Genomic DNA, 142,057 nt, shown 5'->3' with positions numbered 1-142,057 from the left:
CTTATAAATAACAAATTTTCTTTTCATAACAATTTTACTTTCCTATAATTCAACCCAATTAAAGTTTCCAGCTTTTCTTTCCATAATACAGACCCTTGACACCCAGGTAAACCAGTGATGCATTCACATTATGATATAGAAAAGATAAAAAAAAAAAAATCAGAATTTAAGTCAACACCTTAGACAAAAAACTGTGTTAAAAATCATGAGAATTATTATTAATATTATTATTTTTCATGGTAGCCCACATTGTTAGCCGGCAAGTGGTATTGGATTCTTGGAATTTTCTCATAAACACACAGAACTTTCAAAGGCCGTGACGTTTACATGTAGATAGTTAATTTGGCCATGTTATAATCGAATTTGCCCTCTCTCTCTCTCTCTCTCTCTCTCTCTCTCTCTCTCTCTCTCTCTGTGTTTACCTTATAAATAGAGCATGTTGATTATCCAGTGAATTCATATATATTTGCTGACGCTTACTAGTTACTGCCCTTCTCTCATCTTCTCCTGTTTTTCTTTGTAAATTGTTGGCTGTTCAGAGAAATGGGAACTCAAGCTCGTACTGATGAAGATTATACCCATAAGCCTGTGAGTCTCTCTCTTTCTTTTTCTCTATCGTTTTGTCGGTAGATAGTGCGTTATTACTATTGGTTTTGCAAGAACTTAAAAGAATAAAAGAAAAGGCAATCAACTTTTCCAAAATCGTTGGAGATTTTGTCTTCAAGCTGATCTCTTTTTATCTTGTTGATTTTGATTCCTTTGTTCTGTAATAATCTTTTTGCCCTTCATACATGTAAAAGCAAAATTTTCCCTCTTTAATTTCTTCATAAGAAGAACATCCAGGAAACCAAAATTACAAAATTTTTTTTCCTTTTGTTTAGCAATTACAGGACTCTCATTCTGATCAAAATTTGTTCTTGCAAGCAAAATTAAAAATATAAATATGAACCCAGGCAGTATATATTTATCTGCAACTTTCTTGTAATTTTGTTTTTTGGACTCTGCACAAGATATTTTTCATCAAATTTTTCTTTTTTTTTTTTTTTCATCACATGAGAATTCCTGACATACATCTGTACCACAATAAATTGGATATTGGCCTGATGCAAGGTTGATAGTGAGTGTTAGGTTGTGGTGCCAGTTTGATTCTTTATAAGAATAAGAATTGGAGCCAAACATTGTTTTTGTATGTTCTGGAATCGAAATTAGAATCGAATTTTGAGTTTGGTTTCGGTTTGATTTCAAGTACTATTGATTTTAATTTTGATTCTTACTTTAATTCTGATTTGATTCTGATTCTAGTTCCTACACTCAAAATTAAAAATTATATATTTTTAACATTAAAAATATTAATGAATTTAATAATATTAATATTAATATTAAAATAAAATATTAATAAAATTATTTAAAATTAAATTTATAATTTTCAAATAACAATACAATATAACTTCAAATATTTATAATAAATTATATAATATTTTCATATTTCAAATTATAAAATAATAGTAAATAGCAATTAGCTTTCAAATGTCTTATTTACACATTTTCCACAGAAAAAAAGAAAATCTAATAAATTTTTTAATTTCAAACCTTCCTCCACTTTTATCTTCACACAATTAAATAAATTAATTAAATTTTTTAAAATTATAAATAAGATAATTAATGTAGTTCTAAGACATTTTATAACATATTTCTTAATAACTGTATTTTACTATTTTATACAATATAGAAAGTATATTATATTTTATATTTATTTTACTATTTTATTTTAATGATATAATTTTTAATTAAAAAATATAGTACATGACTACAAGGTGATTTTATCTTATGATTGATTAATGATTATAAAGTGATTTAACGTATTCATAAATAAAAATTAATATTAGATTATATACTTATAATTAAGGGAAATTAATTTTATGTACATATATATATATAAAACTGTATGATATATTTAAAAATTTTCAAAAAGATATATCTAATAGGTTTCAATTAAATTCTTCATAAAAAAATAAAAATCAAATTAAAATAATAAAATGAATTAATTTAATATAATTTAATTTTTACACTAATAATTTTTTTTTAATTTTAATTAAATTTGATATACTTTTTCTATTTAGTTTGGAGTCTAAAAATTGGTCATAGCACTAGTGGGTACACTGAATATGGAGTACTGAAGTTACAAAAATTTGTGTTTAATTACAGGACATTAATTAAGGCTCAAAGTTCAAACATCATTAATGATAAATCTGATTTTTTTTTTTAAAAAAAAAAAAAAAAGAAAAAAAGAAAGAAGTGCATATGCATCCTGTGAAATTTCAAGGGTTTGACGTTCATCTCACGGCACATTTATTTTCAAACTTTTTTTTTTTTTCTAAACTTTGATGTGAAATGTAAAAGGTCATTTTGTCTTAAATATATTTGACCAATATGAATGGTTATCGTGCTTGGGCCGCACAAGCATTTAATTATCTTTTTCTTCTCTTTTATATGTTAAATATAAATTATGAGTTTTTGAGATAATTTAGAGGGAATTGTTTATATTTTATTCTGAGTTTTGATTTGTATTTTTGACTGTGTGAGAGAGACTTATAATTTTTTTATATAAATTAAATTGAAGTTATTATTAAAAAAATCTCTTGGGTTGGGAACTAACTTTTAGATTGAACTCAAAAGCCAATAGATCTAGAGGGGAGCAGTTTTCGGTTTAAATCGAAAAATTAAATTGAATCAATTGAATTCGATTCAATTGGTTCGGTTTTAAAATTTAATTGGTTCAATTCAATTTATAATTTTAATAATTTTAGTTAATCGGTTCGGTTCGGTTATTTTCATAAAAAAATCAAAAAAATCGAACCGAACCGAAATTATTAATATATATAGGAAATCAAAAAAAAATCTAACCGAATTGAATCGAACCAAATCGAATCGAACTGAAATCAAAGAAAACCGAACCGAACCTTAAGATTTTTGAGTTTTGATTTTTAATTTTTTTTGTTTTTATGTTTTTATTATTTAGATTTAATGTTAAAAATATGAAATTTTATAAATTTTGGTTTGATCGGTTTAAAACTGAACTGAACCGATATTTATCAGTTCGATTCGGTTCGGTTTTCTCTTATCAATCGGTTTGGTTCGATTTTTAAAATTTTTTATTTTCGATTTTTGGTTTTATAGGAACCGAACCGAACCGTTTGCATACCCCTAAATAGATCCTATAGAAATATTTTTCGTTTTTTTTTTTCTTAATTTATAAGTATTTTAAATTATTTAATTTGATAAATTTAATAGTTTTTTTTTATATATTATATTAAATATTTTTTTATTCATCTAAAAATCATTCTACTATCATTGATTGTATGTTATTTTTATATTTTAATTTTAAAGTTTAAAATAATAATTATCTAATGAAATTTTATTTTAAATTTTAGATGTTTATTGAATATATAAAATTGTAAATAACCTAATTATCTAATGAATAATATTACAAATTATTTTTAAAAAATTAAAGAAAAATTTTCAATTGTATTTATGCATTTTAAAATATTTTATGTTTGACTATCTCAAAATTCATATCTAATTTTGCTAAGTTTTTTAATCGAGTAAGGATAATTATAAATTATTTTTTAAGTAATTTCACTTTTTCTTAGAGTAAATTTTTAAAAATTATATTAAATTTCTTTTTATAATAATATTACCTTTTTTTTTTTTTAGGTTTCAGTTTCAATATTCTTAACCCTAACCATATTTTCCTTTAATGAATTTTCAAACGAGAAATCCCTTTTCTTTATTTGTGGCAACGCAAGTTTTCACAACTTTGCCAATTTTTGTGCCATCTTTAGGTACCACTTTGGCACTTTCCTTATTTTCAATGCCATATCCAATCTTGCATGTGAGTTGTTCAGAAATTTCCACAATTATTTTATGTTAATTGTTAAGTAAATTATTTCTTGCAACTGAGGGTCAAAATTTATCTATAAATTTCTGGAAGTAGGTGCACCAAATAGTCGCAATAATTAAAAAAAAAGAAAAAAAAAACTTTGTCAAATTGTCATACACGTTATTCCAGCTCATACATAATCCATATTTTTCTTTTTTTTTTTTCTTTGTTCGAGTACTCAATAATTAATGATGAGTGTTTGATTGTGTTAAATCAACCAATTTGGTTACTGGGTCATAGTAATTCAATTTGGTGTATATTTTGGCCATTAAGATTTGATGAAGAAATGTGTTGTAATGAATCACAGACTGATGAACAACTAGCAAAGCAAAAGGCAATTGATGACTGGCTTCCAATCACTTCTTCAAGGAATGCAAAATGGTGGTACTCAGCTTTTCACAATGTTACTGCCATGGTTGGAGCTGGCGTACTCAGTCTTCCATACGCCATGGCAGAGCTTGGATGGTAATTTTAACTTGCATCTTAGTTTCTTTTTTAATTTGGCTCTTACTGGAGTTAGAAATTGAGATCTTACAGCATTGGAGATAACTCTGATATCATTGAATTAAAACTTTTAACTTGCATCTTATGTTTCTTCAATTAGCAAGTAATCTCGCTCTTTGTAACTCCAGGGGTCCTGGTGTTGCTATTCTAGTCTTATCATGGGTGATTACACTATACACTCTATGGCAAATGGTGGAGATGCATGAAATGGTTCCAGGGAAAAGATTTGACAGATATCATGAACTTGGTCAATATGCTTTTGGTGAAAAGCTTGGTCTGTACATTGTGGTTCCTCAGCAACTAGTTGTTGAAGTTGGTGTGTGCATTGTCTACATGGTTACTGGAGGCAGATCATTGAAAAAGTTTCATGATCTTGTATGCAGTACCTGCAAACAGATCAAGCTAACTTATTTCATAATGATCTTTGCCTCTGTTCACTTTGTACTCTCCCACCTTCCTAATTTCAACTCCATCTCTGGTGTCTCTCTGGCTGCTGCTGTCATGTCCTTGAGGTATTCCTCAATGCCTTTGCATACTCTTTACTGATTTGGCTACATACTCTTTACGCAAGAATACTAAGAGTTAGTGATTAACTTTTGGGTCATGGTGTTTCTGTGCAGTTACTCGACCATTGCTTGGACAGCTTCTGTCCATAAGGGTGTTCAGCCTGATGTGCAATATGGTTACAAAGCTAAGAGCACTGCTGGGACAGTCTTCAACTTCCTCAGTGCCTTGGGAGATGTGGCTTTTGCCTATGCTGGGCACAATGTGGTCTTGGAGATTCAAGCAACAATCCCATCCACTCCTGAGAAGCCATCCAAAGGGCCTATGTGGAGAGGAGTGATAGTTGCTTACATAGTTGTCGCCTTGTGTTACTTCCCTGTTGCCCTAATTGGCTACTGGATGTATGGCAATGCGGTCGAAGACAACATCCTCATCTCATTGCAGAAGCCTGTATGGCTCATTGCAATGGCTAACATGTTTGTTGTGGTTCACGTTATTGGAAGCTACCAGGTGTAAATCAAATTTACTTGATTTCCCTTCAAATCTCATATTGATCTAAGTTGCAGGTTATTGATATTTCTTTCGTTCCTATGCAGATTTATGCAATGCCAGTGTTTGACATGATAGAAACTCTATTAGTAAAGAAATTACATTTCAAGCCCAGTTGGTTTCTTCGTTTTTTTGTACGCAACCTTTATGTAGGTAAGTAAATTCTTGAATTCAACATTACCAATCTCATCTCAGTTCATGTTTTGAAATGATTTTAGTTGAGTTTTTGAGCTTGGATTTACACATTTTTTGTTGCTTTTTCTTGGAGGACTCACAATGTTTGTTGGCATTACCTTCCCTTTCTTTGGCGGTCTCCTTTCATTTTTTGGCGGATTTGCTTTCGCCCCAACAACATATTTCGTAAGTCAATCTACCGTAGTGACTTCCTGTTAATTTACCACAAGATTTTGAGCCAATGATCAAGTCTCTTCTTTTCATTGTTCAGCTCCCCTGCGTAATGTGGCTGGCCATTTACAAACCAAGAAAGTACGGCTTATCTTGGTGGACTAACTGGGTAAGTTGATTCAATCATCATCTTTTTATTCCTTTTCCTTTTGATCAAGAACTTGCTTTGCTTCCAATCGAAGTTCACTTCTAATGTTTTCATTCATTCGATTACAGATCTGCATTATACTTGGTCTTCTGTTGATGATTTTATCTCCCATTGGAGGATTGAGGCAAATAATAATTCAAGCTAAGACCTATTCGTTCTACTCTTAATCATCATTCCCAATCCATATGAATTGGATTGCCACAGAAGGTGGATTTTGGACTAAAGAAAACCAACTAGTGATGATGATGATGATGGACGAAGCCGAAATAGGTGGTGTGCAGCAATTATCAGAACCCTGACAGGTTGTGTTCAGATGATATACATGCTTATTACTGGAGAAAACAGCAACTATGGCTATAGAAATATTCTTTTTCTAAACTAGTTGTGATGCATATATTTTGCCTCTCTTTTTATGGTTGCTTTGACAAGTGAAGTGAATTTTTCAATTTCTCTTCTTGTTATATTGAAATGAATGCAAATATAACAACAGTCTTTGGCTACTGGATATCATGTCTCGACACTTGCTGGGACTCAAGAATCATTTTGTAAATTATTGTTATAGTTCATGGTTAGTATCAGAAATTGATCAGGCTTAGCTGTTAAAATTTTTTGAACTTGAATTGAATATCAATAAATTGAGACTTGGTCATTTAGAAATTGAGCTAAGCCAAGCTGAGTTTTTATTGAACTGAGTCTGGAACAATTCATGAATAGTTGGACTCATTTACAACTCTAGTAAATTTTAGGTGTAGAATTATGAATTTTAAACAATGCAATTTTGAGTAGCTCTCATATAAAAATTAACTTAATTTTTATAAAAAAATTAAATTTAAATTATAAATAACTAAATTTTATAAATACATTTTATAGAATTAATTACATTATAATTTTAAATAATACATTATTTTTATAACATTCATAAATAATATAAATACATTTACAAATGAGTATATTCATTAATTTATTTAATGAGTCTACTCATGAAATGACTTACAAGTCTTAAAGAGTCAAATATTAGTGAGTTTGAGCCGAGTCAAATCTCAAGCAACTTAATTTGTTTACACCCTTTAAAAGCACCATCAGCACAAAAGCAGCCAAAACTTGGGTTGTCATATTTATGTTACAGATTCAGCATGGAAAGATGCTACCTTGGCTCTTTCTATTATAGATAGAAACTTCTGCCACAAAAAGTAAGAAATGGAACAAATTTTTGACTGCTTCAAGGCCTTGTTAAGGATTCCATCATTGCAATGTTTGGCATTGAATGTGAGAAATTGTTTTTTCCTTCATTATTGCAATATCTCGAATTTTTAAATAATTATTTTATGTATAAATTTTAATATTTTAATGTACTAAATATTATGATATCTAGTTTGAATTTTTCTAAGTTTTTAAAACTGAATTTTGATTTTTCAAGATAATTAACTTTAATAATTTTTAAAAATTAATTTAAAGGTTATGTGGCAAGTTTAAAAATATATTTGGACTCTATAAATTTTTTTGAGTTTTCTATAGATTTTTTTGAAATTTTCGGGACTCATTTTAGGTCTTAAGGAAGAGTAAAAATAAAATTTCGGGTGTTCTGAATCAAAACAGCTGAATCGAACTTAACCGAATTGAACTGGCCCTCTTTTTTTCTCTTTCCCCTCTCTGCTGCGCGTTGCACCTCCCTCCCTTCTCTCTTCTTTTTCTCTCTACTCCTTCGGCCCCACCACCAACCATCCCTCCCCTCTCCTTCCTCCCTCGCCGGTGCCCCTCCAACAAGCCTCCCCTGCCACCACCGCTGCTCAATCCAATCGAAAAATGCTCCCAAAGACTATTCTCCTTCAGCACACCTTTTTAACTTCCCTTACTAATTTGGGCGATTATGGCCCTCAATCGAAACGGGTCTAATCCCCATTATATTCTACTCTTCGAGAGCTTTCCATAGATACTAATTTTACCAATTTTTATCAAGCAGATTATGCGAATCGAGCCCAGAAAGTTTTAGTATTTTTTTATTTTTGGGCTAGATTTCTCCCAAACAGTGAAATACACTGAAATTTTGAGACCACCAGCGCGCTCCACTCTTCGAGAGCTTCACAACGACACCAATTTGGATTTTTTTTATACTAAAAATTAGATGGGTCTCACGAAATTACCAGTGATTTTTTAGAACTTTAACGGGTATTTTTAATTAAATTAAAATTATATTCTAACTCCTAGTGTTGTGGGCTTCATGTATGTTTTTTCGTTTCGAGGAAATTTCACCGGCGACTGGGATTGCATTTTCGAGCCAGAACATGGGCTATCGGGTCTACTTTGAAAGTGGGTCAATATTACAGTACTTCCCACCATTTTCAGATGCCTTGGACCCGTTTCAGGTGTTAGAATTGAAATAAGTAAACCCAAACTCCAAATGCACCATTTTACCTAAGGTTGAGTTTAGAATAAAATTCATAAAATATTCGTGGGTAGCTAGAAAATTGTAATTCCAATTGTATTACTATAATAGCATTGTGAAGGACTGCAGAGCATGATTATAGAATTTTTTGGATTAGTTTGGATAGTTTTTGTAAAATGTTAATTTTAAGTTTAATAGCTGAATTATGTAATTATATGAGTTTTGACAAGTTTGGCGGACCCAAGAGGAGCAGTATGTTGTTGTTGTATTATGGGCTTGAGGCCACTGGATTAGAAAGTATGTTTGAGTTGTTTTGTAAGTTAGGTAGGTCCTACGTACAGGGAAAGCTCTGCCGAATTTTCAGCATAAATTTAGGATGTCTTTAACTCTTTGAGTCGGTATATGTATATATTAAGTTAAATGCTAGACATGCTCTTTTTTTGCATACTTTATTGAACTTGTTTGTAGATGTCGCCTTAAGGTAATTTAGAGTTGTGTGCGTGTGTTGGTGTGTGCATGGTATTGATGTGGACTTGGATAGGACGGGTAGTCATGGCTGAAACTTGACTCGCTGGGACTCAATCCTTATATATGGATAAGTCACGGTGAGTACAGTTTTGAGTTGATCTTGCTGACCCCCGTACTTGGATTATTAAGAGAAAGTCTAGCTTGAGTTGACCTCGTTGGCAAGCATTGAAATTAAGTAAGTTGTATATGGGATCAACTCTCAAATATATTGTGATGTGACACACGGGTATATGAGTATATAAATTATCTTTTGTGCAAGTATTATTTGAATTGTTTGATACTATGCAATTATGTTATATTTCATACATAGGAAATGCATCAGATCTAGATAGTTATAGAAATTATATTTAGAATCAATATCTTACTCTATGAGTCAAACGTTCATCCCTATTTAATTATTTTTTCCTTAGATAACAAGTGAATTTATTGAAAATAGCCTGCTTTCTTTTCTCGCAGATTAAATCAGAAAAATTTAGTTTTATTTTTATTATCTTTCATTCAATTCTAGAACTCTACATGTACCAATAGTTATATTATTTTTATATAGGGTTGCAATAACTTAATTTTTTAGAGTTGTAAACTTAACTATGAGAGATTACTTGGATATATGTGATATTTATTTCTATAGATAGAGGGAGCTGAGCTCCCAAATGGTTATCTATCTGTTTTGAGGATTGTAAAGGTGAGTTAACCTTTCCATAATATTGATATTATATGTTACAAGTCAGGTGAGTTAGCACTCCCTATTGGATAGTCCAAATTATAGCTGGACTCTGCCTGTTTATTTTCTTGAAATTAAACTATTTTTATGAGCTTTATGTATAGGCTTAAAATAATTAGGCTTACTACGAATTTCAGATGTCTTATGCTGACCAAAATTTTAGTGCCGATCCGATCCAAAAATCAAGTAGTAACAACTATGTTTAGGATATTTATGAATAATTAGATTAAATGATGATTCTTAGTATGATTGTGACCCTAACCATCTCAAGGCCTGCATCCATTTTACTGAAGGTTTCCTCTTATAAACATGAAATTGATTTGGTCATTCAATAGGATAATTTTAAAATACAATCACTATATATATAAGGATTGTATTATAATCATTGATCAGGTGAATCTATTATGACAAGGTTTATTTTCTAACATAAAGATTATGGATCATTCATTGTGGTTTGTAAGAAGACAAAAAAAGTGAAATATGTAGAAGACATGTAGCTTAGTTTATAAAAATTAGCTTATAAACATTTAAAATTTTAAATAATTATATGTTTAATTAAAGTGTTTATAAATGACTGATAAGTAATTAATACATTTAATAAAAAATAAGTGTAGTAAAATTACTTTTAAAATAACTAAAAAGTGTATTAAAATGAAATACTAAATAAATTTTTAAAAATTAAATAAGGTTACTATTGTAAATTATTTAGTCAAACTGCTTATAGTATAAGACTTAAGCACTATAATGAAAAGTTTCCCTAGCTTATTTTTTTTCAACTTATAAGCTCAACAACACATACAAAGTAATAAAATTTTAGTTAATATAATTAGTTGGATTATTAAATTAAAGGAAACCAAATGAAAACTGATTTTTTTTTAAATATTAATCAAATCAAATCCAAAATTGAATTTCTCTTTATCAAAATAACTAAATTTTATTGGTTTGATTTGATTTTTTTTATTAAAAATTGAATAATGCACATCGGTAGATTGTATATCAGCCTCATATAATAGCACTAGCTAAAGATCATTTGCAGCAAATAAATCCAAATTGCAGCATCTTAAAAATCTGTTTAACAGTTCTGGCTTCATGAAAACCGGCCCTTATTACATCTTTTGATCCAAAGCTAATATTTCCTAAGGAAAATAATTTCACGTAGTTACATAATATGGTTGTTACTCTTGATTTTTAGCTCAATGCCTTTGGAAATCGAACAATTTCTATGCCCAAATCAGACCAAAATCAAGGAAAAATATAAATTCACATCTCTTGTTCATGCTTGTTTTCCATGCAAAATTCTTCCTGCAAGAAGAATGATTATTGGAGGAACATGCATTGCATCCTACATTTCTTGAATTTGAAATGAACAGTACATTGTGATTAATTCTACAGTAGGAATCACAATGGGGCGAAGGAGGGAAGGGGAGCACCCCATTTGAACTGAAAACAGAAAACAACTTTCTAGTTCTCCATTTAGAAAACAGGCACTTGTGAGTATGAAACACTGTAAACTTTTTTAAAAAACTATCCTAATTTTCCATAAATGAACAAGCATGGTTGGCATTTCCCAATCCCATTGCCATTCCTATTTTGTTAGGATGATTGTTTTTGGTCACTAGTTTCTCATAGACCTGGAATTCCCTTTTTCAAATCATTTACTTGCATGACCAGTTAATGAAATATTAATATCAAAAATGGTAACTACGCAAGAATGCAGGGGTCATTTGGGCCATGTATGGAAAGTGCAAAAAGAAACATTCTACGTTAAGATGTCATTTCTGAATTTTGGTCATGCATACTATTTATTCAATCCAATATGAAACAGACTTGGAAATATTTAATTCACTTGTCTGTACGTTATTGTCTGTCATGCAGCTGGAGGGACGGATATCTCTTGGTCATTGTCAATTGCGATATTTCCCAAGTTCATGCTTCTTATTTACATCGCCAATTCTTTCTCTTATATGTTCTTTTCTCATCTCTGTCCAGAAATTTTCATTAGTACCCAATAATGGGTGCCCAAGAAGAAAAACCTGATGTCCCCAAAGATAATCCTGAAGTCCCCAGAGATGTAAATTTCCTTCTCTCTCTCTCACTCTTTCTGACATACGCACACACACGTGACTAGACTAGACTAGACTTCTGGGATGAACTAGTGAGATGCTTTGCTCTTTCACTAGGATCCTAACTTTTTGGATGTTTCTTGATGTACATCTATTTAGAAGAGTATCTCAGGATACTGCTATTCATGTTGGATAGAAGATTCAGGGTCCTTGAATCTTTATTATCAATTAATCAAAGAAACATTATGGCTTATGAAGAATTTTTCTCTGCGGGGAATATCCAAAAACAAAGTTGCAATTCTATTTTTCTTGAACTTTTATGTCATTGAATGTAACGGAGAAATTCCTTCATCGTCACTTACAGATTGATGCAAAGCAAAAGGCAATCGATGATTGGCTTCCTATCACTTCTTCAAGGAATGCAAAATGGTGGTACTCAGCCTTCCACAATGTTACTGCCATGGTTGGAGCTGGTGTCCTCAGCCTTCCATATGCAATGTCAAATCTTGGATGGTATGTCTCATATAGAACAAATCAGGCCTAGTTCACAGCCAACATAATTATATAATGTCTTTTGATCACATATACGGTATATAGATCTCAGTCTTATCAAGTTTTTCCCATCTTTAATTTCAGGGGTCCTGGTACAGTAATCCTGATCCTATCATGGACCATTACTTTATACACCCTATGGCAAATGGTTGAGATGCATGAGATGGTTCCTGGGAAACGATTCGATCGATATCATGAGCTTGGTCAGCATGCCTTTGGAGAAAAACTTGGTCTTTATATAGTAGTGCCTCAACAATTAATTTGTGAAGTAGGTGTAGACATAGTCTACATGGTTACTGGAGGAAGATCGCTGCAGAAGGTCCACGATATAGTCTGCAAAAACTGCAAACCAATAAAAACAACTTACTTTATAATGATTTTCGCCTCTGTTCATTTTGTACTTGCTCACCTCCCCAATTTCAACTCCATCTCTGGGGTATCTTTGGCTGCAGCAGTCATGTCTCTGAGGTACATACTTGCTGTTTTCTATATTTATGTCATAAATATACTTGTTTTATTGATTACGCTTTGACTGGCTTCGAACTTGTAATCTCACAGCTCTAGCTCTAGAGATAACTCTGATTAGATTGATGTCATGGTTCTTTTTGCAGTTACTCTACCATTGCATGGGCAGCTTCCATCCACAAGGGTCGTCAGCCAGATGTGCAATATGGCTACAAAGCCGCAACCACTCCAGGAACAGTATTTGACTTCTTTACTGCATTAGGTGATGTAGCTTTTGCCTATGCTGGGCATAATGTGGTGTTGGAGATTCAAGCAACAATCCCTTCTACCCCAGAGAAGCCATCCAAAGGTCCAATGTGGAAGGGAGTAGTCATTGCCTACATAGTTGTGGCTTTGTGCTACTTCCCAGTTGCTCTTATAGGGTACTACATGTTTGGCAATAAAGTTGAAGACAATATTCTCATCTCATTAGAGAAACCAACATGGCTTATAGTCGCTGCTAATATGTTTGTTGTTGTCCATGTTATAGGAAGCTATCAGGTATGATATTATTTTGTTTTAGTTCAAAATATAAACGTAATACAAAATTTTCTCATTCTTGTTTTTCTGTTACCGTTCTTGTAGTTATATGCAATGCCTGTTTTCGACATGATAGAAACATTGCTGGTAAAGAAGCTGCATTTCAAGCCTAGTACTACTCTTCGATTCATCACTCGCAATTTATATGTTGGTAAGAAATTTATAATACAAGTAACTGTGAATCAAGGGTTCTGTTTGTATAACAAAGCTGATGTCTATTCTTGATTTCAGCATCCACAATGTTTGTTGCCATATGCTTTCCTTTCTTTGGTGGCCTTCTGGGATTCTTTGGAGGATTTGCTTTTGCCCCAACAACTTACTTTGTAAGCCCAATCTCCAGTTACTTTTTCTTAGCCTGTTTAGCATATTGCCTTTTCCAGCAATGCTTCCGTGTGGAAACTTGAATCTTTTTTGTCATTTTTCAGCTCCCCTGCATCATTTGGCTTGCAATCTACAAACCAAAGAGGTTCAGCCTTTCATGGTTTACCAACTGGGTAAATTACATTCGTCTTAAACTATGCTCTTTTCATATATACATGCAATTTAATTAGCATGAAAAACAATTATTTGATTATGTTTTTCTTCCTTGCAGATCTGCATTAAACTTGGCATCTTCTTGATGATTTTATCTCCTATTGGGGGATTAAGGAATATCATACTTAAAGCCAAGGACTACGAGTTCTTCTCTTGATCAATTCTTGCACATCAGACAGACTGATATCTATGAAATGGCCGTCATATATCTGCACAAAAAATAATAATAATGAGTTGACGATGATTTCAATTATCGAAAAGACTAGAAATTATGTTCAGATCAGTAGATTTGTGTATCGTCTGATTTAAGAACACAACTGCACTGCAGTTTCGTCTGCTGTATTGTCGTGTGCCAAGTATGTTTAGCTATTCAACCCCTTCAAATCTATGAATTTTAATTAGTCTTCAGAGTGGAACGTTAATCAGCATTAAACAAAGTCATTTTCTAGCCTTGTGGAAGGTCATTAACCTCTTGCATTGACATTGGAGCCCATGTTTGATGGTTTCTGTCCAGGGTGGCTCTAGTATTTGACCTTTGACGCTACGTACGCCCTTGAAATGGACGGGGATTCCAACTTTTGCAAGTTTAGATGAGACTGTAATTACTAATGATGTTCATCCTGCCAAAGCTAAAACATTCAGCAATGATAAGATAAAGCAGGAGATCAAAATTCATATCTACATAGCATAACAACTATGAGAAATTCCTGATATAATGAATCTCAGTGAAAACGTACAAAGATCAAGAAAGTGATCAAAAGTCCAACTACATTAATATGTTTCTCCTCAAATAGACTACCTTGAAAGCTTTTCTTTCACATCAAGTAGATTTTGGAGAAGAAACAATGTAAACACTACTGGACTTGTCAAACTAGGACACTCCCATCATATTGGAAAACAATGAAAACTTGTTAATGAAATTAATGTCTAAAGACTCTGAACTCCTACCAACATTACCACCAGCAATGCCTACTTGGATATTAACAGACACTTTGCTGCCTTGCAAGGACGGTGCAGCTGCCACACATAAACTGGTAGGTACAGGAGGAAGACATATTCAATGAGACAACTTAAATGCTGGACCAGTTACTACATGTTCATCAAATTACACCTTTCTGGTGGGCCACTTCTAACCAACCCTTTGACAACTTTGCAATATTTTATATAATATTGTCATCTATCATATCCTAGCGATCATATTTTCTTTTCCACAGCTAGCTGAACAACACGACCTAAAGTATAGACTGACAACAAAACGATTCATAGAAAATAAAAGCATTAAACTTTGTAAAGTTCAATTTTTTACATTTGAAACTTTGCATGAAACTCGGGTATGAGCAAAACAGAATTAGTCACACACATAAGCTCAATATAAACATAATCAACTAAAAAGGATCAAACATGAACGCATACAAAAATCTCACATATATCAAGTTGTTTAAGAATCACCAATCACATATATACACATAAACTACACACAGTTCATAGAAGAGGAAAAATCCCATAACATAATTTCATTATAACCCAAAATTACATCAAGGATACAAAAAGACAGATGTTAAAAATGGGTATCCACAATGAGCACCAAACCCACCAAGTTTTACTAGTGTTGCACAACATTTCCATGAATTAGAAAATTCTATAACAATAGAACATAGAATGAACAAAAGTTCACATCCAAAACCCTTATTATCTCAATTTCTTCTCAAATTTGCCCTTCCTTTCTCTATAAAATTCAACCCATAAATTGGTAATCCACAAAATACTAACAGATATTGCCGTTATCACGACGAACATCCAAGAAACCCAAACCCACTTGGGTATAACGCTATCCGCAACCCCACTTATATAAAACACTCCCATTCGATAAACAAAATAGGGACCCAAAAAGCCCCTCACCAAAGAATAGAACGCATAGAAAGGCGGGGACAGGAAATCGTACACGTTGGCTGCAAATTTGGCATCCGTTCTTCGCGCACCAGCGAGCGTCCACAAGTTCTGGCAAAAACTCGTCACTTCGGCGAGCATCAGCAAGGAAAGTATGGCGTACGCGCCGTGAGAGACAACATAGCGGCAAGTAAGGAAGACGAAAAGAGTAGCCAAGTGATGACCAATAAAAAGAACATCGCTAGGAAAAAAAATGAGGTAATGAATCAGATCCATTAAAAAATAAGCAATGCTATAGTCAAGAACAGCCGCCTGGATTTCGGTGTTCGGCGACGAGAAACCCCGATTTGGGTCGATGAGTATGGCGTAAGAGGCTAAAAAAACAGCCGGTGTACCATGAAAGAGGGAGATTAAGCAACTGGAGGCTTCGGGGCGGACATTGGGGCTCCAATTACGAAAGACTAGGAATTGAGCTAAGAGATAGATGAAAAGGAAGAAGGAGAAGAAAAGAGGAAGATCTGGAAGAGATTGAATTAGGGTTCCCATTAAGTTGAAACCTTTTTTTGTGAGAATTGAATTGGGAAGAACGAAGAAGCTGAAAGAGAAGGAGGGTAGGGTTTAGAGAGAAGAAGAATAGTGGTGTGTGGAGGGATTTGATGAATGAAATTTGATCAAATTTTTTTTTGTTTTTTTACTTGTCGTTGTCGAGTCGAATTGAGAGCAGACCAGAGATCGCAGATGGCGGTAGGACATTAAACGACGCTGTTCCAAGGCACAACTGACACCTCTGTCACCGCAAATGTGTCTCATATACGGAATATTTTGATCTCAGTGTCACTAAACGCACCGGAGGTTGACCCGCCAGTGATTCAATCAGTTTGTTAATGAGAATCATCAAAAAAAAAAAAATTAAATATATAAAAATTAATTATTTTTTAAAACATAAATTAATTAATTATAATATATACGGATACAATAAAATTATAATATGATTGATTAGTCTCAAATTCAAATCCTCATAAAATTCGTAAAATCTAAACTAGTCTTTTAATTTTTTTGCCAATGTTAAATGATTTAAGCACCCATTTGATATTAATTTATAAACTAAATTTTAAATTGCTTTATTCAATAAAAATATTATTTTAAATATGATTAAAAAAATAATTTAGCAAATTATTTTATTATTTTAATTATAATTAAAATTTAATAAATTTAATTTTTAATTATTTTTTAATATTATTCACTTAATATATTTAAAAAAATAATTTTTCCAACCGTAATATGCCCTTAGTCAGCTAATGTCTCAAAGCATGCCATCACTAGGTAATTTAAAATTGTTTCTATAATCAGTCATTTTTACACCTTTTTTAAATGTACTTCAATGAAATTCACTAATGCAATAGACAACCAACTCACCCCAAATAACTGCTGATGTTTGAAGTTTATAGCATATAATTTTTTTTCCTTTTTTTTTTTTTTTAATTCGATGCACCTCGAATATATGTCAACATTCTGAATTTCCAAGTAATGTATACTTGCAGCATCTCAAGCGGCTATCAGCCCAGGCAATCATACAAGGGAGCTCCACCTGAGGCCTTAAATGGTCCTATGGCCAGATTAAAGTAGCTGTACCAAGATTTTTGTCTTCTAGTAACCAGATGTGGTATTGCTTTGGAAACTTCATTCATTATCATTCATGAATACCAGCAGCATAACTCAATCAATTTCTCCCTCTTCTACGTCTTTTCCAGGATTTGGAAAATTTGATGGCTCGCCCTCTTCCTCGTCATCATCCTGTTTCATGAACAAACCAAGCTGTTCCAGGGGGTTACTTCCCCCGAACTTAAAACTTCCCAAGCCATCCTGTGAGTGATCTGGGCTTGTCTCATCTACAGAGCTTGGTAAATGCTCGGGAGCTGCAGTCCTAAGCATTTCTAAGTCTTCAAGAAACCGAGAGTTCTCATTAATTTCAACAGTTTTTTCCATCTGCACAAACAAACTTGTACTAATAAAATCCAGAACAAAAAATAAGGAACGAGGCTCTACTTCCACAACATGAATCTGCGATTTTACCTTCAACAATGCCTGACGTGCTGCTTCTCTCTCAAGCTCCCTCTTCCGCCTAGCCTCAGCTGCAGCTGCTATCTCAGCTCGCTTTCTAGCATCTTCAGCAGCCTTGGCCTCTGCTTGCAATCTAGCTTTTTCTGGACAGACATAAGCAAATAATTTTTGAAGAGTATCAAAAACACAACACCACATGCAGTCTGTAGAGTAATATTAACACTAACATGCAGCCAGGAATATTCATTTAAAAACCACAAGAGAAAAATCAAAAAGAACCTTTCTTCTTCTGCAACTCAAGCTCCTCCATCTCCCGTCTCAGTTTCTCCGGATCCTTATCAACCTAATCATACCAAGAACTCGTAACCCTCAGAAAAAGGCATGCACGGAAGCATACAAATTTACAGGAACACCAAATTTGTAACCAACCTGCAAAAGAGTCTTTTCTCGAGCTTTTAATATCGTATCAGCAAATCGGTTCTTCAGAATTGCAGCCCTGATGAGCTTCTCAGGGGAGACCTGCCTCTCAGTTGGAGCCCTGTCCCCTAAGATATTTTCCAGGGAGATCTGTGAGATGCTCAGCCCAAAATTTAAAGAAAAGCAATTTCTTCCACACATTCAAGCTTACCATCTTGACGATGATCTGACTCAACAGAACTTGGCTTTTGCTGGGAAGTCTGCTCAAGTTGATCCAACCCACTAACAGATTCTGGACATGACTCTGTATCAATGAAGTTGATAATTTTATAAATAAACTAAGAGACAGCAGGGAACGGAAAAATAAATAAATAAATAAATAAAAGAAAAAATAGGGAAGGGGGATTGACGGGATGGTTGAGACTCAAAACTAGGTAAAAGAAGACCATAAAAATTTGAGATATGCATGTTGGTCCTTGATGAGCTTTAAAAGAAAAAGCAGAAAAATGGCTTTGAACCACCATCAAGTAACTTCCCTACGGTCTCCATAGGGAAAAATAATAACTTTGTAAAAAAAAAAATGGTTTCAAACTTCTTGGCACAATTAAGGTCCACAATAATTTTACAAAAAAAAAAAAAAAAATTCACACATGATGCTTTCCAATCTCATAGCACTTCAGAAGAAAAATGTGATATCCAGATTTTCTTTCAAAAGTATAGATATGATCTTCCACCTACTAGGTCACATATTTCCAATCTTATATGAAATCAGAGAAACTGAACAGCTGAATTCCAATTCAAACAAAGAATTTCTTTGGAAGTTGAAATAAGTTAACATACAATACATGCCATAACTAATTGTCACTCTAATGCTTAGCAGATGTTCAATATAATGTAATCAATATAATATAATGTAATGAAATTGTTTTTTAATTCATTACAATAAATGATTTGATATTCTTATATCGCTTTTTCTACACATACATGCATTATTTTGTATATATTATCCCAATTTGGTGAGGAGACAGGAGACTCACCCTAAATGACAAGGCTATAAAGTAATTTAAGGGAAAAAAAAAAAAAAAAAAGAAATGGTCAACCAGACAAGACAAAGAAGAGGCAAAAAATCATCAGAGAAACCTAGAGTGCGATTTCAGTTCTCTACTTACACATTTCAATTTGATTTTGTTGAATTACACTATGTCACTCGGACTTGGGTATGAGCGTCGGAAATGGGTACATATCCGTGTGTCAAACTTCTGAACTTTCTGAATAGAAAATTCGAGGATATGGAACTAAATTTAGACACAAGTGCTCGGATACGTTATGTAGGCCAAAAGGTTTGAAGTAATCTATCCAAAGCGGCCAGCCACTATTAAAATTGTGATCTACAACCATTGGATTCTCGAAATATTCAATTTTTTTTATCCTTTAATTCAAAGTTGCACATTCTTTTTAACTTGTTTTTTACCTATCCTTTCAATATGCTTTTCATCTCTTGAGATCTCTGTCACTCAAGTGTCCGATTGCATGAATATGTGTCGAACACATCCCACGTTAAGGGTACGGCAAGGCAAAACGAAGAGTCGAAGTATCAGAGGAATTATATATGTGAAGCTCTTAAAAACAGAATTCTGGATCAAAAATAAAAATTGGAAATTAAAAAATTACATAAAACACGAGAAAAAAATGTGATGTACCACTGGAGTTGCTTGAACTGATACATTTAGTGCTATTGTGGCCTTTATCCTTTTCTATCTCCACAGGAGGATAGCTTGAGACAAGAGGCTCGTTACCACCAATATCAACATCCTCATCAGCAGGGTCATTCCCTAAAAGCACAAAAATGAGAAAGATAAAGTAAATAAAAAGTTGCATGCAATGTGCAAACCTGACTGCTAGATTCTACAAATGCAACAAAATGCAAAAGACACCAACCTTTTTGTTGTTGCATGGATGAATTGCTTAGCCCAGATACATTCAATAGCTGCAGCAAGGAATTAAAAAATAATCCTCGTCATATATGTCCTCAAGAAAAAAAATGAAAGAAAAATTAACTGATCAGCCAAGGGGATAGGATACCTCTATCTCACAAGGTTCCCCCCTTGCTTCATTCTTTTGTTTCTCTTGCAAATAGTCATCTAAAAGCTTCCGCAACATGAACAAAGTGTCATCACTGAGATCATCAATATCTATCTCAATTTCGTCCTCTCCAGCACCCCTTCCATTTGAACTATGCTCCCTCAAAAAATCAATGATATTTACAGGCATTTCTCCCAACAAATCCTCTAACTCTCTTCCTAATTTCTGCTTCTCATCATCTGTCATTATGCGCCTAGCAGGCTCTGGCACAATTTCATGTTGATATGAAGTTACTTTCCTCTTTTTAATGGGACATGTTTCAGTACTTTGCAGGTCTTCATGAGGGCCTGAATTTGCCTGCACAGCTTGAGCATCAGTCTTGGGTAATTTCTTTTCAATAGTTTTCCATCTCACTTCAAAAAATTTACTAAGCGTATCAGCCATGATGTGTACATCATGCCCCTTTGGATTGTACTCCATTGCATTATTGAAAGTAAGCCTCACATCAGCAAGAAATTCCAATGGGCTTGAGTATACACCTGAGACTATCTTCCTTTTTACAGTTCCCAAATCCATTGGATGCTTAATGATAGTAAAATAATCAGGAATGTTCAACTTCACTACATCAACTGGCTCCTTAAAAACCCATCCATGCTGATGAGTCATCACTCTACCCAACAGTGTCTCACACTGTTTCATCACCATCATATTTGTACTGATTGGAACAGGAGCCTGCTTTGCAGACTTGAACCTTCCAGAACTACTCCTATTCCACTCACGCACTTTGCCTGTAGGGTTGGCTTTCTTCCCTGGCCCAGAGGCCATCACTGATGACTTCCTAAAATTTGCAACCTGAGGCCCATTTGTCCCATTGCTACAGCTGAGAATGTCGCTGGAAGAAGACATTGCAACAGCATTTGCTGTCAACTCCACTTTTTTTTGGAGTATCCTCAACTGTTCAAGTTCAAATTTCAACCGACGTATTAAATCCTTTCTTTCAGATGGTGACATGCCTGATAGAGAAAGGACTTGTAGAGGAACACCAAAAGTGTCCTGTTTATTGGAATTTAAGTTAATGCATTTCCTCGTCGGAGCACTTGAATCCTCAGATGCAGTAATCTCTGTATCAATCCGTCCTGAGCTACCAGAATCCTCCAAATCACCCACTGTGTCAAATGAATTTCGATGAAATCCTCCATGGAATTTATCATTCTTCGCCATCATATTAATTCCAGCACTTATCTTGTTCCTTCTATTCGCTGGGGCAAATCAGTTCACTTAATACCCAACTCTGCATAAACAAACCATGGGAATGACATTACCTCCTCATACTTTCAAATAGCCTTATCTAGCTGTGTGGGTTGAACAACACATGAAGGCTCCACTGAGTTTGGACAAAAGCATTTCACCATTCAAGCCCCCTTTAACTAGATTACTATAATAAATTCCTACTTTCACAAAGAGCACTAGGGGAAAAAAGGTTCTATATAACATATAAAACATATCAAAATTTAAACGTAAAAGCCAAATCTCTCGAATAATTGAACCCCCCCAATGAAAAAATAAAAGAAAAAATAGCTCACCTTCAAAGCCAATAACTGGTTCAAATAAATTAAGATTTATTGCCTGCTAAGGTCCAATATTCAAATTTTACACCTCCAAAGTAAAACTGCCTACAACAGCAACATAATTGAACAAAAAAACCCTAACCCCAAATACAAAGCCACCCATTTGCTAATAACAAAACTAACAAAACGCAACCTCAAAACACAGTGATTTACCAGTTATAACTTGCTGGCTCAATGAACAGCGAAACCCTTCACCAGAAAGAACTCCGACAGAAGCCGACGACAATTCACAGAACGTGATGTACAAAATCCAAGAAAATTGAACGAATATAACAAAAATAATACCCACCGCCACAACCAAAAACCCTAGATCGTAATGTTAGCCAGAAATCGAAGCTCCAAATCAACTTCAATGGAGTACAACAGCTGTCTTCTTTGCACTGGATCGCGAGCAGAGCCGCCGAAGTCGAAGAGAAAGAAGCCCCTTCTAAACAACCAAAAAGACCTAGAGAGAGAAAGTAATGACTTATAACAACTTGGCTACTGTGCACTCCAAAGAGGGCCGGTGGGCTCCTCCGTAAATCAACTGTTGGAAATATCTAAGCCGTTGGATTTATGACTTGGACAATCGGACGGGTTTAAAGTGTTTTAGATATCAGCCGTCGGATCCAACATGTGCCTGAGGTTAAATTGTGTGCAATTAATGTGTGTTAAGCTATTGGAGGAATAGGCTAGAGAAGTTAACGGTGGATTGTGATTGGTCGAAGTGGATTGTATGACGAAAAGAGTAATTTGATTGGACAAAATAAGCGAAAACTGTGGGTGGTGCTGTAAGTTGAGTTCTTCTTGGAAGCTACGAACCGACAATAACCGCAGAAGCGAGAATAATAAAGCCTCTTAAAAAAAGAATTCAAACGTTTCCATTAATTTATAATTTTATTTAAATATTTTAATTTTTTATTAATTATTTAATTTTTTTAATTTATAAAATAAGATTTAAAAACGTTAATTTGAATATTCATAAATAAAAAGACTCATGTGTGACGTAATCAATGATCTTCAATTTTTTATAAAATTCTTTTTAAAATTAAAAATTTAAATAATTGAATAAAAATTAAAAAATTTTAATAAAATTATAAAATTAACACTTATTTTTTATTCAATTGATAAAAATAAATGAAAAAAAATTAAGGGTGAAGCTTCTATAGTCTTATTATCATTAATAAGTTTAGTTTAAAATTTTTAAATTGAATATTTATTATAAAATTTATATAATATATTTATTATTTTATTATACGTCTTTCGTTTATAGTTATTTATGTTTTTTAAGTTATTTTATCTATAATTATATATTATTTTAAGAAAATTAAGAATTATAATTTTTTTTCAATTTTATAAGTACCTCTATTAATAATAATAACTATTTACATAATTTTTTAAAATTTATTTTAACAATTCATCTCTGTCTCTTGGTTAGATAAAATAAAAAGTAATTTAATTAAATTAAAAAGTATTTATTATAATTTAAATAATTTAATCACTACTTTAATTACTATTAAAAAATTTTAAATAATAAATAAAAATAGATGAAAGACGTATTTTATTATATAAAATATTTAATTTAAAATTTATCAAATCTATATATTTATATAAAGCAGCGAGATATTTCTATAAAAATTACACGTGATATTTTTCTTAATAAGCTTATCACATATCATATTCTATAAATATTATATTTTATATTAATTATTATTTTTTTTTTAATTTCTCTTTTAATTATTATTTTTTTTACATATTTATGATTTAAATTATTATTTTCTTTTAAAATTTAATTTTTGAAATTAAGATATTTTGTAGTTAACTATAATATTTAAAATTTATTTATATTATTTCATAAATACTAATTTTTTTTTCTCTTTTAATTATTAGTATTATTTATAATACTATATTAATATTTATGATTTAAATTATTACTTTTTTAAATTTAATTTTTAAAAATTAAAACTTTTATGATTAAATGTAATATTAAAAAATTACTTATAATAAAATTATTTATATAAAAATATTATTTACTATATATCACCCTCTATTATAATAATAATAATAATAATAATAATAATAATAATAATAATAATAATAATAATAAAAGGTCATTGATGGTCATTAGTTTGAAAAAACTAATCACTAATTTATGATCTCATAATCAATCATAAATATTATTCTTTATACTAATTATTATTTAATTTTTTTATTTCTCTTTTAATTATTATTATTATTTATAATACCACCTTAACATTTATGATTTAAATTATTATTTTATTTAAAATTTTAATTTTTAAATATTAATATATTTTGCATTATTACAATTTATTTATATTATTTTTAAATACTAATTATTATTTATTTTTTTTATTCTCTTTTAATTATTATTATTATTTACAATACTACCTTAATATTTATTATTTAAATTATTATTTTCTTTAAAATTTAATTTTTAAAAATTAAGACATTTTATGATCAAATGCAATATTTAAAAATTATTTATATTATTTTTTATAAATTTATTTATACAAAAAATTACTTGTCACATGTTACCCTCAATAATAATAATAATAATAATAATAATAATATGTCATTAATGGCCATTAGTTTAAAAAAATTAACCATTAATTTGTGATATCATAATCAACTATCAGATAATTTAATCAATCTTAAATTATTTCATATCTTTAATAAATTTTTTATTACATTATTATATTTATTATAAAAATGAAATATAGATATTTGACTTTTTTATAATTAGTATGTATTATTTTTTATGTTAATAATTTAATATTATTTTATTTATTTTTTCTAAGATTAATTAATGTTTATTATTATCATCATCATCATAGTCAACTTATTACTATTTAATTAGAACAGCTAAGTAAATAAGAAATATTTTAATGTTATAAAAATTAAATTTGAAATTTTTTTGTTACTCTTTTTCAATTAAATAATATTTAATTATAAATTATTTTTTATTTAAATAGTTTTCATTTATTTGTCTATATATAGTATGCCATATGAGATATGTAATACACATCAAACTCTCTTCTCTCACCAAATATTTTCATTTAACCTAGATGCTTTCAAATTTTTTTTATTTATGCTGTTTTTTTATTATTTCTTTCGAAAGTCATTAGTTATTATTTTCAAATTTTATTTTATTTAAATATGTTTAATTAATGTGTATTTAATTATTAAATTTTTTATAAATTTATTACTTAATATTTCTTAAACTTTTGAATATTTTATTTCATTATAATTATATATATAATGCAATTATAACTATATTTTGATTATTTATATTTTATTATTATTAATTTTTAACATAATTATTTTTAAATTTTAATTAAATATCTATATTTGTATGCATAAATTATCTCTCAATTATATTTTTACATAAAAGTAGAATTTTAATGATATATTATAAATAATTGCATCAAAAATTTAATTACAAATAAAAATAATTAAAAAAAATTAAAGTTGCAATATTAAAATAGTGAAATCTATCTTTTGAAAAATAGTATGTATTTTTATTATTCATTATATTAAAAAAAATGACAATATTTTTTTATAAAATGTATTTATTTATATTATAAATTTATGTTAAGTGATAATCATTTTTATCAATAATTTATTTTATAAAAAATATATCAGATTAATAAAGAAAATTTACACGTAAATATAATATTTTTAAATAATAATATAATAGAATGTTATTTTTAATTAATAATAATGTTATATTAAATATAGTATTTTTAAAAAATAATATGATAGAATATTATTTTTAATTAATAATAATGTTATATACTTTCATTATTATTAAAATTAAATAATTCGATTCATTTTAGTAATTTAATATTTTTTTATTATATTAATAACAAAAAAGTTATATTTATATATTTTTAAAATAATATTATTTTTTCATTAATCTAATATATTTTTATAATTTAAAAAAATAAATATCAATTTACATAAATTATGAAATATAATATAAAAATTTTATAAAATTTAAATTATTTTTTAATAAAATACTTTTATTACATTTTAAAAGAAATAATCACGAAAATTACTATTAATATATGCATAAAAAAATTAAATAGGTATTTTAATTAATTACATCATAAATTAATTAAAATTTTATTATTATAATAAGTAAAAATTTATTTAAATTAAATTAAATAAAATAAAAATTTTAATTTAAAATTATTTTAATAATAATTTATTTTATTTAAAATGTAATTAAAAATATAAATTATAAATTATCCACGCATAGTGTTATGCTAATTTAATTTTATATGAGAAGAACGACAACTAAATTTTAATCTTAAAGTAGTTTACCATTCAAGTCTATTAAGTTTCAAAATTGCATCAATATTCATTTAAGTGGGAATAAATTTATAATAAGTATATTTAAAAATTAAATCACATATTAAAAATATAAAAAAATAACTAAATTAATTTTAAATAAATTAATGTATAATTTTATTTTATAAAATTAAATTGATAGATTTCATTGAAGTGTGCAAAATATATGTAATATAAAATCAACCAAACAAATTAAGTCATAAAAACCAACAAAATCAATCCAAACATGAAATGTTATAAAAAAAAAAAAAAAACCCTTGGCTCCAAACTTGGGCCCTAAATCAGAGAGGCCCAATACGGGCTCGACTGGCTTTGCTGTTGTGCTTTTGGGCTTTGATAGGAATCTTTTTATATTCCTTTCAAATAAATTATTTGTTAAAAAGAAATTTAAAAAATTTTATATAAGCATGCATAAATGTTATATCTTTTAAAATAAATTAATTTTCAAATTAAAATAATTAATATCTGTGTATCAGAAATATCTTTATTTTGACATTAAGGTGCGACGGTCCCGTTATCACATGCATAATGGACAAAAGGGCACAGCCAGAGAGTACCTATGGAGAGGGAAGAGGCATAGCATGAGTTCATTATATGTGTGGTAAGGGCTCCCGGCTTATCTTGGTATCAGAGCCAGGTTAACAATCTCCGAGGGAGAAGGGGTTTGGAGATGAGTTTCAGAAACAGGGTTAGGTGTTTGACAAGCCATGTTTGGTACGTGGCGTTGTGGCCAGAGATCGCTCTACATACCAAACATGGCTTGGTATCTTCTAGAGCGATCTCTCGCCACAACGCCAATGCATCAAACATGGCTTGTCAAACACCTAACCTCGCTTTCAAACTCATCTCCAAACCCCTTCTCCCTCGGAGATTGTTAACCTGGCTCTGATACCAAGATAAGCCGGGAGCCCTTACCACACATATAATGAACTCATGCTATGCCTCTTCCCTCTCCATAGGTACTCTCTGGCTGTGCCCTTTTGTCCATTATACATGTGATAACGGGACCGTCGCACCTTAATGTCAAAACAAAGATATTTCTGATACACAGGATCCTCTTAAAGAGGCAAGTGTAGAGCATACGTATCTCTGATTATAAGAGTATGATACACATTCAAAGGTTTTCGGAGAGAATGAGAAGAGTTTAGAAAGCCATAGAAGAGAACTTCAGAGGATATTATTAAAAGGAAACTAAGTCTGATTACAACTGAAGAGAGCAACTCCTTATATAGGCGAGGAGGCTCTTGACATTACAGGCAACCGGTTAGAAACTGGCTACCGACACTCTCAAAGCAACATAAATAAAGACAAATACACATTATTACATTATTGACAAACTTTTGCTTTTATCATGGAGTGGTGGACAGATTGAGGGTGTCAAAGTCAGAGTCATCAGAGTCGATTCCAAAAAAGTCCTTTGGCCACTGTTGGTGAACAGGAGATGGTGGGTCCGCACTCTGAATGGCATCTCGTGACTCTGTGTCCATTGGATCCTGAGAATCTTGCCACATGGGATGGGTCCAGTCAATAGGCTCATCAGTGAGGGATCTGATGGGACCGAGTGACGTACAACTCACATGGGGAGGCACTAGACAAAAATAACTATTGATTTCACAAAGGTACTCAGCTAGTTGTCTTCTCAAGGGTCCCATGGCATCTTTGTCAATAATTGATCCTTCGTAGGTCCTCCATTCGTATTGATGATTCGGGTCCAGAGGAGTCCATCGGGCCTTCTAGAGAAAGGCACGTGAAAAATGAACAAGGTCCCGATGTTGAATTGAGTAGCGATGGGCTGTCTTCTATTCCATGGGTGTCTATGATGCGCTTCAGTCAGAGCGCCATGCTGAAATGGGCTTGAACCATTCTAGAAATGCAGATGTAAGAGTCCTGTTAGTATTGTTCATAACATACGTCTGAGGCCATGAGGGGGAATTCCAGTCCTGTGGAATAGAGTGTAACCATGCACCAGAGGAGCCATAGTTCTTCTAGGATGAGTTCTCTGCCAGGTTGGATACTGAAACAGGTGAGGAAAGGGTTATCAGGGATAAAGACAGTCGAGGAGGGGAGTAATCCCCTTAGGGTGTTTCTTGCACTCAGGTAGTGAAACAGATGATCCCTTGCGAACTTAGCCATTTTTGAGATAGGCTGGTTTGGTGAACATCCAGGGGGAAAACTGTCTGGAGTGGGGACCAGGAAATTGTGCATTGGAGAAGGCGTATGTGGAGAGGATGAGGATGATGCCATGAGGATCAAGGGGAGTGAAGAGAAAGCTTGGATTAGGTGAATGATTTTTGGCCTGGATAGGAGGTCAGGAACCAAGTTGTGCTTCCCTTTGATATGCTGGACTGTGAATTTATACTTGGCGAACCAGTCCTTAAGCCTCAGTAATTGTGGTTCAGGAAGAGACTTGTTTTTGAAGTCTAGAACCTTTGGGAAGGATGAGCTGTCCATGACCACAGTGAAGTGGTGGCCAATCAGATGAAATTCGAATCTCTTTATCCCATTTTTGACAGCCAATATCTCTTTATAGACTGAATGATAATGTTTTTGAGGCTCTGGGAACTCTCCACTAGCATGTCCGCAGATATGCTTTTCTCCTTGAATTTCTTCGATGAGGACCGCACCCCAGTGGGTGTCACTAGCATCAGTCTAAAGGATGCGGTGTCCAATGCTGGGAATCTTCAGTGGTGACGGGTTTAAGGCCACTTCTTTTAATTTTTTGACTGCACATGTCTGTTCTTCCCTCCATGGTGGGGAATCCCTTTTAAGCATCTTTGACAGCTGGCAAGTGTGGGTGGCCACATGTGGGATAAACTTTCTGATGTAATTGATAATACCAAGGAACTGTTGTATTTGTTTTACTGACAAGTCCTTATCAGGGAACTTCAGTAATTCTTCTGCAATGTGAGGTCCCGGTTGGTATTTTCCATCCTTGAATTTCATTCCAAGGAAATCGATGTCAGTTTGGGCCAGTGAGCTCTTCTTTTCTGATAGCATAATTCCATAGGAATCCACCAGTTGTTGGAATGTGGAGAGGAGTGTCCTATGGGCCGTAACATCTTTGGAGAAGAGAAGGATATCGTCTATATAGATAAGAGCACTATGTAGTATGGGCTCAAATATCCTTGTCATGGCCTTTTGGAAAACTGATGGGGCCGTCTTAAGGCCGAATGGAAGGACTGTCCATTGGTATTGGGCCGTAGGAATGCAGAAGGCAGTCTTGGGCCTATCAGAGGGGTTAATACCCAATTGCCAAAAACCAGCTTTGAGATCAAACTTTGAGAAGATATGGGCTTCGTGCAGTTGAGTGAACAAGGCCTCAGGCTTTGGTAACGGGAATTTGTCATCTTGAAGGAAGTGGTTGAGGGGCTTGTAGTCAATGACAAGCCGTTTCTTTCCTCTTAATCGCTCAGATCTTTTTTCAACATAAAAGGCCTGGCAGGCCCACTGAGAAGAAGTGGGTTCTATGAGACCTTGCTGGAGGAGCTGTTTGCACTCTTCTTGGGCTAGAGCCAAGTCTGTAGGGTTCATCCCCGGGTGTGATGCCTTTGTCGGATTGATATCTTCATTAAGCTTGAACGGAAGATTGACAAAGAAATCTGGATTCTGCCACAGGGGGTGGCGATGATGAAAATGTGCATGGGAATCAGCACAGGACCGCAAGAGCAGCTCCTTGTGTTCTTGGAACTCAGCTGAGGCATCAGCCAGAGAATATAACCTTGGGACAGAAGTAAATGGCTGAAAGCTCCTCTTATATTTCAATCCTGTGGGGAGGATCTTCAAATGCTTCGCCTGTTGATACAAGTCAAAGCCTATCAATAGATCCTTGTCAGGAAGATCCGACCCGATGACCCTAGTCCAGAGGATACAAGTGGGGAAGAACTGGATTCCAATCGGGTGCTTAGTGATGAGGCTAGTCTTGAAAACATTTCCATCTGCAGCCTTAAAGTATTCTTCATGAGGGACCCAGTATTCTGAGGGTAAGATGGCTGGGTTCATCATGCTCTTATGAGCCCCGGTATCCAGGAAGCCAATGACACTAATGGGCCGTTCATACTTACTGGGAAGAATATGGATCGGGACTAAAGGAATTGGAATAGTATCTGGGCCATAGGTGGATTGGGAGGATTGGATATGTTGGGCCAGGTAAGACGGGTAATGGGCTTCAGATTCGAATCGGATTCTTCAAGTGAATGAGTAATCTTCTTACGATCCGATGTCTACCCAAGGGCAAAGATCAGATCCTCATCGGGCTCATCCTGTTCAGAGAACAGGGATTCAACATCATCATGTTCCAGGGAGATGTGAGAAGCCTGCTGTATGTGTTGTAATAGCTTAACTGCCTTATTAGGGTTTCTTGGGCAGTTCTTGGCACAATGACCTCGATTGCCACAGATATAGCACCTTTCAGACTTCTTTGTACCCGTTCTTTTCTTTCGAAAGTATCTGACTGACCTTCTTCCTTTCTTTTGCTTGAAAGGGGGTTTGAACCCAGAAGGATGCTTCTTGTAATGTACTTTTTTCTTTGTCTTGCATTCACAATTCTTTTCCTTGCATTTAATGGCAAGGTGAGACTTTTGGCATACATTCTTCAAAGCTTTGCTGTTGTCAATGATATCTTTGAACAGCTTCTGCTGTTCGCACATTTTATCCAGACAAGCCAGAGTCATTTGCCTAGGCAATTGCCTAGAAATGAGCTTGAACAGCTCATTCCAAAGGATTGGTTAACCAATTATGAAAGGCTTCATTCAACCTCTCAGCCAATCCAGATCACTGAGTCTTCTTTCAGGAGAAACCCTGATGGAACGGTGCAAACCACGTTTCAACCTCCTCGGCATTCTACAGGCTCTTTGCCTGTATTTCAGACCATGATGGTCCAGCCATTGGAAAAGGAGCAAGACTACTATCCCATTGGAGCAGTAACACCAGACAGTCATTACATCTATCCTCAGAAAATAGATGGTCACTGCCCCTGGGATCTCCCAGGTTCTGGAGAATGCGATGAAGATTGTGATTGTCAAGACAATTACTGGGAAAATGAATATGACCATCCTCTGTCTGATAAAAATTGGAGGAAGCTCACCAAACAAACAAGAAGAGCCTCTTGCAAGCCGCAACAAGTTCTCAACAGAGACTATCCAGATAGTAGCCCATGGATTGGTATCCATGAGGAAACCAAACAGAAGAAGCCTCTTCCCATCTATGAGCTTGCCCTTGAGATCATCAGAAAGGAAAGAAAGAAACTACCCCCTCTTAAACCAGTTTCTTCTCCTCCTCCTGCACTTCCCCTAGTACAACCTTGCATGATGTTCTCACCAGCCTCCTATGAAGCAGATTTTCCTCCATTAGCACAATGCACCGACCAATGGACCAAGATCTCCACGGACCTTTCATTCACTCAACTAAGGTTGATAGTGAAGGTCGACAACCCCAATCACTCAAGTGAAGAAGTTTTAAAGCGCAAACCAAGAATCGCTTGTCTGAATAAAACACTACAGTATTGATTCCAAGATTGACCAGTCCTCACCAGACTCAAAGATGTTGATCAAAAGATTGACTCCTTCACTGCTTTTGCCCAAAACATGTACAAGGACTTACAAAGCAGAATTACCCAGCTTGATAAAGATCTGAAGGCTTTAATCCAACAACGAAGATTTGGGATGGAATTCAACCAAAAGGAACAGGAGATAAGAAGGCTGAAAAAACAGTTGGCCCAAGTTGAGACAGACTTGCATAAGCCCACAGAAGCTCCAGTCTCTTTCAGCCCATTCAGCCCTTTCTCTACTCAAACAACTCCTAACCCTTTCCTTCCTACATCTGAACCTGCTTACTCTCCTTTTGGACCTTTTAACTATTCATATGAACCACCTCCAACATATCACCCATCTCCTTTGTTCAAACCTACTCCAATTTTTATCAGACAGAGGATGGTCATATTCATTTTCCCAATTAAATTCTTATAAAATTATAATTTTCAGACAAGAAATAGTGAAAAAAAAAAAAAAAAAAAAAGGGAAAACCGAAGGCAGCCCATTAGCAGACAAAGCAATCACGGCAGTCTACAGTCCCATTTACGTAGGACGGCAACTAAACTTAAAATCGAAATTCATGGAGAATATATATGGTCCGATTTATAAGAATGAATAAAATATTCTTCTCTTTTGGCTTATATTGGCAGAATAAGTGAAAATTACAAATTAATGGGACAAAGATGAGCTCAGCTCCAGCCAAATCTCCATTCCCATTTAACAATTTAAGGTACACATCTGTGAATGAATCCAGTTATGCTCAAAACAGTATTGGAAGGTCCTGCTGCATGAAAGCAATGCAAGCACATGATCTGCTCAAAATGGATACTTCATAGATAGGAAAGATACCGCAGCAGCAAGCAAAGAGTAAAGACGATGATTTATAGATTACATACAGATCTTCTTTTTCCACAAAATATCCCTTATTTTTTGGATTTCAAACAAGACTCCATTTTCCCCTTTTGGGAATTTGCTTTACAATTCCAATGAAGCCTCAACCTTCTCATGAAATGCTTTGGTTACACTGAATTTGCTTCATCTTCTTGCCATGAGAAGCAACTTTTATCCCAATACATAACATATCTATATGCATACACTTCAAGACATTCATGTTCAACTTTCTCCCATTGATGGGTCAGAAGTCTCCCATGCACAATAATTACAAAACCTTACAGTACAAAGAAACAATCTTGTTAGCAGCAGAATATTAATTATTCTAAATTAACAGCCTAAAACCATGCAAATGTTTAAGCACTAATGTTCCAGCAATTTTCATTTATGCATAGGTAGCCTAGGAGAGTATCAGAAATACACATGGATAAAACAAACTTGACTTAATCTGCTGCACCTCTTGCTTTATGAGTTACTCGATTAGCCTGCTACTAGTTTGATATGAAAAACATGGGATGGACAAATTATAATTAGATAGCAGAACTACGAATAATTTTTAACTCAATAGTATTAGAGTTGTCTTTGTAATCTCAAGTTCAAGTCCTAATCAAAACCAATTATTAAAAAAAAAGCAAAAATAGAGCTAAACTTTTATTTATATAAGAATCACACCCATCTCGAAATGTAGAAAATAAGAATTTTCACACATTTAATTCAAAAATAATAAAAAAGTTTAATTAAAAATGAATGCAACACAAATGAGACAAAGAAATTATTCTTATTTTGTAGTTCAAGCATCTAAAAAACCTTCTTTTTATGCGTCTAGGAAAGCTTCAAAATTCTAGTTTCACCATAACAACAAATAAAAATAATTTTCATCTGTTCCATTTGAGATACTTCGTAAAAGTTATTTTTTTTTACGTTTAAGAAAAGGCCTAATTCTTACATAAATAAAAGTTCATATATCTATTTAATAGATTTTCAAAATATTCAGAGGATTAATAATAGATTTTTCAAGTAAAATACTGGATTTAAATTATAAATATATACATGCATTCCTATTTGATCACTATTGATGCAATATAAATTATCCTGCTACTCATACGGAGTCCTCCTATACCTTATCACTAGGAAACCCTACGAGGTATGACACTTCAAATATGATACGAGCTTTATATATTTATTTAATATCTAAACATTTGATATCAAGGAGTGGACCCCACCAAAGGCCGGTTCACAATTAGAGCCAGACCAAAACTAAACTAGTTTAAACTGAACCAAACCAATCAAATCAATTTGATTTAAACTGTAAATGAATTGAAATGGAATCGAATGAGTCTCAGTCGAACCACTTTTTTTATTTAAAAAATTTATAAAAGTCTGAAAAAATTCCAGATCGTTTATTGCACCTAAATTGAACCAAAATGGGAACCGTAGGGTTCACAATTCTAACTCCGATTCACCGTTTTAAGTGAACTGGAATCTGCTCGGTAGCCGAGTCTACTATGGGGTCTCCACCTACAACCAATAGCTCAGATAGAACTGGTCAGATACCCTTTACACTAACTAGCCGTCCTACGAGTCCTTCTTGCTAAAGACTACCACCCCCCCGTAATACTCCTGGCATGCATAATTTATCTATTGACTAGTCCAACATACCTACACTCACAGAGTATTTATCACCACCATTTCATTTCAAGTATGTCAAATCCATCATCATCTCGACTTAAATATATTCAAATCTCGAGCAGGGATGCAGCTAAATGAGACAGTCCCATTTAGCATAAATCTCCACTTGTTTTCTCATTATTGGTTTTATCATATAATATATAAGCATTTATTGTCTCAAGTAAAACATTCTTACAACTCTTCTCTCATTTATTTTTATTGTCCTTAGCTTTTTATTTTTTACTAACTTGGGTATCGAAAAGCCTAGTGAGAGTATTCTCTCAACTCTCTAACCACTATTGTCTTGCAGGAGAAACAATCGAATCCCTCTTCAATATTTTTCAAACCACCCAAAAGCAGTGTAGCCCTCTTAAAACCTCACCAAAATACTCCAAAGTGGTTGTATAGTAATCAAAGCACCTGTCTCAACCCTCATAGTTGAAAGTACTCAAAACATATGACAAAATCTGAAAGAGGAAAAAAATAGACTAGCTAGACTCTGCCTATACCATTATATCCACTTTCCTGGAGGAAATGAATTTGCCGTACAAGCACTACTGGGGAAAGGTAACCTTAAAATAGCATAGTTAGTTGTAGTTATCTTTAAGGGATCCAATATCATCATCCTTATAAAATCTTTTACCAAAATCCTATTCATTTCGCTTGAAAAAAATCATTTGTGATTGAAAAATTCAATCCAATTCTCGTATAATTTTATTATTTTTTACTTGATTTTTATCTATTTTAAAATAATTTTTTAAATTAAAAAAAAATTAAATTCTTTCACCTATTAAATTTTAAATATGAAAAATAATAAAAAAAATTAATTTAGAATTAAATACTTATAAAATTCTAATTTCCAAACAGAAGATTCAAGATTAATTTCATCAAAAAAATCATGATTTGACTTAATTCCAATTACATGTTCTTTCCCTTTCATTGACTCTCCCTTAATAATACCCTTACTCTTTTCCACCAGAGCTACAAAAAGGTAGAGAATAGATGAAAAAGAATAAAAGAGCTTAGACTTATCAACATTAGGAAAAAAAAAAATCATATAGGATCATACCGGCTAGTCAAATTGGATTAACCGAAAATTAAACCGTTAACCGATTCAATCTGATTTGAAAACGGGTTAATTAAATAATAATAATAAAAAATCACATCTTAACACAGTATTGAACCCGGGACCCAAAAACTGAGCAGCGATTCTTTTTCCACCGACCAGCACACATCCAAAAGACTAAAGTGATTAATAACTTTTTTTACTTGGATTAAACTAAAATTGTTTCATTATTTTTGTTTCTTACATTTTTTCCCCTGCTATTTCATACATTTTTATACAAATTTTTATCGATTTATAATGGTACTGAAGTTAAATATCAGAATTGATTATTCATGGATATAAAATTTATTATTATGAAAAATTTATCCTGAGTATTTTTATTATTAATATTATTATTCAAAAACTAATTCTAAATATATCACACTATTAATGATAATAATACACTATTATTATTTCAAAGAAATTAAATTTTATAATATCTAATTATTATTTATTTTATATATAACCTTAACTTTTTGTCTTCAATCCACTCAAAAATTCTAAGTCAGATTGTCAAATTCAACCAACATGACAGTCAAAATACTAAAAGTCCAGCGTGACAGTCAAATAGTGATTTGAGGACAAAAGAGCCGAACAAAAAATAGATTGAGCAAGACCTTCGCTCGCCCAACAAGGCAAACGAAGGGTTTTACCGAACGACCAACCAAGAATCGGACAAGAGCCCAAATCTCATAGGTCAAGCAATAATTACGTCAACAATCAAGTATAAACAATTTTCACGAAGGAAATCCCAAAGATTTGGCTAAAGATTAAGCCCACAAATGGAGTAACGGCTCTTTCCTAAAAAACCTATAAATATCAAATGAGTAACAAAAAAATGTATGTTTACTCACTCTACTATTCTATTCTACTAAAAATATTCTCTGATTTTTCTCTCAAGAAGAGATTTTTGACATGAGCATCGGAATGACCTGCCAGAAAATCATCCACCTCATCTTTCTCTCTTATTGCAGGCTTACGTGTCATCAGGACCAAGACCCAAGGACCACCCGTAGCATCAAATCCGAATTTGAAAATTTTTACTAATTAGTAGTTTTTAAGAGTCAAAGAGTTTTTATTGTTCCTTCTTTTTTCCTTATCCACCAATTAAAAATCTCTGACAAGTGTTTGGGAGCATAACTCCCCTTATATCCACCACTGCTCCTCAAAAACACAACTAGCTTAACATGCATTCAATCCAAAATAGCAGCAAGATTATTTCTTTAGCATATAAAAGCTCTTGAGTTTACTATTTCTTTAGCTCAGGATAAATTGTTGTTGAATTTTTCTTGGATAATTCATTATCTTATTAAAATTAATATAATCAGTATAAACTCAAGAGGAAAAAAGTTACACTAAATCTTATAATGCTAAATAGACCAACTCAAAACACCTAATTTAAAGCTTATAATGCTAAGTGAAAAAAACTTAGATCCATTATAATGCAGAGAGAGAAAAAAAAAAAAGAATTGTTGTTGATGGAAGAGGTTCCTCCTTCTGTCTTAGGGTTTGTTTTGTTGAATTCTTTGTCTTGCTACACAACAAGAAATTTTTAAAATAACTACGAAAATTACCAACAATAGAATTTCGTTGGTAATTTACCAACGCTTTACTGACGAAAAAGAGAAATAAAATTTAAACTAATTTGTACCAACGAAATTATCGACCGATTACCAACGGACCCTTTATCGACGACGTAATTTCGTAAGTAAAAGTAGCGTCTAATAGTGAAAGCAAAATTAGCGATCAAATGAAAAAAAATACCAATGAAAAGATTCGTTAGTAATTACCGACTTAACTCGTATTTAGTTGGTAATTACCGACGTAATATTAAAAAAAAATTAAAAAAATAAAAAAGCTTAAAAAATGTTATCTACGAAACTTTTTCGTTCGTAATTACTAACGAAATCGTTTTTTTAGGTAATATTAAGAAGAAAATAAAAATAAAATTTTCAAATAAATATTTACGAAAATTTTTCGTTGTTAATTATCAACGAACTTATTTTTTGTCACTAATATTAAGAAAGAAATAGAAAATAAAATTTTGAAATAAATTACTTACGAAAACTATCATCGGTAATTACCAACGAACCATATTTGGTCATTAATATTAAAAAAATAATAATAAAAAAATAAAAAGCTTACCTACGAAATTTTTTCATCAGTAATTACTAATAAACCGTATTTAGTCGATAATATTAAAAAAAAATAAGAAAAAAAAAATAAAAAAACTTAAAAAATTTTACCTATAAAACTTTTTTATCGGTAATTACTAACAAACTCGTTTTCATAGGCAATATCAAGAAAAAAATAAAAAATAAAATTTTAAAATAAATACCTAAGAAAATTTTTCATTAGTAATTAGCAACGAACTTATTTTTTATCAGTAATATTAATAAAGAAATAAAAAAATAAAATTATTAAAATAAATTACCAAAGAAAATCTATCGTCGATAATTATCTATTAACGTATTTAATCAGTAACATTAAGAAAAAAAATAAAAAATAAAAAGCTAGCCTACGAAAATTTTTTCGTTGGTAATTACCAATGAACCGTATTTAGTCGATAATATTAAGAAGAAAATAAGAAAAAAAAATTTTAAAATTTAGAAAATTTTACCTATAAAACTTTTTCGTCGGTAATTACCAAAAAATTGTATTTAGTCCGTAATACTAAGATAAAAACATAAAAAAAAAAAGATTAAAAGGTTAAAAAATTTTACCTACGAAAATTGTTCGTTGGTAATCCGTCTATAAATCACAAAAAATGTGAAATTCCCACATCGTTTGTGAATAGATAAGAGAGGAGTTAAATTCTCTATTAAAAGAAAGGCACTCCCAAACATATGGCAATTGTAGCATAGCCACTATGTGAGGCTTACTATGGGCCCCACTAGTTTTTTTTTTAAGTTATTTAAATCTTAAAAAATTAAAAAATAATTTTACATTTAAATTAAAATAATTAATATTTAATTTAAAATAATAAAAAAATTTTAAAAATTTAAATAAATTAAATTAAAATTTTAAATTAAATTTAAAAATCAAATTAAATTTAAAAGTTAATTTAAATTAAAAAGTAAAAAATTAAATTAAAAATATAGAATAAAAATGAGTTACGAAAAATTGTCGTCGGTAATTACTTACGATAATTTATTAATATTGGTAATTACCAACGAAAAGTGTTGTTCGTAAATAGTCGATAATTTATAAGCATACAATCCCCCACGAAATTATCTACCAAAAAAATTCTAAGTTACCTACGAAATAATTCGTCAATAAATTTGATGATAACATTTTTTTCGTCCATAAAAATTACCTACTATAATTTGTGAACATCAGTAATTTATCAATAAATCCTGATCACCAACAAAATATATACATATTTGATCGGTAATTTTCGTACCTATTTTTTTAATTTCTTATAGTGCTAGTTGGTTGCAATACAAGATTTATTTCTTATAAAAAAAAAAAAGCCTAGAATATGAAATTTTGTAGAAAATAGTCACAGAGCAAGGAAATCTTCATTTCTTGTAACTTCAAAACTCAAGAAGTTAGCTTCAAAAAACAGCAGCCACTCATAAAATATAATCTAGAAAATACGTATTTTCATAGGGTTTATGCATCCTTCACGCATGCTCCTCAAAGAAAATAATTGAATATTTAGATCAAGCAATTATCTTCAAAGTTTGACTCACATTATTAATTTCATATGCTTTCCTTGTCATCAAGCATCACGAAGGATGTCAAAATATCTCCTAAGATTCAGAATATCTACTAAGATTCAGAAAAAAACTTTTTTCCCATTCAAATGTTATATATATATATATATATATATATATATATATATATATATATATATGCCATATAATACGAGAAATAATATATATATGTCAGTGTTTTATTTATAAATAATTAATTGGGATTCTAATAAATTAAATAATATCACTTCCAGTTAGATAATATAATTCGTAAAAAAAGAATTGAACAAAAGCGCATGCATTTTCCATTAAAAAAAGCATGCAATGTCACTAATTATTTTTCCTTAATATCTATCAATTATATTAGTTATCATGATTTAATAATTTTTTTTTTTCTACAAGAATACTGAACAATAGGCACGTAATGAAGATCTCTATCCACTTTCTCCAAAGAGAAGAAGAAGAAGAAGAAGAAGAAGTAGATCTTTATCCACACCTCATCCTCTGGAACTCGTATAATCTCAGTAATATTCTCTTGACCTATACGTAAGATATATATGGTCACTGTTATCTGATAAGGGTTGCCCTATGTAACCCATATGTATATCATATTTGTATCTATTCTAACTAATAGATGAGGTGGGATTAGCTAACCCAACTCTATCTGTGCACATGTTTATATACTTCTTAATACAACACATGAATGTAGCGGTTTTTTTTTTTTATACAAATAAAAAAAAGGATGTATAGGTAAGCTAACCACATATCTGATAGAGAATATCGTGCCTTTCACACTCATACACATATAGAAGCTCCTCACTAAACTTAATTCGGAGTCAAAGTTTACAATACTTTTGTTAATAGAATTAATAAAACGCAGATATTTCATCACGCTAAGGGGCTAGTAGCAAAATTCAAATATAAAACCTCTCGATATGAATAAATTTTCCCTATCACCAGAAGCAACACCTTAAAAGGCAATGTAGTTTGTTATTCATACCTAAGTATCTAACATTATTACTTTTTTTTTTTTTTTTTCGGTTGGAGGTATAGATAAAAGGCAACCTTCTCTAGTTTATAAATACTAACAAGGAAACTTCAACTTAGAATCCTCGAACTTAAAAATGTCTTGAGAAACAAGCATAACAACTTTTGTTTATTTAAGATAGCTATAATATTTGTCAACTTTTGTTATTTGAACGGATAGTTATAATATTTGTCAACCTTTGTTATTTGAACTTATTATTATTATTGATTGAGCTCCAATCAAGATTTTAACTAAATCAAAACTTATTGATTGGTCCTAACTCCCAAGCTCAAACTCCTGTTTATACTAGTAGGTAAAAGAATTGAAATTGCTTATATATATATTAAGAGATTGTTCAGTTGTAGAAATATCAGATTTTTACTTAATTTGTTTTCATTTTCTTAATATACAGAAAATTAGAAAAAAAAAAATGAGTCCATTTCTTGAAAAATGAAAATTATTCAGTGATTTTGAAAAGTGCAAAATATACACTTTTAGATTAATTTTGATTATTTCCTATGTGCATATAAAAATTTAGGAATATGTTCAATTATTGATTTTTCCATGCATTAAGATTCTTGACGGAAAAATTAAAATAGGTAATTATAATTTATAACTAAACCTACGTTCCCAAATTGGAAAAAATAGAAAAAAAGTATTCAAGGGCTCTTCATGTGAAGAAGGAGAGAAGAAAGACATTTTACTAAAGGAAATTAAAATATTTGAAGGAATATATGTATATATATATATATATAGATTGTTATCTATAGCTAAAAATGAAGCACTCTAAAATTCTCAACTTTGTATGATAAATTTATATGTAAATTGTTTAGGTTCAAAAAGTTTATTGATGGATAAAAATGTTATGGAATAATATTATCTTCTGTCAGATTTATTTCTTTATTTTAATTTTATCAATTAATTAAATTATTATACTAGAAAGTCCACCCAGCTAGGTAAAATTTGAAGCCTAAATAGGAGAGACTGCATTGTTTATAAGCATAAGCATCATATCATATGCATATCCAGGAGAGAGAGCCCTATTGGGTATTGGCTATAACTGGTATATCTATGAATGCAGGTCGAAAAAATGAGCCAACTGAGTTTCATCCCTCTTAATTTACCTGACAAGAGCAGCAGAAAATTAAACAATGTGAGTTCTAATTCTACTTGAACCTGGCCTAGCTGTATATTTTTTCTCTTTTTTTTTCCCCTTATTACTTCGAAAATGTTTTAAAAGAAATTCGATTGTATATTTATGTATGTGGGTTCTAGTTTGCGTTAGTTGGATAACTTTATTAGTGACTGTTGTTTTTCATTTGGATATATATCTGTGAATTGCTTTTAATTTGTTGTATCACAAGTAGGTTGTCCACCTGTCCTCTTGTCGATTAGCTAGCTAAAACTATGGTCACCTTGTAATCTCCTTAAGATTCCTAAAAATGTCAACTCCATTTCTCACACCAACCACCCTCTCTATTACTGGTCCAATCTTTTGTTTCTTGGTTTAGTGTATAAATTCGCCAATCCAATAAAAACAATAGTAAAAATGTCCTCATTAGTCATATTACCTGATAAGCCTTACTTTAGTTTCTTGATGTTTGATTTGGAGGCTTTTTCTCAAAATCTTTCAACGGCCCAAACCCAGTGCAGCCTCAACGTCCAGTCTCCATGCAAACCCTCCGCAGTCCATTCTCCAAACATCACATGGCACCATCTGCGATGAGTACTTCTTCTCCTTCCACGCGTACTGCAATCTCACCCAGCACGTAAATGCACAGCTGTACATGTATGGAATCAGCTTTTCTTTCGTCACCAACCACACCATTATTTCCCCTGACTGCCCCTGACCCTCATTTTCTTTCTCCTTCATCACAGATACCATCCTCTGGTATGCCCCATTCACCCATCGCACTCTGTTTGAACCGTCTGATATAAACCCTGGACGCGTGTCCTTCTCTAGATACTTCACTCTCTCCACGTCCGTACACCCTAACTCCCGACCTTCCATGCAACCGTTTGTGTCCATCACGCTCTCCACTGTCACCCACGACTCCAGTACCAATCTCTTTTTTGGAACCATCGCCACCGTCTGATGATCTTCCCTGCAGATAACCGGCTGTTTTAGCTTGAGCCACATGGATGCGATTTGATTATTCTCTGGATCATGAACTAATTCTTTTGTGAGATCGAGATTGCACCAAGATCTCCCTCTTTCTGTCGAGTCCTTGGGCTGATCATCACTTCTCTCCGGTAACAATTGCAGTGTTACTGCCTTTTGAAAAGATCCATCCTCTCTTTCTTTTCCTTTTCCTTGATCTGATGACGATGAAACTATTTGGTTTCTTTTGAACAATTTGTTGTTCTTACGAATCCTAACGTACTTTCTCTTGGTTCTTCTCTCAGAAAGCAATAAGTTCTTGCTGTTCAGAGAAGATATATCGGAATCTGGCGCACCGGTGGCAGGTTTCGGTGCAATCGGCCTGAATCGGAGCATTATCTGGTCGATTATAGTCTTATCCTGCGTACCACCAGCCCATCGTATCATGCGCCACCTCTCTCCACCATCCATTGCTCTTCACCTTCACCGTCTCTCTCTCTCTCTCTGTCTCTCTCTCTCTCTCTCTCACACACACACAAAATGGTCTCCTTTTTTAACAATCTTTTATTTGTGTCTCAGTGTTGAGCTCAGGCGATAATCAAAGCAAAGCAGCACAGGGACGAAAGTGTAAAAGCAACACGTGTGTAGGGCAAGCGAGAAGCAGATGAGAGATGTAATTGGCCGGATATCTTTGTAGGAGGTGGGTCCATCTAAAAAGTAGCGTATCAAGGCGTAATTAAGCGATGAGGATGGTCCCACAGGAGCAACCAATGAGAGAAGGGAAAGTGTGCAGCACTGCCGAAAGAGAGGACACGTAGCCACTGTCCTAGATTGTCGCGTCACTGTTCACTGAAGTGGAAATGTGCCAAAAAGGCTTTTGGTTAGCTTCGAGAAAAGGCACACGTAGTTCTATTCTATTAGCCCATCACATCAAAATTCGGTTTCACAGAGTCAGTTTTTTAGTTCCTCCACTCGCTTTATGGACAGTGAGGAGGACCTCCTTTGCATTATGAGAAATGCTTGATTGCCCCACATAAGAATATTATCACAAAAAAAAATAATAATAATAAAATTTGTTCATCCCATAATGCAATAAATATTAAAAGTTAATCATCAAAATTAAAAAAATATATATATAAAACAAGTTAGTAAATTACGCTATCTATCCCTCAACTTTAGCAATAATTTTATGTTCATCCTAACTTCATTTTCTTGTTTTAAAATTCTTAAATTTAATTTGTTTTAAAAAGATTTTATGACTTGTAATTACAAATTTTCAGATAAAAAAATAATGAGTATTAATTAATTTTTTCAAATGTATTCTTATTATTATTAACATATATTTATTTTATATACTTGTAATTTTATATATTACACAATATAATTTTATTTTTTTATTTAACATCTTCTTTATACTTTTAAAATTATTAATATTATTTTTAAAATACTATTGATATTACTATATAAAGATAATTTGAATATATTATTCCTTTAACACATTAAGAGAATATAAAAAAATTTTTAATATTTAAAAGTAATGAAAATGATGATATGATTTAATTAATTTTAAATTATTCTACATCTTCATTAATATTTTTATTATATTATTACACTTTTTTTATGAAATTTTCATTACCAATTTAAAAAAAAAGTTTAATTTAAAAAATAATAAAAATAAAATATGTAATAATTAACAATAAATTTATTCTAAAAGAATAAATTTAAATTATTATTTTATTTTCATGTATTAAAATAAAAAATTATATATAATTGAATAATGAGGTGGAAGGTTTTGAAATCACGCATCAGAGGAGAGGGTAGGATGGGAGAAAAAAGGAGAGAGTTGGAATAAGACGCGTGGAGGCTATTCTGAAGATATGAATGTTGGAGTGAGCAACATTTATGACGTCATCCGTGTTTGAAGGCAAAAGCACCAATGGGCTGTTGTGATGATGCCACGTATGTGCGTCGCAGCCTTTTTGGTAAATCCACGTTTAAATCCGACAAATTTTTCAAAATTTTGAGAGAGACATTAGCTTGCGGCTTATTGGACGATGCTTCCCCCGTCTGCTTCCCCATTTGCTTTTTCTTCATTTTTTTTATTAACGATAAGGGTAATTTATACTATTGGCCCTAAACTTTTATGTGTTTTAACTTCATCCTCAGAAAAAATTCTTTGATTTTAATTTATTTCAAAAAAAATTAAATTATTATTTTAAACATTTTTCTCTCCCTCTTATTTTTTTTTTCTTTCAAATTATTAGATGATTGTTAATAAATAAAATTTTTTTAGTTTATATGAAGTTTTATTTATTAAAATTATAAATAAAATTAATTTAAATTTTTTCATTTATTTTTAATTTATTATCATTTATTACTTATAATTAAATTTTATTACATTTATAAAAATTGTTAATTATCAATGTAAATTAAATTAAATAATAGGGCAGAGATATTTGTTAATGAGCAAACATTAAAATAATCTAATTGTAAGTGAGGTTAAAAGGGAGAAAATAGAGAAATGGGTAAAATAAAAACTTTATATTAATTATCTGTAAATCTGTTATTATAAGTGAAATGATAGTTTCTGAAATAAAATTAAAGACAAACATGAAATTTTCACTAGAGTTGTATCAATAATATCTTTTAACTTTAATTTGTATTATAAAAATTTTTGAACTTTAATTTGAGTATTATTAAAATTTTTATGATGATTTACAGGCTTTCAGGTTAATTTATATATGAATTTCACTTATCATTTCTCAACTTCAATAATTATATTGTACACATTCTTTAACTTTAATTTGTATTATAAAAATTCTTGAACTTTAATTGGGTATCATTAAAATTTTTATGATGACCTACAGGCTTCCAGGTTAATTTATGTCTGAATTTCACTTATCGTTCCTCAACTTTAATAATTATACTACACACATCATTTTAACTTTAATTTATCTTAAAAAATCTTTAAACTTTAGTTTAATATATTAATAATTTTTAATACAAAATGTACTAAATAATAATTAAGATTGGATATATTATTTTGTTAATTTAATAAATAAAGACAAAAATTATATACAATATCAACCTTCATAAAAAAAAATTAAATCATTCATACTTATGTTATTAATTTTTTTTCTTATATTAAAATAAATCAAATAAATAAAGATAAATTAGATATAAATCTTTTAGATATTAATCTAAAATAATATTTTATATGATAAATTAAATAATTATAAATATTTATAAAAATATTAAATTATTTTCAAAAATATGATTTTATTTTAAATAAATAAAAAATAAATGAAGATTTAAATTTTTTAAAATGACTATAAAGTTAAGAGGTGATTATGATAAATCTATTTAAGTTTAGGGACTATGAGTTAAACTTAGTCATAAGTTAACCTGAAAATCTGTAATAATATGTTATGGAGATTTTAGTGGTATTAAAATTAAAATTTATAGATTTTTTTGATATAAATCAAATTTGGGAGACGACACTAATACAATTATCTAAATTAAAAAATTATGAGTAAAATTAATCTGCGACAATATATGCAAATTACCATAATAATAACCATAAATCAGCAATTGACTTTCATAGAAAATCATAAATAATCTCTTTATTTTTAAATTAAAATAATTATATTTTATTCTGTTAATAAAATGATGGTGTCATTCAAATTATATAAATTTTTAGTAATCAGTGTTCATTATTAAAGTTAAAGGAACAATTTAGACTTAAATTAAGAAACCAATCTAAACTTTTGTACTAAATTGCCATAATCAATTACTTAGCCAAAAAAACATCATCATTGCATGACATCGCTTTTATATATGGAATCCCTTTGTTTCAATTATGTGCTAGTAGCCCTAGTTAGATAAATCTTTTTTTTTTTTTTTTGTGGACACAATAAATAGATTGTTCTCTTCTTTTACAGATGTAGTTGATGAATTCTGAATCTATAAGATAATAGATAACAATGAATGAGTTAATTAATTATTATTTGAACGAAAGAGTGATTAAGAGATTTATAAGAAGAGTGATTAAAAGATTTACGAACATACTTAATAGTTTTTATATAGACTTTGGTGTAAATTTTTATTAGGATTAGAAGATTGTGTATGAGATTTAGAATCCACACTACTTAGGAGTTCTATGAATGTAAAGACCGTAATAATAACGATTATTTTAAGATCTTATCATTTAGGTAATATGAGTATTCAGATATATGCTGAACGAATATCATCTATTTTAGTGTGATAATTATTTCATTTTCTCAAATAGATAAATAAAGATTCTTGAACTTGAGATATTCCCAATTTTTACACTATAAAGATGAAAAAAAACTCAATTAGACTATCACTGATTAATGTATTTAATAATATTAATTTTTTGAATTAACCGTGTAGTGATATATTAATTTCAATTAAATTAAATTTTTATTAAAAGAATAAGTTAAATTTTTTAATAGTGATATATTTAAATTTATCAGCATTGTTATTATCTAAAACTTAAATTTAAGTTTACTACATTTAACATTTAATTTTCAATTTTATCAAACACCATATTAGTATACTAATGTGGGTGTAGACTAATTCAATGATATTTCACAATTCATAAATAATTATAGATAAATTTTAAATTTATCCATCACTATCTCAAATTCATTATGGCATAATATTAATTATTGGTGTAATTTATAAATAATTAGATAAATTAAGCCTGTTTAAGAAAATTTTTTCCCATACAATATGTAAATATGTAACTATAGAGTACCACTGAGCATACGAATCTCATAATTAAATATTATTTTTATTTAAAAGTATAATAAGAGTTGGTGGGGAGTTATCTAATAGTTTATCTCGTTAAATGTCATTTTAAGCATAGTAATATATTCTTTCTTATAAAGTTAGATTAAATTAAGAATGTTAACCGATGATTACGAGATTTAGATCTAAGAGACTATGACTATCATAGCTAGAAATGAGACATTTGCAGTTAATTTATAAATTTATATATAATAAGCCTTTTATTTAAATTATAAATGTCCAAATCTTATCCATTTTCAATCTCTAAAATGATTTCCGGACAACAATATGTCACTGTCATGTTGAAAAATTAGAATCAAACAGTCCAGGTGTTTCCATAAACAATTATAAGGGACCACCAGTAAGAGTTTAATTAGTTTCTGATACCATTGAACAAATTTATCATTATTTAAAAAAAAAAAATCATGAATTTAGACAATTGATTTGCGTAATTAATTTATGCTTCTTCTTAGAAATTATTTATATAATATTTGAAAATAATTTTACTATTATTAACTCACAATTTATTGATTCAATATTTTAATAATTGAGTAATATTAAAAAAAAAAACTCTTCATTTATAGTAAAATAATTATTTTATGTAAGATATGTTACAGAAAATGATGATTTAATAATAAATAAATATATAAATATGTATGAATTTTAATAAAAAAATAAGTACCTATGAGTGAATCTCATAATTTTATAATCATTTTATAATTTTTGTTGTAAATTATATTTATATACTTATTTAAAGTAATTTCAAATCAAATGCTAGGCTAGAATCAATGTGATGTTATATAATTTCTCCTCGCAGGCATCCCTCAATCAAGCACCTTCTAATGGGGTCGCTTCTTAGCAGGACATTCTTGAGAGCACCTAAAAATATGAGAGACAGAGAGAGAACCCTTAGCATTCTATTTGCTGCTTAAAAGCAATCGCTTCGGTTGCTTATTGTTTTTTCTTTTTCTTAAATATAAAATAAAATAAACTATTTACTTGTGCATTTTAATTAAATTTTAAAAATTAAAAAAAAAAGAGATCAACCATTCAAAATAGCGTTACCTACATCAGTGACTGCTGTAGTTCCACCTCACACTTATCGTCCTCGTCATAAGTGTAAAAGAAAAATATTTCTAAGGTAGGTTTATTTCACAGAAAGTGTTTTTTTTTTAATTAATTTTTTCATAATTTATGAATAAAAATATATAAAAAAGTATTTAAATAATACAAATAATTTTTATAAATATGTAAGTATTATATATATATATATATATATATATATATATATATATATATATATATAAAACTAAGAAGTTAAAGATTTTTTATAAAATTTTAAATTTAATTTTCCATGTCAACATTAAAAAAAAATCTTATTAAATGATTGATAGGTATTAATTTTAACTGATAACTAACTAATTGTTAACACTTAATAATAATTGATTTATATTAATTACATCATGAAACTTCATCCAGTTATTCAATTTATATTGATACAATTTATATTGATACGTAAAATGATTAATAAGAATATAAATTATATAACTTATTTTATTATTAAAATTGATAAAAATAAAAATTAAATAATTTAAGAAAATACACGAGCAATGATGATATATATATAGAGAGAATAATAAAATAATATTCCAATCTTGAAACAGCAGCAACAACTCTTAATTTAATAACTTTATGAACTATAATAATTCAAGAATTGTACCAACTAAACAATATCTATTCTAAACTTGTTTGTTTAGAATAGCCACCGGATAGACGACTTCCATCAACTACCTCAAATTTCTAATCTAATTTTTTTCATAATTTTTTTATAATTAAAAAAATATGAAATACAGTCCAAAATTGTAAAATGACCCTTCAAATATAACATTCAATAATTTTTAGCTATAATTTTATCACAAGTTAAACTTATTATAAATTTCTTTTAAATTTTTTAAAAATTATTATTTATAATCATTAAAAGAATTTTAATATCACTCCCTAAACTTCACTATTTACACAAGAAATCGAGAAAAAGAAAGTGGGCATACATAGTTGAGGTGCAACGAATTGTGCACAATGGACAAGCAATGCATAGTGATTACATTGATTCTATTCCGTCTCTCCTACTATTTAATTACTTGGAGCCTTTATTTTGTAGCATCTGGTGTACTTACATTGTCAATTGATAAATATAAAGTCACTGCTTTAATATGATTGCATTCTAAATTAATTATATAAATTCGAGATAATAAAATTTATGAATAAAATTTAAACTTTAATTCATATTTGAATTCCCAACAGTTTTTAACAAGATAGCTCTTTATATTAATCATTGAAGGATGTCTGCTATTCTTTGCCCAAAAAAATGTATTTTTTTTTAATATAATTATTTTTATTTAAGAGTAAAAATGCAAGCCGTATTTTATATTTATTCATTTTGATAATATAACTCCTTTTGTTTTTCATCAACCTTTTATATATAGTTGATAAAGAGTTGTGCACAGTTAAGCTGAATAGAAGAATTGTTTCTAAATTAAAGAATAATTGATAAATAAACTTTTAGTTATACGGTATACTTTTTATTTCCTAATTATATATATATTTATTTAGTTTAAAATTATATTATTGAAAAATAGATAAAAAAAAATAATACAGTATACTTATTAAAGAGTATATATTAATATTATTATTTTGATGTCTCAAATTGAAATTAGAATTAAAGTTAAAATCCAAATGAAATCAAAATAAATTGAAACCATACAAAATTATTTAGAATTAATATTTTTTTTGAAATAATTTAATTTCAATTTTGATTCTCAAAAATTAGGGAATTGAATATTTGATTTTAATTATAATTTTTAATAAGAATCCAACTCTAGCTAGTTGATAGGACACTACTTAGGCTCTTAATGTGACACTTGTTTCTATGCTTAAAAATTCATTTTATCCTAATATAAATAATGATAAAGAAAGTGCACTTTCATTGACTAATAAGACCATACCCCTAACTTAGGCACAGACATTTAACTCAAGAATATCATTTTTAAAGGCCAAAAAATCTATATTAATTAATACAATATACGGCATAATTAATAAACCCTAGATATACGAGATATCAAGTAACACACACAAAAGATGGCAGTAAAGTTTGGGCAATTCGCTATACACATGGAAATCAACAACAAAAGAAAAAGAAAAGGTTAGGCCAATTTGGAAGGTTCTCTTCGTCCCCCTTGCGTGTCAAGGAGAGCACGACGCACGTTAACAGCAATTCATCCATCGATTCCCAGTTCCTTCGAACCGATCCATCACATTATTTCTCGCTCTTGTTGCTTCTTCCCCTTTTTAATCTCGTGTGTGTGTATATATATATATATATATATATATATATATATATATATATATATAAACTACAGGCCGACCCCTCTTGCTTCAGAGCTGAGCTTAGACTTAGCTATACCAATATCGACTATATATTTATATAATATCTATAAGCAAGGCCTTACCTTTCAGAGTTTGCTTCTTCAGCTTATCAAGAAATTTATTAGGTGATAGATAAAAGGATAAAGCATATACCTGAAATGAGAGGTCTTTGTTTCTTTCTTCTTGTTTTCTTGTTTTTCTTCGTTTCTTGTCCATTTTCAAAGACCCAAACTTAGAGCTGCCTTAACGTCTAGCCTCCATGCAAACCCACCGGACTCCATCTTCCACACATCACACGGAACCATCTGTGAGAATTTCTCCTGCCACGCGTATTGTAACCTAACCCAGCACGTAAACGCTGGGTAGTACAGGTATGGCAATAGTTTCTCTTTTATCAACACCCTCACCGTAATTTGTTCCACCGACAGCTGCTTCCCGTCGTCATTTTCCGGCCTCAACAACACCATCTTCTTATAAGCTTCGTTCACCCAATCTACTCTACTAATACCGTCCGATATAAACCCAGGACACGTGTCCTCCTTCAGATTATTTATTATTTCCGCGTCCGTGCCCCCTAACCATCCTACCAAATCCATGCACGTGTCTGTCACGCTCTCCACTGTCACCAACGTCTCTATTGTTCTCTTCTCAGCTATCGCCGCCGTCCGATCTGTGACGGCAAGGCAACTTAGATCATCACTTATTAGTTTTCTGGAGTTTAACAACTCGGATGGATCTGTACGCTGTTGCACATGTTCTTTTCTGACGGTGCGATCAACACCACTGCTAGATCCTTTGTCTATGGGTGAATCTTGTGTTAGATCAGTTTTCTCTGGAAGTAGCTGGAGCGTGGAAAGCTTCTTGTTTGAATCATCTTCTCTACCAGCTCTTTCAAGATCTGATGATTTCTTTTTTCTTCTTCTTTTGTAGTATTCGTTACTCTTCTTAACCCTAACGTACTTTCTCTTGGTCCTTACACTAGTAACCACACCGTTCTTGTTATCTGGCTTCCAGAAGCTAGAGCTTGAGCCGTCAGTTGCTGGTTTCGGCGCAATCGGCCGGAATCTGAGCATTACTCGGTTGATTATCGTCTTATCCTGCGCAGCAGCCGCGCATGTAATCACGCGCCACCCTTCCCTACCATCCATCTGCCCTCAACCACTACGTAACTCCACTCTCTTGCTCACTTGCACAGCAAAACTCTCTGCCCTTCTGTGTGTTCTCTCTCTCTCTCTCTCTCTCTCTCTGAGGGAACACTGGCGATAATCATAACGGCATTACGGTGGCTGGGTGAAGATGCACCACGTGTCTAGGGCAACTCAACACGGTGAAGAGAGGTGATTGGTGGAATTTTTTTTCTGGGTGGAGCCCATTGAATAAATTGACGTTGTTGAGCTTTCTAATTGGGCCCTTCTTTTCACCAATAAGAGAAGAAAACATGTCGACCTATCCCGGAAAAAAGGTGCACGTGGCCATGATTTGGACTATTATATTAAAAAAATTATTAAATATACTTAATATATATATATATTATTTTTCATAATTATATAAAATGAAAATAATAATTGGCCCATAAAAAGTGCTGTAGAAATGCAGAGCCCTTCTGGGAGTAGGTTCGAGAAAGTACACACGTGGTTCAATCCTGTTAATTTGGAACAAGTTATTTGGATTTCAATCTTCTCTACCCTTTTTCTCTTCCCTCACTCTCCTTTCCGAGCGTGACTATTTTCCCCAAAGAATTGTGCTTTTTTTTTTCCTCGTCAGAAAAATTTCGACAATAGAAATTCCATATTTTACAAATAAACAATTAATGAATTAAAGATTAATTTAATTAACAAAATTCAATTAACAATGATTCCTTTTATGAACGGTTTATAAATTTTACCATAATTTTTTTTTAATTATTTACAAAAAACTTCTTAAAGTTTTCATAATTTGTATTTTTATTTTTGATATTCTACAAATTAATTATATAAATTAATTAGTAGAGTTGAATTCTTGAGATCAGGTCTCATAATACATTTTATACACTAATAAAAATCATCATGCATATTGAAATGTGAAAAAGGCTTAAATATAGGAGGAGTAAATTAATTAAAAATGGGGTGTAAAATAATGAAAATATAAAAAGAAAAAGATTCGAGATGATTAATGTGCAGAGTGGGTACTAAACGGGTGAGAGTGGGGTAAGGATGATTCTTGTGCACAAGAAATGAGAGACGGTGAGATGAGAACGCGTGGATGGTCCGATATCGAATCGGATCTTAGAAGAGATATGGTGAAAAAGGATAGGTAATTGTCAGCCTCATTCATGATAGATGGGAATCGAAGCGTGAACTTATTTTAGTGCTGTTTGGCATTTCCATTTAAAGGATTAAAATTATTTTTTTTAATAAAAATAATATTTTAAATGTCAATGAAAAAATTAATTCAAAAAAATTTATTTTATTATTTTAATATTTTTATAATTAAAAAAATTTTTAATTATTTTTTAATAATATTTAAAATAATATTATTTTCTTAAAATGAGTTATATTCTTCCAATATCAATGTCAAACAAACTACAATAGGTAATCATAGGTGATGAAATGGAATCCATATCTCCGTCCTCCAATCACAATTCACATTTTTGTAATCATTTCATCAACCAATCACCTTTTTTTATTGTTCCTATGGCAAATCAAGTTCCTTCGGATTTAGATTTTGCGCTTGATTAGAAAGCTCTTTGGAGGAAAGAAAATAAAGGGGAAAAATATTAAGCCATTATTTGAGGGGAAATCTTTTAAAGCAACGGAGATTTTTTAAGGTTTCAAAATTTTACATTTATATTTAAAAGAATAAAAAGTTTTTTTAAATTGGAGATTTTTTTTTTTATTTTTCAATTCATTAAATTAATAAGTTAAATAATTTTTTTTTTTAACTTTCAAATATTTTGAAAATTTTTTAATTTTTTTTAAATATTAAAAAATTAAAAAAATAGAAAAAATATTATATAATAATACTTTACTTTACCCTATCTTTTCCCAAACAAAGCGTACGGAAAAGGTAACGTTAATTTTTTCTCCCTTTTCCCATGTAAATTTGTGTTGTAAATGGTGAAATCTTCATCTTATTTTATATTTATTATTTTCAAATAAAGTAAAATTTTTAAAGATTAAAAATATAATTTTATTAACTCTCTTCTCTCTCTTTTGTTGTTCTTTTTAGGTAAAGTTCTTATAATTAAATGCTGTATTTCCAATGCCTCATATCTTGTGTGGCTAGAATTATTTTATGGTTGATATGTGAATAAAGATAGTAATAGATTAGGTTTTTGCAGATAATTGATCTGACGAAATCTTAATAAGATAGATTCGAATAATATGTCACGACCTAACCTATGGGCCGGACCAGCACTAAGACCTGGGCCAGCTTAAAGCCCCCGAGGCCCTTAGTAAGCCTAACTATTCCTCAAATCCATAACCAGACCCACAATTTAGGCTCAATATGCACATAAAATAATTTAAATTAAACTGTTATACTCATATTTCGGGCCAACTTAGCTCAGAAATTATCAGAAATAAAAATTTGGGAAGCCTAGCTCAACCCTGTTACCTTATTTATAACCATTCAAAACTCATAATTTTTTTTTTTCTTTTCATTTATTAATACGAAAACTTGAATTCATACAGTCCCTGACAGGCTTAATGCTACTAATAGCACATGCGGAGTCCTAAATTATAAATTTAGAGAATAATAATATAATTAAGTAATCTTTTCATAACCTGAGAGAAAAGGGACAGGTTATTCAAAAAAATGTCTCCTCCTGTAGCCTGGAAAAAAAATATGTTGAACAGGAGTGAGCGTTCGACTCAGAGAGTAAAATATCAATTTTAACCATAATCTCTATAACTATCTAGAACTAGTGCACCCTGTAGAGTGAAATGCAGCATTAGCAATAAATTCACATCATAACATCAAAAAGGTAATTTGGAGCACTCACACACCCAGTAACATCAATCATAATATATATGGGGTGATCCCTATACGACTCTCTTAATTCCAATCGTGCGTGAAGAACTCAGCTCGGACTTCCACTTAATAACCAAATCGGGGTCCCAGCGAAGAACTCAAGCCGTGTCTACCCCGAAGGACCGGATCCCAGCGAAGATCTCAAGCCGTGTCTACCCGTCCTATCCATAGTCCACACCACATCACACGCACACCAACACACACACACTGCTCCAAATTACCACAGCAACATACATGGCACTTTCACAGTTATGAATGCAACATAAATCGTGCCTAAAGTTTATCTACATAGATATATGTATATAAGTGATGCATGGGCATGCTTGAACATATAATAATAGTGAAATTACAATTAAAATTAATATTTTACTCACAGTACACGGATGACTATTGTGGCTGCTGGATGCAGAAAAATAGCTGACATCGATCACCTAATAATTAAATTATAAATTTATTAGTACTAAGTTAAGATAAAACTCTAAAGAGGCAATAGACAGCCTAATCCATGCCGGAAATCCGGCAGAGTTTCCCTTATACCTGGGACCTACCCAACCTGCAAAAAGGCTCAAATAACACTTCTAAATTCTCAATTTCCACAACCACATCTCATTAATATCACATGGCCCTCTCGCGGCCTCCAAATCAGACAATACTCAAAATCTTAAAAATTACGTTTTAGTCCCTATAATTGACATTTTTCAAAAATCCACTCAAACAAGCTCTAAAAATTCTAAAATTTTGCCCCGCAGTCCTTAATAATATTATAAGGCTATTGCAAAATGAATTGAAATTTTCTAATCACCCATGAATATTTTATTCAAGAATTTTACTCGATTCCATAAGTTTCCAACATCTAACATATTCTTAATTCAACCCAATTAAATATTCACATATTTAAACCTTCATCCTCAAGCTTCAACCAATTATATAAAATTTAATTATCTTAATTTCAAATAATCTTATATGCTCATATGCTAAAAATCTAACTAAATTTCATCTATATTTTTCAAAAATATTCTACAATCACTCAAAAATTCAACAAACACCATAGAATATTTCCAAATAATTTTACTTTCATCGTATATTTTTCTTAGAATTTTTCTCCAATTTTTCCTGTTTAAGAAACATTGTATTTATGCTCCACAGACAGAGAAATAATAGAAACTGTCTTACCCGAAGTTTATCTGTATCTCAAAAATTTCAAAAATTTACGAGGAAGCCTCTGGAAGTTGAATCACCTCCATAGCCCACTGGAGCCACCGCCGGAACCACCGCGCACGGTGGCCGGCCGCCGGTCACCGGCGACATTTGCCGGATCTGATCATACCACCATGTTCCTCTCCTCTTCCTCAGTCCATATGTGGTCTCGGATCGTCGATCGAACGGTCAGATCGTTTTAGATCTGACGAAAAAGCTTGAAAAAACCCGAAACTTCTCTCCTCCATATCTCACTCATCCGACCTCCATTTGCTTCAAAATTGGTGTCAAAAGAAAGCTCTCTGAACAAGCTTTCCAACGCCACCAGAATCGCCTCGATCGGACGTCGGACGAAGCCGGAATCGCGCCGGAAAGCCGCTGCCCACTGTGCGCGCGTTTTCTCTCTCCTCTCCCTCTCTTGCCGCCGTTTCTGGTGGCTCTTGCCGTCGCCGGAGGGTCGCCGGCCAGGTGGGGGCTGCTCGGAAGGTCGCCGGCCGGTCACCGGAAAAAGAAAGAAGAAGAAGAGAGGGAAGGAGAGGAGAGAAAAGAGAGAATAGGGGGGGCGGGGGAGAGTCCTCCCGATTTTTGAGTCCCCTTTTTTTTTATTATTAAATGTTGGCAGTGACAGTGGATTTCCACTGTCACACGCCAACCTCAAATCAATCAATATTTTTTTTTTTCTATTTTTCTGGGTTGTTACATTCTTCCCCCCTTAAGAAAAATTCGTCCTCGAATTTTCGAATAAACAAGAGATATGGAAAAGAAGATTATCAGAACAAGTGCAATCATTACTCTTCCAGCTATGCAGAGATTGGCAAAACATTTATTCTTCAAACTCTTTGTACATTATATATGACATTTATCGCTCTCTGATTCTATTATAGTGTCCTATTTATCATCATCTCTTTCTAGAGGGCTTTTATCTTATAACTATTCATTGACCATTTTTCTGACATTTCAAGTATTTGCTACACTTCACTGTTCTTGACTTGATATCTCATAACTTCAATCAACTTTGGTGCTTACCTCCCTTTTATTACGCCCCAACTTGTCTCTTGATGATTTCAGTCCTCATCCCTTTTGTTTCAATAATCTCTGTTTTCCCCAATGACATAATTTATGTTCCTTATTCCATGGTATCCTATGAGTAGCTTTCCTGTAGCACCTAATCTAGGTATCTTGTTTGAGATCTTCACTCTTCTTATGACCTCAGTGGTCAATACCTATAAATCTTCTCACTCCCATGATATTTTAAATTTTTAATCTCTTTTGTGTCATTACTAAGGTACTTAGACCAACCTCTATCCATCTTATGTAATTAGTCAGGTAGAGTCTCCTCTAAGGGCCAAGTGTATCATTTATCAACATTGGAAAGTAAACTGGATCTCTCCTTCTAGGTAACAAAAATGTTTATATTCCCTGACAACTCAATCCATGCGACTTTATCAATTCTCACTCCTTCTCTAGAATGGAAATATCTAGACTTCTTCCTATAGCTTTTTAGTATGTGGCCTACTTCTGACATATTGGTACTTAGATCGAGGCTCTACTACTCCTTTAGTCTATCATCTCATAATAACTTATTTTAAACATCCCTTAGTGTGTTCCTAGCATACCTATTCCTTCTTATCCTCATCATTATAACTGACTCTATCGAGCTTTCTTCTTGTCCTTTACATCTTATCCACTTCCCTTTTTCTATTTCTAATATTATTGATATCTTTTCAACCTGCTATACTTATTCCTTAATTTTAGTCCTATCTCACCCTTACACCTTTTTCCATCAAGGATGTCCATCCCATCATCTACTTTAACTTTCATCTTATTTCTGAGTCTTATCTTGATTACTAGTTCTATTACTCCAGGAATTCTAACCTTACGATTTACTCCTACCAGCACATTCTTCACCTTATGTAACACTTGTAGTTAACCATAGAAAATTTTTCTTGTATCCCCTTTTTTCCAACTTAACTATCAGAACATTATCATTCCCTACCAGCCTTAGTAGGAAATTGCTTATCCTGGATGGATATGAGCCCCAGAAACTATAAGTTCCATCTGAACTAACACGGCTATGGAAAATGTGTGCCATGCCTTATTTCTAAACAAGATACTTCACATGTTCATTCTCCTTAATATAATCACATATACTGCCCATAGCTTTCCAAACTTCAGCCTCATCTTTTCCTATTAGCAACAATCTCATTCGCTGTAACTCATTCACAATTAGTATTCTCTCCAGCTCATAATTTAAAATAGTCACAAGCCTTAGTAGCTAACTCAATTTGACTCCTGTTATTACTCTGATCGTCCTTTCATACTTAACACTAGGTATGCACTTACAGTCATTCTCATATCACGAAATTGTATATGAATTGGTGCCTACCAAACTCTCAAATAACTAGGTCTCCTTGACTCAGTCTCTGTTCCTTATATAACCTTCTAGAACCAAAAGCACAAGCTAAACTTGAAAAGAAAGAAAAATATCCTCTTATATTCAACTACGCCCGATTGTCCATATAATAACATTTAACCTATGTTTCTTAGTCTTTCTGTTCAAATTTCATCATCTCCTAGCACAATTGTGCTCTACCTGTAAGGTATTATCTGCATGAACCCTTTACCGTACCATTGTCCTTCACGACATAATATTTTATAATTTATTAACTTTACTTATACTCGACCTATGATTCATATCTATCATCGTTTATATTGTGCCCTTAACTTTTGTTGAATTCTGAAAGATTTCTCTTACTAATAGATTCTTCCAACACTAATTTCACCCTTATCTATGGTCATTAATTTGATCCTTGAACTTTGTAGTGATTTATAACCACCCAGACTTGTTAATTATTGCTTCATTGCAAAGTGATTCTGTTGATCACACTAAAAATGTTTGCCTGACATTCATAATGAACCTCTAACTACCTTTTCACTATCTCAAAAATCTAACCTAAAGCCTATGTGTCATTATCTATAATTCTTTTCACTCATCTTACCTATTTGATCCCTTAGACTGACTTTTATTCAACTTACTGCTTACTAACTTCTTTTTCTCTGCCTAATTAAATAGTCCGCAATACCATCGCACACCTTCTAGCTTTTGCTCATTATTATTGTATTCCTCGCCTAATCTTCTTGATACTGTTAACAAGTTAAAAGAATCTTGCCCCATTACTATCCACTTCACTTTAGAAATAGAGAATAAATAAAGTATGATCCAATCATGTAACTCCAAGCTCTATATTTTAGCCCCTGTCACAATCTCAACTACATCATGCTATGAGTATCACATTCCTAGATTCCATACCTCCATCACTATTCTCACTAATATGGTCCTATTTCGAGTTCTCCATCCTTGTCATTTACCTTGCCAAAAATAACACTTAGCCTACCCTATATCTTAACTTTGTTCCTTTTATTATGCGCCCTTCAGGTTGTCATTTCATTTATTTCCTTTGTCTTACCCAAAATAGAACTTAACTATTCTATCCCTGGTTCCATTCCTCTTCTTAACATGACAACTGTACTTGCTGACTATATCTTTCAGAGTCTCTATCGCGTTATCATATGTCTGTGCTGCACAGATTTGGTCCTTTGACCACTCTAGCTAGTACTTCCACTAGCATTTAGATTATATTGCATCTGCAACCAATTGTCCAAACTTTCATTCTGCACTTTCTCTATCCATTGGCCTTCTATAATTTATTTTCGCTAATTTATTTCTCTTAACACTATTATAATTAGATCATACTATTGTTTTGAATAATATGAAGTTAGAAAGGAACTCAGGAAATTATAGTCATACTTTTATCGTATGATTTCTATTCTTATCCTTTAGTTTACATAATACCCTTACTACCTCGAGAACTGATTCTGCAGTAATTTTATTTATTTGATATTATTATTATTATTATTATTATTATTATTATTATTATTATTATTATTATTATTATTTTCTATGTTTACTCAATTAGCCAAAACTTAAGATTCCGGGCACCCAAACCCGTCATCCAATTCAAAGTATTTACATCTATCGTGATCTGATTATATATGATTCCGATAATGGAACTTGTATCCTCTCCAGGATACCCGAGCCAACTACTCTCTACCACACTCTACATACCCATCTGGGGCACTATTTTGTTGGTCACCATTATTAGTAATAACTTTCGATCCCTTTTGAAAAGATAGGACTATATCCTAACTTACTGCAACAAAGGTATTATATTTACCACCTTGCCCAAACCATGTCAAATTAATGTCTCTTTTATCATATCATAGCTCTGTAAATCATCAATTCATAATTTTGACATTCTCTAGGTAGTAGGGTTGTACTTTACACCTTCTGATACACACTAGGTATACTATTCTCACTAAAATCTAAGCAAATCGTCTGTCGTACTACAGAAATGATCCAAAATTCCATACTGAAGACTAGATGATCTCACTCTATAAGTGTCACCTTTACTTTGCAACTAGTCCGAAACCTCTGGTCTGATGGCAACTCTTACTGTAACTCTAGCTCATGCTGGGGTAACTGAGTCACTGACTCTAGTTATCACCCAACTGTGACCTTTCAATATTCTAACTCTAGACCCCTAATCAGGAGTTTCCAACTCCTCTGCAGATGTAAAACTCTGTTCTGGCATAACTGTACCAAAACAGAAGCCATCCGTAAACACCCTCATTATGGAGTACCACGGGGATGCATGCAGCTCTACACAATAATCTCATGTCGGTACTGTAATCTGCAGCTTACAGAGCAGACATCGAGAACATTGTATAGTTACTACGATACGTCCTGACAGACTAGGTCTCTTAATCTTTTATCTCTCTTGAATTTTTCTATTATCATAAACTTATTCTGACTAGGTCATCCACTGATGACTGCCAGCAGTGGTATCCTCATCCTTATCTAGGGCAACTGTACTTTTAAGACTCACTTTTATGTACTCGTGCCTTACACGAAATGGGCACACCATTTAAACCCATACTGACAGAAATATAGTGTTTCTTGGAGTACGTATCCTCATGATAGACCTCAACATGTCTGCTAACTCTATTTCACCTTTCTATGTACTCCACGAAAATCAAGACACTAATTGAAGCACTTTATATTTCCCGAGGTATAACGCAGAATCTAGAAACAAAAAATTACAGAAAAAGACGAAACAGAATCCTATACTTCGCATGTAACATCCTAACAAGACTCCTTTTTCACTCCCAAGTATTTTATTTCCCATGAATCTAGAGCCTAAGCTCTGATACCACATTTGTCACGACCCAACCTATGGGCCGGACCGGCATTAGGACCTGGGCCAGCTTAAAGCCCTCGAGGCCCGTAGTAAGCCTAACTATACCTCAAATCCATAACCAGGCCCACAATTTAGGCCCAATATGCACATAAAATAATTTAAATTAAACTGTTATACTCATATTTCGGGCCAACTTAGCCCAGAAATTATCAGAAACAAAAATTTGGAGAGCCCAGCTCAACCCTGTTACCTCATTTATAACCATTCAAAACTCATAAATTTTTTTTTTCTTTTCATTTATTAATACGAAAACTTGAATTCATACAGTCCCTGACAGGCTTAATGCTACTACTAGCACATGCGGAGTCCTAAATTATAAATTTAGAGAATAATAATACAATTAAGTAATCTTTTCATAACCTGAGAGAAAAGGGACAGTTTATTCAAAAAAATGTCTCCTCCTGTAGCCTGGAAAAAAAATATGTTGAACAGGAGTGAGCGTTCGACTCAGAGAGTAAAATATCAATTTTAATCATAATCTCTATAACTATCTAGAACTAGTGCACCCTGTAGAGTGAAATGCAGCATTAGCAATAAATTCACATCATAACATCAAAAAGGTAATTTGGAGCACTCACACACCCAGTAACATCAATCATAATATATATGGGAACTGATCCCCTATACAGCTCTCTTAATTCCAACTGTGCCAGCGAAGAACTCAGCTCGGACTTCCACTTAATAACCAAATCGGGGTCCCAGAGAAAAACTCAAGCCGTGTCTACCCCGAAGGACCGGGTCCCAGCGAAAATCTCAAGCCGTGTCTACCCGTCCTATCCATAGTCCACACCACATCACACGCACGCCAACACACACACACTGCTCCAAATTACCACAGCAACATACATGACACTTTCACAGTTATGAATGCAACATAAATCGTGCCTAAAATTTATCTACATAGATATATGTATATAAGTGATGCATGGGCATGCTTGAACATATAATAATAGTGAAATTACAATTAAAATTAATATTTTACTCACAGTACACGGATGACTATTGTGGCTGCTGGATGCAGAAAAATAGCTGACCTCGATCACCTAATAATTAAATTATAAATTTATTAGTACTAAGTTAAGATAAAACTCTAAAGAGGCAATAGACAGCCTAATCCATGCCTAAATCCCAGAGTTTCCCTATCAGGACCTACCCAACCTGCAAAAAGGCTCAAATAACACTTCTAAATTCTCAATTTCCACAACCACATCTCATCAATATCACATGGCCCCTCCTGGGCCCTCCAAATCAGACAATACTCAAAATCTTAAAAATTACGTTTTAGTCCCTATAATTGACATTTTTCAAAAATCCACTCAAACAAGCTCTAAAAATTCTAAAATTTTGCCCCGCAGTCCTTAATAATATTATAAGATTATTGCAAAATGAATTGAAATTTTCTAATCACCCATGAATATTTTATTCAAGAATTTTACTCGATTCCATAAGTTTCCAACATCTAACATATTCTTAATTCAACCCAATTAAATATTCACATATTTAAACCTTCATCCTCAAGCTTCAACCAATTATATAAAATTTAATTATCTTAATTTCAAATAATCTTATATGCCCATATGCTAAAAATCTAACTAAATTCCATCTATATTTTTAAAAAATATTCTACAATCACTCAAAAATTCAACAAACACCATAGAATATCTCCAAATAATTTTACTTTCATCATATGTTTTTCTTAGAATTTTTCTCTAATTTTTCCTGTTTAAGAAACACTGTATTTATGCTCCACAGACAGAGAAATAATAGAAATTGTCTTACCCGAAGTTTATCTGTGTCTCAAAAATTTCAAAAATTTACGAGGAAGCCTCTGGAAGTTGAATCACCTCCATAGCCCACCGGAACCACCGCGCACAGTGGCCGGCCGCCGGTCACCGACGACATTTGCCGGATCTGATCATACCACCATGTTCCTCTCCTCTTCCTCAGTCCATATGTGGTCTCGGATCGTCGATCGAACGGTCGGATCGTTTTAGATCTGACGAAAAAGCTTGAAAAACCCGAAACTTCTCTCCTCCATATCTCACTCATCCGACCTCCATTTGCTTCAAAATTGGTGTCAAAAGAAAGTTCTCGGAACAAGCTTTCCAACGCCACCGGAATCGCCTCGATCGGACGTCGGACGGTTTAATCATACGGAAGTCGCGCCCATGGCGCGTTTTCTCTCTCCTCTCCCTCTCTTGCCGCCGTTTCTGGTGGCTCTTGCCGTCGCGCGGAGGGTCGCCGGCCAGGTGGGGGCTGCTCGGAAGGTCGCCGGCCGGTCACCGGAAAAAGAAAGAAGAAGAAGAGAGGGAAGGAGAGGAGAGAAAAGAGAGAATGGGGGGGGGGGAGAGTCCTCCCGATTTTTGAGTCCCATTTTCATTTTTATTTTTTAATTAAATGTTGGCAGTGACAGTGGATTTCCACTGTCACACGCCAACCTCAAAGCAATCAATTTTTTTTTTTCTGTTTTTCTGGGTTGTTACAAATATATAATCAGTTATGGGGTGAATTTAGATTTGAAAAATAATAACCATGACAATAAGGAGTTTGAATTTTACAAGTTAGGTATTTATTATTTAAACTCATTTATTTAAATAATTAATTAACTATAAAATATTTTTTTATAATAAAATTCATAATTTTATATTTTTATTTTAAATAAAATAAAATTTAATTATTTTATGAAATTATTAAATTTTAAAAATATAAATTATTAATAAAAAATAATTTTTATAAATTTTATTAATTAAAATTATAAAATTAAATAGATTTAAATATTTTTCAAATAACAACAATTAAATTTGAAATGAATTTAAATAGTTGATAATAAATTTTAATAAGGTATGTGATAAATTTAAATTTTAAAAATATTAATTAAATTTAAATTAAAATAAAGTGATTTTGGAGGATATTTTGACAATTACCATTTCTATTTACGAAGAAAATTATTATAATCAGTTTTACTAATGGCACGTAGAGGAAAAAGAATTGTGTGCGACGCCGTCACTTTGGTTTGTATACAATGGTTATCGAAATTCAAAAGAATTTGTTATGCAAAATTTAAGGATTTTTATTTTATATTTTTTAATTTAATATAAAAATAATTATGTTGCAATACTTAAAAATTTAAGGAGAATTATTGAAATTTATTCAAATGAGCTTACATAATATTTTAAATAATATATGAAAATAACATTTTATCCTCTTAACCTCCATTTTCCTTTTAATTACTTTTATTGCCATTTCTATTATCTTTTTCCTTTTTTTTTTCTTTATTTACTGTTGAGTGTTCCAGTCTCAAGCCAAATTCTACACCATTGCCACCAATTCAATTCACTAGATTTATAAATCTACATCAATCTCACAGCTGAATCCAAAATACTCTCACTCCAAATGTTGTAAATCTTCTATTTAACTTCTTACCCGAAAAAAAAATTTAAAAAATCATTCATAAATGCTGTAAAAATCTTTTATTTTTCTTTGCTTGTTCATCACTATCCTTAAAGGGCAAATAATAAAAAAACTAAAGTTAAAATATAAGTCCTTGAGTTCAAGATGATTGCACTTAAAATAATTTTCTTGTATTAATATGTTTCAGCAGCCAGGACCCAAGAGAGCATTGTACTAAGCCCCCCATCCCCACTTGGGCTTTGTTGCTCTTTAGTTTGTGAGGTAATGGGATTGTTCATCAAGCCTATGTTGATCATACAGAAATATTTTGAGTCGCATACCTGAGCACCACTACTTCTCCCTCCTAAGAATTCTGTCCATTTATTAACAGAATCTAAAATGTTCACAAGGAATTAAGGTTACAATGCTAATTTGACAGATTCCAGAAGCTCAGAGAATACAAAGAATACAAAGAGGACTTGTTCATTGTAAGTCCCACTTATTAATTTCAATGGCAGGTTCTAACAATCCAAAGAAGGAGCAAATACCCTCCCTGAAATTCACAATCAATAAGCACAATATCGCTTATGGTACGGAAGACTGCAATCGAAACAGAAGAACACATCACTTAGAGAAAAAAAAAAATCTAACAAAAAATTCATGTCAGACAAAAATAATTTGTTGTGTATATGAAGTAGCTTATTTTCTTCCTCAATTCAATAAAGGACTCTTCAGGTCACTCCATCACCATTACAATATGTCCACCAATTTTGCCACGGCAGAAGCCTAGTTTTCTGACAAAGCAATTATTTGCCAATTTCAAGTCCTCCCAAATCACTGGAATGAGAGAAACCAGATGGAACCTAGTTGACGACATCAACAACAAGCCTGCGAGACTTCAAAACTGACCACTTCAAGCGCCGGTAATATGCAGCCTGAAGTAATGCCAGTGAGAGTACAAATATCCATTTAAAACCCATCTGCATTGGAAGGAATATCACATCAGTTGCCATAAACTCTAAATGATCAGGCAAAGAAAACATAATTTGAAGCCAAAAATACCAATTTTCTTTCTTCCATTTCTGGCTCTGCAGCCCATGATAAAAATGTTACAACATCTTTTCCCATCTGCACCATAAAAAAAGTTGAAGAGACTCAGCTATATACCTGAGAGACTAATGTCTTTCAATCTTGCAGCTACATGCCGCTTCTCACACAGAATTAATAAATACAAAGAAAACTAACCTGTGCTTCTGTTGCAGGGGTACCATCTTCATATTCAACAGCACCATCATTCAGCATTTTAGGCATGGCAATAGCTCCTCCAGGAAAGTAAGGATTGTAATGCAATCCCTCTCTGATCTACAATATTTAATTGTTTAAAAATTTGTTTGAGGTTAGAAAGGGGAACAATGAATAATCATTGAGAAAATAGAAACACAAATTCTATATTTGTAAAATGAAAAGACATCTAATTTTCCACAGGCACAAATAAGCTTTAAGATGAAGTTCATCACTTAAGCAAAAGGCAGTGACACATTGAAAGATAAAAGTCCCATACATAAGTATGGTAGAATCAGAACAAAGTAATTGGACAGAAGGAGAGAAGTTCAACGCATCACACACATTCTTAACTGTGAAACTTAATTAGATTAAGAATTAATGAGTTTTCAGCCATATCCAGGACCAGACATCTTTCCTTCAATGACAACAGAATTTTCTACCAATTAACACTGGCATGCACAAGAAAAGAGAAGCACAAAATGTATCATACTCATACATTATATCAAAGCATCGTCTTGAGAACTTAACCCATGCTAGAAATCTACCAGTTCTCCACACAGTATATCAAAATCAATCAAGAAATTTTCCTTCAACACATCATGAAAGGTATTTATACACAATTGGAATCTGTACTTTTCAACCAAGCTATAATGTTAAATTCTAATATATGGTGTACAAAATCTTGTAAAAAGGATGAGGCAGTCTATCAAAGAAAAAAAAAGAGACTGAGGCATAACTTACAGAAACACCAGCTGGAGGATCACGGTAACCAGTTAAAAGAGCAAAAACATAGTTCTGACCATTGTGACGAGCCTGCAAAAATAAAGAGTTAAGAAATTCTAGAATGCACCATTGAAACTTCCAAAAAATCCTAAACAAGGAGTTCGCATTACTTTAGTAATAAGACTTAGATCAGGAGGATAGGCCCCTCCATTAGCAAATCTGGCTGCTTGTTCATTTGCATATGGCTGAGGAAAACGATCACTGAGTTTACCAGGACGGGTAAACATCTCACCCTCATCATTGGGCCCATCAACCACCTCGATCTCAGCTGCCATAGCTTTCACCTCCTCTTCTGTATATGCAACACCTACCAAATCACGATGTGATATCAAAGACATGGAGTGGCAAGATGCACATACTTGCTGGTAAACTTGGTGGCCACGGCGGATCCTGCCATGAAAATTACCCCATTAACCACTTCAATTTTATCTACAAACAGCAACAAATCTATGTTCTGGGGCTAAAAATTTAATATCCCAAATTATTTGGATAAGGCCTTTCTACTACTGTGGATATGAAACAAATGCCAGCAAACAATAAAAGAAAGTAAAAACAGAACAGGAAATCCAAACCAGTTTCAAGATTTTTTTCCCTCCGTTAAAAAATAGAAATTAAGAGCAGAAAAAAATGTCCCAAGTTTATAGAAAAATCACATGTATTCTAGAAATAGTAGGTCAGTATCATGGTTCACATTGAAGACATTGTAGGCATATGTAAACAAAAGAAGGACAACCTGTAGTCGTGGAAAAGACATTTATGCATATGCCTTGACTGAAGTTAAAGCCGTTAAGCATTAAGTGGAATAGTGTGCCCAAACATAATTTCTATGGCCAAAGATGGTAAAATCATACTACTCAGTACTCACGAAGCATGGTCATATGAACTGAGAATGCCTTTGTGAGGCCAAGGATAGCTTGGACATTCTAAGCCATGTTCAGCCTCATCAGCAGATGCTACAGTTGCGAAACCCAGAAACCCAGAAAGGCCAGCTCCAAGGAGTGCAAATGTTCTTAGGGAATTCATACCTGCTGTTCCAGCATCATCATGAACTTTCTTTGAAGCAAAGATAGATAAAAATGAAGAGGCCTGCAGAACAATACATGCAAACTATTAGCAAGAAATATTCTGCTCCCAAGATGCATGCCAAACAAGCCACTTTGCAATTGTAGAAATCAAAATTCGTAACATTAAGACAAGCACTGGCGATCAGGCACAGGCTAGAAAGGCAGATCCTGCCATCCCACATGATCTCACTCAGACAAACAAACTCGCCACCATGAGCTACTGAGGAAGCATATAAAAATTAAGATTAAACATCAAAGTCAAGGGGGAAAAGAAAGAAAAGGGGGTTGGGTGGTGGTGGGGTGAGGGGTGTGGTGTTGGTTGTGGTGGAGGGAGTTGGTGTGGTGAAGGGAGAGAGTATTCTTACAGCAGAGTGTTGCTGAAGCTTCCTCCTCAAAAGCTGGTGGATCACTCCTCCTCCAGCCATTTCAGTGAATATTTCTGTAATGGGTTCACTATAAGAAGAATAAAAAACAAACATAAATGAAAAACAAAATTCTTGAAGGTCAATTTGCAATTTCAAATTGAGAATTTGGCTCAACATGTAAATCTACCCAAACCCAACCATAAGATTTCAGAGTCTGAATTTAGACCCAAGGGATTATTATCCTATACCATTTTAATAATTAGAACACCAGATATGAGGAATAAACAAGCCAAATGAATCAGGATAAAGTTGAAAGCTATATATATATATATATATATGGCCTTCATGGTAAGATTTTTCAAGCTCTTCAATAAGTGGTTAATCACTTATACATTCATATAACAGCTAAATCAGACCAAACCAACCACGACCCTAGCTCAGCTGTTACCTTACAACAAAGGTTGGAACTGTGGTGATCAATTCAATCCTACAAGTTGAGCATAAGCAGACATTCGTGGAAAAAAAAAGGAGTGAGATATTCAACATCCATGGTAACGGGGAAACAAAGAGCATCCTTGTCAATCTCCTTTTTCTACTCAGGCAGAATGATGACTTGAAATAATACATTGTAATAATTATATTCCAATCTCTATATAAGCATACATGGATTATAATTTTTGATTCCGTAATAGCACATCCTCAAAGCGTAAATTTTACACATCAAAATAGAAAACCATACAAATATTAGCTTCTACAGCTTAAAATCAATTCCCACAATCAGACTTGTCACTTTCAAACATCAGAATGTAAACAGTCCAATCCCACAACCACGCACATGACCAGCAAATAGGGACTTTTTTATTTGTTGCAGCAGAAAATTTTCCCCATGAAAACACATAAAGGGAAAAAAAAATAAACTTAATGAACAACAATAAAGTTTGAATCCTAAACATGTCCCCTAACTACCAGAGATCATAAAAATTATAACTTTCGTTTACCCTCAGAAGAACAAAACAAACTGTGAAGAACACATAAAACACAACCAAGAAAGAACCATGAGGTCAAAATTACCCATACTCTTAGCTGCATATATCACATTATCTAAACAAATCTCAATTACAGCAACCATAAACTCAATATTCTCAAAAGAAAGTTAAGAAACATTTAACTTTCACTACGCACGCAACAAATAAAACAATCCTGTATGGTCCTAGAAGAAAACTAGCAGCTAAAAGGCACAAAAAAAAGGGTTACAAATATTTATATATATACATTGAAGGGCAAATAAACCCTAGCATGCTTCACAGATCGAAAAAGAACAGTAGAAAAAGATCAAAAGTAAAAGAGAAATGGGCAGTGAACTTACAGGATGAGATTGGAGATGGAAGCGGTCAAAAAGAGCAGCCGCAGCTCAGAGATCCGAACGAAGGACACAAGAAGAAGACGACTGGTTATGGTTAACATGAATCATATTCTCCCCCTTTCCCTTTTTTTTTTCGGCCAATTAATCTTTTGGGCTTTCTGGTTGGGCTGAACTTTGGACCAAAACTTAAACATTACCCTATCTCTTTCTTATAAAAAAATAAAACTTAAAAGGACTTAAATGCCCTTAAATAAATTCCAATCGTCTTGTCCACTTGTTTCTCCATACTCCTTTTCTATTTATCAATTATCATCTCCAACCATCCGATCTCCTCTCTCTGTTCTTCCATCTTATGCCTTCAAATTTATCAATCGGCAAATACTCAGCACGTAGGATCTCCAATCAACATGAAATCTCTATTGAATTGTCTCGTAAAGATGGTAAGTTAAGAACTCATGGTAGATCCTTCGATGATGGTCTTGCTGGAAAATTTTCAGGTCAGTATTTAAAAGCATGCAGTTCAATAGTTCCCCTTGAAACTAATTTCTGTTTGAATGCAGGTACTAGTAATGATAATGGAGGGTCAAGGTCCGTGGATTTTGAGATGAGTGATCCTGCAGCTTCAAATATTGACTTCAATGCAAGATCCTGCAGCTTCAAAAGTCACTGTCACATGGGATTCCATGTCCATCGGGTATCAATCCCTTGTTTTTTTCTCTTCGCTAAACCATAAATTCAATGCGTTTGCTCGTCTCAATGACTTTCTTTCCCAAAGTGATTCTTTCGACGCCTCCCTTATCCTTCAATTTGCCACTCTTCTTGACCCTACAACCTGTTATTGTCTTTTTAAAGGAAATGTTTCTTTCATTAGCTCTGTTTTCGTGTGACACACTTTCCTTCTCAGCCTCAAGGCATGTGCTGATAATTTGAATGTTTAGAAGAATATGGAGATTCATGGGTTTTTATTTAAACTTGATTTTGATTTGGATGTCTGTGTGGTAACACCCTTTTGCTTTCAATGATAATTATGGGAGTTTGAGGAATATTTAGAGGGTGTTTGGTGAAATGTTTGGAACAGATGCTGTGACATGGAATATATTCCTTGGAGTGTTTTCAGATAATGGGTTTTACGTGGAGGCTATTGATATGTTTCGTGCAGTGAATGAGGTCTGGATCAAAGTTGAACATGGTGTGCTGTGAGTGTGTTGCCAGTATGTACTGGGCTTGAAGATGAGTTAATGGCAGAGCAAAAATCCAACCAAACCCATAGTACTAAAAATGAAGCTAAAGGTCCTTCGATATCAAGCAGCAACGCCGGAGGCACAAGGCTCCGTTGTTGGACAAAAAGAACATCGACAACAAGAGATTCCCTTTTGTTTGTGTTCATGGGTTGATTTTTTTTTTTTTTTTTTTGAGTTTGGTGGTTTTATTAGATATTTCAATAGAAATTCTGAAATTTACTGAAAAAATTATAAGAAATTTGTTCATGGTTAATAAAATTATTTATTATGATTTAGTCATGACTCATGGATGAAAATTTTATGTTAATTTGTGATTTTTTGTTTTGAAATTACTTGATTTCGTTAATACTTGATTTGGATTAACTTGAGAGAGCAAAGATCGAAAATGGTGAAAGAGAAGGAGGAGGGGAAATGAACAAAAAATACTGAAATGGGTTAGGATGTTGAGTAATTAGGAGAAGGGGGCCACTGAACATAAAAATTCTATTCAAAATAACGTAAAAAAAAAACGCTATTCGAAATAGCGTCCACTACAAAACGCTATTCAAAATAGCGTCCCGCGTACTAGCCTCTTCAGCTCCCGATGCAGCAAAAACACGCTACTTACGCCATGCAATGACAAAACGTTGATATGATTGGCGTCCCCTACCCACAATTTTTATATTTTATTTATTTAATTTATTTTATAAAATATATTAAATTTATAATATTTGGATCATTTTATTTTATTTATTTATTATATTTTATAAAATATATTAAATTTACATATGTTAGTTGTATACATTAATTTTTTTAAAATTTTGTTTTATTTTTTAGTAGTAGTAACATTAATTTAATATTATATATTTGTGAAATTAATTTTATTTATACATTATATATATAATATAATTGTACGGTTTAAAAAATTATAAATATTACCATCGTATTAGAAATTTTATATTTTTGTAAAATAATTTCTTAATCATTAAAATATTTCTTAATTTATAGATTAAAAATATAAATGTATAATATTTGAAATAGTATATTTTATACATCTTAATGGTGACTTTTTTTTATAATTTTTAAAACATAGTAGAATGATAAATTTAAAATCATGTTAGTTTTAAATGTTAAAAGTTATCAAAGTATAACTAATATTAATTTTGATTCTGATTATAATTATGGATAATATATTTTCTTCATAGCAATTAATAAATTTAATTACTTTATTAGTTTTAATTACTTTATTATTTTCAAATTAATTATAAAAAAAAATATATAAAATGTTCACTAGCATGTCATACGAGCAATTGGCTTAAAGCAAGATATAAATTAAGATAAGTATTCATAATTATTATACAAATGAAAATAAATATTTAAATCAGTCATGTGCCACAACCAGGTCTTCGAATATGTCGTCTCGGTCGAAGAACTCGATGTTATCCCCTTTCTTGCTGCTCTTCTGGATCACCTTGTGCATTTTGGGGTTGGCCAGGTTGCCCTTGTCGCTGTCCTGATGATTCCCCTCCTGCAGTATAATGCATAGCACCTTGTTCATGGTGTCCAAATAGACCTGCACCAGATGGAATATGGCTTAAGGCACCAGACTGATATGGTGCATAGTATTGATCTGAACTATATCCACCAAATTGACTCGAAGCATATTGTGATGGCCCAATGTTAGTGCCTGCCAAATGGAGCAAATAAGCTGCCGATTGGTGTTTGTGGCTGCTGACTCTCAGTGAAGTCAAATGTGCTTCTATTTTGCACATGAGATTGATATGACATCCATGGTGCTGATGAGCCAGCTATTGATGGGGTAGGCATCCAACCAATGTAATGTGTGGGGATAGTTTCTGAATATGGTTAGAATACTGTGGATGGACTAGGATCAGGCGATGCAGGAGCTGAGGGAACAGGAATAGGCGCTGATGCCATGCAGAAAGGGTGAAATGCGACAAGTGGGGGCATAACATCATCAGGTGGAGAGGATTGACGCACTGGATGTTGACGTTGTCGAGGAGGACGCGATTGACATTGTGCTGCTCTACGTGAGGGCGTAGGCTAGTTGATGGGTTGGTCCTCTTCCAATTCATCATTAAAAGTTGCTACTTGAGGTGCATATTGAGGAAGTGGCATTTGGCAAAGCCGACTTTCTTATTCTAGAGCAATCATTATTTTCCTTAATGTACGCTTAACTTTTGCCACGTTTTGTGTTGATGGATTTTGTAATTTTATCAAACAATCCTCAATTGCGTCCTCCTGTAAAAATAAAAAATCTATACATAACGTTACATTTTAGGTTAAAAAATATAAAATTATTATTATAAGTATTTAATAATGAAAAAAATACATGTTGTAAATTATTACCACACAACCAATAGCAGCTCCATTTATTGAGATCCAACGTCTAGCAACTCGACGATACCACTCCATATATTCAGAATGATGGTGGAGTGGTTGTCCCATTTGTTACCCTTGAATAATATATTATTCTTGCCTATTCCAACGATTAATATATGTTGCATGGTGATGTGCCCAATTACTCTCATTGAGTCAGAGAGTAATATCGTGCAGCTCATCTGTTTGCATCGGTGGTGCTGGAATAGGCTGGGCCAAACTAAACTGCCTCATCACTCTGTCAGGTTGGTTCCATTCAATAATATGAAAGCAAATTAATGGCACCATTGTCTTCTAAATGGGACGACCTTGGATACACATGTCTGGCAGCTCATCCAATAATTCCTCGCTATATGGTTCCCATGTGATCTGCAAATGAATATTAGCAAAACATGAAGTGATTATAAATGTAAGGAAAAATATAACATATTATTTTATGTTAGATTTATGGAATTTTGACTTACATCTTTAGGTCGCATCCGGTAAAGGTTATACTGAATTTGTGGCAGTACATGGGTTGTTACTTCAATGATTTGTCGAGCTCTACTCTACCTATTAGTTGATAAGAAAATTAAAAATGTAATACAATAAAAGGCAAATTATTCATTGCTTAATGGATAAAAATATAAATTTTATGACATACCTAGCACCTAGAGGTGGATCATGAGGTGCTGATGGATCTCTTATTGATGGAGAGATTATTTTATATCTCTCCCAAGCCCAGATCTGCAAAATGAATAGTGGTCCTGAAATCTCCTTTGTTTCGGTGACAGCAACACGACATAGCTCACGATAAAGGAAGGCTAAGCAAGCTCTACCCCAACTGTATGTCGCAGCTTCCTTCAAGTCTTCTAGAAGGGGTAGAAACATCAAGTTGACACGTGAGTTTATCTTGTCGGGAAATATCGAACCAATGAGTCGTAATATGAATGCTCTTGCATGCCATAATACGGTTAATCATTAGCATGATGTGGAATATCTCCAAACTCATTAGCTAGCCACGATAATTTTAGTGTATGTCCTCGGATCATTTCTGGGGGTGGTCTAGCTCCCAATAATATCTCACAAACTTCTTGCTAGTCGGCCCATGACATTCTAGTTACAGCAGACCCATGTACTGGCAAACCGGAAATAATGCTGATATCCTGAAGAGTGATTGTGCACTCACCAATTGGCATCATAAACGTATGGATTTCCAGTCGCCATCGCTCTACAAAGGCACTGATGAGGTGCCAATCAAGAGAAAAAAATCCTAGTCTAGCAATACTAATAAATCCAGAATCGCGAAGATGAGGAACAGTTCAGTCATCAATGTCAATATATAATATGTTCCCTTGCCTCCTGCATGTAAGCACTTCATGCTCAACTGTACCATTCCAAATCCCTTCAGAACGGTGCTGTGGCTAGAGTCGAAGAAGCTCTTGATAAATTTTCAACAACTAATTACTAATTTTTCTATTTTTTTAATTTTAATTAATAAAAAGTTGTTGAAAATTTATCAAGAGCTTCTTCGACTCCAGTTAAAATAAATTAATATTTTATTTCTAATAATTACATTTTAATTAAATATGCAATTGATTTTCGACAAATTTTTATATTACCATTGTTTTCATTTTTTAATAATATTTTGATAATATTAATTTTTTTCATTTTTAATAATTACATTTTAATTGTTATAGAATTGATTTTCGGCAATTTTTTATCTTACTATTTTTTTATTTCTTTAATATTATCTAAATAATATAATTTTATATTTTATTTTTATTAATTACATTTTAATTAAAATGCTACTTATTTTTGGCAATTTTTTATATTACTAATTTTTCATTTTTTAATAATATTTTAATAATATAAATTTATATTTTATTTTTATTACATCCTTTACTATAATATATTATGAACTCAATTTTCTATTAATTTTTTCCTTTCTTTTATAGCTTTTACTAATTTTTAAAAATTTAAACTATTATTTTACTCTAAACTAATATTTTCTATTCAACTTATTAAACTATTATATTTTGTGATAAAAAAATTATATTACTTAATATAAAATTTATTTTGTAACATAATTTACATTTATAATTTTTATTTTCTCTTTCCTAACATTTTCTTAATACTACAAATTTATATTATTTTTTCTTTACCTTCTTTACTATTATACACTAAAAATCTAATTTTTTGTAATATTTTCTCAATAACTTTTACTCATTTTAAAAGTATTATGCTATATATATATAATTTTAATATTATTACAAAAAATATCTGCTTTTTTAGCCTTACAACAATAAATTTAAGATAACACTTCCTAATTTAAAGACAAATATTAATAGTAAATAACTATTTTTTCCTATGCTATATGAAACAATACATTCTAAAAATATCACGAAAATCTATTTCTTAAGCCATGCATACAAAAATATTAACTTGCTCACCAAAAGTTTCTCACAAATATACCAACATGCATGCATACAAAAAAACAAAATTATTTCCAGAATAATAAACATATTAACACTCAAGCATTTCATATATTGCATGTTAAAAATTGTTAAACAATCAAAATACATACCTGAATATTATTTTTTTTCAAATTTCTTTTTTTTTCTCTTTGTGGTCTACCACTGCACCTGTCTCCTTCTTGCTCCACCCAGCTGTGAGGATGCTCCACACCGAACAGAAAGCTGCTCCACCAAAATGAGACAATGGAGGAATGAACGAGCGTTTTGGAAAAATCTGGATCGCTGCTGTTTTGAGACGGAGGCGTAAATGACAGCGCAGGGTATAATAAAGGGAGCGGGAGGAACTTTGGACGCAAATAAAAATAGCGTCCCGCTGGTCTGCACTCCCCCAACGGCACTGGAGATGGGATTGGAGATTCGGGGTGGAACTGCACACGGAACGCTAATAAAATTAGCGTCCCGCGCCCTGCCAACTGAGTGGACCGTCCCGCGCCACACAGGACGTTAGTTTTATTAGCGTCCCGCACCACACAAGAAGCTAGTTGTATTAGCGTCTCGCGCTGCATTTCGATGGGACAATATATTCCATCTGACAAGCATTGGACGCCATCGATAATGGCGTCCCGAGTCCATTGCATGGCGTCCTGAGGATTCTCTGCAGTGAAGGTATGGGTAGTGGCAGGGAAGGCATATGGACGTTATTTTGAATAGCGTTTGGAGTTGGGACATTATTTTGAATAGCGTCCCAACTCGCTGACCGATCCACCTCAACTCTCCTCAGCCCTTATTCGTAATTAATCAACTTCTTAACCCATTTCAGCATTTTTTTCTTTCACATTACCCTTGTACGGTCATTCTCCCAAAGGAAGAGCTAGAAAAACTCATCACTGGTGGCATGAGAGAGAGAAAAAGATAGGCATGGAGGAAGAAGATTTCTTTTTGAGGATACTTAGATAATTTTATTTTTAAATGATGTCAGTATGATACAGTAACGATAAAAACAAGGGAATAGGACTTTTATGTTAACTCATATTAAAGTTGCATGTAATTGAAATTATCTAATTGTGATATTATAGTTTTTTAATTTAAAAATATAATATAAAATTATATTAATTTTTAAATTTTACATAGTAAAATCTCTTTAACCTTTAATTATTGAATTTTCAGTTAGACGCTGACTTGAATAGTTTCAGCATAGAGTTTAATCAGTATTTCTTTTTCCTCTCTCAAGTCAAGTGTAAATTGAATCCTTCTTATTTTTATAGACAAAATAGTTTTTCAAGTGTAAAGAAAATAATTTTACGTTTTGTATAAGAGGGGAGAGAGAAATATTGACTAAGTGCTATGTGAGAGTTGTTTACGTCAGTTTCTAATGGAAAAAATCAGTAATTGAAAGTTTTAAAGATTTTATTATGTAAAATTTGAAAGTTTTAGAAGTTTTATGTTACATTTTAATGTTTAAGGACTATAGTGTTATAATTGTATAAGTTCATGGACTGTTATTGAAATTTATCCTATTAAAGTTTTGAAAGTTTTATATTACAAATTAAAATATAAGGATGATAATGTTATAAAACTCTAAGTTTAAGGATAAAAAATAAAATTTATTCATTTTTTTTAGTAATTTTAATAAGTTAAATTATTTTTAAATATTTTTTAATTAAACACTTAAATTACTTAAAAATTATTTTAAAGTAATTTATTAAATAATTAATTATTTATTTTTTATGACTCATAAATTAAAAAATATATTTTAAATAAAAAATTAAAAATGGGTGGTCAAACTAAATACAAAATTGCCACGTGATATATATATTTTTTAATTTTTAATTTTATATTTTTCTCTATGAAAATTAGTTTATCATATTAAATGTAAATTTTTTATTTAAATTTTTAAATTTCAATTAATAAAATATTATTTCATATAAAAATAATATTTATTTAAAATTTTTTTTATTACATCTTTTAAGAATTTTAAAATTCTTAAATTTAAAATTTTAGACATTAAAAAACTTTACTCAATATATTATATATTTATGAGAATGAATATTTTTTTAATTAAATTTTCAATCAAATAAGAAAAAAGTGAATTTTTTTTAAATTTATATTAATATATATTTAATTAAATTTTCATTAAAAATATTTATAAAATTTATAAATTTATTTTTACAAATATTTCTTATTTTTAAAGTCTAAAAATTTTAATAATAATATTTTAAAAATCATCACCTGACATATGTATTTTTATTTTATTTATCATTGGTATATATTAACTAATTTAAAAAGTATTCTATTAATCAAAATTTTTATAAATTAACATTTAAAATAAAATTATAATTAATTAAAATTTGATCATTAATAAAATTTTATAATATAATTATGAAAATATTAAATATAAAAAATATATTAAATTATATTATTAAAATAAAATAATAAATAAAAAAAACTTAAGTTAATTCTATATTTTAGCCTTTTCGATTTTTTTTATTAGTATAATTGTTTTCACCAATTATAAATATATAAATATTTAGTTATGATACATCAAACCAATTCCCAATCAAGTCCAACAAAAAAAAAAAAAATGATTTTTCTTTTTTTTTTTTTCAAATGCCAGTTTTAGCTTACTCAGAAAGCATAATAATTCCAAGCACCGACCATGAAATATAAACCAGGAGGAAGAATTGATGATCCTAGGAGGACAGCCCCTAGAATTCACCTTGGACGTAACAAAAAGCACAAGTCCACATGGCGAAGAAGGGAAGAGAAATTAATAAAACCATTGGCGCCTAACTATTTCTCTTTCCTTTAAGAAAATCCATCAAAGCACAAATCTTTTTCTTTTTCATCAAACACTCGAATTCTTTGTCCCTCTTTCTATGTATAAAAATGGGTTCTTTCTAGTTTTCTTTAATCTAGACAAAAATGGGAACGTTAGAACACAATGCCAAGTATCTTTCCACAAAACTAGTGTTTCTGGTATCTTGTGCAGGCCTTCTTGGGGCTGTTTTCATTGCAGATTTCGTTTGGACCTCATCTTCGTCTATTTCTTCTGCTTATCAATCCTATGCATCCAATTGGGCTCTTCAGAAGTCTCAGAAAATTTTGTTTCTCAACGCCACTAACAAGAAAGATGATGAGGTTCGTGTTCTAATGCTTTGCATTCATCACTATCTTCTGCTGATAATGATTTTTGGGGTTCTTTTAATGTAATGGGTGTTGGTGTATGGGTTTTTGTTTTTGTTTTTATGGATTTTATCTGGGTTATGATTGTTTGTTTGCTGAGAAAATTGAGGGAAGCTGGGAAAAGGAAATAGTATTTTTTTTTTCATTTATTTCTTTATTCTAAATATTCTAAGCTAAACCAATAACATATGCATTCTTTCTAATTCAGATCGTGTATCACTCATTTGCGAAGTATTGCATCATTATCTTTGATTTTTTTTTTCTTCTTTTATTTGTAGAAAGAAGCCCTTAAAGGTAAAAAGGACCATCTTGCTGATAGATTCTTGCCAGCAACTTTTGCTGATTTACCAGCACCAAAGTTAGAATGGGAGCAGATGCCATCAGCACCAGTACCTCGTCTCGATGGCTATGCAATGCAGATCAAGAACCTTTTATATGTATTTGCGGGATATGGTTCCCTTGATCATGTAAGAATCTTTCGCCTATTGTTGCCAACTTACTAGTACTTTCAACTAGACTAATTTTCAATAATGCTTTCCTGGGAACCCTCTTTCTGAAGGATTTTATATCAAAGTTACATTACCATATTGGAATTCAGCATGGAAACTTTTTCCATTACACTTGAAATGTAGTAAATGTGATTTTTAAACAATTTTTTCCCTTGTTATTCAATGTATATCTTATAGGTGCACTCACATGTTGATGTATACAATTTTACTGATAATACATGGGGAGAGAGTTTTGATATCCCAAAAGACATGGCACATTCACATCTAGGGATTGCAACTGATGGAAGATACATATACATTGTCTCAGGACAATATGGTCCCCAGTGCAGAACAGCCATAACCCGTACTTTTTCCCTGGACACTGAGACAAAGAAATGGCGGAGCATGCCTCCATTACCAGCACCAAGGTAAGTAACTCAATTGTGAATCGAGATATGCATGTACTATGTTACTTTTTATGTAACTCAATGAACGCAGCAGAGCAGTTATGGCATCACAAAATGCCTTTGCCTGAATTAGCTTCTTTATATGCTACCAGCAGCAGATAGGCTATAGATGTAGTTGGGAAGGACCAGAATTCATTTCCTGGATTAGCATGATCTGATATAGATCTGCATTGGCATGTGTGAACATGAAAGAGTTACGATGTGAATGCTAGAAGCGCAATGCTTTTCTATTCGAGATCTAGTAAACCACTAACAGAATTCTACCATCGGCTGAATTTTATTTGGATGCAAACTATTTAGTTGATGCTGTATGAATTAACCTGAGAGTTTCAGGTATGCTCCTGCAACTCAATTATGGAGAGGCAGACTCCATGTTATAGGTGGCAGCAAGGAAAATCGCCACACGCCTGGAGTGGATCACTGGAGTATTGCAGTGAAGGATGGGGACACGATAGAGAAGGAATGGCGAACTGAAGTGCCCATTCCCCATGGGGGGCCTCATAGGTCTGTTGGCTTTCCATCATATTTATGTTTCTTACAGGAAAAGATTCTGCTGGGAGGGCTTAAATCACTGAAACTGTTCATCTATTATGATTGGCTTTTCGGCTTTCTAAAATAATGTGAATCATCATCTGTTCTTTAATCATGATGCCATTTTTCTAAACAGGGCTTGTGTTGTGGCCAATGATAGGCTTTTTGTAATTGGTGGTCAGGAGGGTGATTTTATGCCAAAACCTGGTTCACCTATTTTCAAGTGCTCTCGGAGGAATGAGGTATATCAGCTAATTGTTTTGTTTCTATTGGATCGCATAATTGGATTGGCCTTCAGCAGCATTCAGTCAGTGGCATGCCCACAAATAGCCTATAAAATTTTCACCTTTTCAGGTTGTTTATGGTGATGTTTATATGCTAGACAGTGAAATGAAGTGGAAAGCTGTGCCTGCAATGCCAAAACCTAACTCCCATATTGAGTGTTCTTGGGTACTGGTGAACAATTCGATCATCATCACTGGAGGTACAACAGAAAAGCACCCAGAGACCAAAAGGATGATCCTGGTTGGGGAGGTGTTCCAATTTCGTGTGGATTCTCTGGTATTATCTTTTTCTATTCCTATATTAGTCAAGATCATATGCTTTTGTGCAAATCATATGCTTCTCAGTTTCAATAAAATATCTAGTCAGATTGTCCTGTTAAAGGTTTTATTTAACTTAGAAGTGATTAGTCACCGAGGTAAAACAAAGGTTGCACCAACCTTAAAATTGACCTTATGGGGCATTGAACTTACATGCTTTTTGAGGAATTATAATAATAAAGATACCTGTTTGTGTTAAACTGTGACATGTTATCTTGTGGCAACTTTGGCTTCAATTAGATTTGCCTTGTTATCTTTCCATCTTTTGCTGGAATGTTCATGCACTCACTTTATAAGCACCTTCTTGTATAGCCAAGTTTGAAGACTCTTCATACATCCCCTACCTTGCTTGCAACAAACTAATCATTTCCTATCCTCCTCCTTATAAAAAGAAAAGGAAAAGAAGCTATCGCTTACCAATGAGTCTACATCTGATAGTCACTGTGGAGTGTAGACAATGTCTCTGTCCTAACCATTTCCTAGCATGGCATAGTCAATGATTAAATTTCTGAAATTGCCCTGGTTGAATCAAAGCTCTCTGGCTGGCATCAAATTAATTTCCTTCTTAACTTGCTTATTGTGTCATTTCTCCACTACTTTAATTGGTCGTTGCTTTAGCTCTGAACTTGTTGTGAAGGCTAATACCCTTTGCTAACATTTGAGAATTTGTGATCTATTTCAAATTGCAGACATGGTCAGTGATTGGAAAACTTCCTTTCCGCATAAAAACTACGCTTGCTGGCTTTTGGGATGGATGGCTGTATTTTACCTCCGGACAGCGGGACAGAGGACCTGATAATCCACAGCCACAGAAAGTTATTGGAGAAATGTGGAGAACCAAATTGCATTTGTGAACTTTTAACCTGTATAATGGCATTATAAGTTTTCACCTATTCCAGTTTAAGAATTTAATTCTTCTAATTTAGTCTGCTAGTAAAGACATGTCCATCTGCATGCTTGATTCAAGTTTGATTCTCCAAGTCTTGTTAAGTGTGATGTTCAAATATGGACTCACTATGGCATATGCTTTGTGGAATGGATGACTTGTGCCTTGAGTTCATTACAAAATAGGGTTATAAGCGGAAAGGAGGGTTTTGAAAGGTAGAAACGATTAGGCTTCTTCCCATTTATCACAATATCTGTAACCACTGGCCTAGAAGGCATCCCCTAGCAACTAGATGAGACACCAATTGGTATGTAACGCTGGAAAGGATCCGTGCCAAAGGTAAAAGATATGAGCCAGGAGACAGCTTCTGCTTCAAGTAAGAAATCACCCAAGTCGGGTTCTAAAGCTATGAAGACTTGCAAATATACCCTAAAGAATGCATCTGACATAGAGCTAGAATATAACAAAATAGACCTACCCCATCATGTAAAATTTTCAATTTCCCTTGACCTTCAAGCTAAGGATTTTACGTAACTGTTGAAGATTTGAGTGTCTCGATTTGCGATTTACACAGGAAAGATTTATTCAAAGTAATTGAACCATGTACTAAGTGCCAAAAGCCAGCTCCTGATCATATTTGAGGGCTCTGGGCTTGCTGTATTTTTCGGTGTCTGGGATGAGAAAGACTTTGATGCAAACCAAATGAGAAAGCTCATCAAAAAGGGAAGAAACATGGAAGAACAGAAGAATTTAAGGAAGAAAGGATGAACAGAGAAAAAAAATTAAGACTTTATTCATATTAATTACAGAGATTGTTTCCTTTTTATAAAAATCATCCCACCAATCCATATTAAACACGCATCAATATCTCCCCTCAAGTTTCCTTGCCTCAAGAAAGAAAACTGAAAAACAATAATGAAAAAAACAAATCTTTGCTACAAATACCAACATATATCCAAGTAGTACCTACAATGAAAAGTACTTAATCGAAGTTGAATCCTTGCAATTTTGAAGAGCCAAAAACACAAGAAAATAGAAACTTTCTGTTGCATTTTTTGCTTCATCTTGCGTTTGATCCTGCTCAAATGTCCAAATTAAATGAAAAGTAAAACCTTTGCTACAATTTGGCTTCATCTTGCATTTAATCAATTCCAAATACCCAATTGAATCTTGATTTAACACTGGTTTCATCTTGCACTTGATCTTCTCCAAGAATACCTTATGAGATTTAGCCTTTGTCACATCAGAATCTTGGCTATTGAAACCAACTGCAAACTCAAATTTACTCTCATCCATAATCTCAGCAATTAATCTAGAATTGTATAAAAATTCTATAGAGATGCTCAAGATCTTGAAGATATTACTCATTGCATAATAAAATTCAGAAGTGAAGGCATCTGCAGGTCTCTTCCTTGGAAACATAAGTCTAAAAAACTCACAAGCATGAAGTTGACATCAGCAAAAGGAAATAAAAGACCACACCTATGAATAATGTCATATTTAGCTAGATCATGCAAGGGAGCCCTTCCAACATATGCATTAACAACATTTAGAGTAATGTGTTGTTTTATTGAGTCCAATTGTTGAACCATTATCCTACTAAGATCTTTATCATCTCCAACAACTTCAAGATAAAAAAATCTTGAATTGTTGTTGCATTGTAACTGCAATTGACATAGCACGATTGGAGTATAGACTAACAGTTGTCGACTCCACAAGTTCATTTTTAGATTTTAATACTATGAAATCTTTGTTCTCAATGTCGCCCCGTTGTTTTGATTCAAAAATGCAATTTTCAACTATTTCAATATCCTCAATTTGAACAACTGCATCAGCACCAGCTTCTACAATTTCTTCCTCATCACTTCCTTTCACAACATCAAAGCTTCCTTGAATTTGTTGTTTCTCTTCTCAGGAACTAGAGAAATCTTCAATAACATCATCATTCTTCCCATTAGGGGTGGTCACGGTTCGGTTTTGAACTGAAACAAAATCGGAACCGGTTCAGTCAAAACCAGACCAAAATTGGAACCCGCTTCGAACCGGACCGAAACCGTCCTTCTGCGGTTTGGTTCAGATTCATATTTTTTAAGAACCGTAAACCGGCGGTTCTGAACCGGATTGAACCGACGATTTCAAACTGGATTGAACCGACGATTTCAAACCGGCGATTTAAATATAAAAAAATTTAATAAATATGTTACCTCACTCCTAATTCATTTATATATATCATTAATTCTCTACAAAATTATTCTTTACATTTTCTTCAATTCTTAATATTTTTTTAATTTTTCTCAAATTCTCTAAATAATTATTTTCTACACTCATTTTAATTTCCAATACTCTCTCAATTTTCCTACTTTATTATTTTATATACTTACTGAAATTTTCAATACTATCTCAATTACTTTGTTATTACTTTAAATCCTCAATAAAATTTCCAATACCCTCTATTTTAATTTTTTTTTCTCTTTTATACTTTTTAATTATCAATTATTATATAATTTTTTAAAAAAGACAAGTAATAGAACTAGAAATTTTTATTCCTCTAAATCCTAAAAGGATATTTAGGCAAAATTAAGTTTATACACTTTTTGCTAATTTCTTTTTAAAAAAATTAATTTCATCTCTAGTTTTTTAATCAGGTTCAAGTCTTTATTTATTAAATTTTTCTTAAAGATAAATTATTTTCTTTTTTTTTTCTTATTTTATTTTGATTGAAAGATTTCTAAGAAAAATTAAAATATTTTTACAAATATAACTTAAATTTTGAATCAATAAAAATTTTCTTTAATTTTTTTTTGTCTAAGCTACCCTTAAACCATCCCTAAACTACTTTCAAACCGTCCTCTAAACTGTCTTGAACCGTTCTTTTTCGAACCGCCCTTCAAACTGTTTTAAACCGAGGCTCAAAACTGAATCGGCGGTTCAGGAACCGTCTTCTGTCTTCTAAACCGTCCCCTGGCGGTTTGGTTCAGGTTCATGATTTCATTGAACCTAAAATGGCGGTTCCTGAATCGTGGCCACCCCAACTTCCCATCTTCTTCTTTTAATTCAAAGTTTCCAAAGATTTCCTCAGCTTCAACATCATTTATAATGGTGACCCACATTAGTTCTTTGTCACAGCTATGATCCAATGTCCACATTTCTTAAACAAAGAGGCTTACATCTTCTATCATTCAATTTTGATAATGTCCTTGTGATTGGTCCATGTTATCTTTTTTCATATGGGAAAAAGAATTTAAGAGAAGGATGAAGAAAATTTGAATCAAGAAAATAGGATTTCAGAAGAGCATTACTACTTGATGAGTACTAGAGATAGAATCGAGAAACAGAATAGGGATTGAGAGGAAGAGTAGGGCAAAAAGAAAATAAAAGTAGAGAAAAGAAACTCAATTTCAGAAAACCAAGAAGAATAGAGAATGGGAAAGAATTTCAGAGAAAGGAATAAGAAACCTATAATTCCATCCTTGAGAGCAAGCTCTCCTTACCATAGCCAAGAATTGTCCAGCTCTAATACCACTAATGCAAACCAAAGGAGAAAGTAAACCTAAGGGAAAAAAAATAGAAGAACAAAAGAATTTAGTGAAGGAAGAGATGAAAAAAAGAATAAATCAATACTTCATTCATATTAACCATGCGGAATTACACAGATTGTTCTTCTTTTATACAAATCATTCCACTAATCAATATTAGACATGTATCAAACTTGTTGTGAGTAGGAAACATAAAAACTTAAGAAGGAAAAGGTTCCTCATTGTGTTAGCTATTTTAGAATTGATATTATTCTAAAGGCATCTCCATATTTCTAAACTGTCAATTGTTCAAAATGGTTCATCCATGGAAGTCAGAGTTGTTCTTTCTCACCCATTGCCATTCACTCATCCATGTTTCAAATTACTAACATGGTCAGTGATCGGGTAGCTTGCTTTCTTGCTGGCTTTTGGGATAGATGGAGGACCTGGTAATCCGTAGCTACAGAAAGTTTTTGACGAACCAAATTGCATTCATGATGATATATTTTCAACTTAAAATTTTATTGTGACACTATAGCTATTCCATTAGGAATTAAAATTCTATTCATTTTTCATTTTTCTTTTATCAGAAGATGGTGATATAATTATTGTAAAAAAGCTTGGTACAACTTAAGAATACAACATATAATACCAGAAACATGGGTCCATAAAGAATCTAAACAAATAACCTAGCTGAAACAAATGAAACAGCCTAGCCCAACTAAATTTGGAAACCAAGGAAAATGCCCACCTCTAGTAGCTTTCAAGCAATGATGAACAACATGCGATCAAGGGACAACCCAACAAGGCCAAAACATAGCACCTCCAGACAACCATGACATCATGGCCAGATAGCCACAATTGCAACCAAGGTATAATAGAAGGGAAAGCTAAGATGCAACAAATGACCTTTGAGTAACAACATTGGCACAAAGCCACCCAAGTGAGCAATCCACAACAAAGCAAACTAGAATAGTTATAGCCCACATAGGGACAACTTTCATGCTAGACTGATAGGGAGCACAACCGGCTAGGGGCAACTCTCTTGCGCAATAGCATGACTTTCCACAAAAACGGCTCACCAAGTGTCGTTTGACAACATCAGCATAGTTCAATTCATAAATGCCAATACAAGCCATCCATGACAATTATCACGAACTAAGAGTTTCACTACTCAAAACTCCTACGAACCGTGTGGCCTTAGTTTTCCCCTAAGACTAAGTTAGCCTTCCCCTAAGACTAAGTTAGCCTTCCCACACTAAGTTAGTCCAACAATAGACTAACAAGGGTGACAAAATGTCCCCAAGGAAGCTTTGAGTGGGTTAGGTGTGTAGGTGTTTACAGGGACTCAAGGAAGAGAAGGTTTGGCAAAGGGGAAATAGAAGGTAGCACTATACTTCTTTAAAGTGCTCGAAGGCTTTTATTAATGAAGGACAATACAAAAGAATGCGTTCCATTTGAAGAAAAAAACAAGCTTTAAGGATGTATGCCTAAGTGAGCAACAAGGCTTGTATGCCTTTTACAATGCTAAGGACCCTTATTTATAGTTGCTCCACCTCCTTAAAATGTGGTGAAGAAATTGCCTCAAATGGACAGTGAAGATCTATTCTTTTCCACTTCCTTAAAATGGAGGGCTAGATTAACACTCCTAGAAATACATGCACCTCCTTAAATATGTGGTCAATATTGTTCCTTGCCCACCTCCTCAAATTTGTGGTGGAGGAAGCTTCCTTTGTGGTGGCTGAGAAAGATATTTTTGGCAGCTTAGCACAAATCCCAAGAAATCTTCCATGTTGGTGCAAATCCCAAAAAACCTCCTTTTAGTGGTGTCTAGACCCTTTCATGGTGGTGGGTTGAAAATAGCGCTATTTGGGAAGTCTCTAGACTGTTTCTTAAGTGTTAGTACCGCATGACCAAGCTTGAAAGTCTCCAGGAAATTCTACAGAAAATTGCCCACAACTTGCTCAGTAGGCGCTGGAGTTGTCTGGAAAATTCTAGAGATTGGCGCAGGTGAACCTCGTTTTGCCCGGCACCCAACATGCGTCCTGCATGCTGAACCTCATATCTGCTCAGCACTATGCGACTTTCAAACTTGGCTTGCACGCCCAGCACTCCACGCTGCTGCTAGCCCGCCAATTTGAACCTCATATGGACGCACAACACCCCTTGCACGAGTGTAGTCATGCCAGCTCCCCAATTCCTCACAGCCCCGCCAGATTAACCTCATTTGGCCTAATTTTTGCCAAATTGAACCTCACGTGTGCAACCTACCCACCAGACCCGCGCTACCTCCCCTCTTCTCATAAGGCTACCCCAAACATAAACCTCACTTGGAAGTAGTTTTGTGGTAAAATTTTTGACTTTTACAGGAGGTGACTTTTGTGGAATGACATAATACTGGCAGAGAAAGGAAGAGGCAGAGTCAAATTAACCTTCAGCTGGTCTAGGGAGTCGCTAGACAACACCATCCTTAGCATGTTTGACTGCGTAGAAACCCTCCCCAAAGGAAGCATTTTGAAACGCCATTCACAAATAGTCAACCATCTATCATAATTGCATAGATCTCCAACTTATATTTTCTTTAAGCTCTCAAAAGGCAGATCTGAAACTACCCTAATAAATCCTACCTAGGAAGGGGAAGATAAATCTACTCTCTTGGGAGAGGAAGGCCTTCCTCTTCTTGAAAGGAAGTAGGGATTCAAAAGTAGCATAAAACAAGAAATTTGTCACAAAAGAAAGACAATATCAGAGCAAAAATAAGAGCTTTTTTAGTGTCTATTTTACATTTCCATTGTTTAGAAATCACTTTGAAATTGATATTTTGTTTAACCGCAGTACACAAATTTTGACAAAACACTTCTCATTGAATGCAAACCTTGGCGATTTTGATTGCTCAAAGGAAAGAGCATTAACTGTTCCTTTGACAGGCTAATTTCTTGTGGAAACATACAACCTTCCGAGTGACACTAGCTGTACCTCCAACCAAGCTGGAGATTACCATTATGGACCAATCGATGAGCAGGTAAAGAGGTTTTGAAATGTAGACGAAAGGGCTAGATCCAATTCATCATAATCTACTGTTCAAAAACAATTTATCAAAATCTCTTAAACACATCTACGCCCCACTACCACTTCCAGCCATCATATGCTAATATGCTGGATAATTGAAATTGCACGCATTGCTCAAATCAAGCGAATAAGGATCACAGTGCTTAGCTGGAGACTGGCTACACTAGCAAATTATATCTCAACATTTTATACGTGACCTCAATGTTAATCTGCATTGCATGTTGAGTGCATGCTTGTTAATTTGCTATAATCAGCTATATGAGAAAACGGCTGGCAAAAAAAATTGAGTTGTGACAAATCTTGTAGCCAGAAGAAGAATGTTAATACCTGGATATACAAATTACAGTTACAATGTTCAGTCAAAGCTAGGAAATCCATTTCTACATTCACAAATTGGCTAGCATTTTTATCCATAAAACCCACATAGCTAGGCTATGCTAGTCTGTCTTCTTTCTTTTTCCCACTTTTCTTTTTCCAGATATTAGCCCACTCTTTACAAAGACTGAAATCACAACCCTGAAGGATGATGGTACAAATAAGTGAATACAAGATAATAGACATAAAGAAGCAAAGGTTAGTCTAGTCTGATGAACGTGTACTCAACAAGGAACTCGCAGCTTCCAATCACTTGAATGGAACACAAAAGGCCTGGCCAACTATACGCTGCCTTAAGCAGTACCCAAGAACCCAAACAAAAAAAACAACCCTGCAAAACAAGAAAGGCTTATTAACTGGAAAATGCAGCTTAACAATTAATCATTGAGCCAAAGTGAGTAATGGAGCAACTAAAGCTTATCAACCCAAAATGAATATTTTTTTTACAGAGTCGCATATCTAGTGAACATAAAATTTGCCTTCAGGCCATGAGAAGCGACTTGTCAACACCTAAATCAAGAACAAAGAATGAGGCACAAATATTCCTTATATTCCAACAAATCCTTGAACACATTTTTATGCAAACTTTTCTTCCTTTTTACTAATCCATTAATTTATCTCTATCAAATCAAAAGTTGCAAATATTAGCGCTTCATTTCACCAGTCAGTGAACTTTGGCTTCTATAACAACACCATTCTTAAACTTTAATTTGTATCTTAAAACTCCCCTAACTTCGATTTAGTTCACATAAAAATACTCTTACCGGAGACCAAAGGTTTCTCGGTTAACAAGCTAACGTGGCACCTCCACCATGACATCAAAAGAATAAAATAAAGTCTCTCCTCCACAAAGGATGTTTCTTTCTCCTCCACATAATTTTTTTTTCCTCCTCCAACATTTCTCTCTCTTCCAATCTTTCACTGTCTCATTCTCACCCTTTGCTGTGCTTTCGTCTCAACAATGCCTCTCCACCTCTCCCTACCTTACCGTTTGAAAGATCATCCCCCTTCCCTTCTCTTGCAAGCACATCCCTCCCTCCACCCTTGTTGATTGCAACTTTGGAAGCTTTCCAATATCATTTCTTACAATGCAGGTCTACTACTACTACTACCATTTCATCCTCTTCTTCCTCCTCTAAACAACATTGTGCTTCCTATTTATAGTTGTCCATCCAGGGGTTGCCAAGCTCTTGGTAATCAAGAAACTCCTTTGAGGCCAAAGGCAAAATTGCTAATTCTTCCATTACAAAGGAGGAAACATGTATATCTTCATAAGCATTAATACCCTATATTTTTGTGAGTCTCTTTTTAGAGCAACCCAACTTCAATAGAAGTTCTCTGATGCCCACTGAAGTTGAATTTCCATACCAAATTCAATAAGAGTCTCCACTCAACGAATACTTTTGAAGAGCGTAAAGAAAAGCTCACAAGCTTGATGTACACTCAACTTTAGATCTAGGGAAGACAATCCTTTAAAAGATCTATGAACACCTCTTTTGGTATCATTCTACTTTTACAATTTCTTGTGGTGTTGATGTTTATGGATTTTGGATTCTGACATTGAATTTTTTTGATTTCTGTTTGACATTATTATTTTTTTTAAAATTTTCATGAGTTGATTTTCATTTGGTGTTTGTCGATTGATGAGGATGAAGTGGGATTTGAGGAGAGAGAGAGTGTTAGTGTGGATGCGTGTGTGCACGCACGCAAGGAAGATAAACAAATAAACAAAAGAATTGGAGCGAGAGAGTGACGCGGTGCTTTGGGTCGAAAAACGAAAAGAAAGTGTCCTGGTAGAATAGAATTCTTACTTCAACTAGGATTTAGCTTTTCCTATTTTATCTAGATCTTTCTATTGTATTTAGTTTATCTAGAATTCCTAAATAGTAGATCTATTTCCCTATTAGGATAACGATTTAGGAGATTAAAACCTCTATAAATGCCCATAATTTTAGATTTCAGTTAATAAAAATTTTTGTAGAGTTTTTCTCTCAAACACGTGTGTGTTGTGTTCTTTTGAACTTCATGCAGTGTTAGAGAGAGAGAGAGAGAGAGAGAGAGAGATAGAGAATCAAACCAGAGATAGTAAGGGAGAAAGAGAATAAAGACGGATGGGCGACTAGGCGAGAGAGAGAATAAGGAGGAGAGAAAATATATTCCAAAATCCAAATGTCTTTTTTCTTTTCCTGATGGTTACAACATCATTACCTGTAACCTTGATGCCTGCCACATCGCCACTTGTAACTGGGAAACCTTAAGTAGTGGTCTTACTGTTAACCCAATTAAAGTTGGTAAAGTTTTAAGATACAAACTGAAATTCAAGTATAAGAGAGTGAAATTAACACCAACTATTAGGAACAAGAAAACAAGGCATTGGGAAGGGAACGTTAAAACAAGGATACCTTTCCTTTCACTATAAGTTGCAGACAACTTAAGTTCCTCATGGAATCACCAAAATCATTATCTCTTCCAAACATAACATTAAAAAATTTCAATAGTACAATTAGAACATGATGTGACTAATAATTCCTTTTCTAACTCCATTCACCATAGTCCAAAAACCACCATTGCTTTAGGTTTTTGACCTCTCACTCATATTTCTAAGGGTCACAGGCTCTCTTTAAGATATCACTATTAACTTTTTAGGTAATTCAAATATATTTTCACCTTCCACAAATACATGCTATTTGTTAGATTGATTTATCAATTATCATCAGCTCAGTGGGTTCATTAAAGCAGTAAAATTGTACCAGTTGCTGGCTTCATTCCACTAACCTCATCTATATTTTAGCAGTGAAACCCACGTTCCCAAGTATTGCAAAGTAGTTCCACAACTGGCAAGATCCACAAGGCATGACAATAAATGATATCTGCAGAAAATTTATCCAAATTAACATTGTTACAATAGACAAGAAAAAAAGAAATATCTAAGTGTATACGAGCGAGCGAGCGAGCGAGCGAGAGAGAGAGAGAGATGCCTTTTCTTCATTTCAATATAGGGGCATAAGGAGCTGGGCATGGAGAGACAGTATGATCAGGTAGCTGGTTTATCAGATCAATTGTCGCCTGCACGCAAGCATTTAGAATTTTCTTTTCCAATCTAACCAGCTGAGTAGCAACTCGTTTTTTAGGGTTCAAGTTATGATCTGCCAACTAATTTAGCCAGAACAAAAAGAAAAAAGTAAATCTCTGTCAGCAATAGATAATGATTAAAAAATCAATAAATCTGATATAGCCAAAATTACCATCAATTCATCTTCACTCAAGCTAGTGGGATAGCCATCCAGGCGTCTCGTGAAATAATCCACAAGCTGATCCAACACAGCTTGTTCCATACAAGGGCTCACCTATACCACCCAAATAATAAAATCATTATGTTACCTTATCTTTGCTGCATATATATTGAACAGGGTGGGAAGTTACATGTGAAACCTTCTCTTTTAGACATTTTGAATCAGTACAGTTACCTCACAACAAAGCATTTCTATATTAGTGTAACCATCATTAAAAACAATAATAAATAAAAAATTCAGTGCATAAGGCTCCCCAGTTTCAGGAGGTTGAGGTAGGGTTTTTAGTCATGGAAATATTAGTGTAAATAAGGATTTAGTGAAAGTTCAATTAACTGGAATTTGAGAGTAAATAAGAAACATAAATCTTAATTTCTTAATAAAAAAAAATGAGATGTTTCACAACAGCAAATAATATACAAACTAATAATGTGATATAACTCAATAAAGATAAACTTACTGGACAGATTGGACCTTGAGAACAAATAACAGTTTGCATCTCAGAAGGATCCGATACATAGCCCAATCTCAAATAAGGAAGCACATCTGAGATAGCTTCTCTCTCCTTTCCTACATATATCTGCAGAAAGGACTCATTAAAACATTCAACAGAATGGAACCATACTCAAACCTTCATTGCTAGAAAAGTCTAATTCATACTTGAAAAACTTGTACTGAGAGTCTGCCATTTCTTTGAGCAACCATTCTCTTGTCTTGATATTGAGGATCCTCAGTGTTGAGTGCTGCCTGAAGCAAACAGTACACGGTGCAATATAAACACCATTGAGTTGGAGGGGGAAAAATGCAGATAAATTACAACAGAAAATCAAGATTACCTCTACCACAATACGGTCATAACGATTATCTTCATCAACAAAACCATAGTTTATAAGCAGTTTTGAATTAGGTTGTGGCCCACACCTGGAGAAAAAAAAAAGCAAAAGAAAAAAAAAACCTTCAATTTCATAATTAAACAATGCAAAGGCCCTGCAGAGAACAATAAATTGGGACTAGCATTGACAGACCAGACAACCATGGGTTCACCAGCCTTGTATGGGCGATCCACCACTAGTTCAACAGCACCATCAACCGCACTTAACATTGCCTTGCAGTTGCTCCTGTAAGCTAGCAAAGGGGGTCCAAGAGGAACCAAAGCAAATCTCCGAGCCAAGCTGACTTTCTGCACACAAAATTGCAACAACTGATCAATGTCTCATTTCAGAAACAGTTACATAAACAGAAAGCCATAGACATAAAAGCCTTGCTAAGTGAAATTGGACAGGGAAAGAGGGCTTGACTTGTAACAAATGCAACATTATCAACAAAATTGACCCAAACAGATCCTTCCACTATGATAAGCACATAAGAAAAACAATTACAGATAATCAAGTGAAGTAACAAACCCATTATTTCAGTATTTAATAAAAGTCATATTGGAGACTAAAGAGAACAAATTTTACCTGCAAGTGCACCACACAAGACTGAATTGCAACAAAAGCTTGTTTGAAAATCTCAAAAGGAAAGGCTTCAGTAGGTATATCATATGGATATTGCTGCAAAATGCAAATGAAGTAATTTTAAGAACGTCAGAAAAATAAAAATATTCAATCTTCACAAAGTTAGGAAATATCATAAAGAGAGTTCTGATTAACAAACAATAGTATTGTTTTCTAGGGCAAGTCATGCAAACAAGGGAATAACCTGAAACAGAGAGCCAGCCATGAACCATACAGTATCAAGCTCATCATATTCCCTTTTAATTCCATCTGCCCTTTCAAGAACTTCAGCCTAATTCACCAACAACATAATGTAGTCTTTGAACATATTAACTACAGGGAATTCCATCAAATTAAAATATACAGTTTGAATGACATATGATGCCAGAATCCATTATTAAATGCGAAAAGAGTACAAGCATGCAGTACCTTAGTGGGGCTCCCTGTCAGGTATGCCAATTCATCTTCTGACCACAGAAGTGGAGATTCCACAGCAAGCTGGCCTCTCCCCCGCTGACGATCAAGCTCTCTTATATATGGATACCAAAATGACTTCTTTCCTTGTTTCTTCTCATACATAAGATAGAGTGCCAAACATGCCAATTCCGACAATTTGTTTGTGGTTAAAAGTTCCGCTGTGTGAAAGACCAAGAAGATAAAAGAACTAGGCATATTAAAAAGATTCATGAGCATTGTGTAACCAGAAATGCAGCATATAACTTGTAGAATCTAAGAGCACAAAAGCAATAAAACTAAAAAACCAATGAAACTTAAAACCACAGTCCAACTTCATCCTAATTTTAAATCCATAAGACTCCAATTCGCACCAAATAATTAATAACGCAACATATCCCAAACAAACCCCCAACACAACTATCCAATACAATAATAAAATTCAATCAGTGAAATACTAAAAGAAAGAAACTGCATTAAAAAGAGAAACTGCACCTTACCAATGGTCTCATTTCCTAAAACTCTCTCAAGCGTCACAACAAGTGAATTGGGAACCGAAAACGCCACATCGCCAGCCTGCATTTATACACCTACAAAGCTTCACTAAAGCTCTAAAGAAGCAGATAAAGGAGAAGAAAGATCCAAAGAATCACCTGAAGATCCTCACTGGCGGCAATGTAATGAATGGGCATATGCTTAGCATTATGCGAAGGTCTCTCATGAAGAATCACTTTGCAAGGAGGCAATCCATTCTTGTGCATCCAAGATTTCAAATCCTCAAACTCCTCCTTCTCTTTCTTGCTCGCAACAACTCCACTACTACTCTGCTTCTCATCATCTTTCCGCGAATTAGCCACCAAAGTCTCGGAGCTCGAAGCGTAGCATACATTCCTTTGGCGAACGGATCGAAAGTGAACAGAGGATTTAGAGAAGTTGCAGAGAGAGGTTGAAACCCTAGAGTAAACAGCGAGAGGGACAATGAATTTATCGCGTACAGAAGCGAGGTCCACGGCAGGCAACATCTGTGAAGAAAGAGAAGGGATAATAATTGGGAATTGGGAAATCAGAGAAGGATAGAGGAATGGAGATTTGTGGAATGCTGGAGATATTTTTAGGCGTTGGCGGAAGTTGCGTAGGGTCGGAGGGGATAAGAGAGGCAAATAGCGCGAGAGCGAAATGACACTGGTTTGTGGAGTGGAGGCAGGAAACAAAATAAAAAGCCATCAACCTCCAGGATCCGGGCTGGCCTGGCCTGGAGTTCGACCCCACAAGTATAATTATTATTATTATTTTTTTACTGTTGACTTTACTGAGACTCGACTGTTTGAGTTAGTCCGATTTACCTTCACCTACACAGTGTTAAATTTAATGGATCTTTGTGATTGGCTCGTTTTCTCTAAACTCTGCAGTGACGCAAAGTGTGGTCTTCAAAGAGTAAAAAACACATTAAAACAATGAAGAGCACGCTCATGTTATTTTCTACCATGCCAGAACACGACGTGGCCGTTTTCCTCAGCAGGAGCTGGTAAGCAAAATCAAACAGTGAATAACACAACCTGGGCGTGTTCCAGGAGCTAAAAACATGTCCAGGGCGTTTTTCCTCTATGGCAACTTGTGGAGATAAGTTTTTTAGTCAACATTTCGAAGTGTTCCAACCTGTTTTGACTCATATTTTGTCTAGTGTAGATTTACTCTAAATTACTTTGTTATTTTCACTTTATTTATTTATTTTCCTATATCTTCTAGTACGAGTTATATTTTTATTTTATCTATATTTTCCTATTGTATTTTAATTTACCTAAAATTCCTATATCGTAAATATATTTCATTATTAAGTTTAGAAGAGGAAATTTCTCTCATCGTTAGGTTCGATTGTCTTATTCCTCTTGGGTTCACAACGTGGGTAGGGGTGAAGAAAGGGTAAATAAGAGTAAGGAGGGGTAAGTAACTATTATACCATTGTTTGAGAATAGTTGAGTTAATAAAAGATAAAGGTAAGTAAGAGTAAGGCTTATCATCCCTTACCCCTCTAATCCTAATTTTTCTTACACCCCAAATTGGAGTGTAAGCAGAGAGAGGTGAGAGCTGAAAATTATTATTTTTTTTTTTTTATTGTATCCTTAATTTTTTATTAAAAATCTAATTATACCCATTAAAAATAAACCTAGCGTACCACTACAAATAAATGTCTTCTCTCTCAAGTGGCCATACATAGTTTCTCTGCTTTCAATCATTTATTTTTAAATAGTTTGCTGCAATTATTATACTTCAATTATCATTTTTTTATTTGTTCTTTCAATAGTTTGCTTCAATTATTATGCTTCAATTATCATTTTTTTTTCTAAATAATCCATTTTTTATTCAATCTTTGTTAGATTTGTGCATTATTATTTTGATTTATTAATTTTATGATTTATTTATAGTGGACCATTATTATTTGCAAATTTAAGATTTATCATAATGAGTTTACCATTTAATAAATTATCTAATAAAAAATGATATTTTTGTACTTCTAATAATTATTTATCCTTCTTTCACGTCTTTCCAAACATGAAGAATATACATTACCTTTCCATACCTTTCCATTAATTCACCTCTTTCCAAATATGAGATTTTTTTTATTGTAACCCCCTTCACCCTTCCCCTTCCTTACCCTCCCTTATCCTTCCATTAATTACCCTTCCCTCACCCCATCCAAACAGAGCCTTATCGTTGGAAGGCAGAGGAAGGCTTCTAGTCTCTGGGTTTCTTAATTTTTGTTCTTTGACTTGATTTTGAGAGACATCCCTCTCCCAACTGAGTTAGACTGTGAATAGCTTTTGAGTGTTTGTGCTTGGTTTGGATTGCATGCAGGCTTGTTCTTTAGTGAGAGGGCCCTATCAAAGTTCTTGTGTATTGGGTATTAATTATGCTTGTGCCGACCATATCAACGACAGTGAATTGTTGGTTTTGCCTTATGCAATGGGAGGATTTATATTGCTCAGGTTTTAGCACATCTATAGGATCTATTTTTACACCATAACTGGGACGATCCTACTATTGGCTTAGAGTGCCAGAAAGCTCTACGGCAACACCTCTTGTTGATGTAAAGCCGAGCTTAGTTCATCAATTAAGAAAGGTGGCATCATCCATGGTTGTTGGTTCTTATGGGCTTTCTGTTGGGCTTGGGTCCCTCCTATATGGAGAACCCAATTATGTTGAAGCCTAAATGTTTATGGCCCATTAGGGTTACATATATATGTTTGCTTTCTATTGTACTAATTCAAACAGTCATAAATCTCATTTTAACATCCCAGAAACCAGAGAAGAGAAGTGAGAAAAACAGAGAGTATTCTGCAAAATTTTCTGTAGAATTTTTTAAGGAGGATAGTTCACATTTCTGAGATTTGGGAACTTTTTTACCATTGGATCAAGCTAAAATTTGGTCTAAAGCATCTTCACATCTTGTTCTTCATTGTGAACGGTGGAGATCTTGTTTCAAGCTCTGCTTCTACTATTTTTTATTACTTGAATAGCTGCTGTTTTTCATTGATTTTTAGCACAGACTAGTTTCATCATTTCTGGTAATTGGAAGGTCATTTGTGGTCTGATTGAGCTGAATTTTGGTGGGCACAGTGGGGACATATTTTTCTTTAATCTTAACAGTGGAGATAAGGTTTTGACAACTAGAAGGTGGACAACAGCTATGTTTTGGAGAGAATTCACCAAAACATAGCTACTGTCCATCCAAATTGACCACCTTCTAGTTGTCAAAACCCGATCTCCACCGTACAGATTAAAGAAAAATATGTCCCCATTATGTCCACCAAAATTCAGCTCAATCGAACTACAAATGACCTTCCAATTGCTGAACATGATGAAACCAATCTATGCTAGAAATCAATGAAAAATAGTAGCTATTCAAGTAGTCAAAAACAGTAGAAACATAGCTTCAAAGATCTCAATCGTTCACAATGAAGAACCAGATGTGTAGATGCTGCAGACCAAATTTTAGCTTGATCCAATGGTAAACAAGCTCCCAAATCTCATAAATGTGAACTATCCTCTTAGAAAAATTCTGCAGAAAATTCTGTAAAATGCTTCCTGTTTTCCTCTCTATTTTTCTCACTTCTCTTCTCTGATTTTTGGGCTGTTAAAATGAGATTTGTGGCTATGTGAACTAGCGCAACAGAAAGCAAACATATATATGTAGCCTTAATGGGCCATAAACATTTGGGCATCAATTTGGGTTCTCCACATAGGAGGGACCCAAGCCCATTAATTCTCCCCCTCTTGACTATGTGGAAGAATTTGCCAGACCAATAATCAAACGGCATGTCTCAAATTTCATTCTTGGTAGAACTTTTGTAAATATATTAGAACCATTATCATCAGTGAGTATTTTATCAAGTTCAAGCAATTTGGAATCCAAAACATCTTGAATCCAATGATACCTCATATCAATATGTTTAAATTTAATATGAAAAGTAGGATTCTTACCAAGATGAATAGCACTTTAACTATCACAAAATAAGACATACCTCTTTTTGTGAATCCAAGCTCATTCACAAATTTCTTCATCTAAAGCAACTTTTTGCAAGCTTCAGTAGCTACAATAAACTCAGCTTCTGTAATAGACAATGCAATGCATTTTTGTAATCTAGATTGTCATGCCACAACTCCCCCTACAAAGGTGATCAAATACCCAAAAGTAGACTTTCTCGAATCAATATTGTAACAATCGGGCTACAACCACTAGAGGAATTGTCCGCTTTGGCCATAAGCCTCACGGTTTTGTCCCATAGGTGGAATGGAGAACTTCTCAAGAGGTCACCCATCCTAGGATTTCTCTCAAGCGAGCACGCTTAACCCTGGAGTTCTTCCAACTCTCCAAGCTATTCCATCAAAAGACGCCTCTAGTGATTAGTTCCACCATTTTATATATCATTACTTTTTGAACTCAAGACCATCTCCGTGCTTTGCCGATGTGGGATTTGCCTAAGGGACCTTTCTTCACCCCTTTTGGGACTCAGCGGTCTTGTTGAGGTTTGCCCCACCATCGCCCAAGAGGACACTTGAGCGGCTCTGATACCAATTGTAATGATCGGGCTCCAACCACTAGAGGAATTGTCCGCTTTGGCCATAAGCCTCACGGTTTTGTTCCATAGGTGGAATGGAGAACTTCCCAGGAGGTCACCCATCCTAGGATTTCTCTCAAGCGAGCACGCTTAACCTTGGAGTTCTTCTAACTCTCCAGGCCATTCCACCAAAAGGCGTCTCTAATGATTAGTTCCATCATTTTATATATCATTACTTTTTAAACTCAAGACCATCTCCGTGCTTTGTCGATGTGGGATTTGTCTAAGGGATCTTTTACTAAACATGTCACACCCTACCCCTCAGTAAAATGCAACATAATCCCGTAGTACATCTAATGAATTACCTTGCTTCACCTATCGGTAACCCATTAAATATACTACAAGAGATTTTAAAACAATTTTCTTACTTTTTGAAAGTGGTGAGCTTTTATAGTAGGTATTAAAAATATTTACTTAAAGTTTAAAGACTAATTAAAATTTTTATACATTTTTATTTTTAAGTAAATTTTAAAAAATTTTCGGCAGAGTGCCATCTATATTTGGGAAAAACAATTCTTCAAAATCTGTGAAAAACACTTCCAATAATTTATTTCATCAAAATCAACTACAACCACAACACAAATCAACATCATTTCTCCCAACTCTATAATTCAAAACAATTCTCAATTCAATTGTCGTTAGAAATAATATTAAATAACTTCATTCATATTTCACTAAAGAAAATTTAATTTACACTCATGACAAAACTCAAAAATAAGTTTGAACATTACAATAATTTACACTTCCATTACACACCCAAAATAACATTTCAAAATTTTTATACATCTGCTCAAATAATTTACACACATATATTTACATGCATAATCAAAATCTAATATACATGGGTATAACTAAATACCCGTAAAAAACTTCAGTGTAGTCCCAACAATCAGCATCTCACTCAGCTGCATTTTTCCTTGTTTCTATCTGCGATAGCAAAGAAAGCTATTACTGAGTATAAAAATATTAAGTGGTGCACAATATAAAATATTTGTTATTAATTCACAATTCAAATATTTCATAATCACACTTCAATTTTCAAATCACATTTATCACAATTCACAATTTGAATATTTCATAATTTTCAAAGCTTAATATAATACAATTTGATCAAACAATTTAATAAACACAGTATTGCCAATCAATAACACAACTTAGGGTATGACACAAAATTTCTGAACATGCCATGTGTACACCATGACAAGGCATACTCACCTCACTAATTGAAATCAATGAGGGAGGTGGCTAGCTAGCTAATGAGTACTCATCCAAACTCACCTCCTGACTGGGAAGCCAGAGAGGGAGGAATATAGTCATACTCACCCCATAAATGGAGGAGGAACATAATGATATTGCCATTCCAAGTGTGAATAAAAAACAATTTAAATCAAGTTATTCAAACATTTCAAGCAAAACACAAATCAATTTCCAGTTCAAATTTCCATTCATAAAATGGAAACATAGCATTTCTTGAAATCCATAATTAGTACAACTAATTCACAATGCATAGTTAAATAAGTTTTCAATTAGAAAATAATAAATTAAAGTTTATTGTGCACAAACCTCTTTTGTCAACTTAATTTACTCAAACTTTTGTTTCTCTTTCGAAGATCCCTTTCCAACTGAAACACATAAATTTAAAGTGCTTCAGTATCCATTTATAATACTTAAATTCCAACAATTTTTTTACAAACTCATCCTTCCTATTACGGTTTATAAATTTTGGATTTTTCACATTTTTGTGTTTGGTGGCACTATTCATGTCAAAACGTTGACTTTTCTATACTTAATAGGTTTATTAGTTCTAATTGTACTCATATATCACATTTTGAGGGTCAATTTTATTGGCATTGATTACTAATTAAATTTCTAAGTCTCCTAAGAGAAATTACAATTTTTCAATTTTGGTCCCTGAAAAGGACCTAGGTCAAGTTGTCTGCATATTGATTTTAACCAATCCGAATTGAAACTTGGTTTTAACAATTCATACACACCACAAATGGTCACAATTTCTCAACTCAAATAAGGTCAACTACATCAATTGACCAATTCTAAACTTTTTCTCCAATTTTTCAAAATGCTCAAAACCCTAATCATATAGAATTCAAATTTAATGCATTCAAAACATATATACATACTTCACATGCATAACTCAACCTAAACAACCATTCAAACACTTCAAAATCACTCATTTCAAACCCTAACTAAGGCTGGCCGGAATTCTCTTTTGGTCCCCCAACAATTATTTTCTTTTGATTTTAAGTTAAGATCTAAGTTAATTGAGCCAGAAACACAACAAATAAACTTAAATTTCCAAGTACAAGTGCTTACCTCCACTAGAGTTTTCAATTCTTCCCTTCCTTTAATTTTTCCCTTTTTTTTCCTTCCTCTAAAGCTTTCTCAAGTTGAACTAACAAGTTTTTGTGGACTAATTTGGGTCAAAGTAGGGTTAAGTGGTTGGAAGAAAGCTTGAACTCAAGTTTTCATGGAGGTTCATTCATGGTGGTGAGGTGAGAGAGGTGGGGCGACAACTAGGGAAGAAGAAGAAAGGAAATAATTTTTTTTTTCAATTTTGTGTTGATTTTATGTGTTTTAGTCTTATTTGACTTGGTCAATTATGGTAGAGAAATTAAAATGAATTATGACATCATGATGATGTCATAAAGGTGATGTAAGTTGATGTAATAAACTTTTTTCTTTTTTTTTTCTTTTGCATTTATTTTTTCATTAGTTCTTTAATTTAATTCTCGATTCTGAAATTTTCTTTTCTCTGATTTTATTGGACAGTTAGGTCAGAAGTTAGCTCTAGGGGTGAATTGACCAAATTGCCCCTCTCTAGTTTAATCCGGTTTGCAAGTTATTCGATATTTCTTCTGGATCTCTGACCTAATTATTTGACCTATTTAACAACTCTTTTTTGTGATTTTCTCTTTTAGTTCTAAGGACCGCGGCGTCACATTTTTTGGTTTGAAATTTGGGTTAAGACTGACCTCGCAGTCATTTTCTGCGAAGGTCACCCATCGCTGTGACTCCCGGCTCATTTAATTTTTTATACTTGTTTTTCTTCTTTATACTTAACTATTTGGCAATTACTAATTATTTATATTAAGGGCTTATCTAGGTGTCTTAGATATGGTTCTAATTCTCTTAATTGTTCGGACCGATACCGGTCACCGGAATAGTAAAATATACTAGGCTATGCAAATAGGGGTGTTACAAATATTACCTGCTAAATCAAAATATGTATAACCAATGAGAATAGGCTTGTCAGTTCCAAAACACAGTTTTAAACTAGAAGTACCATGGAGATATCTCAATATCCACTTCACTGCATTCCAATGTTCCTTTCCTGGATTAGATAAGAAATTACTAATTGTACCAACTGCATGAACTATATTTGGCTTAATGCAAACCATAGCATACATCAAACTCCCTACTGCAGATGCATAAGGGATTCTTTGCATGTCTTCCTTCTCTTACTCACTAGAAGGAGACTATTTGACAGTCAATTTAAAAGGATGTGGCAAGATGTGCTCTTAAAGCTTTAGCTTTTGCCATATTGAACCACAATAGTACCTTCTCAATGTATTTTTCTTGAGAAAGCCATAACTCCTTGTATTTTCGATCATGGATGATCTTCATGCCGAGAATATGCTTATTGTGGGCCTTAACTCTTTCAGGATTGATAGTTTGAAGAAATAGTTAAGCATCTCTCCAAAACTTTGTTACCTCTTGTTAATTTATTTGAATTGTCTTGAGGTTTTTGGTTGAGAATTATTTATGATGTTTCTAATTGTTGTAAACCTTTATTATGATAGTGGAGCAATTTTAATTAGATTAAGAGAGGTCCCGTGGTTTTTATCCTTCACTTTGAAGGAGTTTTTCATGTAAAAATTGTCTTATTTTTGTGTGATTAAATTGTACATCTTTTAAGCAGCTTATTATTGTGATTATTTGCTGCACATATACTCAATTGTTGTTCTTCATAGGTTCACACAAGTAGAAAGAATTTATTGATTTAAATTATTGTCCAATTTACTTCCTATCACTTTCTTGGGCCCCTTCTTTGGCTATCTTCTAGTTGTTTATGAAGAGTTTTCTTTCTTGGTTGAGGTTGAATGTTTTCATTGGCTTCATGTTCTCTATTTTGCTCGAAGATTTTGCAGTGTGAAAATGGTGGGCAGCACTGCTGAGAAGTTATTGTCGAATCCTTGAGTTGCTAGTAGACCTATCTTGCCTAGGGTTAGACTTGTATAGGGCCTATGGATTTGTTTTTATCAAGCTACTTCTACAATTTGGGAGGGTCCTATTATTATTTGAACCATGTTTTGAATATGATGTTAGTTATATTGTTGCCTTTAGGCCTTGCAATGCAATTCTCTCTCTCTCTCTCTCTCTATATATATATATATATATGTTTTATTTAAGTTCCACTCTATTTTTTAATATTTGTATTCAACTTATTCAAGTTAAATTTTTTCTAAGTCACTATTAAAAGATCAAACTCAATAACTTAAAATTTTAAATACGAATTAAAATTTATTAATTTATAGTTAATTATGATAACTTTTAAATATAAAGAGTGAAAAAAAAAGTTGGAATCTTTTTATTTAGCTATTTCACTTTTATGTTTAGTGTTCATTAAATTTTAAGAAATTTATTAATTTATTATTTAATAATATCATCTAAATTTCTAAACACCAGAAAAGACCAAAAGCAAGAAGAGCATGGCTTTGAAAATCGAATCGGATTGATTGGTTTGACCAATTTAATTGGAAATCATACCATAATTCGATCTAATTTTAATATTAAACTCAGATTTCTAAGAATCAGAGAAAATCATTTTGAACCGAAAGCCCGACTGGATTTAAATCGATTTTCTAATTTGATCTACTCAACAAAATTTTTTTACAATCGGTAGCAATAAGCATTGAACACATGATTAAGCAATCATTTTTGGGCCAAATAGCCTTTAAGCTACACTATTGTTTTGTAATTATTTGACAAATATATATATATATATATATATATATATATATATATATATATATATATATATATATATAACTTTTTTTTTTAAATTTCATTCCCTTGCAATTTTAATAATTAAATATATTAATAATTTATTATATTAGTATGTTAATTTAAATTATTTCTATTATTATTATTATATAAATTTTTTTATTTATTATTTTATATAAAATATATTAATATTTATTTTTCATTAATACAAATAAAATTATTATAAAAAATTTTCAATTTTAAACTTTTTTAAAAATAATTAAATGTTATTATTTAAAAATTTTAATTTGATATCTAAATTATTTAAAAAAAACATATTAAAATTTATTTTTTTAATAATTATTTATAAAATATATAAAAATATTAATTATAATGAAGTATTATTATTAATAATTTTATAATATTTATTAAATATTATATCGATTTAATTTTGATTTAACCTTAATTAAATTTTAAATTTTTAATTCTCTATTTTCATTGATTTTATGATTAGTCCAAGTCTGAAAACCTTAAAGAGAAATTACAAAAAAGAAAAACCAAAAAGTAAAAGTGCCAATAAAGGCAAATCAAATCATTAACAATAATGAAACCAAAATCATTAGATTCCTCAAATTTTGATTAAAATTAGAAGTTATTGGTACGAGGATTTGTTGGGAAAAGTTTAGTAAAATCCAATTTTAACAAAAAAAAAAAGTTTAATTAAATTTTTGTTATATTTTAATTATAGATTTATTTTTGTATTTCTCAATTTAATTCAATTAGTTTAATTAAAAAATAAACCAACTAAACTTACTTTTAATAATATCCCTTTAAGAGTTATTATTTCCCAATTTTCTCACTAGGGCTGAAAATCTGAAACACGAAATTTATATAATTATTGAAGTGTGCCAATAACATAATTATTTTATTTTATGAGTTACAGAATATAATATGATTAGTATTAAATTATATTGTATTAATTTAAAATAATATAATTTATTTATCACATAATTGGATTCATTTAATTTGATTTAACTACTAATATAATTCATCTGACACATTTTGACATAATTTAATATTTTTAATCTTTATAAAATTCCTTATTACATGAAATTTACACAATTTTATTTATGCATAAATTTAATATATATATATATATATCTGTAAAATCTAATATAAAACGATGAAGTGATATGTTAATATGTAAATAATCAACATTTAAACTAAAAAATTACATCCGGAAGGAAAGGATGTAGCCCTGCAAGAAGAAAGCCACACCCAAAAAAAAAAAAAAAAAAAAAGCTTCTTCATTGGACATCTATTATTTAGAGGGAAGGATGCATGCAGGAAGCACGTCGCTAGCTTCACCTGATTTAAGAGGCCCTTAGTGCAGTAGAATCCCAAAGGTTTCGAACAACCCAGCAAGACTCCAAGCAAAACATGGGAAGTGCAAGAGCATGGCACCAAGAATGGTAGAACTTATAGGGGAAGAAAACAAAAAAGGGAAGAGAGAGTCCGTGTGATTTCTCATTCAATTCTCTTTTAGTCAGAGTGATAGGCGACAGTATAAGGATGGGTAGCCAACTCTTGTACAATTAAAATCTCTCTTCCTCAGTTGAAGCTCCATCAGTGATTTGAACACACTCACAATTTGCATGCAAAGTACCTAACAACATGTAGATGTAAGCAGATCCCTCTCTTTTATACTTTCGATTTACCTTAAAAAAATCTTATTTATTCACACCAATTAACCTCGGAGAATGGAGAGAGAAGAAATCCAAATATCTGAACATGGGACATGCCGTCCCCCATCCAAAAGGGATAGGAGAAGGCCTCAATTAGGCAAAGAAAAAATGATTGATTCTGCACAAGAAACGAGAAGATGAGAGAAAATATTTCTCTAGAAGGAATTATAGAGAGAAAATAACTAGAATTATAGGGAAAGCTTGTTTGAATAGCTAAAAACACTATAACATACGTAGACATTTTTTGTTTAGAATTATCGTTATGGCTAAAACATAAATAGATATAAAAAAATGAGATCCACGTATTTATGTTTTAAGTTAATTTTCCCATTTCAATTGAGCATCTGTGTTGATGCGCAGCTTTTTCTAACATATCAGTATGGGGCCCAACTATTAGAGCTCTCTTGGACCCAAATAATTGATCCATCGACCATGATCAGCCCAATGGCCAACCCACTAAACCACGACCACCCTCTCTTTCTCAATTGGTCTGTGCGATTCTGCTCTCCAACTGAAAGCAAAGCTCGCGCGCTGTCGTTTTCATCATCTTTCTTCCTTCCCTCCCTCCGCCCTCTCTCCATTTCCAATCAAAATTTCACAACTCGCTTCAATTTCTCCATGTTCCGGTCATAAAAAATACCCTCTAAAGCTAAACTCCTATCTCTGCTTGTTCACTCAAACTAAACTTCAAATCTTGGTCTCAGCATAGACCAAGATGGATATACTCTTCGCTCAGATCCAAGCGGATCTCCGCTCGAATGATGCTTTACGCCAATCCGGTGCTCTCCTCCAAGCTCTCCAGCAGTCCGCTGCTGGCCGCGACATTTCCGTCATCGCCAAGACTGCTGTCGAAGAGATCGTCGCTGCACCAGCATCCGCCGTCTGTAAAAAGCTCTCTTTTGACTTGATTCGATCCACGCGCCTCACCGCCGATCTCTGGGACTCCGTCTGCACTGGTGTTCGTGCTGATCTCCATTTCCCTGATCCGGACGTCACTGCTGCCGCTGTCTCAATTCTCGCTGCTATGCCTTCATACTCGCTCTCTAAACTGATAATGGATTCCAATACTGAAATCTCCGCTTGCTTCGATTCTATTAGTGATAATTTGCGCTTTTCCATTACTGAAACCCTTGGTTGCATTTTGGCGCGGGATGATATGGTGACTCTTTGTGAAAACAATGTGAATTTGCTCGATAAGGTCTCGAACTGGTGGGCGCGAATTGGGCAAAACATGTTGGATAAATCCGATGCCGTTGCCAAAGTCGCGTTTGAATCAGTTGGGAGGTTGTTTCAGGAGTTTGATTCGAAGAGAATGAGCAGATTAGCGGGCGATAAGTTGGTGGATAGTGAAAATTCTTTGGCGATTAGGTCTAATTGGGTTTCGTCGATGGTGGATTTTGTTTGGAAGAGGAGAAATACTTTAATGTCAAGGTCATTGATCTTACCAGTGGAGAACTTCAGGGCTACTGTGTTCCCACTCGTGTATTCAGTAAAGGCTGTGGCATCAGGGAGCGTGGAGGTGATCAGGAAGGTTTCGAAGGCGGCAGCTAGTGGCGCCAATGGTAGTGTGGTGGATTCCAATGCAGAGAAGTTAGTTGGAGTTTCAGATGTGGTCACACATTTGGCCCCCTTCTTAGCGTCGTCGTTGGATCCAGCATTGATTTTTGAGGTGGGAATTAATATGTTGTATTTGGCTGATGTGCCTGGAGGAAAGCCGGAGTGGGCTTCACAGTCTATCATTGCCATTTTGATGCTTTGGGATAGACAGGAGTTTTCTTCGGCGAGGGAGAGTATTGTTAGAGCGGTTGTTACAAATCTGCACCTCCTTGAACTTCATATGCAGGTATGATTTGGATTCTTCTGTTTAATTGAAGAATCTCAAACGTTTTTCTTATATGGGGAGTTGTGAACTAGAATAATTCATTCTGCTTCTTAATGGTTGGCACACAATTTCTTATATGGGGACTTGTAAACTAGAATAACAACTGCAAGTTCTCTACATTCTGCTTCTTAATGGTTGGCACTCTAGGAAGCAGAAATGCTTTGTTGAGACTCTGAGTTTTTGAGCTAAATTGTTGAATAATTTCTTCACCAAATGAATTTCAATGAAGATGTAAGGAAAACCATTTGAAAAGACATTTGTTGGTACACTAAGCAGCAGAAGAAGTTACAGATTCTGTTAGCAATAGCTAAATGAGTTTTGATAATAGTTCACACAGAAATGTAATCAGGTATGTTAAGAATAGTTGCAAATTCTTGAGACTTCTCTCTAACTCTTCCTCTCCCTAAATTCCCTGAACCCTCTCTCTCTCTCATTTCCTTTTCTCTCCTTTTCCTGGGTGAAAACATCATTTGTATCAGTTATATCCACTAGATATAAGAACATTTTGAAGATATACAAAATTATTTTGTTGTTGGTTTTTTTTTTTTTTTTTTAATTGACATTGTCAAGTTTACGTTTGAAGGTTTCATTGTTTAAAAGGCTGCTTCTGATGGTGAGAAATTTGAGGGCAGAATCAGACCGTATGCATGCTTTAGCATGTATTTGTCGGACAGCTCTATGTGTTGACCTTTTTGCTAAGGAAAGTGTACGAAGAGGTCAGAAACCTCTTGCAGGCACTGACATTGCTTCTCTTTTTGAGGATGCGAGAGTGAGGGATGATCTCAATAGTGTGACAAGTAAAAGCTTATTTCGGGAGGAGTTAGTGGCATCACTGGTGGAAAGTTGCTTCCAGTTGTCTCTTCCTTTGCCTGAACAAACAAACTCAGGAATGGAGAGCAGAGTGATTGGAGCTTTGGCTTATGGAACTGGTTATGGTGCACTGAACTGGACAGAGCCGGCTTTGGAAGTAGTGGAAGTTTGTAGGCCTTGTGTCAAATGGGATTGTGATGGCAGGATCTATGCAATTGATTGCTATCTGAAGTTGCTTGTAAGGCTTTGCCATATTTATGATACCCGAGGAGGGGTAAAAACTGTTAAAGATGGTGCTTCTCAGGATCAGATTTTAAATGAGACAAGACTGCAAAACTTGCAGCGAGAACTTGTGAAGGATCTACGTGAGGTATGTAAGCTGTTATCAAATACTACATTCACTGACAATAAAAGTTAGATGCTAATGCAAAAGTAACTAGCTATTATGTGGTTCGTGCATGATGTGTATCAAATAGGGTTTATGAACTTGAAAAGTTTTAGGTGTTTTCAACACAGACTATTGACCTCTATTTTCATGTTTGGAATGTGGAACATAGGTCTCTGTGTGAATTTTTTTTCCTACAACAGTTATATGATTACTCAGGAACTAGAGAAATGTTCCTTTGGAAGATAACAATATGGATTTAGTGTTATATAATTGTTATTTGTCAAAGGAATATTCTTTCTTTTCTTTAATATTTTACTTGGCTCTTTTGTTTATTTCCTTAATCATATCCATTTTTTCAAAATGCAACATCTTTATTCTCATTTCAATTTTCTTTGGCTCATTTACATTATGTGTGACAATTGCTGTTTTACTTATATGTCAATTTAACAGGTAACTACACCAAGAGTATGTGCCCGTCTTATTTGGGCTGTTGCAGAACATATAAATCTAGATGGTTTGGATCCACTTCTAGCTGACGACCCTGAGGATACCTTGAACATTATTGTATCAAATATCCACAAGGTCTTATTCAACATTGATTCGTCTGCAAATGCATCAAATAGGCTTCAAGATGTTCAAGCAATTCTTTTAAGTGCTCAACGGTTGGGATCACGTGACCCTAGGGCTGGCCAGTTACTAACTAAAGAGCTGGAAGAGTTTAGAAACAGTGGGTTGGCTGATTCTGTCAACAAGCATCAGTGCCGTTTTATATTGCAGAGAATTAAATACGTTCAAAATCATCCGGATAGTAGGTGTGCATTTCATCTTATTGCTATAATTCTGAATTTGAGGGTGTAAAGGTTCAAGCATCATTATTGTTTTGAATTTGCTTATGATGACATATTTCTGAATATTAGTGCAAAAGTACTTGGGGCATATTATTGCTGAAGTGCATTATAATTCTTATCTACATCAAAATAGGTGCCACTTTATTTCTTTCCTTTGCCACTTAATTTCTTGGTTGAGTTGTGCTGGGCTGTATGTTCTATGAAATGGAATTGGGAGGAAGATTTGGCTTCCCTATATCTACATCCATTCATTTTTTACTTGTTTTCTACAGCACTCATTTTCCTTTTCTCGTAAATTAATGGTACTAGCTTTTCTATAATGGATATTGAGATTCAGCAATTTTCTTTTAGGTGGGCTGGCGTCAGTGAAGCCAGAGGGGACTATCCATTTAGCCATCACAAACTTACTGTTCAGTTTTATGAAGCAGCTTCTGCACAGGACAGAAAATTAGAAGGATTGGTTCACAAGGCTATTTTAGAGCTTTGGAGGCCAGATCCTAGTGAATTAACTATTTTGCTGACGAAAGGAATTGATTCTAAATTACTAAAAGTTATGCCTGCTGCATATACTTTGACGGGTAGTAGCGATCCATGCTATGTTGAAGCTTATCATTTGGCGGACTCAAGTGATGGAAGGATCACTTTGCATCTGAAGGTTAAGAATCTTTTCTCACGCATGACTGTTTTTTATGTTACTGTTGAGCAATATTTTTGTGTACTCTGGAACATATCATCTGAAGGTTATCATTCTAAGTGATTTACTCTGTAATTCTCCTTATAACTTCAAGAAGGGAATTATTGGTTATTGGAATTCATTTCGTATTACTTCTTGAATCTAGTTCCTTTGCAGCTATATTTCATCATTAATTTGCTTCCTAGGACCTGTAGGAACTACGGATTGGGTATGTTTGATCTGACATGTGGGTTATTCATCCATATTCTACATTGATAGGAATCTTGTACTTTTATTCCACCAGTGATTTTTCAGTGTGAGGGTTTCTACTGTTAAACTAGGTCCTGGGTTTATGTTCAGATCAGTGCATTAGTATATACTGTTTCAGCAGTACGTGCTATCATTTGTATTCCAGTTAAATGGGGTTGCTGAATGGGCTGCCTTATTTTCATTTTATGTTGATGGTATTCTCTTTGTTAATTTAATGAACTATTTGCAGGTCTTAAACTTGACTGAACTTGAACTCAATCGAGTGGATATTCGGGTTGGGTTATCTGGTGCATTATATTTTATGGATGGATCTCCTCAGGCTGTGCGGCAGCTACGTAATCTTGTTTCACAGGTAGCCTTTGTGCCTTGCTTTGAAAGGCTTCTTCGCTGAAACATTTCTCATATTCTTTTTACGCATCTCCATTTGCAGCACCATTTCATTTTTTCTTGGTTGATGTTCTTTATTGCTATTCTGTTCAAGAGGATTTCCAACTACTAATTGCTTTTTTTCCCAAATTTTGCTTAGGATCCTGGGGACTTTTTTCCTAAATGGTTGCCATGTTCTAGACTTCTAGTAGTTACTTAATTCAGTTTTTCATGATTTGTACTGTTAAGGTCACAGAAAATCTTATTTTAATGATTTATTCTATGCGTTATCTTGCAACTCTGTTTCTGAGGTAGCACCTGATCTGTGTAATTACTTTCACAAGTAATATATATATATATATATATATATATATAGTTTACAGCTTTGTATTTTTTTTTTTTCTTGAAATGGTTATCTACTTTTGGGATGTTAAGGGGACAGTCTGCCAGTGAAAATTTGGAGTCTAGGAGGTTTTTATAGGAATACTCCTTTAGTATTCCTATGTAACCCCCTCCTCCCCACAGGAAAAAAAAAAAGATTGCACATGTTTCTATAGAATACAGATTCAATTTCTAGGCCCTGAATGCCATAATATTTCTCCCACTTATTGCTAATATTATTGTTCTCCTTTGTACTCCAACTTATTAGATTTTCTGATTCTTACACATGATAGGATCCAGTACTCTGCAGTGTGACAGTGGGTGTATCCCACTTTGAAAGATGTGCCCTTTTTGTTCAAGTCTTATACTACCCATTCTATGGAAGTGGTGCAATAGGAGATTATGATGGTGATTATACTGAGGAGGATCCTCAAATCATGAGGCAGAAGAGAAGCTCAAGACCAGAACTAGGAGAACCTGTGATTTTGAGGTGTCAGCCTTACAAAATTCCATTGACTGAACTTCTTTTGCCGCACAAAATATCACCTGTTGAGTTCTTTCGCTTATGGCCTAGTTTACCAGCTGTAGTAGAGTATACTGGCACATATATGTATGAAGGAAGTGGCTTCAAGGCTACTGCTGCACAGCAGTATGGATCTTCTCCTTTTCTTAGTGGACTTAAATCTTTGTCTTCCAAGCCTTTCCACAGTGTTTGTTCCCACATCATCAGGACAGTGGCAGGATTTCAGGTAGGATCTTTTCTTTCTTGATGTTTGAAATCATTGTTTCCTTGCATTTGCCTTTATGTTTGTTGTAGTTGTGGACCATTAGAGCCAAGTCCTGTCAATAATATAGTTTCTCCTTCCGTATTGATTGCACTGAAAAATAATCGATATTTTAGAGGATTGAAAAATAACTTATTTGCCAAACAAAGATGTATAAACTACTTCATACATGGTAAATTCTGTTGTTGAACAGCTTTGCTATGCTGCAAAAACTTGGTTTGGGGGCTTTGTGGGTATGATGGTTTTCGGGGCCAGTGAAGTTAGCAGAAATGTGGATCTGGGTGATGAGACGACCACCATGTTGTGCAAATTTGTTATCCGAGCATCTGATGCATCTATTACTAAGGAGATTGAATCAGACTTACAGGGTTGGTTGGATGACCTTACTGATGGGGCTGTCGAGTACGTGCCTGAAGATGAAGTGAAGGAGGCTGCTGCTGAGAGGCTTAGGATTTCAATGGAACGGATAGCCTTGTTAAAAGCAGCCCAACCGCCTCCTAAAACTCCAAAATCTGATGATGAAGAGGAAGAGGAAGCTGAGGATGAGAAGGAAAAGAATGGCGAAAAGAAAGATGGTGAGAAAAATGGTAAACCTAAAGGAACCTTGTCAAAGTTGACTGCAGAGGAGGTTGAGCACATGGCCCTTCAAGCAGCTGTGCTCCAGGAGTGGCACATGCTTTGCAAAGAGAGAAGCACCCAAGTTAATTGATGCCTTTTGCTCTAAAAAAATGGTTTGCTTATATATTTTGTATTATCTTGTAATCTAATTTTCATACTTGGAATAGGTAGAAGAAAATTTGGATATAGAGAGAGCTTCTTTCTTTTTTGTGATTTTTTATTCTTTTCTTTTGGGGATAGTCCCTTGTATATCTTGTACCGGCTAGGCATTGTTTCATTGCTAGTTGCGAGGAACTAAACGAAATGAGTTGTAACGTTCATAGCAGTAGCCTCATAATTTTCATTTGGGTACTGAGTTGTATTTGGAATTTGTTCAATGGGTACGTGATGCGTTTCTCATATTTGAGCTATTGCTTTTCGTCTACCGTACCCTCATCATTCATTCTTGGTGGAATGCTGTATTACGCAATGGTTGTAGTGTCTTTACATTTTTCTCTATCTTGTAAATTGTACTTCAATACATCTGGTAAGGCTTGCATGTTTGCACACACCTTAGGTTGTGTTTGGATTGAAGGAAAATAAGGGAGGAAGGAAAATTTAAGAGGAAAATAATATTATTTTTTACTCACTTGTGTTTTGTTAGAGAATAAAATAAGGAGGAAAGAAAATTTTGAAAGGAAAATAATAGTTGGATTTTACTCTCATTTTCTCTCCAAATTAGGGGGAAAGTGATTAAAATTATAAAAGCATTTCTATATTTTCTAAGTTCTTTTTAAATATTTAAGAATAGTATTGTAATTTTACTCTTTAAAAAAGCAACTTTCTTCTCAATATTTTTCCTCTTAAACCAAACATAAAATAAAAAAATTATTATCTTCTCTAATCATTACATTCTTTTATTTTCCTTCCATTATTTTCTTTCATCCCATCTCAACATAGTGTTAATGTTAACTTCTTGATTGAACCTTTGACTTGGACCATCTAATTGAATTGCCAACAAGGCTGAAAAAAGATCAAGCTATTTGCAAACTACTCGAAATTAAGATTGATAAAACTTTGATTTGATTTGACTTGTCTAGAAAATGAGTCGAGCTCGACTTTTAAATTCATTTAATGAATGAGCAGACCTTGAACTTAATAATATTCGATTTGTTAGGACTTATGAGTTGACTCATAAATAGGCTCGTGAACATATTTATTTATAAAAATATTTATATTATTGTATTTTATTATATTATAAATATTTATTTTTTTATATAGAAATGTTCTAAAAATAATATATTATTTAAAATTATGATATAATCAACATAAAAAATATATTTATTAAATATAGTTTTTTTAATTTAAATTTAATTTTTTATAAAAAATAAATTATTTTTATACAAGAGCTAATCAAAATTACTTAATTTGAATTTCATAACTATAAAATTAAAACTTAAATGAGTAGAACTACTAGAAACTCAGTTCCGTAAAAAGTTTAGTTTAGTACAATTCAGTTTGTTTAGAGCTTGTTCTCTAAATGAGATAAGATTGAATTTATAGATATTCGGCTCGAGTTCGAAAGTTGAATTCGAGTTCAGCTTGAGTTCGAAAAAATTTTGACGAACTTAGCCTGAACTCTTTAAAACTTGGCTTGGTTCATTTACGGCCCTAATTGCCAAAACTATGATTCTTTCAAAATGCAGCTCACTTCTATGATAATTTTATTATTGAGTGCTTCCAAGAATGAAAGACATTCAATTTACAGCTTTGTTTTTTGGTAGGACATTCAATTTACAGCTTTAATGCATCAGACGACTTACAGTTTTCTGATGTACAAAAAAGATAGATAAAAATCAATAATCTAATGAGGACGAGCACCTGTATAAAAATAAAACATGGTTGAACATGACTAAACTGGCTTTTTATCACACTGTCAGAGTAAAAAAGGGGGCTTTGACATATGTACTAATTTCCCCTGGTCGAACAAAGGGCAAAAATTTTCCATCTCATTGAACATGGAGCAGATAAAACAAACTATGAGCCTAGCATCGTTTACCATGTCTTGCCCAAAACCCTCCTGCTCTCCTCCTCATACGTTGAATTTCTGAGGAACTGTGTCAAAGTCATCAAAGTCAAATCTCTGAGTAAACAAGGTTGGCCAATACCAACTATAAGAATTAAACGGGTAAACCAAAGTATGGCTCACCTTTTCTAGGTGCAAGGAATCACATGACATGAGTTCATCCATTGCAGTTAACATTTTAGGCAGTTGCATTATCCTGTGACAACAAAGGAGAATAGTTATGGATTAATATATGATGAACTGCTTTGTTGCAACTTTGCAACCATGCCATTAGCCATCAATGTTCAATCCTAGGTTACCTGAGGCATGGCCTTGGATCACTCTGGTACAAGGAACAAACGAAACAAAAAAAACTCTGGTACAGAAACCACTACTTACGGAAATTAAAAAAAAAAAGAGAGAGGGGAGGGTTTGACAACGATGGAGGTAGTTGGATGTATTTCTGGTGGAAAAAAATAGAAAAATGGAACGATTTGATGGGATGAGTAATTGGATGCCTTTTATGAGTCCTATTTTCTTTATTTGTAAGTAACTTTTATGAAAACAAGTGATTGCGTGTGATAATTATCAAAATTTAAGTCCAATCCAATTGCAAATTGCACTCAAGTGGAGAGTGTTGGAGTCCTATGTTTGTAAAGAGAATATAAGGAGGAGCCAAATTCAATTGGCTTAAGCAATTTTGGTAGAGACAAACTAAGCTAAACAATCTTCGGCACACTCCACGGTTAGAAAAATTTCACATGCTTGAGTTTTAATATTTGTGATTGCTTTGTTGCTTTCATTTGCATTGTCTTACAGTATCAGTAATCTTTTATGCCTTTTTCTTTTCCTGTGCTGAAAATCATCACTGAATCTTCTCAAGCCTACATTTCAATTATTTTGTGCAAGAATATCTCCCTGTGCGAAGCCTTTATAGTCTATTATTATAATTCTACCATGTTGTAAAACTGAAATGTTGCATTCTGGTGTCTGGGATTCTAGAATGCTACAATTCCATTTTCAACTTTCAAGCCTGTATGAATGGCATATGATGTTTTCAGTTTTGTTATAGCAAACCAGAACTGTATGAAACATATCCTGAAGATGAAATTTAAGTTCTTACCTCCTGCTGTGTAAAATGGGCATAAGGTTCCTCTAGGGATATGTTAAGCAATTTCTGGACAAATCATATGGTTTGTTGTATTGTAAGATTTTTATCTTATTTCCCATGGATTGTGGCTTGGTAAGAAAAAGAAGAATGGTTTCAAGTTCTTTTGCTCAGAAAGAGAGAGTTAAAAAACTAAAAGATGAAGGGCAGAAATTGGTGTTTCTGCACCAGTTTTGTGACGCTCAGTTCTGGAACAAAATGATAAGTATCAGGTGTTGCATTAGTTGTTTGTCAACTGGGTCTTGATGGTCAGAGTGGAAGTGATCCATCAATGGAAACTGCCATGGAAAGAGAACGGAGGATACTCATCGAGAAAGTTGTGAAGCAGCATGAGGATGTTGATGATGATGATGGATCATCAAATGATTAGAATTTTAGTAGTTTTTCTTCGGTTTTTGTGAGGAAGGATAGTAAAATTGTACTTTATGCAACCCAAGCGTGGTTCTGTTGATGCTAGTACATGCATTTTGGTTACGATGTGCTTAAGGTTGTCATATTATCAGTTATTCTCAATAAGAGTGTTTTATTGAATTATTTTATTATGTTGGTTCGATTTTGATTTTTCCCTAAGAATCACACTGAAATCATATCAAACTAAAATTGAATCAAAAATTGATTATATATATATATATATATATTTTAAAGATTATATAATTAAAAATATATTGAATTATTTTATTATGTTGGTTAATTTTTTTTAATTTTTCAAGAGTGAAAAGTTCAATTTTGGTTTGAATCAAACTGATTAAAATCAATCTTGTTGGATTTCAATCATGTTTAAGATTGTTCTAATCAAATCTAAGCTTGACTGATCTTGATCCAAACTCGGACTATCCCTACTTTTACAGTATGTTTGGGAGGAAATTTGTTAAGGTAAGTATGAGTTTCTAAAGCAAGAGATTTATTTGAGAGGAAGGTTTTTTTACCAAAACCTCACTTTTTTTACTCACTAAATTGATGAGTTTGAGAGATTTTAATACCTTACCTTTCATTATTATTTTAGTTTATTTTGCTTTATTTACTCTGTTTGGGAAGAGATGAAGTAAAATTATTTTTATAGTAAAGTTTTTCAAAGTAAGATTTTTCATAGTTTTTAAAGGGACCAAATATAGGCTTAAAAACTTTCATACACTCTATCCAAATGTGCTGTTCATCAAAAGAGTTCTGTTAATTTCCCAGTCATCGAAATTGCCTAGGCTGCACGGAGAAGGAATAATTCAATGCCAATTATGCTTTCGGCAAGAAGAGGCATTTTCCCGCCTCCATCCTATCTAAAAATGCTTATGTGAGATTGTTTTGGGGCTGTAGTACTTTCCCTTTCTTATTTGCTGCTTCTTTAAGTTATTACGCAGAAATAATAGTTTGCATAGCTCTAATCTGAAATCATTTCTTGGCTTTTAGTACAATGAAACTTCATGTTAAGTTTAGTGAAAAAAAAAAAAGAAAGAATAGTCATTTTTGCCTGTTTTGTGCTTGCTTGAGGCATGCACTCTGTCATGACCCAACCTATGGGCCGGACCGGCACTAGGACCTGGGCCAGCTTAAAGCCCCCGAGGCCCGTAGTAAGCCTAACTATTCCTCAAATCCATAACCAGGCCCACAATTTAGGCCCAATATGCATATAAAATAATTTAAATCAAACTGTTATAATTTCATTTCGGGCCAACTTAGCCTAGAAATTTTCAGAAACTAAAATCAGGGGAGCCCAGCTCAACCCTGTTACCTCACTTACAAACTGTTTAAATACCATACAAATCTTCATTTATTAATCTTAAAAATTTAAATTAACTCAACCTCTACCAAGGTCCACACTATTTCTAACACATGCGGAGTTCTAGATTTTAAATTTAGAAAAGAAAGTAAAACAATTAAATAATTGACGTTAAACCTGCGAGGAAGAAAACAGGTTGCTCTGTAAAATAACTCCTCCTGTGGCCTGAAAAAATATTGAACAGGAGTGAGCGTTCGACTCAGAGAGTAAAATATCAATTTTAACCATAATCTCTATAACTATCTAAAACTAATGCACCCTGTAGAGTGAAATGCAACATCAACAACATTTTCACATCATAACATCAAAAAGGTAATTTGAAGCACTCACACACCCAGTAATGTCAATCATAATATATGGGAGCTGATCCCCTATACAGCTCTCTTAAATCCAACCTGGTGCCAGCGAAGAACTCAAGCCGGACTTTCGCTTAATAAACCAAATCGGGGGTCCCAGCGAAGAACTCAAGCTGTGACTACCCCCCGAAGGATCGGGTCCCAGCGAAGATCTCAAGCCGTGACTACCCGTCCTATCCATAGTCCACACCACATCACACGCATGCCAACGCACGCACACTGCTCCAAATTACCACAACAACATCCATGGCACTTTAACAGTTATGAATGCAACATAAATCGTGCCTAGAGTTTAACTACATAAATATATGCATATAAGTGATGCATGGGCATGCTTGAACATATAATAATATCGAAATTACAATTAAAATTAATATTTTACTCACAGTACACCGATGACTATTGTGGCTGCTGGATGCAGAAAATAGCTGACCTCGATCACCTAATAATTAAATTATAAATTTATTAGTATTAAGTTAAGATAAAACTCTAAAGAGACAATAGACAGCCTAATTCATGCCGGAAATCCGGCAGAGTTTCCCCTATACCTGGGACCTACCCAACCTGCAAAAAGACTCAAATAACACTTCTAAATTCTCAATTTTCACAATCACATCTCATCAATATCACATGGCCCCTCCTGAGCCCTCCAAATCAGACAATACTCAAAATCTTAAAAATTACGTTTTAGTCCCTATAATTGACATTTTTCAAAAATCCACTCAAACAAGCTCTAAAAATTCTAAAATTTTGCCCCACGGTCCTTAATAATATTATAAGGCTATTGCAAAAGGACTTATAATTTTTCGATAATCCACAAATATTTTATGAATTTTATTCTAAATCGATATTAGCCGAAAATGAGCAACTTGGAGTTCGGGTTTACCTATGCCAATCGACACTGAACGCGCCCGTAACGCCCAAAATGCTAGGATTGACTGTAATATTGGCCACATTCTGAGACGGGCCGTCGGGCAGCCGGATCTGGCTAAAAATGCAGTCCCGACGCCGGTGAGCTATCCTCGATCCGATCGCACCTAATTTAAGTCCAAATTTTGTTAATAATTATCATAAAATTATTTCTAAATTTTTGAAATCGAAAAAGTTCGAAAATCTCACCAAGCGATCTGGATCGTCCGATTATCGCCTTTTTCAAACAGTGTCCGATCGGAGCGGGACCAGTTCTATCTCGAAGATCTCGTCGTCCTGAGTCCATCGGTGGCCTCGGATTTCCGATCCGACGATTGGATCGCCGGAAAAGTGGCCGGAAAGCCACTGCCGTCACTTTCTCTCTCCTCTTTCTCTCTCTTCAAAACTCGCCGGAAACTCCACTATTTCAGGCATGGCTGGTCGGAAAATGGAGCTGGGTTCGTGGGGAGTTAGTGGCACCTTGGTTCGCCGGCGTTGGTGGCCGGAATCGGCCGGAAAACGGCCCGCTTCTCTCTCTCTCTCTTCTTTCTTTCCTTCCCTTTCTTCTCTCTCTTTCTCTTCCTCCCTGCCGCGTGCTGCCGTGGCTGTCGCCGCCTGACACCGTCCTGAGGTGGGGGAGTGCCACCGGTGCCTCGCCAGCGCTGGTGCTAGTCGGAAGCCAAAGGGAGAAGGTGAGAGGAAGAGGGTGACGCGAGAGAGAGGGGAGAGGGGCTGTTGCGTTTTTAATTTTTGCAGTTTTTTTTTTTTTTTTAACTTCTAATTACACTATTAGTCCCCCAACTTTTCAGGAGTTTGCGATTAGGTCCAAAAATAATTTTTATTATGTTAAAATTTGATAAAATTCTAATAATGATAAAAATAAATATAGTATAGGAAAATTTAATTATTTTATTTTCATTTACTAAATTAACTTTAATTTATTTATTTATTTATTATTATTATTATTATTATTATTATTATTATTTTAAATTTTTGGGTTGTTACACACTCACTAAAATGTTACTAACAAAAACTCCTTCCATCATTCAAAAGTAAAAGGCTAAAAATAATAATAATAATAATAATAATAATAAATAAAATAAGATCACAAATTAGTTATAAAATTGATTGCTAATGGTAGCTAATTTCAATTAGTTGCAATAATCAATTACAAAACTAATTGTTTTTTTTGTAATAAGAGCACAGTTGCAATTGCAATTCCTGTTTGCAATGTTTTATAAATGCATTGAAATATAGAATTCATAGAAAGTGAGCCATATAGCTCCAGATGCCATGCCACCAGATCATCAAGTTACCCGAAAAGATTTAGTCTCAGAAGCAAACTACCCATATTTTATAAATGCATTGAAATATAGAATTCATGGAATGAGCTATATGCCATATCACCAGATCAGCAAGTCACCCGAATAGATATAGTCTCAGAAGCAGACTACCCATTATGTTCGCTGCATTGATATGGTCTTCATCCTACAAAAATTCAAAACGACACCATTTGTTTCTGTACTTCCACTGCAGTTTATGTGCATGCAACATTGGAAGCATAATTTTAGGTACATTTGGATATCAGCAATCAATTGGTCAAAGAAACCTGGCATTGCATTATCATGAAAAATGCTGTCCCAAAAATTTGTTTTTGCCCAGGACAACTTTAGAGCTCCAAACAAGCATAAGAGTCCATTAGTCCCATTTCTCCTGCGAACACACTTTCAGACCTGCTCAAAATGAAATGCACACACTAAATGTTTATAAACCTAAAAGGAATTCATGAACCACGAACACAATATTTCAATTTCTAACTGATGGGGACAGAACCATTCATGGTACGCATCTTTTAGCTCATTTAATTTTGAACTAGTTACTTCTTTCTTTCCTCTTCTTCTAGTACCATTTCCCAATTTTTACTCTGTCACTTCTTCAACTTCTTTCTTTCTGCCTTTTCGTGTATCATTAGCACCTTGCTGTTGCTGCTCAGCCTTTTTCTGAGCTCGAATCATGGCTCGTCTAGCACGCGGCCGCATTTCTCGTACTGTTCTTGGAGGCATTACATATGGCTCAAGTGGCCGATCACCAAAGGGGTGCTCACTTCCAGCAAAAATCCTCAGTTTTCTATCTCTATCCTACATCCATTAATTAAAAAAAAAAAATTCAGTTCTTATAACAATCTACTTATGAAATACTCCAAGCTATGTAATTGAAATTAATAAAGTAGAATTCTAGTTAGTTAAACAAACTTGCAAATTCTATTAATATAGATTCAAGAAATGGCAATGGAATCCAGGCTTACAACCAAAGGTGAGAAAGGGGCACCTAATTGCACTGGCTAAGAGCCTCATTTGATCGAGTTCTAATCCAACAGTCAGCTCTTCATTTATTTCAAAAGAGAAAAAGATCCAGAAAAACATTGATGGAGATCATCTCCCACTATTCTACTAAAAAAAGCCTTCAAAAGTGAGATTTGAAATGCATGAGACTGTAAGTAGTGAAACCCCATATTTTGGAGCTTCCAACCCAGTATGAACCAAAGCTGACCTAAATAAGATTTTAGGCATTATATAAAATTTTCACTATTTTCGATGTTTTGTTAGATCAAGTGAGCTAGGGTTTATGGTTCTCATGTTTGACAGGTTCTCTACCTTTGTTGTTCTCTGTTTTGCACCTGCAAAAACTAGAGTCTGCCTAGACATTAATCTATATGAATGCTGGCTACAGCAGTAGAAAAACATGTAACAATATGGCTCACATATCAGGTGTGATTGAAGACAGAATAATAAGTGAACACTAAACAGAAAGGTAAAAAGCATTTCCACACAATGAAGATATATCAGAAAACAAGATAAAGTAATATTTCGTGTCAATAGAAATGCTTAGTACTAACATCACGCAATTTGTTTCTAGGAAGCATGCGCAAGACTGCTTTGCGAATTACTTCTGTAGGGTCCTTTGCCATCTGATCCTTTAAACTCCTTTCCTTGAGATGGCCCACATACCTTTAGGAAACATATAATTTCAACATTAAGACAGGACTTAATATCAATAAATGCACAAGGTGAGGCGCTAGGTTCCTACTTATGTAAACCACAAGCAGTTCCTTCCAAATGGATAAAAACTGAATGAAACTTTTCTGTGATATATAACAATTTTACTTGGAATTCAGGATAGTTCTCTCAAATTATCATTGTTTACATATTTTAGATATGCTGGACATTTATTTATGGCAATGACAAGTTTGAAACAATCAACAATAAGTAATAACATAATTTGATTATTTATTTCCTTATAACATCTATCATTACATGTTAGCAAAGTTGTCAAAAGCACTAGGCGGCCTTAAGGCGAGAAGGTCCTCCATCGCCCAAGGTCTAGATGCTTGTCTGAGCAAAGAGAGGCGCTAATTTATTCTAAAATAATAAATAATTAAACATACAATGTAAAAAAGTCTAACACATTACACAATCAATAAATTACCAAATTTCATATTCATGTTTCATAATACATTATATGTTTTAAACTTTAAGATCAAAAGTATTCCTCTAATAACAAAAAATGTTAAAAGCAAAAACTACAAAGCACATACTATAATTTAAAATTCTAGATGCAATGTTTAATTTCATTCATTATGTCATGCAAACTCAAAATTCTAATTCTCTAGTCATCGTGTGGATGCCAAAAGGAACAAATCAAGTAAGCTTTTCTCTTTCTCAACTTTTTTTTTTCAATATCTCGCCTAGGGGCGCCTGGTGACGCCTTGCCTAGGTGCGCCTAGTTGAAGGTGCCTCGCCTGGAGGCTTCCTAGGCGAGATGCCTAGATTTCATCGAGTGCTTGGGTGTCTCTTGACAACACTAGTTCTTAGGAAGTCATAAGTAGAAAAGATGACACTTGCCCAGTATGCCAGCGATAAAATTTATCTGTCATCTTTCTCCCTGTAACACATACATCCTTTGCATTAAGCACAATGCACATATCCCCATCATCACGATATGGAGCATACGTAGGCTTATCCTTTCCTTGAATTACTGTTGATATTTGAGATGCTAATCTTCCTAGGACCTATAAGAAAGTGGATAAAGATTACATTTCCAAACTTCAAGAGATAAAGAAAAAAGAATGTGATATCAAACAGTTTGGTTAGAGCAAGACAAGTAAATAAACAAAACAGACTCAACAAAGTAGTTACTTCAGCAAAACTTCCATCCGCCCTCAGTTGGGCTTGTTTCACAAACAATTCACTAAATCACTCTGGTTTTCATTTTCCCAAATCAGAGTAGAAGGACCACCATCATTATTTTTTCTCATTAGAATTGGATAGTAAAGAGAACTTTTTTCTAGCCTACTAGTGATGCAGCCAAGGAAGACTATATTTAAAAATTATTTTTATTTAAATTTTAACTTTAAAATTATGATCTATCATTCAGATTTTATGTTATAATTAGGAAGTTTAAGTCTCTATTATTTAGAAAATTTAATTAGGAAGTAGTATTTTCATTATTTAGGAAATCTATTGTTTAAAATTTCCTAGTTAGTATCGGTTTCATATTCCTAATTAGTGTTTGTTTAGTACTTTCTCGTTTAAGGATTCCTAATCCTAGCACTTTTAGGATGTGTTCGGTAAAAAATTTAAAAAATTAAGAGTCAAATGTTACGCTTATAAGTTTTAATCTTTAAAAAGAGTAATTATTATCCTAGTCCTCCAAGGTTAACATTTAACACCTTAAAAGGGTATAAAGATTAATGAGTTGAAAAGTTAATCTAGTCTCTTTAAGTATCCAAATAACATTAATGAGGGGTTAAAAGTTACAAGGGTAATAATTACCCTCTGTTAACCTTGTACCAAACGCCCCCTTGGGACTATCAATTATGCTACAAACACCTATATCATCTAGGTATTTTAGTAGAGAGCTTATTATTATTGATATTGACAACTAAGAATTAATAAAAATTTGAGATTTATTTCTATTCAGTTTTAAGTGTTCTTTGTGTTCTACATCAATTTGGTGTCAGAACTTCTAATCCATTTATCTATGGAAATTATACAATTGAATTCTTTGGGTTTTTTTTAATTTTATTTTTTTTTTCATGTTCCCCTTTTCTTGATTTTCCCTAAGCCCTCACTACTGCCACAAACAAATCACCACCATCTGGCATCTGCATACCAATCCACCTCACAGTCACCACCTTCTTATAGCACTGCCACCATTAATCAACAATCCAGAACCACGCAATCCTTCCAGCATAAATCCAGCCACCAAAGGCTTCCCAGAAAGTAAGTTCCGTTCAGGTCAAGTTCTGACTCGAATCACTGTCATCCTTGATTTCAACTTCTAAACCTCACTGGAGGTCTGCCGCGCACCAATTTGCTTGCCGCTATTGAAGGATTGCGAGTTGCACTATCCATGTGCAGGTGCCATCACCCTGGGTTGGGTTAGATCCACCCACAAACCTAGTTGATCCCGCACATGTTGCTATGATCCTGTCCACACTTGATTCAAAACATGCTTCCTACCACGTTAACAACCACCACCTACCAGAATATGTGACGGCAACAATTTTTGGCAGCAACCTAACCCTCTAATTTGGTCCTGATTACAATTTTGACATCCGTCTTGGGCATATCACATATCCACTTGAAGAAAAATCTCAAGAAAACAATGAGAGGCGCTTGGATATGATTGAAGCAAAGCTAGAAGCATTATCAAGAGTTATTGAAGATGTAATTAAACCTCAAATGCATGTAATGACAGAAATTCATTGTGAAGAACAAAAAGAGCAATTTGAAGAATCTAAAATTTTGATTGTTGAGACATCACATGTTGAAATTCAAGATAATAAGATTTAGAAAATTTTGAGAAACCTATTCTAGAGAAAAAAGCTTATGAGAATGAGCAATCGATCCTAGGGATCGAAGAAAACCAGATCATTGAGAAGACAAGGGAAGAGGAAAAACAGCACATAGAGAAGACAACGAAAATTGAAGATTTAGCCAATTCTCTTGTTTCTCACTAGTGAATTGAAAAGCCTATCAAGTGTTGTTTTGATTGATTTTATATGTTTAGATGTTTCCAAGGATGTATAAGAATTCTATTGTTTAGAATTTCCTAGTTAGTATTGGTTTTTTATATTCCTAATTAGTATTTGCTAGTATTTTCTTATTTTAGGATTCCTAATCCTAGTACTAGTAGAACTAACAATTATAATATAAATACATATTTTGGTACTAGAAAATCTGAGATTTGTTTCTCTTTCCTTTTGAGTGTTCTACATCAACAAATCAAATCTCACAAAAGCAAATTATGAAAAGGAAGGCAGGAACCACCTGGCCTTTTGCATCAAATACTCTCCATCGCAAACCTTCCAGATTGATACGTCTGAGGCCAGCAAGTGCTTTCTGCAAGCATACACAAAGGAAGTTTATTGATTGGAATCCATTTAATGTCAATTATGAATTATCAAGTCCTAAATCAACACTATACAAGTTAAAGATATGATGCCATCATCAAGGTACAAGTACATTGTATACCACACAATCTTTGAAACACACATTGATAAAGTGTTTTGTCTCCTAAAAGTTACATAATCTGTAGCAAAAAAAAAGTAGAAATGCAGTCAGGAAGCTAGCAATGAAGGGTATTTATCCAATGAGGCTTTCTCCTTTACTGCAGCAGGTGGATTGGTCACTTTAGCTCTTCAACAAGTATTCCCATACAGATATTTAATGAAATGTGAAATTCAAGTTACTTTAAAACCAAGGGCAATTCTAGTGAACTGTATTGCTTTCCTAGAATTATTTATATCCAGATAACAACATTGGTAACAGAAACTAGAACACATCCATACACAGAGAAAACCCATCACAAAACAAAATAGGAGATGATACAAGCTTGAATAGAGAAACTAAACCATTCATCTGAACTATCTGTAAAATTATGAAATACAGCTTAGCTAAGCCATCAATTTCACATATAAGAAAACAAGAAAACAAAAGAGAAAATGCATTTGCTCTAATGTAACAAGTCATACCATTTGTGAAACTATCATCTAGTGGAAAAGTAGAAAACAAAAAGGAAAAAGCATTTTGTAAACAATTCACCTGCTTATGTGATCTTCATCCTTCATCCAATTCACATGGACAAAAATTCTATTAAAATAAAAAAAATGACCTAAATTAACAATTCCCAAAAAAAAATAGGGATTAATTCCCATTTATTGCCATTTCTTGATTGCTTCAAAGTACCAATGCTATCTTTCTGTGGCAGTCATCAAGAAGGAAAGTAAAACAAAATCTTCTTTTTTATATAGCCCAATTTACCTATTCTAACCCAATAATCTCATGAAGCACGACAGGATCTTGCCACACCAGCACCTTTCACCAAAGCATCTTTATCCAAGGTTATATGAATGTGTGTGACGGAAAAGTCATTCAGTTAATTTCACAAATACTTAGCGTGCTCAAAATGGAAGTTTAATTCCACATCGGACTTGGGATCAAAGAATTTGATTTATATATCCAAATACGAAAAAAAAAAAGGAGCATGCAGAGAAATAAGTTACCTTCATGTTGCCATTGAAAGAGGCAGCTGCTTGGGTTGCCATGTCTCCTCTGCACAGTGAGTCTTCTCGTTTCTCACCCAAATATCATTCACCTGAAACATCAAGCAAAGGGCTAATACCCAATTTACCAAGTTATGAAAAAGGCACAAAGACATGTTATGGAAAGGAAAATGGGGTTAGCACTTAAAAACAACATGGATATTACCTTCAGGAGTAGTAAGGTTTGCAAGTTTGCAGACAGGAGAGACGAAAATTCTGACACTCTATAGCAACCAGAGAGATTTCGCTATGGTGGTGGTGCAGAGCAAAAGCTGTGGGCTGGGCTCTTCTTGGCCCAAAGCAAGGCTCAAAAAAAAAAAATATATATATATATATATATTAATTTTTTTTCTTTTTTTTATACTTTAATTTTTTTTAAATACTAAACAAATTAAAAGAAAGAAATAACTGTAAAAAATGGAAAATAATAAACATTCAAAAAATTATCAGTGGCTTTTTTTTTATTATGTCGTGCAAAAAATTCATTTGATATTTGATAAAAAAAATACTAATTTGTTAAATATTAGCTCCATAATTCTTTTTAAATTTGAAATTCAATTAAAAATTAATAAAATTCTTATAAAATTATGAGAATGACAAAGTTAAGAAACAATCATCATCATCACAGTAGTTCTGAATGAAAAGAATAAAAACCACAAGAAGACGAATGTTAGAAAGTGAATCAAAATCTTTTCTGATTTCTTTGATGTTAAAACCAAATAATTCAATGTATATTCATAAACATAGAGGCAGAGGAGTAAATGGGACACCTTACTGATCTAGGCCTTGAATATGGAATCTGAAGTCTCAAAGTTATATCTATTGTACAGAAATTCTTGCAAGATAAAGAACTTTACATAAGCATGGAATCTGAGAGCTTCAGGGGTTGAGAACAGCAATGAGGTGGACCCCCTTCGATAAAGAACTGGAAGGAAAGGATTCGGACACAGAGGAAGAGATGAGATATGCACCAGTTCAATTCAAGTGGCATTTATCTTGTTGGATACAATGTTTCAACTTTTTAACATGTATTTGTATTGTTTCTCGTTGCAATGCGGAAACGGATTTTGATATGTTGAATGCGTTGGTCGCTGAATCTTGGAAGCTCCAGATACGCGTACGACCTTTGTTGTGGAAGAGCTGTTGCCAAAGCCGCAAGATTCCCAGGCTAAGCTTAAGAAAATTGTGCAAACGATCAGCAATTTTGAACCTCCCACCCAAAAACAAAAGCTCTCAGGACCAGAACTGCCATATTAAATCATTTAAGGCATTTTTAAAAGCAGTTTAATTCTTCCAGAAAAGCTCACCAGAGCTGGATTCTTTCTTATTTTCCAGTTTTCCAACTGTACGATTCTTGAGAAAAAGAAAGCTACACCTAATACAATAACCTACATGAAATGAAAACTTTCTAAATACAAAAAGACTAACTAGACACTAAAATGAATCATCTAACACGGTTTAGGATTCCCTACAATAATAATACATGGATCCACCAGCAAATTCTATATACAGAAGACTACATCTTACAATAACTTATTAACACGGTTGTTCAAGATTCCTGTAAAAAATGTATGGTCCCCGCACAATTTGCTCCACAAACTTGTCCCCATTGAGAGGCTTTCCAGATGAGAATGTCACCATAGGCATTTTCCTGTTTCACGTGTACACATCCCTTACTTTTCAGCACCTGCAAATTTATAAAATCCCACTTAGTTTTTGCATCACATTTACCAACAATGTCACATCTCACGGTTAACACATTAATGGCATGCTTGGATATTCTCTGTTCTGAAGGTTCAAACAACTCAAGTAAGTTTATTTCAAGATTAGTCATGATCCAGTCATCAGTTCATCTCATTTCCTTTTGTTGAGAATAGGAAGAAGAGAAAAGTTAGTATGGGGCATAAACTGGACTTAAGAGGTCACTGGGACTAAGAACCAGCTGGTGCAATAATATAGTTTTCTTCACCATAAATAAAGAGTAAGGAAAACTTTGATTCCCCTTCTAAATATTGGTTAAAACTTGATTTCAAATGGATAACTTCTCCTTCAGAAAGAAAAATGTGCAACAGAAAAAAATAAATGACAAAGATTTTCCACCTTATTGGGAAACAATACGTCGATAATATTCAAGCTGGATTATCTCTGTGCAAAGTATGATAGATAAAATTTACCTAAAATAGCACGCAAAACAGAAAAATGATGTGAAAACTCAAATAAGTCATACCAGTATCTCATAGAAGAACCTTGCACTTTCTTTTGTAGTTCTCCCTTCCAGAAGTTGCAGCAAATTTACTACTTCATCCTCTTTTCTGTTCTTTTGAGTTAGAAAACTTCTATGCAAGCACCTCTCTACCACTCTACATTTAAGGGAAGTTTAAGATCTAGGTATTAGAAATTAATATTTCAGCTGAATAAGAAATTTGCAAACCCTTGGCTGACTTACCTGGTTCTTTCTGACCATCCATCTGCAACCAAATACATAAGAACTTCATTAGTATACAATTCCAACTGAGCTTATTAAATTGAAAAAAAAAATAACTTCAGATAGTTCTTACAGTGGTCCTGGTTATGTCCTTCAGATAAGTTTGTCTCCTGGAGAAGGAGAAAAAGCAATATTTTCATTTCTACAGGTACCTTGATGCAAAACATATCTGGCATGATATTTTGCTTTCTTTAGGTAATTTTACATAGCCACCGCTTACCTCATTCATCAGATTGAGATCAAGTTCTTGTTCTCTGCTAGGAGATACCTCTTTCTGTGCTCTTGCAGACTCCATTCCGACTCTATCTAAATTAGAAATTTCAGGACTTTCAAAAGACCTCAGCGATTTCGTTTGCAGAACAGGTGTTTCAGGAGCAATTGACATTTCCTCTAAAGATCTGCCAGCAGTAGGAGGTATGTCTAGCTTTTTTGGAGTTTCCGCAGTTTCATTTAGCCTATCAACAGTAGGAGATGCTGAAACATTCAACTTTTCTAGAGACTTCATAGTTTCTACCGTTCTACCATTGATACAAGATTTTGACTCATCTAACTTCTCTATAGTTTCAACACTTTCTACTGGTCTACCAACCGTTGGACACTCAGACATGAACTTTTCTGGAAGTTTCTCAGTATCAAGTGATTCTGAAATCTTTAATTTCTTTAGGCAAAAGAGGGACCTAAGCTCCAATGAAGCGCCTGTGGAAAACATGGTTAGAACTCACTATTAATACACCGAGTAAATGATAACAGTGAACTTACAAGGAATCAGAGGCTCCAAGAAACACTGAGGAAGACTGGAAACTTGATGCGCTCTCCATGCAGCAAGCACAGTATGAGGAATTTTTTTTCGTTTACACACCAAATTACTTGGGTCTTCTATGTATTGCTTGATTACACTGTAAAATTAAAAGTGAAAATCATCATCTCTAACATTTGTCACATTCATTCAAAGGTTTAAAACATAATACTTACAGCTTGTTTGGATGGAGGTTTTTGGAGGTTAAGCATGGTTTTAAAAAGTTTCATAACCACCATTGCTTGTTTGTAAAAAGGTTTTATTTTTATTTATTTATTTATTTGGGGTGGGGTGGTGTTGGGTGGGGCGGGGCGTGGGGTGGTGTTGGGTGGGGCGGGGCGGAGGGGGAAGGATAGTTTTTGAGGTTTTTTTAAAACCCTCTGAAACCCCCATTTCTCACCAAATTGGTGGATTGGAAAGGTTTTGTTCAGGCCATATAATTTTTTGTGTTCTACCAAAATACGTTGTTTCTTTTAAGCTGTTTAAAAAGTATCAAGGCTAATATTGTATTTTCATTAGTTCACCTTCATTTACCTTAATTTACTTCATGAAGCTCTCCCAAACAGCATAACAGCCTTTGGAAACCATACCTTACAGAGTTGCTAATGCTATATCCAATTATGATATATATATATATATATATATATATATATATATATATATATATATATATATATATATATTAATGTCCAAGGGACAAAAATAATTTATCTATAATGTAGTAGAAATCCATTTCTCTGGTTATTAACCTCATCCTTAAAGCAATGATTTAAATTTGAGGTGAATGAAACACTACATACTTGTTAGGAAATACTATCGCATCATCAAGAAGACACTTTCTTTTCCTTGTAAACCGAGCACCCTCCTTAGCAGCTGGGGTAGGAATAACCAAAAATTCTGGAGCAGTATCTCCTGCATGGAAAGAATATTGTTCCAGTTATTAATAATTTAATCAGGGATACTTCTTGAGAGCAAACTTGCCAAAGACTACGACTACACTACCAATTTCAGCTGAATCTGCAACCACCTCAACTTCCTTACTGGCCTCAAACACGCCACAAAAAAAAAAAAAAAAAAAAGAAAAGATTCATCTATATTTCAGCAGTCATAAATGAAAAGACAGAAGACATGTAAACCTTTTGACTTAACTCAATTTAACTCAACTAAGCCTTTATCCAAAAAATTTATTGGGGTCGGCTATATGGATTCTCTTTTTCCACTCTACACGATTTTGGGTTAAATCCTCGGAAATGTGTAATGTTTCTAGATCATGTTGTACTATTCTCTTCCAAGTTAGTTTAGGTCTACCCCTTCTTTTCTTTCTATTCTCTAACCCAATGTGTTTTACTTGTCTAACTGGAACCTCCGTATGTCTATGCTTCACATGACAACCATCTCAATCTCCCTTCTCTCAACTTATCTTCAATTGACACCACTCCTACCTTTTCTCTAATACTCTCATTACGGACTTTATCTAGTCTAGTCTGTAAACCTTTTGACTATTGACGTTATAAAAATAAATGTACAAAAGTTTCCAACTGACATTGGAATTTAAGATCTAGATTATATCTGAAAAATAAATATAGAAACAAATTCCAAAAGGTCACATGGTATGGGACATCATCCTGAAAACCTCTTTACCTGCAGCATCTGGGAACTTGGACTGAGGAGTTGTATCAAGTGTTACAGACAATGGATTATCTTCTGTGAAAACCTCATGTGTTCTATTTCCTGGAGACAGCATTTCAAATAATGTTTTGGGTTCTGCACTGTTCTGACACTCTCCAATAAATGGTATAGAGTTTTCTGGGGGGTCCTCAATCTCTAACAACTTTTTCTGTTCTGCATCACACTGATGCTCTTTATTAAATGTTCCACCATGTTCTGATGGTTCAGCCACACAAAATATTTCCACGTCCCTACATTCTTCTTGAGAGACTATAATGTCTCGAAGCTTCTCCACACTTGCTTCGATATTACTTAGGTCGTCCTCTTTAATAACCTGAAGGTTTTCATTTTCTGATTGTGCCATATCTGGAACCTTTATCATTTGTCCATCAGTTTGATGATGTTTGCCAAAGGACTTAAAAGGGTTTTCAGGTTCTTCCTCAACCTCAATTTCATTGTTTAAGCATGCTTCTTGACAGATACTATTATGCCAAAGCATGTTTGATTCTGCATGCATTTCACCAGAATCTACCACTTCTAGAACCCTCATAATTGTATGCTCTCCTTTGTTGGGTTGACATTCACCAAATGTTTTTACAGGATCTGGAGGCTCTTCCTCAACTGCAGTAAACATTTCAAGGTCCATCGGTTCATGTAGAGAGGAACTACTGCCCTGAAGTTTCTTTATGCTAGCTTCTACGGCGCTTGAAGATGTTCCTACCCCCATATCAAAGCCCATCAAGTGAGAAGAAAGAATGCTGCAGCAAGAACATGAAATAGGAGATATTCAAAAACTTTGAAACAATCACACATGCACATGTGCCAGCGCAACCATACATAACAAGCACGCATGTGCGCAACACAAAGAAAGAGAGAGAAGGACATCAATAAACAACAAATGGAGGAGCACTTGAAGTTAAAGGCCCTTACTCTTCATTTGGAGTGTAACCCATGGAGAAAATATCCTGACAGGCAGTAAATTCATCACAATGATACTGCAAATATGTCAATAGGGATATTTTTACTATAGATATCATATTGAAACTTCAGTAAGTCATAAGTACACAAATCCAATGAGACGTGTGCAGTACAAACAGTTCATCTATCCCAAGTTTCAAACATCATAACAGAATAGCAGTAATTTAAGTTTTGCAGATGGCAGAATGATTATTCAGGTTGGATCTCAATTATTCATGCATACAAAATGTAGCCATCTATGATAAAGTAAATTGTATCAGGATCACCCTTCACTATTTCACCAGTTTACCACCAAAAGAGCACTTGGAGTATAGCCACTCCAGTAATATAAGGGCCTGTTGGCTTTTAGGTATAATTATTAGGTGGTTGCATGCTAGGATGCTATCACTTAAAAATTGTTTGATTACACAAGTTTTTCTATACTGAAAGAAAAAAAAAAAAAAAAGCATACGTGGATGTATAAGGGAGAAAATCAACAAACAAAAGCATCTTGTAAGAAGTCAAATAGGAGACGCCTGCGCATTATCAATTCACAAAATTTAAGATAACATAATTAGATGACAGATACCTTGGCTAGAGAGTATGGCACTATTTCACTAGTTTTCCAAATGCCATCTGTTTCATTAACACTAAATTATGTAAAAGAACCTAACAGAATGAAATAACAAAAAGTAACTAAATGATGAAAATCCAATACCTTTAAGTGTGATTTCTTCATGGGGCAGCACATTGTCTCTGTGAATTGGAAGAAACAAGCATGTTAAGGGTGATCAAAATAACGAGGAATGACCTTAAACTACTCAACTTTATAAATTGGAGTAACTTACCCGGTAGTGTCTTCTAGGATCTCTAGATCAAAAGCATCAAGTTCAAATCTTTCGGGCACAGTAATAGAGAAGTAAGGTGCACGGAGGGTTTCCACAAGTGCCATATCTTTATTACTAATGAGAAATTCCTTGATTTTAAGCAGCACCTTATTGCAGTCATTGAACAAATATTCAACCTTTTTGGAGAATATTCTGACTATACCAAGAAGAAGGTAGGCAAGTACCCTATATGTGACAACATCAAATTCATCTTGCAAAATTTTATCTGCACTTAGGCCAAAAAACAGAGGAAATTAATGGAAAACTACAGTTCATAATTTCTAGGTAGAGAAATGAAGGCAGTGACAAAAATTTTTCAAAGTCACATTGTATTCCTATCATGTATATTCTACAATCACATTTTTTGGAAAAAGGTGACAAATTAAATGTGGCCAATTGCCAACCATTACAAATAACAGATTTTGCAATTAATGAAAATTAAAGAGCATCAAAGACCAAATACAAAAGGCTTCAATCTATAAAAATAATGGGCAGGCCTTGATCATGCAAGCATTGTGACACAAAATCGGAGAGAAGTGAAAAAATTTGGACTTCCATTTTACCTTGACCCATTAATAGTGCTTTGTTAATAATACTTCAAAATAAAAATCCCTGCCAATTAAACTAATAGTGGGACCTTGTAATTGAGTGGAAATGGTTCATTACAAACCACACTTTCCTCCGCACAAGCTGTTCGTCATTGATTCCAAAAGGTAAGGCTTCCATTACTCATGTTACATAGAGATATCAAGTCATTAAACCTAAAATTAAGTTTGCATCCCTCAACTATCATTTGTCCTTAATTTAAATTTAGCCCATTTCCCAATAGAAACATAGTTGGAAAATCATATGATAATTCTCACAAAATGAGAGGAAAAAAAAAGTAGTGTGCATCAAAAATCTTATGCTTCTATGCTCTTTTGCATTATGCTTCTTTGTCTGTTGCATATGAATATGGTGTACTCATTTTGTCCAAGATGAACGCTAATCCAGATTGGGACCTGTAGGAGATGTTGCTAAACTGCACATAAAAAATCTACTTTGTAATAGGTTTTGTTCTCCTGCTTTATCTTCAACATGCACTTCAACTAGCAACTAACTATAATTCAAACAATTGCAGGATAACTAAGAAGCAATAATTTTTTTTTTGTCCCTTTTTTTCCCATATAAACTAACTGCTATGGTTGCAGATCAAAACCTTCAATGTAATATCATAGTCTACAGCATGGAACAAAACACAAAAATCTAAACATAGATTTACTGAGAGACACTACATAAAATTATTATAATAATAGATGCAAAATTGGTGGGATAAAATAGATGAAACCCAGAATCCATGTCCGATGACCTAAATTTCAAAATCAATCATTATACTTAACACTACAGTTTCCCTAGTCAATCAAAGTAATTTCATTTCAGCTTATTAAGAGACAAAGCAGACAACATTATAAGCTAAAAAGCCAAGGTAATAAACTAACCATAAAAGATATTCCCAGCTTTTAGGTCACAGTAAGAATTACTCCAAACCAAAATAAATAACAAAATTCTTCTTTAAAAAAGCAAATTTCACAAAAACCAGTCGGGTTTAAGCTAATTTATCCATTCTAAGTAATACCCACGTAAAAAGGAACACCCTTTTTCAATCAATTTATCATACAGCTCATAAAAAACTTGAGCATGTTACCAAACAACTCATGAAGACGTTAATTTTACAAAAGAACAAACAAAACTTGCACAGCTCACAAAAGAAACCCCCACATAACACTCTGTTTCTCTCTAGCAAAACAATGAAAGAGGAAAAAAAATTCAAATATGGTAACAAAAGGTCGCTAAAAGCAAGCCAAACTCAAAAATTAGAATTATGGTAATCATTTTTTTTGTTCTCCTCTCATTATGTGGAGAATTTGCCAACAACAAAAAGAAGAAGAGAAAGTTGAAAAGCAGAAGAGGGAAAGAGAGAAAAACGAACCAACAGAAGAGGAGATGTCAGTCTGAGTGATCTGCGCTTTCTTGAGTTTGTTAAAGCAGTAAGCGGCCACCCATATAGCGCCTAATGGGCCTTTCCTTGAGAGAAAGCAGTGCGAGTAGAACATGTCTTCCTTTTGCTTACCTGTTTTGGCTATCTGTGTGATGATTTTCTCAGTGCTTTTGCAATTCAAAAATTGCAGAGAGTGAGATACGGGAATGGGAGGGGAAGTTAAGACAGAGGAAGAAGAGTGCTTGATAGGAAAACGGTCGAGTAGATTTCTAAGGAAGAGTCCTATATTTGCAATTTTCGTTTTTTTCCCATAAATTTAAAATTTAAGACAAAGATTCTTTAAAAATTTAAGTTAAAATGTTAAATGTAAAGAAAAGTGATAGAATGTTCTTCAAGCACTTACTTCTTAAAATAATATAAAAGTAATAAGTTTTTAAATATAAAAAAATTTCATATAATTATGAGATTATATATATATAAAATAATTGCTAATAAATTTTAATTTAATAATATTTAAGTAATTGTGAAGTAAATCTCAAACAAAATTATTTTAAAAAATTAATAATTTTTTTATTATTTAATTACTTAAATTTTATTACTTTAATTTAAAATAATTTAATTTAATATTATCTTCATTTATTTTTATTTAATATATTTAAAATTTTCTTTTATTTAATATTATTTATTAAAATTAAAAAAATAAAAAGTATTAACTTTTTTAATTTTATAATATATATATATTAAATGAAATAAAAAATAATTTAATTAATTATTAATACTTTTTTATAAAAATAAAATTATTTGATATTTTTTTAATTATCGTGTTAATATAATAAATAAAAATAAATGAATAAATAATTATTAAATTATTTTCATATAAAATTTAATTTATATAAAATATATTCGTAAAAATGGAAATGTAGGCTGGCACACTAACCGACTGTAATAAAGTTGCCATTTTGGCATTATAAGGATGTAGGATAGTTACGGCTGGCTGCCGCCTGTTTATTGTTCCGGAATTGGGATTCGTGCCAAGCAACGTGTCACGTCTGACTAGAATAACCAGAAGGATCTTCAACTTTTACTGAGTGTGCACTGATAATTTCAATAAAAGTTAGGGTTTCATGTCTTGTTAAAAATAAATTTATTATAAAGCCAAATTAAAGTCCAAAATTATCTTTGTATTAAATATATTTTATCAAGAATATGCAAAGTGATTTTTCATACATTTTAAGAAAGTTTGAGAATCTCTGTATTTTCCTTTTGTTTTTTTACTGAAATTCTCCCCAGTTTTCGTCTGGTTCAGATTATGATTTCTCTGTTATGAACATGCTATCATCAAATCTGCATCACTACTCATGGACATAGCGATAACCTTTTTCTTGTTCAAATTACATGTCACTACAGGACCCAATCATGAAGTCCATAAACAACCAACAGAGCAAGCTGAAATGCGTTTGGCCCAAGACATGTTGAACACCAACATCATTGTGCTTTGGGTATTGCATTGCTTTCCCTCAGCAAAAATCCATCTTTAATACAAAGGAAATTGACATGTAACTCTCAAACATTTGAAATACAAGGAGAGTACCAAACTTACTAATAGCAGAGGAGCAACAGAATTATGTCATTGTATGGAAATGGATACAGGTTTGTTCCAATAGCAGAGTAAACCAAAAATTGGATTCATTCTATTCCTATAAATCTCAAAAATCGTCAGAAACAATGCTGTAGCCTAAATGTAGCGTTGTAATTTACCAGTATGAGTAGACATGTTAGATGCCTCTCCATTACTCTTACATGCGCCATCTTGCACCAAAGCACCTAGTTCTGAACTTGAATACTTTCATCCTAACAAGCCATGCCTGTGTTCTGCAAATCCAAGTGATTAAAGCTTACTCTAAAAGTGACATGCCTGTTTTGAGGGCGTTTAACCAGCTGTGAATGTAGTAGACATGCCCCATCTTGCAAATGCAGCTGTGCATTCATATTTTCATCAAAAGAACACATCCACCTCTAATTCCCATTAAGAGCATCAATATTGTTTTGACCAGGCAATTATACCACCATGGCGTGTTTTCCATGATAGACACCCTCAATTATTATTCTATCACCATGAATTGTCACTGTTTAATTCCTTGTTGAAGATCTTCACCACTGTTGATATCATTTGAGGCCTTCTCAGAAAGCATTCTCTTCATTTTCTTTTTCAAAGCCTTATCAAAGTCAGAATATGATAATGATAACACCTGGTTCAACAGCAGTTTGACTCCAGACACCTTCACTAGTGCATACCTAGGTTTTATCCTCTCTTCCAAACTGTAGCCAAAATATTGAGGGAATTTAACAAGCTCTTCTTTTGAATAATCCATGGTCAAAAAGAATTCCCACTTTGGTATCAAGTTCTCTACCAAGCTAAAAGTATATAATGCTCCATATCTTGTAATCATAGTCCCAACTTCCTGTATACTGTACCCCCTTCCAAAGAAAAATTCTGTCACAGGCTTCAAATTGGATTCAATACTGAGGCCAAAAGTCTGTGGACATCGGTGGAGAAGAACAGCAACATCAACTCCCAATGAACGGAAATATTCAGCCGTTGGCCGTAGTTTGTCCTCCACACTGTAACTTATAATGTTTGGGCAACGTGTTAGAATCTTACCAATGCTCTCTGCCGAGAGACCCATCTCACAAAGGAAATCTACAGTCACTTCAACCTTTTGCCTGCTATAAGTAAGAAGTGCTGGAAAACGGTATATAACTTTAGCCCATTTTCTCTTATCCACGCCCAAATTTTCTAAGAATGTCATAGTGGGTATGAGATTTTCAGAGAGACTGATTCCACAAAGTTGAGGCCTTTTGACAAGGATGGTTGGAAGGTCTGATTTAGGTACACCAAGATCAAGAAGGAACTCAACTAATGGCTTAATTTTTCCCTCCAAGCTGTAGTAAGCAAAAGCAGGGAATCTCCGCGTGATTCCCTTGATCTGTTCAAGATTCATGCCAAGGTCTATAAGATACAGAGTACGAGGGGGAAGCTTCCCAGCAGGGCCTGTCTCACTTACTCTAGACAAAGCTTTCAGCTTCTTGGAATCAAGTGTTATATTGGGTGGAGATAGAGGTTGAACTGGTTTTCCTTTAATAGATGGGTTAGGAAAGTTCTCCACAAAATCTACCAGAACACTTCTGTGGTCTTCAAGGAGAGATTCTAGGTATGGAATAAGAGCATCCCTTATTTCTAGAGTTGTGAGCTCTCGTCCTGCAATGATGAAGTTTGATTAGAAAGGGACCAATTTAGAAAACAAATCAAATTATTTGTGATCAAACAGATGCAATCGAACCTACTAGATACCGAGATTTATGAACTGAATGAAGCTTTGAGACAAGGTGGTCAATGAACAGGTCCGACTTTTTGATAGTTCTAGCAGCAACTGCATTGCTTAAACCTTGTTTCTTCAAGAACAAGGTTAAGACAGCCTTGGCTTCTTCTTTTTCTGCTGCCACTAGGGTTGGAGGCACTACTCTTGAGCTGAATGATCCGTCTACCCCAGAATCAGCTTTTATAGCATTGAAAGAAATTGGTCAATGCTATAAAGAGAAAAAGAACCAGGCTGATATTAACAAATAACAACTTTGGCTTTGGTATGGAACTTAAACTAGCACTACAAGGAATCCTATATGAAAATTTAAATTAACTCTTACCAAACTTAGCTTGGCAAGAGAAGAATTTCCTCGGAAGAGAAAGTTGAGTCCTGGGGAAAAGTAAACCAAAGTAAATAAACTATGCTAACAAGGATGAAAAAAAGAAAATTATAGCTAAAACACCTAAATATCCCTCAAGAAACAAAAAAGGAAGGGGGAGGAAGACACACACACACAGAGACAGAGACAGAGAGAGAGAGAGAGAGAGAGAGAGAGGAGGAAAAATATGGGCGTAATAAATCCAAATCTTTTCACATAAGTTAAACCCACAATCCACAGGAATCATCTCTAGAACTCCAAAGCTCCACTTTGTTAATTTCTGTTAAGGAAAACAGGTTCTAAGACAATCAATAACAAATGAAAAATACTCAAATAATCTACTTATATATCAATTTTTTCTTTGCATCTATATGATTAAGGTACATATAGATTTTATGAGAATTCTAAAAAGAGAATTGAAATTAGTTTTTTAAAAAACTATATCTTTATAATGTGCATTATGCTAATGTTCAAAATAAATTTTGTACTCTTTATCAGGTATATAGAATGTTCTGTTCTAATGAACTTTTGCATATGCTCTAGTTATCAAAAAGTCAACAGATAAAACCTTATTTTAAAAAGGGTCCAAAGTGTACAAGTAAACAAAAAGTTTTATTATTTATGTTGCCCAAAATATTAACACCCATAACTCAAACTTGCACCCCTGCAAGCTTAAAGTTTCATCATTGCACCAGGCATGGTCCCCTAAGCACACGTAATCTGTAGGTTAAGATATAAATATTCTGTGCCTCCTCTCATTTTTCACTTGAAATTATATCTCCATCTCTTCTCCTTGTCACCATGTCAACAGAAAAGTGCATCTTCCAGAGCATGTAAAATTCTATTGCATGCAACTTTCTTTTGTAGCTCAACATATCTATTTGAAAATTCTCACTTGAACTCTCCAAGCAAAGCAAGCTATTTGTAGGCAGACCAACATTTTACTTCAAGAGATACTCAGATGCACATAAAAGATATTTTCCAAATTACCTATGAAACGGCATGCCAATCTTTCAGCTAATCCATATTTTCATATTGTATTGTGATGCTACTATTACAAGGAATGCTTACTGCGATTTACAATCAAACACCCATGAGTCTTACTGCAATCAACCATTATATTCCCCCAATAACAATTTTTTTTCCTTCTTTTACCAAAACGTTGCACCCAAAATAAGTGCATTCACTAGTACAATATTCATGAATCTTACTTCATGAAGGTATTATTTTCCCCTAAAACACACAAACCAATTTATTCGCCCAAAATAAGTGCAAACAAACAATACTCCTTTAAGTTTCAAGAAAAATGAACTAGATAACCAACTGCAAGAATAATTCAATTTTCAAAAAATAATAATGAAAAAAAAAACATAAGAACATAGATGCTGAGTCATTTAAATTCCTTAGTTTAAAAATGCAAGTGAAATGGACCTTAATAATTAAAAAAAAAAAAGAAAAAAAAAACAAGATTTTGCCATAGTAACAAATTATAAGTTTGGAAGACAACAGAAACTTTACATCATATGTTAAATAAAGAATCTAAACAAAGAGAAGATAGATACAAGAAAAAAGGAAAAAGAAACGCAGGATTGGTGAAAAGGGTACCTAGGTATGAACAGAACTCTAGAGGGATAAGTGAGGCCCACAGAGCGGATTGCAGGGAAAGCTCTCATCTTTTGCAGCTTGAAAAAGAAAATTTTGATTGAAGAAAACTTCAGAAACGAAGGTGGGAGATTTATCTTGTTCTGGAGCACTTGCTTTGCTTCAACTTTCTTTGAGCGAGCGAAGGGAGCAGACGATAGAGGAAGGGAAAATGTCTTGGATATGTTGTTGTGTGGGGTTTGAATATCTCTGGCTCTCTGTCTGTGGCTTGCAGGAAGATGGAACTCTTCGCACGTGCAAAAATTACAGTCCCATTATATATATGGGATCTGTAACTTTAATCTTAGCGTGCGGTATGATAAATCAATTAAAAAAACTACCTTAAATTATATCATTCTTATAATTTATTTATTTATTTTAACATTATTATTTAATAAAATAAAAAATTATAATATTATAATTATTTTAAAAATATTAATATTATTCTATTTTAACGACCTTGATTATATATTCCTTTTAATAATTTTAAATTACCTTTAAACACTTTTTAATTAAATATTTAAATTATTTAAACGTTAGTTTTAAGTAATTTTTTCTAGTATTTAACATAAATAAATTTTATAAATTTTATAAAATTTATTTTTAAATATAAAATTTTAATATTTAATTTAAATAAAAATTTATTTATAATTTTTAATAATTAATTTTATGAAATTCATTATAATTAAATCAAATTCTATCAAAATTAATAGAATTTTTAAATAAATTCTAAAATTAAAATTATATATATTTCAAATGATAAAATTATTTTTTTATTATATATATTTTATTTTATTTATTCTAAACATAAAATTTATTTTATAAATTTCATATTTAATATAAAATATAATAAATAAAGAAATTTATTTACAAATAAATTCTATCATAAAATTTATTTACAAATTAAATGAATTTTACTATAAAATTTAATCAAACAAGACCTAAATAATTATTTATTTATTTTTAATTTAACTCAAAAATCAAAAATATATTTTAAGTAAAAAATTAAAAGTAAGTAGTTAAATTAATCCCCTTCTAATAAATTGTTATGAGTTAATTTAATGACAATGATAAAATATACAAATTATAAATAAGGTGAATTAAAATCAAAATAATTATAAAAAAAACACCATATATAATTGAAATAAACCATCAAACTAAGCAAATTTATTAAGTAATTTGACTTCATTCCATTTTAATTTTTTGAAAATCAATTAAATAATTTTATTTTTTTTAAATTTAATTAAATCAAATTAAATCAAAATAAATATATTTACAAACCACTTGTGATTTGGTGGTTGACATAGTGTAAGAGACTTGGAAGATCTAGATTTTGAGCCTCACATTTTAATTTTATATTATTATATAAAATATTATTATTTATATTGTTATATAAATCTCTTA

General features: G+C 33.1%; 14 protein-coding genes and 4 long non-coding RNA genes across 27 annotated transcripts; 6 read left to right on the top strand and 12 right to left on the bottom strand.

Moving 5' to 3' along the window:
* Nucleotides 1-400: 400 nt before the first annotated feature.
* LOC110644636 (lysine histidine transporter 1) lies at nucleotides 401-6,555 on the top strand. The gene is made up of 8 exons (XM_021797517.2): nucleotides 401-588; nucleotides 4,248-4,405; nucleotides 4,573-4,956; nucleotides 5,065-5,458; nucleotides 5,545-5,650; nucleotides 5,766-5,857; nucleotides 5,943-6,011; nucleotides 6,119-6,555. Exons 1-8 carry the CDS (start codon nucleotides 544-546, stop codon nucleotides 6,215-6,217), a joined length of 1,347 nt encoding a protein of 448 aa, XP_021653209.1. The 5' UTR covers nucleotides 401-543; the 3' UTR covers nucleotides 6,218-6,555.
* Nucleotides 6,556-11,588: 5,033 nt separating this feature from the next.
* LOC110644654 (lysine histidine transporter 1) lies at nucleotides 11,589-14,066 on the top strand. The gene is made up of 8 exons (XM_021797541.2): nucleotides 11,589-11,753; nucleotides 12,110-12,258; nucleotides 12,382-12,765; nucleotides 12,909-13,302; nucleotides 13,387-13,492; nucleotides 13,573-13,664; nucleotides 13,767-13,835; nucleotides 13,934-14,066. Exons 1-8 carry the CDS (start codon nucleotides 11,694-11,696, stop codon nucleotides 14,030-14,032), a joined length of 1,353 nt encoding a protein of 450 aa, XP_021653233.2. The 5' UTR covers nucleotides 11,589-11,693; the 3' UTR covers nucleotides 14,033-14,066.
* Nucleotides 13,439-16,586, bottom strand: LOC110644655 (TLC domain-containing protein At5g14285). 3 transcript variants are annotated; one of them, XR_009144259.1, is made up of 3 exons: nucleotides 15,818-15,964; nucleotides 14,345-14,495; nucleotides 13,439-14,084 (listed from the first exon to the last, which is right to left on the bottom strand). XR_009144259.1 is itself a non-coding variant. In XM_058136761.1 (2 exons), exons 1-2 carry the CDS (start codon nucleotides 16,306-16,308, stop codon nucleotides 14,063-14,065), a joined length of 513 nt encoding a protein of 170 aa, XP_057992744.1. In that variant the 5' UTR covers nucleotides 16,309-16,586; the 3' UTR covers nucleotides 13,439-14,062. The 3 variants fall into 3 exon arrangements, 2 of the variants coding, with proteins under 2 accessions (XP_057992744.1, XP_021653234.1); XM_058136761.1 differs by lacking the exon at nucleotides 14,345-14,495 and having other exon boundaries at nucleotides 15,818-16,586; XM_021797542.2 differs by lacking the exons at nucleotides 13,439-14,084; nucleotides 14,345-14,495 and having other exon boundaries at nucleotides 15,357-16,571.
* A 500-nt stretch (nucleotides 16,587-17,086) lies between these two features.
* LOC110644638 (transcription factor GTE8) lies at nucleotides 17,087-22,403 on the bottom strand. Of its 2 annotated transcripts, none has more exons than XM_058136759.1 (9): nucleotides 22,104-22,403; nucleotides 20,323-21,613; nucleotides 20,179-20,227; nucleotides 19,941-20,072; nucleotides 18,452-18,544; nucleotides 18,253-18,368; nucleotides 18,103-18,166; nucleotides 17,836-17,966; nucleotides 17,087-17,748 (listed from the first exon to the last, which is right to left on the bottom strand). In XM_058136759.1, the coding sequence occupies exons 2-9, from the start codon at nucleotides 21,544-21,546 to the stop codon at nucleotides 17,479-17,481; spliced, it is 2,079 nt and encodes a 692-aa protein (XP_057992742.1). In that variant the 5' UTR covers nucleotides 21,547-21,613; nucleotides 22,104-22,403; the 3' UTR covers nucleotides 17,087-17,478. The 2 variants fall into 2 exon arrangements, with proteins under 2 accessions (XP_057992742.1, XP_057992743.1); XM_058136760.1 differs by having other exon boundaries at nucleotides 22,240-22,403.
* Nucleotides 22,404-32,433: 10,030 nt separating this feature from the next.
* Nucleotides 32,434-42,792, bottom strand: LOC110644659 (uncharacterized). The gene is made up of 2 exons (XM_021797551.2): nucleotides 41,792-42,792; nucleotides 32,434-32,999 (listed from the first exon to the last, which is right to left on the bottom strand). Exon 1 carries the CDS (start codon nucleotides 42,790-42,792, stop codon nucleotides 41,851-41,853), a length of 942 nt encoding a protein of 313 aa, XP_021653243.2. The 3' UTR covers nucleotides 32,434-32,999; nucleotides 41,792-41,850.
* On the top strand, nucleotides 42,334-43,257 carry LOC131173871 (uncharacterized). The gene is made up of 3 exons (XR_009144180.1): nucleotides 42,334-42,473; nucleotides 42,627-42,809; nucleotides 42,901-43,257. It is a non-coding gene; the product is annotated as an uncharacterized LOC131173871 (long non-coding RNA).
* Nucleotides 43,258-50,774: 7,517 nt separating this feature from the next.
* LOC110644660 (uncharacterized) lies at nucleotides 50,775-51,704 on the bottom strand. Its single transcript, XM_021797552.2, has one exon. The coding sequence runs from the start codon at nucleotides 51,702-51,704 to the stop codon at nucleotides 50,775-50,777; it is 930 nt and encodes a 309-aa protein (XP_021653244.2).
* Nucleotides 51,705-59,681: 7,977 nt separating this feature from the next.
* Nucleotides 59,682-63,219, bottom strand: LOC131173960 (uncharacterized). The gene is made up of 3 exons (XR_009144292.1): nucleotides 62,862-63,219; nucleotides 62,069-62,125; nucleotides 59,682-61,490 (listed from the first exon to the last, which is right to left on the bottom strand). It is a non-coding gene; the product is annotated as an uncharacterized LOC131173960 (long non-coding RNA).
* A 1,711-nt stretch (nucleotides 63,220-64,930) lies between these two features.
* Nucleotides 64,931-69,494, bottom strand: LOC110644644 (cytochrome c1-2, heme protein, mitochondrial). 5 transcript variants are annotated; one of them, XM_058136113.1, is made up of 9 exons: nucleotides 69,335-69,467; nucleotides 68,417-68,455; nucleotides 67,969-68,056; nucleotides 67,405-67,625; nucleotides 66,650-66,929; nucleotides 66,498-66,569; nucleotides 65,718-65,834; nucleotides 65,535-65,600; nucleotides 64,931-65,452 (listed from the first exon to the last, which is right to left on the bottom strand). In XM_058136113.1, the coding sequence occupies exons 1-9, from the start codon at nucleotides 69,430-69,432 to the stop codon at nucleotides 65,336-65,338; spliced, it is 1,098 nt and encodes a 365-aa protein (XP_057992096.1). In that variant the 5' UTR covers nucleotides 69,433-69,467; the 3' UTR covers nucleotides 64,931-65,335. The 5 variants fall into 5 exon arrangements, with proteins under 5 accessions (XP_057992096.1, XP_021653220.2, XP_021653222.1 ...); XM_021797528.2 differs by lacking the exon at nucleotides 68,417-68,455 and having other exon boundaries at nucleotides 69,335-69,494; XM_021797530.2 differs by lacking the exon at nucleotides 68,417-68,455 and having other exon boundaries at nucleotides 67,969-68,042; nucleotides 69,335-69,462.
* Nucleotides 69,495-69,605: 111 nt separating this feature from the next.
* LOC110644645 (uncharacterized) lies at nucleotides 69,606-70,847 on the top strand. Of its 2 annotated transcripts, XM_058136117.1 has the most exons (3): nucleotides 69,608-69,771; nucleotides 69,892-69,958; nucleotides 69,993-70,847. In XM_058136117.1, the coding sequence occupies exons 1-3, from the start codon at nucleotides 69,684-69,686 to the stop codon at nucleotides 70,216-70,218; spliced, it is 381 nt and encodes a 126-aa protein (XP_057992100.1). In that variant the 5' UTR covers nucleotides 69,608-69,683; the 3' UTR covers nucleotides 70,219-70,847. The 2 variants fall into 2 exon arrangements, with proteins under 2 accessions (XP_057992099.1, XP_057992100.1); XM_058136116.1 differs by having other exon boundaries at nucleotides 69,606-69,958.
* Nucleotides 70,848-78,097: 7,250 nt separating this feature from the next.
* On the top strand, nucleotides 78,098-81,599 carry LOC110644642 (kelch repeat-containing protein At3g27220). Its single transcript, XM_021797525.2, has 7 exons — nucleotides 78,098-78,545; nucleotides 78,869-79,057; nucleotides 79,277-79,506; nucleotides 79,879-80,049; nucleotides 80,213-80,318; nucleotides 80,431-80,637; nucleotides 81,368-81,599. The coding sequence occupies exons 1-7, from the start codon at nucleotides 78,330-78,332 to the stop codon at nucleotides 81,530-81,532; spliced, it is 1,284 nt and encodes a 427-aa protein (XP_021653217.1). The 5' UTR covers nucleotides 78,098-78,329; the 3' UTR covers nucleotides 81,533-81,599.
* A 6,849-nt stretch (nucleotides 81,600-88,448) lies between these two features.
* On the bottom strand, nucleotides 88,449-94,963 carry LOC110644641 (ribulose-1,5 bisphosphate carboxylase/oxygenase large subunit N-methyltransferase, chloroplastic). The gene is made up of 13 exons (XM_021797523.2): nucleotides 94,416-94,963; nucleotides 94,263-94,338; nucleotides 93,739-93,944; nucleotides 93,515-93,601; nucleotides 93,274-93,366; nucleotides 92,839-92,993; nucleotides 92,650-92,734; nucleotides 92,474-92,560; nucleotides 92,274-92,393; nucleotides 91,769-91,870; nucleotides 91,502-91,676; nucleotides 91,299-91,393; nucleotides 88,449-88,854 (listed from the first exon to the last, which is right to left on the bottom strand). The coding sequence occupies exons 1-11, from the start codon at nucleotides 94,782-94,784 to the stop codon at nucleotides 91,509-91,511; spliced, it is 1,548 nt and encodes a 515-aa protein (XP_021653215.2). The 5' UTR covers nucleotides 94,785-94,963; the 3' UTR covers nucleotides 88,449-88,854; nucleotides 91,299-91,393; nucleotides 91,502-91,508.
* An 11,140-nt stretch (nucleotides 94,964-106,103) lies between these two features.
* Nucleotides 106,104-113,045, top strand: LOC110639340 (protein TPLATE). The gene is made up of 7 exons (XM_021790240.2): nucleotides 106,104-107,468; nucleotides 108,091-108,687; nucleotides 109,156-109,517; nucleotides 109,905-110,208; nucleotides 110,726-110,848; nucleotides 111,537-111,992; nucleotides 112,222-113,045. Exons 1-7 carry the CDS (start codon nucleotides 106,341-106,343, stop codon nucleotides 112,735-112,737), a joined length of 3,486 nt encoding a protein of 1,161 aa, XP_021645932.2. The 5' UTR covers nucleotides 106,104-106,340; the 3' UTR covers nucleotides 112,738-113,045.
* Nucleotides 113,046-114,326: 1,281 nt separating this feature from the next.
* Nucleotides 114,327-114,987, bottom strand: LOC131173775 (uncharacterized). Its single transcript, XR_009144094.1, has 2 exons — nucleotides 114,835-114,987; nucleotides 114,327-114,740 (listed from the first exon to the last, which is right to left on the bottom strand). It is a non-coding gene; the product is annotated as an uncharacterized LOC131173775 (long non-coding RNA).
* A 2,615-nt stretch (nucleotides 114,988-117,602) lies between these two features.
* On the bottom strand, nucleotides 117,603-118,751 carry LOC131173774 (uncharacterized). The gene is made up of 2 exons (XR_009144093.1): nucleotides 118,372-118,751; nucleotides 117,603-117,794 (listed from the first exon to the last, which is right to left on the bottom strand). It is a non-coding gene; the product is annotated as an uncharacterized LOC131173774 (long non-coding RNA).
* Nucleotides 118,752-120,489: 1,738 nt separating this feature from the next.
* On the bottom strand, nucleotides 120,490-126,809 carry LOC110639350 (uncharacterized). The gene is made up of 6 exons (XM_021790258.2): nucleotides 126,667-126,809; nucleotides 126,462-126,553; nucleotides 125,227-125,298; nucleotides 122,797-122,963; nucleotides 121,791-121,902; nucleotides 120,490-121,032 (listed from the first exon to the last, which is right to left on the bottom strand). Exons 2-6 carry the CDS (start codon nucleotides 126,501-126,503, stop codon nucleotides 120,814-120,816), a joined length of 612 nt encoding a protein of 203 aa, XP_021645950.2. The 5' UTR covers nucleotides 126,504-126,553; nucleotides 126,667-126,809; the 3' UTR covers nucleotides 120,490-120,813.
* A 922-nt stretch (nucleotides 126,810-127,731) lies between these two features.
* On the bottom strand, nucleotides 127,732-135,580 carry LOC110639354 (sister chromatid cohesion 1 protein 2). 2 transcript variants are annotated; one of them, XM_021790265.2, is made up of 13 exons: nucleotides 135,263-135,580; nucleotides 133,255-133,519; nucleotides 133,125-133,162; nucleotides 132,996-133,042; nucleotides 132,380-132,414; nucleotides 131,423-132,207; nucleotides 130,582-130,693; nucleotides 129,745-129,881; nucleotides 129,206-129,681; nucleotides 129,059-129,095; nucleotides 128,947-128,968; nucleotides 128,728-128,860; nucleotides 127,732-128,187 (listed from the first exon to the last, which is right to left on the bottom strand). In XM_021790265.2, exons 1-13 carry the CDS (start codon nucleotides 135,384-135,386, stop codon nucleotides 128,050-128,052), a joined length of 2,349 nt encoding a protein of 782 aa, XP_021645957.2. In that variant the 5' UTR covers nucleotides 135,387-135,580; the 3' UTR covers nucleotides 127,732-128,049. The 2 variants fall into 2 exon arrangements, with proteins under 2 accessions (XP_021645957.2, XP_021645955.2); XM_021790263.2 differs by having other exon boundaries at nucleotides 132,380-132,444; nucleotides 135,263-135,579.
* A 1,179-nt stretch (nucleotides 135,581-136,759) lies between these two features.
* LOC110639349 (transcription termination factor MTERF5, chloroplastic) lies at nucleotides 136,760-140,876 on the bottom strand. The gene is given in 5 exon segments (XM_058135965.1): nucleotides 136,760-137,414; nucleotides 137,416-138,530; nucleotides 138,613-138,828; nucleotides 138,974-139,023; nucleotides 140,618-140,876. Coding segments are annotated over 5 exon segments (1,482 nt in total). The 5' UTR covers nucleotides 140,686-140,876; the 3' UTR covers nucleotides 136,760-137,381.
* Nucleotides 140,877-142,057: the final 1,181 nt, after the last annotated feature.

The sequence above is a fragment of the Hevea brasiliensis genome, chromosome 15, assembly GCF_030052815.1.
Source record: "Hevea brasiliensis isolate MT/VB/25A 57/8 chromosome 15, ASM3005281v1, whole genome shotgun sequence".
NCBI lineage: Eukaryota > Viridiplantae > Streptophyta > Magnoliopsida > Malpighiales > Euphorbiaceae > Hevea > Hevea brasiliensis.
The sequence above is the reverse complement of the archived record's forward strand: the minus strand, read 5'-3'. Positions and strand labels throughout refer to the sequence as shown.

Excerpts from the sequence above, each read along its gene's own strand:
- LOC110644654 (XM_021797541.2), top strand. The coding sequence starts at position 11,694 with ATGGGTGCCCAAGAAGAAAAACCTGATGTCCCCAAAGATAATCCTGAA. Across the intron at positions 13,303-13,386 it reads ATGTTATAGGAAGCTATCAG|TTATATGCAATGCCTGTTTT; the intron begins GTATGATATTAT and ends CCGTTCTTGTAG. Across the intron at positions 13,493-13,572 it reads CACTCGCAATTTATATGTTG|CATCCACAATGTTTGTTGCC; the intron begins GTAAGAAATTTA and ends TCTTGATTTCAG.
- LOC110644655 (XM_021797542.2), bottom strand. The coding sequence starts at position 16,308 with ATGGGAACCCTAATTCAATCTCTTCCAGATCTTCCTCTTTTCTTCTCC.
- LOC110639354 (XM_021790263.2), bottom strand. The coding sequence starts at position 135,386 with ATGTTCTACTCGCACTGCTTTCTCTCAAGGAAAGGCCCATTAGGCGCT. Across the intron at positions 133,043-133,124 it reads TGAAGAAATCACACTTAAAG|ATGGCATTTGGAAAACTAGT; the intron begins GTATTGGATTTT and ends TTAATGAAACAG. Across the intron at positions 129,682-129,744 it reads CTTGGAGCCTCTGATTCCTT|GCGCTTCATTGGAGCTTAGG; the intron begins GTAAGTTCACTG and ends TGTTTTCCACAG.
- LOC110644659 (XM_021797551.2), bottom strand. The coding sequence starts at position 42,792 with ATGGATGGTGGAGAGAGGTGGCGCATGATACGATGGGCTGGTGGTACG.
- LOC110644660 (XM_021797552.2), bottom strand. The coding sequence starts at position 51,704 with ATGGATGGTAGGGAAGGGTGGCGCGTGATTACATGCGCGGCTGCTGCG.
- LOC110644645 (XM_058136116.1), top strand. The coding sequence starts at position 69,684 with ATGCCTTCAAATTTATCAATCGGCAAATACTCAGCACGTAGGATCTCC. Across the intron at positions 69,959-69,992 it reads AGTGATCCTGCAGCTTCAAA|AGTCACTGTCACATGGGATT; the intron begins TATTGACTTCAA and ends TGCAGCTTCAAA.
- LOC110644638 (XM_058136759.1), bottom strand. The coding sequence starts at position 21,546 with ATGATGGCGAAGAATGATAAATTCCATGGAGGATTTCATCGAAATTCA. Across the intron at positions 20,228-20,322 it reads GGGAACCTTGTGAGATAGAG|CTATTGAATGTATCTGGGCT; the intron begins GTATCCTATCCC and ends TCCTTGCTGCAG. Across the intron at positions 18,369-18,451 it reads GTCAGATCATCGTCAAGATG|GGGACAGGGCTCCAACTGAG; the intron begins GTAAGCTTGAAT and ends AAAATATCTTAG.
- LOC110644636 (XM_021797517.2), top strand. The coding sequence starts at position 544 with ATGGGAACTCAAGCTCGTACTGATGAAGATTATACCCATAAGCCT. Across the intron at positions 4,957-5,064 it reads GCTGCTGTCATGTCCTTGAG|TTACTCGACCATTGCTTGGA; the intron begins GTATTCCTCAAT and ends GTTTCTGTGCAG. Across the intron at positions 5,459-5,544 it reads ACGTTATTGGAAGCTACCAG|ATTTATGCAATGCCAGTGTT; the intron begins GTGTAAATCAAA and ends GTTCCTATGCAG.
- LOC110639340 (XM_021790240.2), top strand. The coding sequence starts at position 106,341 with ATGGATATACTCTTCGCTCAGATCCAAGCGGATCTCCGCTCGAATGAT. Across the intron at positions 109,518-109,904 it reads CAAAATCATCCGGATAGTAG|GTGGGCTGGCGTCAGTGAAG; the intron begins GTGTGCATTTCA and ends ATTTTCTTTTAG. Across the intron at positions 110,209-110,725 it reads GGATCACTTTGCATCTGAAG|GTCTTAAACTTGACTGAACT; the intron begins GTTAAGAATCTT and ends AACTATTTGCAG.
- LOC110639350 (XM_021790258.2), bottom strand. The coding sequence starts at position 126,503 with ATGGCAACCCAAGCAGCTGCCTCTTTCAATGGCAACATGAAG. Across the intron at positions 125,299-126,461 it reads CTTTCAATGGCAACATGAAG|AAAGCACTTGCTGGCCTCAG; the intron begins GTAACTTATTTC and ends GTATGCTTGCAG. Across the intron at positions 121,033-121,790 it reads CTAGAAACAAATTGCGTGAT|GATAGAGATAGAAAACTGAG; the intron begins GTTAGTACTAAG and ends TAATGGATGTAG.
- LOC110644642 (XM_021797525.2), top strand. The coding sequence starts at position 78,330 with ATGGGAACGTTAGAACACAATGCCAAGTATCTTTCCACAAAACTAGTG. Across the intron at positions 78,546-78,868 it reads CTAACAAGAAAGATGATGAG|AAAGAAGCCCTTAAAGGTAA; the intron begins GTTCGTGTTCTA and ends TTTTATTTGTAG. Across the intron at positions 80,638-81,367 it reads AATTTCGTGTGGATTCTCTG|ACATGGTCAGTGATTGGAAA; the intron begins GTATTATCTTTT and ends TTCAAATTGCAG.
- LOC110644641 (XM_021797523.2), bottom strand. The coding sequence starts at position 94,784 with ATGTTGCCTGCCGTGGACCTCGCTTCTGTACGCGATAAATTCATTGTC. Across the intron at positions 92,735-92,838 it reads GGTGAACCCATGGTTGTCTG|GTGTGGGCCACAACCTAATT; the intron begins GTCTGTCAATGC and ends TTTTTTCTCCAG. Across the intron at positions 92,394-92,473 it reads TCTCAGTACAAGTTTTTCAA|ATATATGTAGGAAAGGAGAG; the intron begins GTATGAATTAGA and ends TCCTTTCTGCAG.
- LOC110644644 (XM_058136113.1), bottom strand. The coding sequence starts at position 69,432 with ATGTTAACCATAACCAGTCGTCTTCTTCTTGTGTCCTTCGTTCGGATC. Across the intron at positions 68,057-68,416 it reads GTTCCAACCTTTGTTGTAAG|TGAACCCATTACAGAAATAT; the intron begins GTAACAGCTGAG and ends TTCTTCTTATAG. Across the intron at positions 65,453-65,534 it reads AAATGGAAGAAAGAAAATTG|ATGGGTTTTAAATGGATATT; the intron begins GTATTTTTGGCT and ends CTTCCAATGCAG.